Raw genomic sequence first — 111,093 nt, 5'->3', positions numbered from 1 at the left:
CCTGGGATCTTTTTTACTCATTGTCTTGGTAGGTACTATCCCTAAGTATAATGATGCACATATTATGGTACATTGGCAAAACGGAATGAATTTTTTAGTGATTTAAATCCTCAGTTACCTCTTTTTTTTAAAGTCCTTTCTTAAATTGAAGTGCAGTTGACATAAGTTTCGGGTGTACAGTGGAGTGATTGCACAAGTGCTCACCGTGGTAAGTGTAGTCACCACCTCTCACCATACAACATTATTACAATATTATTGACTATATTCCTTATATAACTGTACTTTTCATCTCTATGATTTATTTTATGACTTGAAGTTTATACCTCTTAATCCCCTTCACCTATTTCATCCACCCCCCTATCCCTCTGCCCCTGGGGCAACCACCAGTTTGTTCTCTATTATTATTTGTAAGTTTGCTTCTGTTTTATTTTCTTTTTTTAGATTACACATATAAGTGAAATCCTATGGAATTTGTCTTTCCCTATCTGACTTTCACTTGGTGTAATACCCTTTAGGTCTGTCCAGGTTGTCACCAATGGCAAGATTTCGTTTATTTTATTTTTTAAAGATTTATTCATGAGAGACACACATAGTGAAGCAGAAACATAGATGGAGAAGCAGGCTCCCTGCAGGGACTCTGATGTGGGACTTGATCCTGGAACCCTGGGATCATGACCTAAGGCGAAGCAGACACCACCAATGAGCCACCCAGGCATCCCTAAGATTTCATTTTTATAGGTAAATGATATTTCATTGTCTACCACACCTTTGCCCATCCATCAATTGATAGACACTTAGGTTGCTTCCATGTTTTGGCTATTGTAAATAGTGCTGCAATAAGGTAAGGGTTATTCATATATCTTTGAATTTGTGTTTTTGTTTTCTCCAATAAATATTCAGAAGTGGATTTGCTGCATCACATGGTAGTTGTATTTTTAATTTTTTGAGGAGCCTTCGCATTCTTTTCCATATTGGCTGCCTCAACTGACATTCCCATCAACAATTTACAAGGGTTCCCTTTTCTTCCTTTTGTTCACATCCTCACAAAAATGTGAGGATTAATTTTGTGATTTTAATTTGCAGTTCCCTGATGACAAGTGATGTTGAGCATCTTTTCGTGTGTCTGTTGAGCATCTGTATGTCTTCTTTGGAAAAATGTCTGTTCAGGTCCTCTGCTCATTTTAATCAGATTATTTTTGGTGTTGAGTTGTGTGAGCTCTTTATATAGTTTGGATATTAACCCTTTATTGGATAGGTCGTTTGCAAGTATCTCCTATTCATTAGTTTGTTTTGTTTTTTGTTTTTGTTTTTTATGGTTTCCTTTGCTGTACGAAAGTTTATTTTGATGTAGTTCCATTTGTTTATTTTTGCCCCTGGCCATCCAGAACCTCATGAGTTTTTTGAAGCACTCTACTTGCCTCCTGACACAATGTCCCTAATTCAGTCTCTTGATCAGGGATCCATAATGACCTTTAAGGCTTATGACACACAGTCTCGATGGAAAGGATTGTCAGTGCCATGCAAGAGAACCCTGATAGAACATCATGAAAGTCTAATAGGATTTTACCATCGAAGATGGCTTTGTTAGAGAAAAAGCCATGAAAGCTATCCAGCACTAAACAAGTTCTTGCTGGAGAAAACCATGTCCAGATGTTACGGATAACTTCACAGGGTGTACAACAGAGCCAATCAAGGATGAAAGAGATTGTGAAAAAAAAGAAAAAAAAAAAGAGATTGTGGACATGGAAAAATAATGGTGGGGGATGTAGGCTTTCAAGATACAGTTTTTTGAGAAATCCACGAACTTAATAGACACCACACCAGAGGAATTAACTGAAGATGACTTGTGGAGATGAGCGCTTCTGAACCAATGCATGATGAAGACATAGAAAAAGCAGTTCCAGAAAACAAATTGACATTAGACAGGCAGAAGGGTTCTGATTCTTTAAGATTGCTTTTGATCTCTTTAACTACATGGAGCATTGAAAAAAGAAAGCAGAGGGTGGAAGAAAACTGGCACTATATAGAAACAGTTTAAGAAAAATGAAAAAACAAAAAGGACAGAAATTATGTTTTTCACTGAAGTTACACTAGAGCGCCTACCTGTCCTGTCTCCCCTCCACTTTCTCCACCTCCTCTTTTGCTGCCCCAGTGTCTCTCTGCAAGACCAGCCCCTCCTCTTCCTACTCAGCATGAAGACGATGAGGATGAAGACCTTTGTGATGATCCATTTAATGAATAAAAATAATCCTGCACAGTTAATAAACTTATCTGTGGTGTATGAGTGTCTCCGTGTGAAAATCTAACTGTATGGCAAAAACTGATAAGTTTGTGTGTCTTCATCATCATTACCTAAGTATTTGTAAGGTAGGATGTCATGTGCAAAACCTGTGGAAGTAGTAGATAGCCTGTCCTTACGTAGGCATAAGGTGAGTGCTATTTAATATAAAATTGACATTGTTGCTATTTTATAACTTTTTGAAGAATTACTTTGCAGTATGCCTCTTACTTATAATTGGAGAAACTATCAGCCTATTATCAAGGTAAGTGGTTTTTTTTTTTTAAAAAAGTCCGTGTTTCCAATACTGTGTTATGAATATGACTAATACTCTATGCCCTATGTATTTTGCAATGCCCTTCATTCACTGGTGTACAGGCTAGGGCACTGTGACACCATCATATTATTTTATTATCTATGCTAGGCTGCTAGTAAATATGTTAGTATTTACTAGTATTTATTGCTAGTAAATAAAGCAATGATGTTGCTGCTGCTTTGTAATCAACGCATGGATCATTATACCTATAAATAAATATGAATTTGTTTTTTATCTTTTCACTTTTGGTGTTTAGTGTTAGTATATGTAACCTTTACAGTGTTTTGTATAAGGCAGTATTGATGTTAGTAATGACAAATGATTAGTCTTGTAAACAGATAACATACATTTGTGGTACTGATAAATATAGTAATACTGTAAATGTATGTATTTTCCTTATGATTTCCTTAATATTTTCTTTTCTGTGACTTACTTATTATGGGGATACAATATATAATACATACACATAATATGTGTCAATCAGCTGTTTATGGGCTTTCAGTCAATAGTAGGCTATTAGGAGTTAAGTTTTGGAGGAGTCAGAAGTTGTGCTGGCAGGGGGGTCGGTGCCCCTAAGCCCCTCATTGTTCAAGGGTCAACTATAATTGACCATATAAACATGGGTTTAAAAAAAAAAAAGCATGGGTTTATTTCTGGGCCCTTATCCTATTCCATTGATCTTGTGTCTGTTTTTGTGCCACTACCATATTGCTTTGGTTACTGTAGCTTTAGAGTATAGCCTGAAATACAAGAGTGATACCTCCAGCTTTGTTCTTCTTTCTCTAAGATTGTATTCAGGTCTTTTGTGGTTCCGTACAAATTTTAGGATTATGTATTCTAATTCCATGGAAAATGCCACTGGTGTTTTGATAGGGATTGCATTGAATCTATAGGTTGCTTTGAGAAGTATGTACTTTTTAACAACATTAAGTCTTCTAATCCTACAGCACAGAATATCATCTATTTGTGTCATCTTTAATTTCTTTCATCAGCACCTTATAGTTTTCATAGTGTTTCTTTCACTTCTATTTCTAGGTATTTTATTCTTTTTGATACATCCATAAGTGGGATTTTTTTCTTAATTTTTCTTTTACATTATTTATTATTAGTGTATAGAAAAAGATTTGGGAAGCCTGGATGGCTCAGTAGTGAGCATCTGCCTTCGGCTCAGGACGTGATCCCGGTATTCTGGGATCGAGTCCCACATCCGGCTCCCCTCGAGGAGCCCACTTCTCCTTCTGCCTATGTCTCTGCCTCTCTATGTCTTTCATGAATAAATAAGTAAAAATCTTGAAAGAAGATGCACACAACAGACTTCTGTATATTGTGTATTATCCAACTTTTCCTGAAATCACTTATTCTGATAGTTTTTTGGTGGAGTATTTATGGTTTTCTATATATAGTGTCATGTAATCTTCAAACAGTGACTATATTACTTCTTCCTTTTCAGTATGGGTGATTTTATTTTATTTTATTTTATTTTATTTTATTTTATTTTATTTTATTTTATTTTCTCATTTGATTCTAGAATTTCGAATACTACATTGAGTAAAGTGGTGAGAGTGGGCATAATTATCTTAGAAGAAAAACTTTGTGTTTTGATTATGGTGTTAGTTGTGGGTTTGTCATGTTTGGCTTTTATTCTGTTGAGGTTTCTTTCTTCTATATAAACTTTGTTGAAGGGTTTTGTCATAAATGGATATTGAACTTTGTCATTTATTAATCTTACGATTTTTATCTTTTGTTAATGTAATATCATGTTGATTGATTTGTGGGTATTGAAACACCCTTGCATTTCTGGAATAAACCCACATCATAGTATATGACCTTTTTAATATATTGTTGAATTCAGTTTGCTAATATTTTTTTGAGAGTTTTTGCATCTATGTTTGTCAGGGATATCAGCCTGTATGTAATTTTTGTTTGTTCAATAGTGTCTTTGCCTAGTTTTGTTATCAGGTTAGTGTTTTGGCCTTGTAGAATGAGTTTGGAAGTAAGTGTTCCCTCCACTTCAATGTCTTAGAATAGTCTGAAAGGGATAGGTGTTTACTTTAAAAAAAAAATATTTGCTAAAATTTACCTGTAAAGCCATCTGGTCCCAGACTTCCCATTTGTTGGGAGTTTTTAAATTACTAATTCAATTTCTTTACTAGTAATTGGTCTATTAAGGTTTTCTCTTTCTTCCTGATTCAGTCTTGGAGGATTATATGCTTCTAGGAATTTATCAGTTTTTCAAGGTTGTCCACTTTAATTATTGGTGTATAATAATTGGTGTATAATAATTCGTAGTAGTCTCTTATAATTTGTGGTGTCCGTTTTAACTTCTCCTTGAATTCTGATTCTGGTTTTATCTGGGCCCTCTCTTTTTCTTGAGTCTGGCTAAAAGTTTATAAATATTATCAGTTCAAAGAACCAGTTCTCTGGTTTGCTTTTTTTTTTTTTTTTTTTCCTTCTAATTTTTTTTTTTCCATTCTTTTAAGTCTTTATTTCATTTAGTTCTACTCTGGTCTTTATTGTTGCCTTCCTTCTAGTAGCTTTGGGTTTTGTTTTTTCTTTTTCTAGCTCCTTTACTTATAAAGTTAGATTGAGATTCTTGTCTCTTGAGGTAGGCCTGTATCACTACAAACTTTCCTTAGAAGTGCTTTTGCTGTATCTTACAGATTTTGGTGTATTATTTCCAATTTCATTTATCTTTAGGTGTTTTCTGATTTCCTTTTTGATTTCTTCATTGACCCATTGGTTGTTGTTTAGCCTCCACGTACTTGTATTTTTTCCAGTTTTTTTTTTTTCCTGTAATTAATACCTATGTTCATACTGTTGTGGTCACAGAAGATGCTGGCTAGGATTTCACTCTTCTTAAACTTATTGAAACTTGTTTTATAGCCTAACATGTGATCTGTTCTGGAAAATTTCCATGTGCACTTGAAAAGAATGTGTATTGTTTGTCCTATTTTGAGATGAACTGTTCTGTATATGTCTCTCAAGTCCATCTTATATAATGTGCCATTTAAAGCAGTTTCCTTATTGATGATCTATGGGGATGATGTATCCATTGATGTAAGTGCAGTGTTCAAGTCCCTACTATTAGTGTATTACTGTCAATTTCTCCTTTTGTGTCTGTTAATATTTGCTTTATATATTTACGTGCTCCTATATTAGATGCATAAATATTTGTGTTATATTGTCTTGTTAGGCTGATCCCTATATCATTATGTAAGGCCCTGGTCTCTTGTTTTTGTTTTTAAAGATTTTATTTATTTATTCATGACAGAGAAAGAGAGAGGCAGAGACACAGGCAGAGGGAGAAGCAGGCTCCATGCGGGGAGTCTGACGTGGGACTCAATCCCGGGTCTCTAGGATCAGGCCCTGGGCTGAAGGCAGCGCTAAACCACTGAGCCACCAGGGCCGCCCTGTTTTTGTTTTAAAGTCTGTTTTGTCTGATAGAAGTATTGCTACCCCAGCTTTATTTTCATTTCCATTCATATGGAATATCTTTCTATCCCTTTACTTTTAGTTTGTGTGTCTTTTGGTCTGAAGAAAGTATCTTGTAGGCAGCATACAAGTTAAATTACTTTTAAAGTAATTATTGATAAGTATGTGATTATTGCCATTTTGTTCATTGTTTTCTGATTAATTTTGTAATTCTCTTTCTTTGGTTGTTGTCTTCACTTGTGTTTTGAGAACTTTTTTTAGTGCTATGTTTGGACCCTTTTCTCTTTACTTATGGTATATCTGTTAGAGATTTTTGGTTTGTGGTTACCATGAGATTTATATATAACAACCTGTGTACACAGCAGTCAATTCTAAGTTGGTGGTTGCTTATATTTGAAAGCATTCTAAAAATACATTTTTACTCCCCCCATCTTTTGTCTTTGACATTCATACTTTACATATCCCTATTACTGTAGATGTAGTTAATTTTACTCCTACTAGCTTTATAAGTGGTTGCTCCACTACCTTTACTATATGTTTGCTTTTACCCATGAGATTTTTTTTTCTTTCATAATTTTCTTCTAGTTATGGTCTTTTCTTTTCCACTTAAGTTCCTTTAATATATCTTGTAAGGCTGGCTTAGTGGATTCCTTTAACTTTTGTCTGAAAATTTTTCTCTATCCAATTCTGAATGATAATCTTGCCGGATAGTGTCACTGGTTGTAGGTTTCTTCTTCCTTTCATTGCATAATGTATCTTACCCACTCCCCTCTGGCCTGCAAAGTTTCTGCTGAAAAGTCAGCTAATAATCTTTTGGGGGTACATAACTAGTGGTTTTTTCCTTTTTTCAAGATTCTCTTTTTATCTTTAGTTTTAGTTTTTTTTTTTTTAAGATTGTATTTATTTATTCACGAGAGACACACAGAGAGAGAGAGGCAGAGACACAGGCAGAGGGAGAAGCAGGCTCCATGCAGGGAGCCTGATGTAGGACTCAATCCCAGGACTCCAGGATCACGCCCTAGGCCGAAGGCAGGTGCTAAAGGACTGAGCCACCCAGGGATCCCGAGTTTTGTTTTTTTAACGTTTTTATTATTATGTCTTGGTGTAGACCTCCTTGGGTTTATCTTGTTTGGGGCTCTCTGTGCAGCCTGAACCTGGATGTGTTTCCTTCCTCAGGTTTGGTAAGTTTTCAGTTATTATTTCTTCATATAAATTATCTGTCCCCTCTCCCTCTCTTTTCCTCTGGGAGCCCTATAACATGAATGTTAGTATACTTGATGTTGTCTAAAGGGTCCTTTAAGTTATCCTTATTAAATTTTTTTTCTTTTTGTTCAGCTTGGGTGATTTCCACTACTATGTCTTCCAGATGCTGGTACTACTTCTGTATAATCTAATCTGCTATTGATTCCCTCTAGTGTATTTTTTGTTATTCTTCAGCTCTGTTTTTTTTTTTTATTTATTTATTTTTTTTTTTACATTTTCTATATATTTCTTGAAGTTTTGTGTTCATCCATCTTTCTTCCAAGTTTGGTAAATATCTTTATGACTATTACTTTGAACTCTTTATCACTAGATTGCTTATCTCTGTTTCATTTAGTTCTTTTTCTGAGGTTTTGTCTTTTCTTAATTTGAAATATAGTCATCTCATTTTGCCTGTGTTTCTATTAAGTAGATCAGCTATGTCTCCTAGTCTTGAAGGAGTGGTCTTATGTAGCAGGTGTCCTGTGGGGCTCAGAAGAGCAACCTACTCGTATCACCAGAACCAGATACTGCCGGGTTGTCACATGTGGGGTGTGTGTGCTTTCCTATTGTGACTAGGGCACAGTTGCTGTGTACATGCTCCTGGGTAAAGCAGACCTCCAGCTCAGCTGGCTGTAGCACCCAGCTGCAGTTGCTGTGGATGCACTGATAGGCTGGGCTGCTCCCCCAGGGAAGGAGCCACTTTGGGGAGAGAAGAGCATTGGATCAGACCAAACCCACCCACTGGGTGTACTGGCATGGGAGCAGTTTTGGAGGGGCCCCTGCTAGGGCAGGCTGGTTGGATGAATCAGGTCTGCAGGAGATCACTAAAGCAGGACAAGGCAAGCAGTGCTAGCTACATAGACCCAGAATGGTGTCTACCACTGCTAGACTAGCTAGGTCTTTGTTAAAGATTAATTGACCGTATAATTGTGTTTATTTCTAGGTTTTCTGTTCTGTTCCATTGATCTATGTGTGTTTTTGTGCCAGTACTATATACTGTTTTATTACAGCTTTATATTGTAACTTAAAGTCTGGAATTGTGATAGCTCCAGTTTTGTTTCTCCTTTTCAAGATAGCTTTGGCTATTTCAGGTCTTTTCTGGTTCCATACAAATTTTAGGACAGTTTGTCTATTCTATGAAAAATGATGTTGGGGGATCCCTGGGTGGTGCAGTGGTTTAGCGCCTGCCATTTTAGGACAGTTTGTCTATTCTATGAAAAATGATGTTGGGGGATCCCTGGGTGGCGCAGTGGTTTAGTGCCTGCCTTTGGCCGAGGGCGCGATCCTGGAGACCCGGGATCGAATCCCACGTTGGGCTCCCGGTGCATGGAGCCTGCTTCTCCCTCTGCCTATGTCTCTGCCTCCCTCTATCATAAATAAATAAAAATTTAAAAAAAAGAAAAAAAATGATGTTGGTATTTTGATAGGGATTGCATTATATCTGCAGACTGCTTTGTATAGTATAGACATTTTACCAATATTTGTTCTTCCAACCCATGAGCATGGAGAATGTCGTTTCATTTCTTTCTGTCATCTTTCTTTGATCAGTGTTTTATAGTTTTCAAAGTACAGGTCTTTTACCTCCTTTGTTAAGTTTATTCCTAGGTATTTTACTATTTTTGGTGCAACTGTAAATGGAATTAATTTCTCTTTCTACAATGCAATTATTTGTGTATAGAAATGCAACAGATTCTGTACATTGATTTTATATCCTGTGACTTTACCGAATTCATTTATTAGTTCTAGTCATTTTTTGGTGGAGTCTTTAGGGTTTTCTATATATAGTATAATGCCATCTGCAAATAGTTTTACTTCTTCTGTGTCAATTTGGATGGCTTTTATTTATCTTCCCTGATGGCTGTGGCTAGGATTTCCAGTACTATGTTGAATAAAGGTGGTCAGGGTGAACATCCTCATCTTTTACTGACCTTAAGGGAAAGGCTCTCAGGTTTTCCCCACCAAGTATGATGTTTGCTGTGGGTTTTTCATATATGGACTTTATTCAGGTAGGTTTCCTCTAAACCTACTTTCTTCAGAGTTATCATGAATGGACCTTATACTTTGCTATGGGTTCTAATAGATGCTTTTTCTGCATCTATTAAAATGAGCATATGCTTTTTATCCTCTTATTGATATGACCTATCATGTTGATTGATTGGTGAATATTGAGCCACCCTTGGGTATAAATCCCACTTGATCATGGTGTTTTTTTTAATTTAAGGCCTGTATTGCTATAAACTTTAGTTTACTATTATTTTGTGGAGGACTTTTGCATCTATGTTCAGATATTGGCCTATAGTTCTCTGTTTTGTGCTATCTTTATCTAGTTTTGGTACTGGTGTCATAAGAATTAGAATTTTTCCTTCCTGTTTTTTTGATTGAGAAGAATTGTGGAACTCACCTCTGAAACCATCTGGCCCTGGACTTTTGTTTGTTGGGAGTTTTTGATTCCTGATTCAGCTTTGTTGCTGATTATTGGTCTGTTCAAATTTTCTATTTCTTTTTGCTTCAGTTTTGGTAGGTTATATATTTCTAGAAATCTATCCATTTCTTCTAGGTTGTCCAATGTGTTGGCCTCTAATTTTTCATAATATTCTATTTCTATTGGTTTGTATTGGTGGCTATTTCTCCTCCCTCATTTGTAATTTCTTTAGGAGTCTGCCTAGAGATTTACCAATTTTGCTAATCTTTTCAAAGAAGTAGCTCCTTGTTTCATTGATTTTTTTTTTTTTTTTTTAGTTTCTATGTCATTTCTGCTGATTTTTATTTCCTTCCATCTGCTGGTTTTAGGTTTTTTCTTTTTCTAGATCTTTTAAGTATAAAGTTAGATTGTCCGAGCTTTTTCTTGCTTCTTGAAGTAGGCCTGTATTGCTATAAACTTCCCTTATACTTGCTTTTGCTGCATTCCAAAGATTTCTTGGTTCACCCATTCACTGTTTAGTAGCATGTTATTTAACCTCCATTTTTTTTCTTGTGGCTAATTCCTAGTTTCATAGAATTGTGGTTAGATTGGATGCATGGTATGATTTTGATCTTTTTCAATCTGTTGAGACTTGTTTTGTGGCCTAATATGTGATCTATTCTGAAGAATGTTCCATGTGCACCAAGTGATTCTTTGATACAAAATTTGTGTTAACTGGTTCTAATGATTTTATACGTATTTTGATATTTAAAATCGAAATGAATGGAAATTCTTTATATTTAAAGGCTAGTAAAACATTTAATATGATTTGATGCACTGGGGCTATGAATATAAATACATGTGGAGCATCAAAAATAGTAGGTCAAACCTATCTGCAGTCTGCACTTACAAGTACTTTTACCCTTTGCTTATATAGTAAGTCCTAGTTCTAGGTGAAATATTAGCAGTAAATGAAGTCAACAGGGCACAGCACTGGAAAAGACCTAAAACATAGTATTTTGGGAAAATCTGGTTTTCCAATAATGATGCTGTTAACAGTTAAGGAAACAAATGTAGTTAAAAAAAAAAAAAAAGATAACACTAGTTTAATTATGTTTATTCACATACAGTTGCCATTAAAGGGTTAACTCATTCATAAACACATTTCTCCTATTGTAATATCCTTTGCTTCTTGTCTCTTCCAAATAAATCCCCACCACATAGCAGAAATGTTAGAAGTTATACTGCAAATGGAGAACATTAACTATTTTTTAAACTTTTAAAATATGGCTTATGAACAATTTTACAGAGCAGGTTGCCTATTAATATATTACATATTAACAAATCTATGGTACCATTTTGGACAGATTTGCTTGATATAAAGATGGAATTGGCATTTTTGTCAAGAAGGTATTTTAAACCTCAGAGAATTTTTTATAAAGAACTGAAATTCCATACCATAGTGTTATCTTCAGTATATCAATTTAAATCAAGCCAAAAACTAGATCCAGCTCTGGGAAAACACGATTTTTTTTTTTTTTTATACATCATGTAAACACTGCTCTGAGTGTCTGTCACATACTCCGAAAAAAAGAAAAACAGATTCTTGTTCTGGATATACATCAAAACCTAGGTTACCTTTGTATAGTAACATTTATCTAAAAATTTGACAAGAACATGTTAAAATGCTGGCAAAACTAAATAGCACTCGATTTGATTATACGTCCTAGTTTTCATAGAATTTGAGCTCACCAGACTCAAGTTCTCTTAGAATAGAGTCTGTTTCCTTCATCAACGTATATCCAGCATCTGACATAGTACATGGCACAAGCTATGTGTTCAATAAATATTTCAATGTTGAATAACTTTTTAACAGCAAGTGAAAAAAGATAAAACTCTGAGTAAATGGCATGAGAATACCAGTTGTCTCATAATGCAGCAATAGGTGCTTTCTGTAAAAATTGTAAGATTACTTATAAGTAGATCAAGAATTAGGTAATTTCCTCTCAAACTAAAAGGAACTCTCACAGTGATGGGGGCGCCGTAACATTTTATCTTCCAAACTAATGTATGAAACATGGAATATGAGTGAGGTGAAAACTACCATGATATTAAAAATAAGGCAATTCCAAAATTAATGTTTTGCATATTTATTAAAGAATCCATTTTCTGACACTACTCCTAACACTAGATGAAAATATTTTTTAAAGGTTTTATCAAACTCCTAAAAGAGTATGTTTAATTGGTTCATTCTTTTAGTCTCTGATTCCATGTTAGAGTTTTAAATAGAAAAAAATCTATTAAGATTCAAAAGCATTCAAAACAAAACAAAACCTGTCTATGACCTAAAATAGCTATGGGATAATCCATTTGTAACAGTATCATGATTTTGTCCAGATACACGTATTTCACCTCCAGCACTGTCAAAATTAACCTGAAAGCCAATGAAAACATTGATAATTTCAAAAACGATTGTTTGAACGTCTTAAATCAATAGAGCCATAATAGTATTGTACTCTGAAATTAGAAAATTCTAAGCACATATAAAAAACACATTTACCTACTTCAATTAGGTCAATGTCAGGATTTATCAAAATTCTCCATCAAAATTTTTAAAAATCTTGATTTTTAGGTACTATAAAAAATATACACTAATCATATGATAGTTGTTTGGTCTGACCAATTCTGTAGTTGGGAAAGGGAAGGGAAAAAAAAAAAAAAAAACAACTTGTACAGTGAAATTTCAAATCCTAAACATTTACTCCTTTATTTGAGCCTACCTCTCTAAATTTAAGAAGATATCAGTACTATTGGATACCAACTGTAAGCAATATAGAAATTTCACTGGTATCAATTCTAATCAGTTTAGTCCATCCATTTTCTAACATAGCGAGCAATCTTTTCTATCTGAATCCAAAAGAATAATATAAATCTCACTTTCTTGGTCACCTTTGAAGCCCAGGGCCAACCAGTCTCAATAATAACCAAAATATGTAGTTTCATGAGTGGTAGTCTGTTTCTGCAGTGAAAGTATTTTCCCAGTAATCAAAATTTATTTGTCATCTGAGGAAATCTTTCATTGTTCTAGAAGCACAGTTCGAAGCTCATCTTCTTTATCGATCATCATCGAAGCAATTGCTCCATCATTAAACTCAAAAGAAGTACCTCCATCCACAACCATGCAGGCATCCCAACAACGAGAACGAACACACACCCTGAGCAGAAAGAAACATCTCATTAAATATTAAAAGTTTCCTTAACCTTAGATTATGGCTTCTTTAAAAACCTTAATTTTTACTGAAACTGGCAGATCATTTGGCCTTGATTTTAAAAATCAGATTCTTCGGTTTGAGAGAGTAACATTGGGTACATTATCAAAATCTAATATTCAGGATATTTCACCAATATTTCACCATTCACTCAAACATTTATGAGAGAACAAGTTCAGGCTTGACAGAACTCACAGGCTTTTTTCATGACAAAATGTTATTACAAGTACTATTACCGAATAAGAATGTAACTATTTTCATGGATAGTTTTTACTTAAGTACAACATATAAAGAGGCACAAATTTGTAGTGTACAGCTCACTGAACACATTTGCGTAGTCATTCATCACCCAAATCAATAATCGAATGTTGCCCGGCTCCTCAGAGGCTCTATCACTGCCTTCTCCCAATCACTGCTCCTGGCCTCTCCTTCCTATATGTGCCGCTATCCTAATGCCAGTCAGCTATCGCAGTAATAGCTCTGTCTTCTTAAACTTTATATAAATGGAAGAATACCAGAGGTCTGCTTGTGTCTAGCTTTCTTTTGCTTCACAGTATGCTTGTGAAATTTATCCATGGTTATTACAAGTAGTTAGTAGTGTGTTCATTTTCATTGCTGTATGAATATACTTCTATTGTATGAAAATACCAAAATTTATGGATCTCTTCTATTCATGGACATCTGGGTTTTTAACTACTGGAAGTAATGCTGTTACATATGTTTTTGAGCATGTCTTTTGTTGCAGACATTTGTGTCTCTACGATTCTGTTGGATGATACCTAACAGTGGAACTGCTGGGTCACCGCATGTGCTATATTCAGCTTTGGTAGGTTACTGCCAAACAACTTTCCAAACTATCCCTAACAATACTGTATGTAAGACTAGCATCTTAGCTATTCTGGGGGGTATGTGTGGTATCAGATTATGTAGTTTTAATTTGCATTGTCCACATGAATAATAAGGTCAAGGATGTTTTTCCATACAGTTAGCCATTTGGATACCCTCTTCTGTGAAATGTCTGTCCAAAACTTTGGCAATTTTTCTACTGAGCTGTCTTTTCTTACTGAGTTGTAGGAATTTTTACAATATTCTGGACATAAGTCCATTGTTGGATATAGGTGTACTGCAAATACCTCCCTCTGTGGCTTGCCTTTATTTTTTTTTATTAATGGTGTCATGATTAACAGACGTTCTTAATTCTAATATAGTTCAATTCGTCAATCTTTTGTTGATGAGTGTTTTTATGACATGTTTAAGGAATATTGTCCAACTGCCAAATTCATGAAGCTTATTTTGTTTATATGAACAAAAATTTAAATGTCTGTGTAGTCTCACCTAAACTGAGTAGATTTGTTGATTAATCAAAATTAACTCTCAGATCAGTAAAATGAGTTTGAGTGTTTTTCCTAGAAAAAAAAAAATCAACTGTATTTTCAAAAAAAGAGAGTATGTACACTGTAAAGCAGTAATTTTAAACTGTTCTTTGCCTGCCATGAGACAATGACATTTTTCCATTAAGTTTTTTTTTGTTTGGAAAATTGGGCAATCTTTACAAAATAAATTATGTATGTTTTCTTACATCTACCCTTCAAAAGAAAATCAAATCTGATAGAATGGGGGGGCCACTTATAGGGGAAAGGTAAAAGAAATGAGTCCTACTCTAAAAGTTTATCGCTATACAACTGAGGTTTTATATGAATGTTTATCCTGCGTTTATCCCAGAGCATATGAGGGAAAAAAAAGGTGCTTTCCAGTTTCTTTTAAAGGGATAATCTGATCTTACTGTGATTTAGTAGATTAAAACAACAGATCCATATCACCCAATTAAATAATTATGCCCTTCCTATTCAATTAGTTTCTCTAAAATAGTACGATATATTAGAAAGGAAATACCATTCTCACTAGGGCACAGCATGATACATTAGTTCCACGAGTTCTATACTTTAGCTACCAGATTAAATTTGAATGAGTGAATTTCATCAAACTGAATACTTTAAAACCAAGACTCCTTTTAATTACGAGAGATGAAAGTACAGTCAGCCTTTGGAAGCTTACTTTGAGGTGAAGCAACGCTGACGACTGCTGGAGAAAACTCTGTTTGCTATTGGTTCTCGAATACTGAAAAGTATTTTTGGTTCTTCTGGACTATAGAGCAGCGATTCATTATATTCATTTGTTACTATAAAGGGGAAAAAAAGTATAAGCATATTCAATGAAAGATGGTTGCTTCTGAGAAGTACAAAATGAAAAATGTATGCTATCCTATCCCCAACCTAAAAGCAACTCTGTTCCAAAGGTCTGTTTGGCAGCAAGTTTCTTGGCACACACAACACATTCCATTAAAAACAAAAAACAAACAAACAAAAACCTTATATATGAGAATTAGGTTCCAAGATTAGGCCACCAGGGCCTACATCAACCACAATCTAGCAGAAATAGACATTCTGGGGATGGGCTACAAAACTAGTAATTAAACAGAAGTAAGGAACTAGAGCTTGAGGCACTCAAAAATACAACTTGGGATGCACAAGTCCCTTGCTAAATTCCCTTCCAAAATACCATGTCAAAGTATTCATAAGTTAATTGTCTTAATGTATAGTCCAGTCTTAAACAATGATAGGCAAGATGCTTTCTCTAATGAAACTGCCATTATTCAAGATATTTTTAGAAATCTTTGGGACCTGCTTCTAATAATGAAAAGCCATATGAGAGTTGGTAGACAAAGCAAAAACTGATTAAAAACAACTGTACAAAGAAATCAGGTTTGAAAGAACATTTAGTTGAATACCACATTAAAACAAGTCATAAAACTGAGATAATCTTCAAAATCCCAGATCAGTAGAGTATTCTTTCCCAAAAGGACTCGTTCTCTCAAGAGAACCCTGAAGTAACTGGGCAGAAGTAGGGAGGAGAAAGTTAAAGAGAAGATTTGCTTAAATATATGTAAAGGTATATATCAAGAGCCTGAGTCAAAAAAGTACTGTGCTTTACTAATTAGACAAGTAAACTTCACAATAATGTCCTCAAGATTGATGTAGAACATAAATGAGACTCAGTAATTATAATTATGATCATTAGTCACTGACCTTTCTCCACCAATTCTCTGTTCAATGGAAGACTTAAATTTCCTTGTCGTTTTGCTTTTGAAAAAGGAAAGGGGGAAATATCTTGATTAAATATTTTGTCTCATATAATAGCTAATATATAATAAAATATATACATTACATAGCATATTATAATTGTAACATATAATAGCTATTTTGGTACTCACCAATATTTAAAACATCTTCCACGGCCTGAGTTGCAACCCTGTTAATATTGAATGACCTAAAAACAAACATCACATAAGTTCTTTCATTCTAAAAAACATACTAAAAGTGAAAAAGAAATTATCTATTTGATATACAAAAACCTCTCAGAATTATCAAGAAAAAAACACCAAAAGACAATAGCCACTTCACTCAGTTTTAAAAAGTGGGCAAAGTACACAGTTTACAGGCCTATATGAAAAAGTATTCAATTTTACTACTACTTAAGGAAATACAAATTAAAGACTGATAATGTATTGGAATGGGCATCAGAAAAACATTCTCATACACTGATGGGATTATGGAAGTTGCCATTGGAGGGCAATTCTGTGCTATTAAAATTTAAAAGGAACAGATTCTTTAATCTACTACTTTATCCTAAGGTATACTTGCATCTATAATATACAAAGACATGTACAAGGATATTTACTGAAGCATTGTTTATAACAGCAAAATAACTCATTCATAGGAAGCAGGTTAAATATGTTACCATGTAGATACTAAAAACAATCAAACAGAACTATATGTGCTAATAGATAACTGATAAGTTAAAAAAACCAAAGGAATTATGTAGTGTATATATTACATTCCTATTTATATATAACATATATATATACATATATATATATATATATATATATATATATATATATATATATATAGGGTGGTTGTGTCTGGAGATTAATACTAGAGATATGAAATAAAAGACTAGCTTTTCATTTGATAGCCTTTTAAACTATTTAACATATTTTTAATATGTAAATATTTCTTTAAATTATAAAATAGAAAAGATTAGAAAACTTTACCGCTGTAATGCCTTGCTTAAACCACTTAAGAACAAATATTAACACAAATGTGAATCACTTTTAAAAGTAGCTCTGTCCTTGGGTCTACAAAGTTGGTTAAGGAAGTGTGTGTTTGTTTTTTAATTCTTTCCAGTAATTGAGAATTCTGCTGCTTCATAACTCTTCTCACACGGCCTCATCATGTAACTCAGTGAACAGGTAGGTATAGCATAACAACCTACACACTCTCAATGTAATTCAGTGACTCTCAACCTTTTTGAGGAGGAGGAGCAATAGATACCTTTGCATACCCTTCTAGCCCTATGCCTTTCACATTTTAAGAAATGTGATATTTTAGGCATTCTCTTAGTGCAGATACACAAATTTTTATATGAAAAATAAAACTCTGGGGCCATTCACAGACCACATTACTATGCTAAAAAAAAAACAAACAAACTCGAAATTTGCCGCTGCCTATTCTACTTTTCAGGATTATCTACTCTCCAATTTCATATTGCAACCACACCAAGCCCATTCTTGCCTCTGTACCTTTGCTCATACTTACTAGGTGGCATGAAATGAAGGAAAATACTTTAAATGTCCTGACCCATTGTTTAGTATGAGGTTCGAAGTACCTATTCTCCTTAGAATGACTGTCACACTACAAGGCAAGGCATCTGCAGCACCACCTGGCTCATGGCAAGAACTTGATACTGAATGAAAATATCAGATGAAAGAGATGTGCATGAGTTACATTCTAATTCTTTTGAATATTCACATTATTGGAAGATACTGTTTTATTTTAAATTAAAAGTCACATAAAATAAGCTATGTTTATTAGGTTCCACTGAATTAAAATATTGAAATTAAGACTTAATTTAAGAGGACAAAAGTCTCATACGATCACAACTTGATCTAATAGTCCAAGAATTAGGACTTATTCAGGATACCACAAGACAACCCAACTAAGTCCTCAGAATTGGAGTTAAATTAAGATGAATTTCCTATGGTTATAATCTGGATCTCAGCTAGTTCACTCTCCCTTGAGGAGTGGATTATATTCTACATCAAAGACAAACCATATGCCTAAGAAGGTATTAACTAGCACATGATGACTTTTCTTAGGTCTATCACCTTCACCATTCTAAGAGTTCCCATTTAAAATCAAACATAACCTCCACTAAAGACAATCCAACTGAAAGACAAATTGAATCTCGTATCTTTTTTAGTTAGTAAAGCTTTCTCTCCTCACTTAACACTTACCCTTAATTAAGCTGGCTAAGACAGAACGTATGGAGGGGAACTGGCAACAGTCTTAAAAACCAACAGAAATATATGTGATTAGACTCTGTAGTACTTCTCTCAGTGAATGTAGCAAATCGTGTTCCACACTGGGAAGAGGACAGAGATGACAATGAGACAATTCAGAGACAATTTGCTATCCAACATAACACCTACATCCTCTGTCCTGTAGAGGAATTTTTAGAAATGCAAAATGGGATAGCTAATCCCCAGACTCTTTGAATGTGGTGCATAATCAGGCTATCTTTTCCATCCTTCCTGCCATAAAGCCATGTGACTGAGTTCTAGGTATAGGAATGAAAGTGGATGTCATGCACAACACATCTAAGCCTGTGTCCCATATTAAGCCTCCCACAGGTGATCCTCCATGCTTTTCCTCCTTCTGTGGCTTAATGTAAATAAGTAGAGTAATTAGGAGCTATGTTTAAAAGATGGTGGAGCCACATGATAGAAGGAGCCAGGATCCCTGAGCCACCACTTGGAGACCCACCTCCCAGTGAGGACCCACTTGGACTTTTTAAGAACAAAAAATAAACTTCTACTGTATTAAGGTTGGGGGTTTATTAGTTACAGTAACTTTCTTATTCAAAGTTATACATTTCCACATTTCATATTCAAAGCAAGGACTGAGAGGTCACATAGGAAAACTTTTATCTATGTATCCAGAATTAAAAGAAGATTAAAAGAAATAAAGAAATAGGCTATACTACTCCTTTCTTTCTAGTGATTCCTGAGATCTACATTTCAGAGTTAAGTGCAGAACTTAAATCCTGTCTTCACCATTTGTTAGTCACATGGCTTTGAGAGACTTTTAATACTCTATTAATGAAAATAAAATCACCTACTTCGAGTATTGTTGAAAATTTAAATAATATATGTAGCTCAAGACAAAATGCTTAGAAATGGTAGTTTGATCAAACATATAAAAATGTATTGCTTTCCCTCAGCCCTTCTGGCCCCCAGACTTCTCTCCTCCCATATTCTGAAGAGAAAAAGAACAAAAGATGAATGGGAAAACAGCAAAAGAAGGATCAGTAATGGTACAGAGTAAGGTAGAAGATGTTAGAAGCAAGCAAGCTACATAGGGCTGAAGACAGAGGCGGCTCAGTGACCAAGGTGACAGGGACAGAATATAGTTAGTGACAGAGTTCTAGACTACAACATTGGAGAGGACAGGAGACTTTAATAAGCAATATAGAGAAGACTGAAATTCTAATCAAAGCCATACTTCTGTCCACCATCATCACAGGACTCAGCTATAAGGTGTGTGGCAGCAGATGGCAGGACTACTTTACAAGTCTAATGGCTCTTATTCTTTATGCTCTTACTACTTAATTCTTCAATATAAGCTAGGAACACATCTTAGGACTGTATGGATTCTATAGACAGCTCCCCCTCTGCATTTAAAAGCGGGTAGTCAAAAAGGCATTGGTTTTGTAGTCAAGCTCACCTGTGGTTGAATCCAATTTCTGACACTAGTTGTGACTTCACCCTAATTATTTATCCTTGTGAAGCCTCAACTTCTATTTTATAAAACAGAAATACTACTACTTTCTTGCAGGATTTCTGTAAGAATATTGTCAAGGTATTAAATAGCACCTAGCATATTATATTCAAAGTAGCAGGGGCTAAATCACTGATAGCTTATATTATAATGCATTATATATAGAACTACAGAATCACAGTTCAGAAGATAAAGTAATCTTATTTTATCTGTTCCATTTCCCCTCACTTTGCAGAAAAGGAAACTTGTACAAGATCACAGAGCTAATAGGCTGGTCATTTAGCCAGGTCTCTTTAACTTCCGTGCTAGTACTCTATTCAGTTGTTTGGGGGGAACAGAATACTGGGAGAGGAAAAGGAGGATAAAGGAAACCATTTTTGATTCTCAATCTAGTTTTCAACAACATCACGGTGAGCAGAAAAGATGTTATGATAAAGCAGTTAACTATAATGTTTTCATTTTATGGGAGGGTTACAAAATAATTTTATAACATATTAGATAATTAAGTTTATTTTTCAAACAATTATTGTTAAAAATCATTTTAGAAATGTAGTTCTCACTGGCCCTCAGGAAAATGAGATGTTATCCAATCTTTAAATGATACTTTTCATTTTCTCCAAAGGTTCATTTATTTGACAAAAATGATGATTGTTTTTAAAAAACATGTGAAGTTACTAAAGTCACATTCATTCATTACTGAATGTAATGTCTGAATGTTAATTCAAAATAATAGGAGATAAAAGGAGACAGTACAGGAACAGAGAAAAAGATTGCGTATGTTGAGAATTACTGAAACTGGCTAATAGGTACATAGATACTGATTATGCTATTTTGCCTACATATATTTAAAATCTTTTTCACAATTGTTTAAAAAATACTGCAAAAGTATTACTATATTTTAAACTATCCAAACTTAAAACTACAATTTAATAAGTACAGTTTTCCACTGTATTTGTGAGCATGTAGTCATTTATTTAAAAAAAAAATTGAATGAATATGTGTTAGGTACTATGCTATATACACACACACACACACAAACCCATGAGTCACCACCCCAAATGCTTCAAGTTGCTTGAACCAGCCAGGTATCAGCTCATTAGAGAACTAATAACATGGTAAATGCTATCTATAATAGTGCTACGAAAAAAAAATAGTGCTACGAGGCAAAAGTGTAAGGTGTGCACCAAAAGAAGGTTCATTATGCTAATGAAAAAAAACTAGATTCTAGTAAAGATTTCCTACACAGCATGACATTTGAAGATTGGATTTTTCAAGCCAGGGGATGGAAAGTGGAGAACATTTAGGCATTCAATGCAGGAAGAAGCTGCATTGAACAAAAACAAAAAGCCCAGAGAGAACGTGGCTTGTGCCGAGAATTGCAAGTAGCCTGCAGTTCCTCCAGTGGGCTGGGGGTTAGGGTAGGGCAGCAACAGGCCGGGCAGATTCCTCAGGACTTATTTACAGGGTCTTAAACACAGACTTAAGTAATCTGAACATAGACATAAATGAAAGTTTTACACCACAGAAAGGATCTAGCCAAATTTATCTACATTTTGGAAATATCACCCTGTTGGCAGTATGGGTGACAGCCTGAAAACTAAAGGGCAAGGCACAAAGAATACTCACTAAGAAGATGGAGGCCTGGACCAAAGAAATAGCAGGAGAAACTGAAAAGGAGGGGCAAGGACTTGAGAGGTGGGACCGGCAAGATTCAGACCCTGGTATGTGAAGAACAGGGAGACTCAAAATAAGAGCAAGGTTTTGGGAACAAAGTTTTTCTCTAGAGCATGAACTCCGGGTAACAGTGATCCTATTAAGCACTGCAGAGATCACAGGAACAAAAACTGAAGATAATAAATTTAGTTTTGAATATGTTGAATTTGAAGGTCTATTTTTTTTTTAATTTTTATTTATTTATGATAGTCACAGAGAGAGAGAGAGAGGCAGAGACACAGGCAGAGGGAGAAGCAGGCTCCATGCACCGGGAGCCCAATGTGGGATTCGATCCCGGGTCTCCAGGATCGCGCCCTGGGCCAAAGGCAGGCGCCAAACCGCTGCGCCACCCAGGGATCCCGAATTTGAAGGTCTATTACCACTCTCCCTAGTAGGTAGTTTAGGAGTTTGTGCTCAGGAAACAAGAGAGCTGTGGATCAAAGGGGGGCGCCTGCATGTGTATAACTAAGCAGCAGCAGCAGTGATCACCCAGAGAGAGAGAGGTTAGAGAGTAAGCTATGGGAGCCCAGTTCTCTCCAGTTAGCCCTTTGCTGCACAAACCTCCAGGTCATCTGCTGCTGTTGTTGTACTGTTTTCATTTTTTTACTATTAAAATATTTTTCATTAAAAAAAACATAGTCCCCCAAAACATTTATTTTCTTTTTTCCTACAAACCTACTGCAATAGGTTAAATAATGACCAAATCTACAGCTCTAATCTGTGAAGTCAAGGCAGGACTTCTGGACCCAACTGAGGAGTAGAGCAGAAAGTGAACCAACAAACATAACAACCAGGCTACCTCTCGTGTACCAGAGGCTTTAGATACACCCATGGGCAGCCTTGGGTAAATTACGTTACTTAAAATATTTCACAAAAGTCAATAAGCAACATCCCAAGTTACTCACCAGGCCTTTGATCCTGTTCCAGTACACAAATTGAGCCCTGAACTCTTCTGTTTTTCCCATGGACCATCATCAACTGAAATCTCATAGTATGAAGCCCTATGAATTGAAAATATAAAACTGGATTTGCCAAATTTATGGCTCACAGTAAATAAGACAAACATCATTTCTTCAGAACTAATGAAACCTAAGTGGGCCAGCTTGACTTAGACATACCTGACTTAGTAGGTGCGTACACCATGATGCTAATACCACTACTGATTAAATGAAAAAGTTAAAAAAAAATCTGCGTATCTCCATCCCTCTCTGATCATACATGCTCCTTTCTATCAGTATTTTAACATTTCAAACAGGGGCTGCTTGTAAAATTTTACCTACCATAGCTATTACTGTTTTTATGGAATCTAACATATACAGAGCCTTATTTCAGAATTCAAAAAGAAAATACTATTCTGAGGTGAGTTTCATTCTTGGTAGCTAGTCCTTGATACATCCAGTCTGCATCTAACCCTTCAAGTTGCCAACAGTTTCTGCTCAATTTGTGTTTTTTAAGTTACATCCTAATGTGCCTTTTGAATTGATGGTTAGCTGAGAGAAAAAGTTCTAAAGAAAATTTTCAACCAGTCTGCATCAGTGGACAAAACTAGGAATAAAACTAGAATTATAATTTCTTTAAAGATTTCTACTTCTTAGAGTAGTTCATAAAAATGAAATCAAATGGGTTTTCTGACACCAGCAAAAATGACACTATTCTTTCTGTGAACATATAAATTTGCAATTATTCAAAAAACTTTTGAAACATGTAAAAGCCTATTTTGTAAAACTGTATCTTAAAATAATGGTGTCATTGATCAACACTAGGTTGTTTTTGTCCAGCAAATAAAAAAAGTTAAACTCTTAATATAGCTTTTGCAGTAGTAATAATTTATTAGACATGTTTACAAACACCGTAACACTCAATGGATAATTTATCTCTTATTTTAGCCCTTTCAGTTTATCCTGCCAAATTCAATCTATAAAGGTTCTACATGGCATAATATTCCTTTACATGTTTTCTTTGAAGTTACCATTCTTCATAAAAGATAGCAGGCCTTGCATTCACATTTAACCTATTTCATAGCTTTGTTATGTCTTCCTAGAAAATTAGGAATTTTAGGCATATTAGGAGCCTATTGCATTCAGACAATCCAGTCAACTCTATAGGAATGGCTGCTATTATGCTAGAATCACATGGAAACAAGAGATTAGAGGTAAGTGGGGATAGAAGAGAAACAGGTGGAGAGGAAGAAAAGTATAGGCAGGTGAGAGGTGTTGAGCCCAAAATGATGAGCAAATTTAGTGTCATTCTCACATGCAGGTTTATCAAGATTAGTCAACTCAGAATTTTTGTTTCAGGGAAATTATTTTTTTAAGGCAGCAATAAAACTCACAGTCCCTTTAGAGTGGGTATACTTCTTCTTAAATTGTCCACTGCTACAGCCCAAGAATAAGACATTCTAGGTTAGAATAGAAAAGAAAAAAAAAATTGGGCTTTTAAAATGTTCTTAAATCTAAGAACATTATAAATGAGGCGGGAATAATATTGCTGCACTTCATATTTTCCAAGCAAAGCACTTAAGTTTTTCAGGGCATAGTGAAGCCTCAATATAGAAATACTGGGTATACATGACAGTTCCGATGCTAACTAACGACAGGATCATGGGCAAGTTAAGTGAACTCTCCAAATATCAACTTTTTCACTGATAAACACAACTACCTTTCTCACAGGGTTGCAATGAGTGTCTGATGTGGTAATATACGCAATATACACAAAGCCTGGCACATAGCAGGGATCCAATAAGTGTTCAGTTCCTTTCTGCCTTAAGGGTCTATGTCATAGATTCTTTTAAAATAAATTCTAGTACCTCCTATAGTGAAAACTTTTTCAATAGCATCGGAAGCGAACCAACTGCTGTCCTTATCTTAGTAAGGATATAAGGTGAGGCTCAAAGAACACAAAAAGCAGCAGCAGCAGACATTATTAAAGAGATAAACCAACCAAATCACTCCTGCCTCAGACAATAAAAATATTCAAGCTAAAAATCTAGTGGATTTCACCGAATTCCCAAAAGTCTGTCAATCAATCCCAGTTATCCTTTCATTTTATAAGTTACCTGATTTTTAGTAAGTACAAATTATAAAACAACACTAGTAGGAAGCTCTTAAAAGTTGCAACCTTTAAAATACACAAACCATAACATAAACCATTAAATGGCTACTCTAGAATAAGCATAAACTCAAACATTTTTACCTTTGTCATCTATTATTTTTTTATTCAAGTATAATTAACATACAATGTTATATTAATTTCAGGCATACAATACAGTGACTCAATAATTGTATACATTTCTCAGCGCTTATCAAGATATACTCTTAATCCCCTATTTCATCCATTCCCCCCACCAACCCCCAGTTTGTTCTCTACATTCAAGTCTGTTTTTTTGTTTCTTTTTTCTACTGGTTTCTTAAAATCCACATTTGAGTGAAATCACAAGGTAATTGTCTTTCTCTGATTTATTTCACTTAGTGTAATATCTTCTAGGTCCCTCCATGTTGTTGCAAATGGCATTTGTCATCTGTTTAAAGCAGACTTTGTCCAATTTCATTTAGTTGTTGCTCTCTGCCTATGTTTTTAGTAATCATGATTAGATTACATCACTAATTAGAATTACATCTCCTGCCTTCTGTTACAAAGTATCCATTATTTATTTCCACATTGCTTCAAACTTGATATAGAGCAAAATAAAAAAACTTATGTATAACAAAGGCTCTTATTACTATGTTAAAATAAGTATTTACACTTTATATACTTCTTTTTTTTTTACATTTTTTTAAGAGATTTTTATTTATTCATGAGACACAGAGAGAGAAGCAGACTCCTCACAGGAAGCCCAACGCAGGACTCAATCCCCAGATCACGCCCTGAGGCAAAGGCAGACAGACGTTCAACCACTGAACCTCCCAGGCATCCCACATTTTACATTCTTTAAAGAGTATATTTTTATTTGATTCAAAGAATTTTACTTTTAAATACTTTTAAATTGTATATTTTACCATCTTCAAAAAAAATAGGATGTTACTTACTACCTTTATCTGATTTATCTTTACATCCCTAGTGACTTATGTATTACATGTACAAGTACACAATATGTTTTACTGAATAAATTTAAATTACATTAATCAAAATTATTACAGCTAAAAAACATTGTTCAAAGCATTCTACTGAATCAGGCTTTGTTCTTTTCAGTACTACCTGAGTTAGTCATTGGCTAAAACATGGATATCTTCTTTAATTAAGACAAGTATTTCTCGTCATACTTATGAAAAGACAGGTCAACAGACAGAATTTCAGAATACATGGAATTCTCAGTAAACTAGAGAAGTCAACCACATGATCTTCTGAGTGTCACACAGTTCTGGTAGCAGCAAAGTGAGACAGAGACTCATCTGTAATTTTCCACCCCTAAATTACTTACATCTACAAAAATGAGAAGGCAAGTTCTAAATGACAGCCAAGAGTTAAATTAACTTCACATTATGGCAGTCATTTTATTAGAGGTAACTAATATACACAAAGTTCTGAAAAAACATTCTGCTGACAATTTGAGCCTAAGTTCTATTCAACACCCACAAAACAGATTTCATCAGTAATAAAACAATAGTATACTTTTATACTCCCAATGAATAGCTTTATTAACCTTAATTTTTTCTAATAATGATTACAAATCTTAAACTGTCAATACACTTGGCTTATAATGTTGCATTAGGGATACAATTACCACCAAATAGTATTCCTGCCAAACGTTATTTAGTCTGAATCTTATCATGCAGAGAAAAAAATCATACAAATCTAAAACAAGGGATATTGTGCAAACCAACTGGTTTAGACTATTCAAAAATATTAATATTAGGAATGATGAAACAACAGTGGAACTAAGAAACTATTCTTAATTCTAAAGGGCCAAAACTGCCAAATGCAATGCATAATCCCTTAACTGGATGCTGGATAAAAATAAGCAAACAAATCAGCCTTAAGGGAAACTATTAAGATAATTAGGAAGTTTTAATATGAACTATCTATAAAATTTTTATAACAACTGCAAATGTATGCCTAGTATATCATTCTCTTAAACGTTTATGAAGCACCTTTATGATAGATTAAAGGCTCTGTAGTAATGGAACCTGGGTAACTTGGTTTAAACTAGAGTTTCACAAACTTTTGCTCATAGACCCTTCTTTCCTCTTAACATGTATTATAAATCCATGAGAAGGTTTTGGAATATTTCATTAAATAATTCATTTCTATCACTTATAGTGTATTAATTATTCCCAATTCTTAGGTTGTAGAAATCAAATAAATATTTTAAAAAATACTAAAACATTAAATTCCAAACTGAAGATAACAGTTTAAAAGTACCTGGATGATAGACTCTCCCCAATGAAGACTTCATTTAGTGCCCTCACTGGCAAAAGCTGGGGTCCTGAAGCCTCTGGCCCTATACGTAATAAAAAGAATAAATAAATGTTCAAGACAAAATGTTTAAATTTTAGAAATGTTAGGATTTAAATTTTATAAAATATTAAAATATTCATACTTCGTTTCAATAGAATCCATAATTTAATATTAACATAAGTTAAATCGCATAAAGTATTCATAATGAACCTCAAAATCACCTAACATATCTGTAATGAAGCATTTCTCTCTCCAAAATAAACCTTAATTATTCTTGAAACAATTTTTCAAGAATGATGACGTATTTTTATCCATCTTATAAGAATCTTGTTGTCATGCTTAATTTTTCTCTGAAAGCTTCAGAGGAAGAAATAGTCAAGTACTTCCAGAGGAGAGCCACTTTGGATTTAAGCAACAATTACATGCATGGTTCATGTTGGAAGCCAAACTGATTTTTTTTTTTTTTCCAAATAGAAAACCTCAAAAGTGTTTCTAGCAATAGTAGCACTGGAAGGACACTGCCACATCACCTTTCAGGACTCCTAAAAAAACATCCACCTTGTCTTTTTTACTCCATAAGTAAGTATGCACAGTTAAGGTAATCTTCCTTGACGATATTTAAACCTAATTCCATCACACAAAACCCTCCAAAGGATTCCCACTGCTTTTGGGATCAAATCTGCAATTGTCACCTTCAAATTGTTTCTTCTACTTTTATCTTTTGTCTCCAACTGGAAAGGCCAAGCCCATCTTCTCAATGTCACCAATAGCAGATTCATTGCAGATCATGTGCTCAGGGGCAGGGGAGGGGGTGGATTTCATGAGCAGTCCAACAAAGAGGCGAGGAACTGAAGCCTCCCATTAATGGCCATGTGATGAACTGGGAAGTAACCTTCCAGTCTCAGTCAGGTCTTCAGATACTGCTGTCCTGGCTGACAGCCTGACAATCTCCTCTTGAGAGACCCTAAAACAGAACTATCAAGCTGAGCTGTTCCTGGATCCTTGATCTTCACAATCTCTGTGAAATCTAAATATTTGTGTTTTAAGATACTAAATTTGAGGGTAATTTGTTATTTAGCAATAGATATCTAATACACATTAGACACTTACTAATGAAACTTTCCACCACTGTTACCAACATGGCCACTGATCTAACATTCTCTTGACTTGCTAGCATGATTGTTAACATTCCTGTTTATATGTTTATTGGACACTAATTACATATATCTAATTTCTTTTGGATTTAACCATCTACAGGAGACCCAACTATGCTTTCAAACATAACAAGTTGTCATTATAATGCCAAAGACCATATGAAAGCTTGTTGACTAAATTGTATAATGGACTAGCATTATCAGCTCAATCTCATAGCTGTAAAAACTTGATACATAAGGGTATATTAAAAAAATTTGATGTATTAATTAAATTTGCACTAAAGACCACAAAAGCTAACTTTTGAAACTATATTAATTTGGTACTAAGTATATCATTCTCATACATGTCAAAAATTTTTGTTTAAATTATTTTTCTTTACATAAGGTAATTCCTAATGGAATTTGTTTTATATCTCCCCACAGATTTCCTGCAAATGCCAAACAGTAGGTACTCACTAAATATTACTAATAGATCTGATTTCTCACCAAACTGTACCATATCTTTTATAAGGTCTTGACTTTTTGCCTCTATTTCCAAATCTCTCTATCCTAATTTTCCTCTCCACATTGCACCTTTAAATGTGTGCTTATTGAATTTCACCTGAAACTCTTTGTCAAACAAGAGAATAAAGACTGCTTCAAACCTCAACAATCATCTTAATTCTGCTTATATTTACTTTCATGCTAATTGACTACCAAACATGATCTAACTAATGAAATTGTTCATTTGCAACTACTTCAATTGGACATGAAAAGGACAATTAACAATTTTCTCTCCAAAAGAATGGATTACAAAATTAATTATAATTTGTACTTTTAAATATAGAATTGTTATACTAAGGACAGGGACCATTGCTGTATAAGAGATTACACATCTCTTACACAGCAATACTGCTAGACTATGTTTCTACATCTACTTGCATTGGGTACACCCCATGAGACTAGTAATGGCCAATGGAATATGAGGAAAATTAGTGCTTCAAACATGGCTCCTAAAACCTCCCTTAAGATCCTCCATGCTGTTTTCTCTACAGAGGATCCAAAACATTACTCAGAGGCCTTAGAAGATGGTGGCGGGCACTGTTTCGAAGTTTTTCAACAGCCCTCAGGCAGTGAAAGAAGCTAGAAACAAACCATTCTGTTAAGCCATTGAGATTCTGGGATTGTTTATCAAATCAATTCACTTATCCAAATTAATACAATCAACTTTTCAAATAAGAAAGTTGCTAGTTTATATGATGAAAAAATTTAAAAATAGTAGTCAATAAACCAACCCTATCTTCCTTCACCTGGAAGTATATAGGTAGTAAAAATGTATTCTTCATTAACTTGTACACAAATACAATCCAGTAAAGGATTCTTTTTTTTAAGTTGGAAAGTTTAAAAAAAAAAAAACCAAAAACAAAACTAGAATTTTTTTTCTCTCTAATCTTTTGTTCTAAATTAGAAACCTAAATCAGGGATCAAACATGGTGGCATATTTATTAATCTCAAACCCATTCCTCTATTCCAAAATTCCAAATGGCAGGTTCCTAAGAAATGTTCGCTACCAATTTGATGAGAATTTAAATAGAAAAAATGAGATATACCTTGAAATCTTCCTCAACTTTTTCTCACAAAATAAAGCTATCAAAAAAACAAAAAACACTCTCACAAAAATGCACTCTAAAATAGTGCCTAGACAAAGTAAATACCATATAATTATTACTAACAAAATAGTTATTATAATAAGCATAGCAATTTCCAGTGTTACTATTGAGAAATCAAAAATTATTCTGATTCCAGATTGTTTATATATAAAATAATGACCACAATCACCAACACTTCCTCTCTGGAAGCCTACAGCTTTACTTTATCCCTAGCATTCTGACATACCTTGGTGTGAAATCTTTTACCATTAGTTATGCTAAAGTACTTGTGAGTCCTTTCAATTCAAAGAATGGTGTCAAAGTTTTGAGAAATTTTCTTGTATTATTTTTATTTTGAATGTTTTCTTTTTCTAGAAATACCGTTAATCAGATGTGAGTGATTACTGGATGTTACTTAGTTAATAACTCTGTGATTTTGTTTCTATATACATTAACTTAGTTTGTAAAACTAAGTAAACAGCAAATCTGAGACGGGAATCTGAGCAATGAACAGCTTTCTTTTTTTTATCTACAGCTTTCTTTTTATTATTATTAATAATATATTTATTTTTTATTGGTGTTCAATTTGCCAACATACAGAATAACACCCAGTGCTCATCCTGTCAAGTGCCCCCCTCAGTGCCGGCCACCCCCACCTCCCACCCTCCTCCCCCTTCCACCACCCCTAGTTCGTTTCCCAGAGTTAGGAGTCTTCATGTTCTGTAATATCAGAAAGAGAGACAGAACATATCTACAGCTTTCTTATAAAGCCACTGGTAAATTTCAGGGCCAAATCTTAAACATCTCTGGAGATCACAATACCTTCTTCTGGTGAGGAATAAAGTAAGATTTCTAACTAAAAGTTTAAAATCTTACTGCAGTCTTTTATAAACAGTAATAGGAATCCATATGCATATGATTTGGGGAGGCAGATGGGGAGAACGAGCATCTTTAAAACATGACATGAACACATACTGTAAGAACAGCCTAATATATAAAGCATGAAAAAGTCTGAAAATAATGAACATAAAAATCAGGTACCATGCAAGACAGACAAAGCAGATATGTAAAGGTAGCTTTTCCTGGTAAGTTTAGCCAAGAAAGGAAACACAGGATGAACAAAAAAAAAAATAGGTATCTTTTTATATAGTCCATAGATAGTTAGTATATCTCAGGGTCTTCTTGTATCATGAAAGCTACAATTACTGGAAAAAGTGGGAAAATATGGCTAAATTACAAACCACAAGTTAACTGAAGACTGAAAATTCATCTTAACACTTAAAAAAAAAAAGCTGCATATCACCTTATACTAATATTCCCTTAGGAGCTTACAGAGATGTCTGAAACACAAATCTTAAGGCTGGGATGCAAAACTTCCCAACAAAAAAGTTTTAATCAACAACTGTAACTATGATATATATATTTAAATATGAATACAAGTGTAATTATTAGGAAATCTTCTACAGATTAGATCATTTATTTCTACTGCTTGTTTTCTCCTTTTTGACATTTCAAAGATTAAAGCTAAGAATCTTTCCTTAAGATTCCCTTAAGGGACACCTGGATGGCTCAGCAGTTGAGCATCTGTCTGCCTCTGGCTCAAGATCATGGTCCTGGGGTTATTCCTGCTTCTCCCTCTGCCTCTGTCTCTGCCTCTCTCTCTGTGTTTCTCATGAATAAATAAAATCTTAAAAAAAAATATTTCCTTAAATATCAACTATTCTCTTAGACATTTTATAATCCTTTCATAATCAACAGGTTTTTAAACTCACCCTAGAAAAACATTTCTCCTGGAAATATGTTTTTTATTTCAGTATCTAGTCATAATACATTTTACATCTGAAGGAGTTCACTGTATTTTCTTAAGTGTGGTCAGTGGTACTAAAATGCCCAAATAAGTGAATTATAAATTATTACTTCTAGAAATTAGAAATCAAAGGAATGAAAAGCTAAATATTGCCCAAACACATCTAATTCCCATCTACCTACTTTCATCATGAACTCTTTCAATGTTGAAAGCTCTACTATGTTGATTCAAACTTAGCTGCTGTTCATGAAGGTCCACAGGAACAGGGTTTATACCAGTCCCTTCAAGGTACAACCTGATTCGCTGCCTCCATAACCACCTTAGAAAGTGAAGGAAAATTATGTTAAGATAAAGTAAACTTAGGATTAGGCATTATAATTTCACCAAATTAAAAAATTCATATTAAAAAACTAGTTATTCCACAAACAAATTACACCAGAAACACCTAAAACCCACAGGTTCCTCCTCAAAGAGAAATTTAGAGATTTAGTTCTCTTTTCAAATATAATAGAAATATCTTATGTATTTGTACAAAATCTCCCACATAATGAATTAAAGTCAAATTCTTTATCAAGTATCCATTAAATCTAAGATACTGAGTTAGATATAGTTGTATTTCACTCATAAAATTGTAACATAAGCAAAAAAAAAAAAAAAAAGGACTCTGAGATTAATATTGTGTTAGGGTGATTAGACATAACTCCCTCCCCTAGAGTTCTATAAGGATGATTTTTTTTTTTTTACAGTATAAAGAAATCAATGATAAATTTCATAGCATTTGAGATTACACCTAAAACTTAAACGACATTTTTGATAGAAGGAAAAAAATCAAGTATAATTGATTCCAAAACCAAAAACTGATGTAGCAAAAAGCCAGTGGGACAGATTCTGCTAGATTAGTATATAAAAATATACTCCCACTGGATAGCTAATAACTGGTCATTTGTAAAGGTGCCAAACTGAAATGACTAGAAACTAGAATCATTACTAATGATTCCAGAAGTCAAGAAGATTTAATTTCACAAAAAACAGACAAAAAACTTTCTCAAACTATAAAAATCTAGTATAAGTCAGGAAATATAAAGTAGTTCAACTTGGCTCTCTCTAGTATAATCACAATCTCCATCTCAGCGACTCCCTCCACCCTTCTTTTCAAGACAGCCTGATCACTGAACAAATTAAGTGAAGGAAATATGAAAAAACACTCCCCTGCTTAAGAAACACTTAATATGGGATCCCTGGGTGGTGCAGCGGTTTGGCGCCTGCCTTTGGCCCAGGACGCGATCCTGGAGACCCGGGATCGAATCCCACATCAGGCTCCCGGTGCATGGAGCCTGCTTCTCCCTCCGCCTGAGTCTCTGCCTCTCTCTCTCTCTGTGACTATCATAAATAAATAAATATTTAAAAATTAAAAAAAAAAAAAGAAACACTTAATATGTAAAATAAAGATACCAGGAACCTCAGTATGGTGGAGTAAATCCAACCCTCAGCCTTCTGGATGGAAGAAGAGGATACAAATATAAAATGTCAAAGAATATGAACACTTATTCTTAGCCAATAGTTTTAATTACCTCTACCAAACTGCTAAGAACATGTAAATAACGTTAAGAAAATAGAAACATGGCCTCTATCTCACTGATGGAGAAACCCCTCTTCTTGCAGTTGGATTACAGGCCAAGTGGCATTTATCAGGGTTTCTCTACGCAGTTCCAGTTGAACTAGAAAAAAGGTAGAGGTGTTTGTGACTCAGCTAATAACAGTAACCACAAAGAGTAATACGTAACTATGTTAGGCCAATGACTAAGCCAAATATTATCTAACTTGTTCTGTTCAATAGCATTTCTAATGGCACATTTTAAAATATTTATAAAACAAATGTAAGAAATTCCTACCTGAACTCACCACGATAGAACTTCTGTAAGGCTTCTGGGAAGGAATGTGTATATCGAACAGGAAGACATAAATGACCCTCAGATCTTTAAGAGATTTGTAGTGATGTAAAGGGAAGAAAAAGAAAAAAAGAAAAAAACCAAAAACTTAATTCAAAAGGTATTACTAAACTACAAAAACTAGATATGAAATTTTGTAAATTTCTATTCTATACTTGATTTTTTTTTGCCACAAAATTTTCTGTACTTTCAATGAGACAAAAAGATCAAATAGAAATAGTAGTTTTACATCTAGCTTCAATGCCATAATACACAATACTATTTACATTTCCACATCACAGTGAAACTAAAAATAACAACAATTTGCCACTGACTGATTACCCTACAAAATTAGTTAATGGTATAGTTGTGTTTGCCTCCTACCTTTAAATTATTTAACTATAAACTTTGGGCAAGTTACTTTAGCATCAACTTTCTCATCTTGAAAAGGATGACAAAACCATGAATCTCAAAAGATTATTCTAAGGAATCAAACTATATATGAAAGTGAACCATAAATCGCTTTTAAATATCATTTAAGATATTCTGCATCATAAAGAGAAATCACAAAGCTAATCCAATCCAATCCTTCATTTATTCAAAAAAAACATAAGGATGGGGGTGTTTGGGTGCCTCAGTCAGTTAGGCATCTACCTTTGGCTTAGGTCACTCATCTCAGGGTCCTGGGATTGAGCCCCACATTGGGCTCTCTGCTCAGAAGTCCAGTTCTCCCTCCATTTCTGTTCTCTCTCTCTCAAATAAATTAAATATTTACAAATAAATAAATAAATGTGAAGAGCTTGACATAAAAGACAACGAAACAAAGTGTTAAAATGGCCTATAGCTGTTATAGGAAGAGGAGAGAACGTGGCACCTAACATGAGATGAGGAAAGGTGTCCAGAAAGTTCAATCATCATCATTTACATGATACTTTGATCTTGAAGGAAAGGTTGAGAGGAGGCTTGGCAAAACAAACTTTTAATAACTGTACATTAACTTACAGGTGTGAAGAGCAGAGAAAAAGGTTTTTACAAAGTTGTGACGGATCAATTTCTTAATCTCAGTGCTGATCCTCTTAGATAAAGAAACTTAGGCCCTAGTTTTTTACATTTTTATATTCACTGCAATACTTTTACACAGTGCTAAGTATATAGAAGGTATCAACAGTCATTTGTTGAATGATACCTGCTAGGATCAACTGCGGGTCTGAAACATCCAAGAGACAACAACTGATTATGAGGTTATAGTCAGATATCAGCTAGGCTGTCAGCACCTGTGGGCTTGACTTAGCCTGGAGATTCACTTGCAATGTGGCTCACTCACATGGCTGGCAAACTGGTCCGAGCTACCGTCAAGAGGGCTCAATTCTCCCTATGTGAGCCTCTCCACAGAGCATCCTCACATCATGCTGACTGACTTACCCCAGAATGAGCGATCCAAGAGACTAATACAGAAGCTGTAATACCATTTATGACCTGGCCTTGGAATCTACAGACTGTCATACATTCCACTGGTCACACAGGCCAGCTCTGATTGAATACAGAAGCACTGAGAGAACCAAATAAAGGTGTGAATGCTAGGCAGCTACCCTGGAGGCTAGTTACCACATGCCTTCTATCCTATTTTAATTAGCAAGCATTAAATGTCATAATTATTTACTGGGCTCAGTAAACTGAATGCAGAATACAGATAAGACCAAAGTTTAGATGACTCCATGTGAATGAACTATCTAAGAAGGGTATCTTCCAACCCAACTCAAGCCTTCAGAGGCCTGCAGCCCCAGCTGGCATCTAACAAGAACCTCATGAGAGATCTCAAGCCAAATTACCCAGCTAAGCTCTTGAATTCCAGATTTATAGAAACCATGAGAATAGATGACTATTACTGTTTAAAGCCTCTAAGTTCCGGTCTGATCTGTTATGCCGCATTTGATAACTAATAGAAACGAGAGGAAATTTAAGTTGAACATTAACTTCTGAGTTTATTTAAGGACTGTGAGTTACCACCATGCTTAAAAAAAAAAAGAAGTCAGGTAACCTGAATTACCAAACAAGCTAGGAGGCTTAATACATTTCTGTCCTGGAGACAAGAAAGAAACCAAAGGAATTCTAAAGCCTGTTATTCTAGGTAGAAATTAGAGAAGCAATACTATCTGCTTATCAGTTTCAAAATTCCCATAAGCCTATGAGTATTAAGCCAGCTTTTTAAAGGAAAATATATTTCAACAAACTGTTAAAATGTGACAACTAAAGTTAAGAATCTCTTAATGATATAAAAATATGCCATTAAGAAGTTCTAAAACACACAGGCGTCACACTGAAGGCAATCAAAAAGTAATTACTGAACCAATGATCTCAATTACTTATGCTCAAGAAATATTTACTCAGCTATGCATTTCAAAGGTTGATTATTTATGGACTATGTATAATACAGTAATAGTGGAGGAATTAAAATGCAATCCTATACTCAAGAAATTTATAGTCTAATGGAAAAGACAAAAACCAAGCAAAAAACAATATGCTCTCTACAGGGAAATTCTCGTCAGAGTCCAGGAGAGGCACCAATATTGTTCAATGTTCAATGAACAATATACAACTATACCACTGACTAAGTGGTACAAGGGCACTCCAGGCAAAAACAGGTATCAAGTCATGAAAAGAATATGCACCTTCTGGAGAACTCTTTCATTTATTCTTTCAAATCCTACTGTCTTAAGTATCAACAAATCTCGCCAGAGGAAAAGCCTCCATCTAGAGTGTCAGCAGATGGTCATACCTGATAATTGCACTAAGGACAGCCAGAGTGGGTAGTGGAAGAATTGGATGAAGGCGGTGAAAGGTACACATTTCCAATGATAAGATAAATAAGTACTAGGGATGTAACATACAACATAATGACTATAGTTAACACTGATGTATATTTGAAAGTCATTGAGAGTAGACCCTAAGAGTTCTTGTCACACAAAAAAAAAGATACTTTTTTTTTTTTGCATATCTATATGAGATAATGTTAACTGTGGTAATCATTTCACATTATGTGTAAGTTATTATGCAGTACACCTTAAATTTATGTAGTCTACAAGTCAGTTATATCACAACAAAACTGGGAGGGGAAGAAATGCAATTTTTAAAAAAATGCAATTAAAAAAAAAAAAAAAGCCTTAGGCTGTTCCTAGATAGACTTAAGTAATTTTTTTAACTGAAAGTATAATGCCTATGAGTAAATGAGGATTGATGAAGCTAAAAAAGCAAATAAGCAACAGATGGTGAAAGATCATACTATTATACTAAGAAATTTGCAATGTATTCTGAAGGTCATGGGAAAAACCCTAAAAGATTTTAATTTAGGAATGAATACAATTAAATTTGTACTTTGGAAAGAACATAAAGTGTAATGGATGGGTTAGAATGAGAAAGTCTGAAAGCTATTGCAGTAATTTAAACAACAAATTATAAAGGCCTATGTTCAGTAGCAGTGAGGATGTCAAGACATGGACTCAAAGGTAAGATCCCAAGAACTTAGAACTAGGGCCATAAACCAATGTGATAAAGGGGGTGAGGGGTGGGCGGGAACAGCTTCAGCAAGGTTATGATTCTATTAAGTATGGTAGGGGAGGGGATAGGAGACAGGTTCATTTGTAGACAGGTTACTTTTTTTTTTTTTTTTTTTTTTTTTTTTTTTAAGTAGGCTCCATGCCCAAGGTAGGACTTAAACTCATGACCCTGAGAATTAAGGGTCCCATGCTTGAAGACTGAGTCAGCCAGACATGTTACATTTTTAATGTTACTGGATAATAAATTCAAGTAGAAGACAGTATGGCTAGATAGCATGAAGAAAAAGAAAAATAACAGGAGAAATGGACACAGAATAGTCTGAGACCAGAAAATGTAGTGTCTTATATGTCACTGTTAAGGTGACCAACTGTCCCAGTTTGGCTGGGACTGACAAACTTTCCCAGGACATGGAACTATCAGTGGTAAAACTAGGAAAGTCCTTGGCAAATCATGATGAGTTGGTCATCCTAGTCACTATAAAGAATTAGATTTCATTCTAGGTTAGATGGGAAGCCACCATAAGATTTTGAACAGAGGAGTCACATAATATTATCAAACTTTCATAAAATGATCACTCTGGTTGCAGTGAGAAGAGAATATTAATAAAGATAAGAGTGGAGGCAAGATCAATGTTGGATATAAATATTTTGGAGTCACCAGGATTTAAGTTCAACTACAGATATTAAACAGTTATTCTGGAAACAGTATAAAAAGTGAGAGAGAGACAGATGGCCCAGAGGATGTGAAAACACCTTTAAAGCACTGAATAAAATATAACCTCCTTCAAAAGAGACAAAGTAGCAGCCATCAGGATAGGAAGAAATGGGGGAGGGGCCCATAAATTCCAAGGAAGTACAGATGCAACACAGGATCAGTTAGCACCAAAAATCTCGCAGAAATCAAGTAAGACAAGGACTAAATGTCAAGTTCATAACCAGGACGTCACTGGTAGGGCAAAAGGAAAATTAATGAAATGGTTGGAGGCAATTCAAAAAGATGGCAAAGATGGCAAAACAATAACTAAAGTAAGGAAGTAGAGATACAACCTGGGCCACACAAAGTTTTTTGAACAATTCTGAAGGTCTGGTTCTAATCTAAGTGCTAGAAATGACAAACTGGATGTAAATTTGGGCCCAAACTATACCACCAAGCTTAAGTTTCTATTTTTTCCCCAGATGACCCCAACTGCTGATGAAGGAATAAAGAGGATGACAGACTGATGTAGGATGGGGCAGAAAGACAGTGGTACAAAATGTTTAAGAAGTTTGTTGGGAGGGGTGCCTGGGTGGCTCAGGCAGTTAAGCATGGGATTCTTGATTTCAGCTATGGTCATAATCTCAAGGTCATGTGATCAAGCCCTGTGAGGGGCTCACACTGGGCATGGAGCCTGCTTAAGATTCTCTCTCCCTCTCTCCCACTCCTTCCCCACCCACACGCATTCTCCCCCCCGACCCCCCCAAAATTTATATATATATATATATATATATATATATATATATATATATATATATGTGTGTGTGTGTGTGTGTGTATACATATATTTGTGTGTGTGTGTGTGTGTGTGTGTATATATAAGAAATTTGTCAAGAAAGTGAATGAAGTAAGGGAAAATTAAGTGAAGACAATAGAGGGGTTCAACTCACTGCAAACCAAAGGGCAGATTTAACCGGATCAAGGGAATAAGACTGTTGTTAAAGGTAGGAGGCTGTGGAGCGGAATTAAGATTTGAGATATGGGGCAATTCTAGATGATCATGAAGTCCAGGTATGGTCATGGCTGTGGGTGGCTGGTATAGAATGATGCTAAATATCAGTGAAGCTGAGGAAAGAAAAAAAGAAATGATGACAGGGTTTGGTCTACCCAGAAAATCAGCAGAGGCATAACCAGAAATGTAGACAAAAGACAAAAGGAAGGGCCGAAGATGGGACATGAACTCATCCCTCTTCAGCAATACCGGGGTTACCAATACCCAACTAGGTCAAAGGCTCAGGTCTATTCTACCCAAGGCACTACCCCAAGACTACCTGGGAAATTCAACGTGAAGATATGTCCATCCAGATCATAGTTTTCTACCACCAACGGTAGCCAAATGCATATATATGTCTCATGCCGGAGCTTTATATAAGAGCTAGGTCCTTGAAAACAACTATACAGAAGAAAATTCTACTAAAGGTAGAAACAAATGTACATGCCTGAATTTCATCTCTAAAATGTTTTTGGAACATGGCTCTAACCTTCATGATTACCAGGAGCAATAATACTTCCACTCAAACATCATGCACTAAATAATAAACCCCCTGTAGCAATGGAGCACAGCAAAGTGACAACAGTAGGGAAAATAAAGAGCAACCAAAATTTAAGATTTATCAGAAATAGATACCATGCAAAGCAAAACATAACTGTATGTGTAACACACACATACCAAACAAAAGGAACAAGTTTTTTCTTACCGTTCTGGATCAGTGTTTACTCCAATAACTGGTTTAAGTCTATCCAAAACTTTACTTGCTGCCAGGAGCATCGTGCCATCACCTAAAGGACAGAAGACATAACCAGATTTGCTACAAAACTAGTTTTTAACATCCTTTTGAACACAAGTCCTTTTAAGAATCACACTCCCACTCAATCCTGCTGACCACCACAGTCTATTCCACTTCCTTTCTAACTACTATCCCTAATCCCGGATTTCTCAACAGGGGCAAGACTGACATTTTAAGCCAGATTAATTCTTTGATGTGGGGGGCAGTCCTGTGTATTACAGGGTGATAGTTAGCAGTATCCATGGCCTCTACCTGCTACATGCCCAGTAGTAGCCTCCCAGCTGGGAACCACTACTCTAATCCTATTATTTCTATTAGCCAAATCTCTTTCCTTCCATCATAACATCAGTCCAAATTCAGAAATTATTTTAAGGAGAATATACCCAACAAAGTGTCCAGTGAAGACTTTTCTTTCTAATAAATGCTATCAATTTAATTTAAGGCTTTGGCAACAGTGTCCACTTAATAATAAAGCTCAGGAAAAATAGCTGTAAGTATATTGGAGCCAGAGTGGATGGAATTTATCTAATCTCATTGAACTCTTTTTTTTTTTTTCTTATTGAACTCTTAAACAATTTCAACATTTTTTTTAAGACTGCCATAACTAAACCAAAATACAGTTACAATGTATCCTTTGAATCAAATTGAAGGGCACACCTTAAATATACATAGAAATAGACACAGAACCTCACAATACCATTCACTAAAAAAGTGAAATATATAGCAGATATTTTACATTTTATCCTAAAAGTCCAAAAAAATGCATCTTGTGGTAGGATTCTGAAGGCTTCATTACAGCTAGACCACAGAGTATCTGGAAATGCATAGTAAAGAGCCTCTCCATATTCCAACATCTTTACCTCTGTAAAGCTATTACCTCCTGCAGCTATGACAGCGTCTGCCCATCGAACAATCTCTTCATCATATTCTCGCCTCTTTACTAGACGAACTTCAATTCCCTCATTCCTGAGATAAAAAAGTAAAGTTTGTATAAAATGTCCACTAATAACATAAAGGATGTTTTGAGAGGCAGGTTATTACAATGATGGAAAATAAACCTGTTTTATAAACAAATTTATGTTTAGTTTTGCAAGGTTAACTTCATTTTCATTTAATTACAACAGCCAATTTACTATGGTCAGGAAGCATATGACTAAACTGGAAGTTAATAACTATCCGAAATCTCTATGTACTTCAAAAACATCTTGTTTTTGCCCCTGATAAATAACAATATTGATAGATTAGAATTTTATTTCATTTTCTCTATTTCCTCTGATGCTAAAATTCATTATTACAAAAATGGCCAATAAGTTTAACATGTCAAGAGACTTTTTAACTATAAAACTAGTCATTATTTTAAATCCAACAAACATTCATTGTCAGACACTGAAACAGTGACTAAAATACTTTCTATTTTGCATGTTTTCACACTGATTCCCTTACATACAAACGTATTCCTGACTGCATTAATTAATGAAGTTCCTATAATTTTTAGATATTCAAAGAATAATTTAATGAAGAATAGTCCAGGATTCTAATAAAACATTATATATACAGGTGAAACCTAAGGCATATAGAATTATCTCTATAGAAAAGGCACTACTCAGACCACCCAGTAACTGAAAATCTGTGGAATTTTCAGAGTACAATAAAAATTTCCTTAGAAATACTGTATCAACTCTACTAAAAACAGTATAATTTTTGGAAAACGATTTTATAATGGCAGTCTTTACTAAAAACCTTAGGATCCTCTGCTAGTAAAAACAAAAACTGGAAGTCCTGAATACAAAAGCCCATCCAAGATCCAATCCAATTAACTTACCGTAAACTATCTAGAATATGCTCTACATTTTTGGTGTGAATATGATGTCGTTCAAGCAGTCCACTGTAGCTAGAGCCTTTCAATGCAAGCTATATCAAGATAAAACAAATTCTGTCTCATTATAGGACATATATTACACATTATAACATAGCTCTTTTAAAAAGCCTATAAAAATATAATGGATTTAAGACACATTTTTAGGACCAGAAGTTTAAATTCAACTAGAAAGTCTGATTTCAGAAAATCATAATTTGGTTTCAATACCAAATACAACATTAAGTTTCCTGAATCACGTAGTTAACAGAATCTCAAAATGTTTTTTTTTTCCTTTTTTCAACTTGAGGGTTTTTTAAATGGATTTTTAACACATTGAAGACCAAAGATAAACTAATATTTTAGAAGGCAGATGACCTTTGTCCCACTTGGATTTGCAGCTCTCTTCGGTTCAGATTTATGAACTCTATTTGGAATTTACCCCATGCAATCCAAACAAAGGGCGGGTTAGCTCCCCGAAATTGGATAACTTTTATATATGAAGACATATCCTTCAAGAATTATCTTTCCTAGTCCACTGGAGTGATATTTTTATAATGTTACCACCTTACCATTAATATTCTCCTTTTAAATTATATATCTTCTAAATAATCCATAAAAGTAAAATGCTGAGAAAGAAGTTCAGACATATCCTCAATGCATATCCATTTAATCAACTAGGAAATTTGTCCAGTAAAGTGAATGCTAGAATTAAAAAGCATGTTATTTTCTTTCCTTCTCCAACTTCCCTTATACCCTGCTTCTTGATGACATAATATCGGTTTTTCAAGTACCTGCCCAAAATACAATCTTAAATATATTTTTAGATTTTTGAATTATGAAGTAAAACCCATTTTTTATAGCATTCTTAATAACGTATTTAACTTTAAAAAAAATGTATAAAAAGGGCAACCCAAGTGGCTCACTGGTTTAGTGCCACCTTCAGCCCAGCGTGTGGTCCTGGAGACCCAGGATTGAGTCCCATGTTGGGCTCCCTGCGGGGAGCCTGCTTCTCCCTCTGCCTGTGTCTCTACCTCTCTCTCTCTCTGCATCTCTCATGAATAAATAAAATCTTTTTTAAAAATGTATAAAAATAACAAGACATGGAAGGTACATATATAAAGAAAATTTAAAATATACATAATCTTATTGTCCTAGGACAGTTTATGTTAATATTTTGGTATCTACATATCCAGTCTTTTGTTTAAGATACAGGGTAAGAGTTTTAAAATAGTTTTGTCCTCACTCTATAATCTAAAGGGAAATGTATGCTCCTCAAAAGAGGAGGGGAGGAAACATTTGGCTATTTAAAAATTAATACATATATGTTAACTCAAAAGTATACTAGATCTGATAATCTGTATAACACTTTTTAACACCTAGACATAAGCTTCATATTTAGATAGATCATACCAACATCAAAAATATTTTTTAAAGAAAAGCAGTGACAAGGTAATTAGATAATCCTTCATTTAACAACAAATCAACATACAACAGGTTTGAAAAACTATTTTTTTTAATTTTTTTTTAATTTTTTTTTTATTTATGATAGTCACAGAGAGAGAGAGAGGCAGAGACACAGGCAGAGGGAGAAGCAGGCTCCATGCACCAGGAGCCTGATGTGGGATTCGATCCCGGGTCTCCAGGATCGCGCCCTGGGCCAAAGGCAGGCGCTAAACCGCTGCGCCACCCAGGGATCCCTGAAAAACTATTTTAAGAGTAGAATTTCTGAATATGGATGAACATACTATTAATATTAAACTACTATTATGCAATTACAAATTAACTAAACTGTACTACCTCTCAGTAAATTTGGGTCATGATGCTCTCCATCTCTACTCTTTTCCCTGGACATCTCTAGCTTCAAGGCTTTCTGTAAGAGATCTGTATGCAGAGGCCTCCCAAGGGCTACCCCTCACCTGTCTTTAGGCCTCCAAATAAATGTATCCAACAGTGCATCTGACATCTTTCTCTGGATATCTAACAGGAATCTCAAACCAAAATACTCATTATCAAACTCCTGACTTTTCAAACAGACTAGTTACTGTGGTGTATTTTTTTTGTTACAGTAATTACCTCTCAGCCCATTTCAAGAGTGAACACTTTACATAGTTAGAAATTGAGCTCTAAAGAATTAAATTCATCTATTCAAATATTTGAGTGTCTACTACTGTATTTGTTAAACATTAGTTGAGCTCAATTAAATGTATTTAATGGGGCACCGAAAACTGCCAAGGCAATGGGAATTCAAATGTACGATAAGTCTATTAAAATATCTCATCAAATATTCTTCTAACCTGCTATAAATAAAACTTAAGGGTAGCTGGTCAACTCCCTGTCTAGATTTTCATTTTATGTTCTAATTTTTGGTTTGGACAATATAAAACATGTACCCAGGAATATAGGACATAAATCCTTATGTATGATAACTGTAAATTCTGGTCTGGTGGTTCAGAAGCTTTTGTGCGCACTTCTGACTCTCAGCAAACTCCAGAAAATTAAGATTACTCAGCAGCTGTTAGAAAACTTTGCTTTGAGATGGTAAATGGGATTTGAATCTGTGAAAAACTTCAAGTTTTCCATGATTTTACTAAGTTTTGGTAGCAACACTAAAATTCCTAAACTTCCATACCTAAATATAAAGTTCATTTAGGGGATCCCTGGGTGGCGCAGTGGTTTGGCGCCTGCTTTTGGCCCAGGGCGCGATCCTGGAGACCCAGGATCGAATCCCACGTCAGGCTCCCGGTGCATGGAGCCTGCTTCTCCCTCTGCCTGTGTCTCTGCCTCTCTCTCTATCTCTCTGTGACTATCATAAATAAATAAAAATTAAAAAAATAAAATAAAATAAAGTTCATTTAGCATAACATCAGAATACTTAATATTGGGGCAGAAATGTCATTTCATAAATTTTGTTCCCATTCAAATTTCTTCTTGTAAACTAATTCTCTAATAACGTTTATTTGGAGAATACAGGTTACTATATTATTTTCTTCAAAGATCTAAATGGTTGGTCTAATAAGCTTCATTAACATGGACTGGCTAAACTAGGCAAACACAAGATAAGGCATTTTGTAAAATCACTTAATAAAAGCATAAATTAGAAAGTCTTAAATCACTAACTGGCTCATACAGTTTTTTAAAGTTTTTTTTTTATATTCAAAGGCTGGAAAGAATTTCTGGCTATCCCTCTGAAAATAACAAGACTTCAAGTATTTAAAATCATACTTTAATCAAAAACAAAAACACAAACTCTTTATGTCTTACAGTGAAGAGGTTAGAGAAATTACTGAAATTTCTAACACATTCTCAATTTTGCAATGCTACACTGCCAGTATTAGCAACAAAGTTTTAACATTTTTTCCAAAAAATCTTGTGTTGATGTGATTTAAAAAATATAGTTTTAAGGATTCACCAGAATACTTGGAAAAACCAGTGTGAATCTAAAAGATCTACAGTCTTTCACCGCAGTGAAAGAACAAAAAATAAAAAAATAAAGTTTCATTCAAGCAACAAGAGCTTCTCCTACAAAATTTCCAAACGCCAGCATCACTTCTCCCCAGGTAGCTTAGAAATTAAAACACAAGAAAGCATGAAAGAAATAAAGGAGGATTCTGAACCAATAAAAGCTTGCCTACCTTAAAGTTAGATGTGATAGGCTACTTCTAAGTGATCCAACCACTTTTATTAAAGGATCATAGATATTTTTACTTGACCAAAACTGAGTTTATTACAAATACAAATTTTTAAGATTCATTTTACTAGTCAGTTGAATGTTCCTACTTTGTACTCTACATACTAACTCACATGAAGGCTCAAAAAGGGAAGGAAATAGGTCTTTTTGAATTTAACACATAAGAATTGCACATTCTGAGGCAACAATTTGGTACATAAACTCACTAGGCATAATTTAAGCACTCTTCAAAGTACACCCACATAACCTAATGGTACACTGAGTATTAATTCAGAACTGCCTTAAAATGATTACTAACACCTAGTCAACAGCTAGAAAGTAAATGATTCCACCTAGCATGATCTGGTCTAGTACAGTGAAGCCTGAACACTTCTTTAGTTATATCTGGCATTTATCTTGGATCATTTCCATTTCACGTATCCTTTCTCCCAGGTGCTTACCCATCATTCTCTTCTTACAACTGCATTCCTCTTTTTATTCTACTCCTTCATGTGTTGGGATTGCTCAAGGTACCACTTTCAACTTTATTTGTTCCCACTTCATTTTCCTCGAGTTACCTTTCCACACGGGAGGCTTGATCTCCCAAGCACACACCAGTAACTGTGAGATACACACTGTCAGCTCTCTCCTTTCTCTTGAGCTATAGGCTCAAATTTTCGAAAGCCTACATTTATATCCCCCCCCACCACCACCACCGGTAGATCAAGTACCTCTCCCCAAAACCATCTAATTCCAATGACCTATTTCTCCTTCAAATTTGCTCTTCTCAGTGTCTTATATCAGTTAACAATACTTTTTTTTCCATTATTTTTAAATGTTTTTGAGTAGTTGATATGTTACATAGTTTCAAGTGTGCAACACAGTGATTTGACAACTTGGCAATACTTATATTTGTATAATCAACAGAATAAACCCAGATGTCCTTTTTTTAAAATATTTATTTACTTGACAGAGAGAGAGAGCAGAACAGGGAGAGCGGCAGGTAGAGGGAGAGGGAGAAGCAGGCTCTCCTCTGAGCAGAGACGGTGATACAGAACTGGATCTCAGGAACCTGAGATCATGACCTGAGCTAAAGGCACACAGATGTTTAACCAACTGAGCCACCCAGGGGACCTCCAGGTGTCCCCTTTAATTCTTCCCTCACACTCGATCTCCACAGCCAGTTGGTGGCAAAGTACAACAAATACACGTGTAAACGGTTTCCCCAATCTGTCCTTCACAGGCATGCTGCCACCACTTGACTTCAACATCAGCTCTTACGTGGTCTCGTGCCAACAGCCTGCCTCCAGAACTACTTCCTTATTTAAGTCTTTATTTCTCATTCCACCAAACTAACTACCACCACCACAAGCTTGCTTTTATACTAGCCCCAGAATGCTAAAGTCTCAGGAAAACTGACCCTCCAGCCCACACCTGTGGGGAAAGAGAGCAGGACGGTTGCATTCTACTGCTAACAAAGACTGGAAATTATCAGGACATAAAGCCAACTCCTGTTCGTGAAATTTAATATCTTTATAACACCCAGCCTACCCGTGTAGCTTCTAGATACTTATTCTTGAGCAATGATTTCCAAACTGCCCTTAAAACGGTTGTCACATCAATCTCTTAATTACAACCAGCATTGTTATTAAGAAAAAAATAAACTACTATATGTAACTGGCTCGACTGTTTCATGTTATCTTTTATTTCAAACAGGAGTATACTTACTCAGCCATGATGTAAAATTTTTCTGTAGATTAGAGTCAAAAGCACTTAAGTTCTTCTTTCTGGCAAAAGGATTAACTTTCCCTTGTCTTGCTAGTAAGTACTATTCTCTCCTATTCACATATCAATTCTTCCTTATTCTTTAATATTTAATTAAAGTATCCTGAACTTAAGATATTTCACTCATCACAATGTCAAAAATGTAGAAGTCTACTAAGTGCCAGTGAGAACATGAGGAATCAGGGAGTTGTTCGATGCATATGGAAATAATATTTGTACTTCTAATCGCACTTTTAATAGTAGAAAAACTGGAAACAACCTAATATCCCAAACAATGTAATACTAGACGGCACTTAAAGTGAATTAACATAGATCAAATAACATAGACCAAGCCAAGAGTAAGAAAAGCAAATTTCTAAAGAATAGGCAGCAGAATCTAAAGAATATATTATTGACCTAACTTCTTAAAGATGCACAAAATAGTATACTTTTTATGGACGGTCATATTAATCAATGTGTAACATATGCATGAGGAAGATATATATATATATATATATATACACATACATATTTAACAGCTTCAGGCCAGTGGTTACCACTAGGGACACAGGGAGGGGAAAAGGTGGAAGGATAGGGCTTTATTTTATTTTTTAAGATTTATTTATTTATTCATGAGGGACACAAAGAGAGGCAGAGACATAGGCAGAGGGACAAGCAGGCTCCTCACAGGGAGCCTAATGTGTGACTCGATTCCAGGACCCTGGGATCACAACCTGAGCAGAAGGCAGACAGATGTTCAACCACTGAGCCACCCAAGTGCCCTAGGATAGGTCTTCGGTTATAACACTTCCTTTAAAAAAAAAAATCACAAGCAAATGCGGCAAAATATTAGCAGCTGTTAAGTCTCAGCTGGATATACAAGTATCTTTTGAAAGTTCTCTATGTGGTAAAAATATTTCACAATTGAAAATCTAAAAACGATCACTAGAAAGTCTGCTTAAAATCTGAAAAAATTCAAAAGTCTTCTCTTTCATTCTTGCCCTTTCCCAAGTTATTCTCTCCATTCTCTGTATTCCTATGGACCACTTATACAGTTATAACACAATTTAATATATTTTTTCCTAACATTTGGGAACCCCTTTTATTCACCTGTGGTTCCCCAGAACCTAGTAGGTAGGATGCCTAGTTAGCAAGTGCTCAATGAATGGGTTGGTGAATATTTAAAAGTGACACTTTAAAATAAAAAAATTAACCAACAAACTTCATGAATGTTGGCAATAGTGATACTGTAAACTAGTATTTTAAAGATCATGGTTTTTATTATTATTTTCTCCATTACAAAAATACTTCTTAGAGTAAAAAAATTCAAAACTGTCACTTCCTACAAGAAAAGGCTTTAAAAAAAAAAAAAAAAAAACAACCTACATAAGCAAGAGTTAAATTCAACAAATCTTCATTTCCTTTAGTGATCTATTTTATAAAGGAACCTACTCTAAAGTGACCAAAGCCATACCATTTTAGGTACATAATTTAACAAATAATAATGGCATTTACATAATCATTATTGTGGCTGAAAAATTAAAATTATGCTGCTTTAAATTATGTAAATTATATATTTAATTTGATCTTCCTAAAAATTATGTAAACAAGGAAAAGCAGACATTATTATACCTATTCCACAGTCAAAGAAGCTGATAAATAGAGAAAGGTTAGGTTACTTGCTCAAGTTTATAAAGCTAATAGACTGGTGCCAGGATCAAAACTCATTCCTCCTGCTCTTAATCCAGGATTTATCCACTACAGATTCCTAATATTCCTACGTTAGCTATATATTTCATTCCTGCTTGAGAGCTGTAAATACTCATTAGGGCACTAAGCCTCAGTTTTAATCATTAAGTTATATAGGCCAAAAACTATTCTGTTCCTATGTCCTAATTCTACCCACTTTTTTAGGAAGAAGAAAGTCAACCAGCTAATCTCTCCTTGAATGCAGATGTCTTACAGAGGTTGGTCTAATTTCCTGCACAATCCACATGATATACAATAAACTTTCCTAAGGCATGAAATAACCAGGAAATTTGCTGATATTCTGAAATACACATTTCTGTTACATATTAACAAAGATTACAGTGAAAAATGAAGTTACTTACACTTTACTAGCTCAGAAGGTATGTACATGTGTCAATACTCAAAACTCAATTCATATAATTAAAAATACAGGAAAAGTGATCACAGTAAGAAATTACATTTTGACCAGTCTTATGGCTGGCCTAAAATTCCTAAAATTCCTAAAGTTCCTAAAATTTCCTAAAGTTCCTAAAATTCCTAAAATTCCTAAAGTTCCTAAAATTCCTAAAATTCCTAAAGTTCCTAAAATTTCTCCCAGGTAATCCTAATACAGTGAAAGGTGAAAAGCAGGGCTCAAAAGCCCATTGGTTAATGATTATGTTAATGGTAGAATTTCAGCTACTCTAACATTCAACCCCTTTACATCCTTCAGAGTCTCTTATTTAACTGCAAATATTTATGGAAGGGAGAATATCGTAAGCCTCTATTTCCCAATTTGTATTCCACAAAATTTGATGTTTTTCTGCCTCCTTCCCCCTACTGCGAATCCCATAGTCAAATCAAAATCCTGTTTTGTTTAGGTTTATGTTTCTCAAACATACTTAACCATGAAAAAACTCTTTTAGGGAACTCATGTTGGTAACTTCAACCTTAAGCTTGCAGCAGCTAACATCTTTTGAAAAAATGATAGCTGGAAATAAGGCTCTGGACTAGAAGCCTCCAGGAGAAAAAGAACTAAAACTGATTTCTAAGAAGTCAAAAATATTTTACCACCCTTTTTGGTGGGGATGGGAAGATAGAGAGGATGATGATGAATAAGATGCATTCCTTGCTCTCAAGTCCAGAGAAGAAAATAATCAGATTATACTCAAAGGTGGAAAGCTCAAATATGTTAAGTATTAGGAAGATATATTGGCAACCTTGGTGGCCAGAGAGGGGCAAGACAAAGTTACCAAAGAAGGCTCCTGTAAAAGTAATGTCTAGAGCCTTACCTCAAAGGAAGGCTAGGAATTGGCTAGAGGAAGCAGGAATATTCTAACCAAAAGAGGCTGCGGAAGTAAAGACGCTAATAGACGCAAATCAAACCATCCGAAATACCATTTTTCACCTGCCAGCTTGGTAAGACCCCCAAAATGTGATAAACTGCTTACTGGGGGAGGGGAACACCTTTCATCCATTGCTGGTGAAGGCATACAGCCTCCAAGGGAAGCAATTTGGCAATATGGATTAAAAGATTCAAATGCACGTGCCTTGACAGCAATTCTACCTTTAGGTAATTTATCTTCAAAGCTGATTCACATGCAAGTAAATTAACACAAATGTTCATACAGAATGTACTTCAATAAATTAAGACATGCACCCAACAGAATACTATTCAAACTGTTTTAAAGAAAGAACAAAGTACAGAAAACCTTAAATAGTATGCTATCTCTGTGTAAAAAGGGATGGGACAAAGAAAAGTAATATTTCACTGTGTTGATTTGTATGTATAGATTATTTCTGGAAGAAAACACAAGAAACTGATAACACTGGCTACTTCCAGGGACAAAAACTGTGAGCCCAGGGATAAGAATAAGAGAAAGACTTTTTCATTGTACACTCTTCTGTATCTTTTACATGTTGGACCATTTTAATGCACTACTGATCCATAAATAAAATTAAATCAGGGCACCACCTAATGAAAATAAGATCAGTTTTAAATTAATGGAAAATGAAGTCCAAGACAAAAATTGATCAGAAATGAAGTTTAAGAGGTAGACAGGAGCCAGTTCCTGAAGGGCTTTGTTTGGCATAGTAAGGATCATAAGGGTTCCCATACAACAGTGCTTCTCAAAATGTGATCTGGGGACCACTTGCAAATCTGGAGAGCTGGTTAAAAATGCAGATCCCTGGACAGACCCAGCAAACTTCAGGGTGTGGCTCAGAAAGGTAGAGTCTGGAGTCTCCATAAACTGAATCAGAATCTTGGGGTGCTAATGTTCAGGCATCCTCATTTTAGCAAATTTCCTAGGTGATTCTACAGGTTATGTGGAGCTTTTGAGTAGTTCTTTTTTTTTTTTTTAATTTTTTTTTTAATTTAATTATGATAGTCACAGAGAGAGAGAGAGAGGCAGAGACATAGGCAGAGGGAGAAGCAGGCTCCATGCACCGGGAGCCTGATGTGGGATTCGATCCTGGGTCTCCAGGATCACGCCCTGGGCCAAAGGCAGGCGCCAAACCGCTGTGCCACCCAGGGATCCCGCTTTTGAGTAGTTCTAAACAGAGAAGTAAAGTGGCCAGATGTTCACTTTAGATAGACGACTTTGGTGCCTGTATCTGAAAGATTTGAAAGGAGTGAGATTCTGTTAGAAGGCCCTGGAAGTACTCCAGATCATGTTCTTTAATTTGATAAATATTCACATAGACTACACTCCTTGCACACCATGTGGCAAAAGTATCTGCCCGAGAATTATAACCTAAGCTACACTATCATTTTCATGATACCCAGTAAGGGAAACAAAATCCAAGGTGCTATATCTCCTAAATACGCTAAGAAGGTAATAACTAGGAATAATTTAATCCAGTAATAGAGGGGCTGCAAAATGAGATTATTCTATCCCATTTTAAAGATAATTTTAAAAACAATAAAAATGGCAACCTTAAAAAGGGTTGTTTCTGGGGTTGGGGTAGAGGGAGAGAAGGGTGGAAACCATTCATGTCTTATTCGGTATATAACAAAATATTTTTTTTAAGATTTATTTATTCATGAGATACACAGAGAGAGGGAGAAAGAGGCAGAGACACAGGCAGAGGGAAAAGCAGGCTCCATGCAGGGAGGGAGCCTGACACAGGACTCGATCCCGGGACCCTAGGATGATGCCCTAGGCTGAAGGCAGGAGCCAAACCGCTGAGCCACCCAGGGATCCCCCTATACTAAAATTTTTTTTTTTTTTTTAAGATTTTATTTACTTATTCATGATAGAGAGAGAGAGAGAGAGAGGCAGATACACAGGCAGAGGGAGAAGCAGGCTCCATGCACCGGGAGCCTGACGTGGGATTCGATCCCGGGTCTCCAGTATCGCGCCCTGGGCCAAAGGCAGGCGCCAAACCGCTGCGCCACCCAGGGATCCCCTAAAATATTTTTAAATAAAACCTACTCTTTGGCCAATAAGGCATGTTTACAATGACAAAATCCTTTCCAATCAGCTTTGATTCATCTAAAGATGCAATTTGTTGAGTGTCATGGACCCTATTAATAAAAATTCCACATTTGCCAACAGCTGCATCTCTTCTGATGTAAGTAAATCACAATAATAGTTTAATTAGTCCTTGCAAGGTAGTGAGCCAGGAGAGGTACAATCCTTGACCAGGAATTCACAGGAAACATCATGTCAAGATTTAAAAATAAAGCAATGCAGGGCAACCCGGGTAGCTCAGCGGTTTAGTGCCACCTTCGGCCCAGGGCGTGATCCTGGAGACCCGGGATTGAGTCCCACGTCAGGCTCCCTGCATGGAGCCTGCTTCTCCCTCTGCCTGTGTCTCTGCCCCCCCGACCGCCTCTCTCTCTCTCTAACTAAGAAGTATTTCCCCTATTGGTTTAAGTTTTCACAAAGTGAGAGACTCATGATGCTTGAGGGTATAAAATTCCACTGACACTTCATCTTCTATTTAAATTTTTACAAATAAGCTAACAGATACCTATTCTGCAACAAGACCACCACTTCCACAACAAATGAGAACACTCAAATACAAAGCTTCAGGTTACCATGACACTGTAGGCACAAGAGGAATGGTGCCAGAGACTAAAGTAAGCACATGGCCACTTTCTTTTATATCCAATTCACATGATTGATATAACTCAGTATCTTTTACCCCAGCAAAATAGCAAACAATATTAACCAGCTTATCAGGCCTACCACAGAATCCCATTTGAGAACAACTTTACACAGCCCGGTATTATTTGGTCTGGACTCCACCTAATGCTATTCCATTTTGAATACTGGCTTTAATACAAATGGTAAAATAAACTCACATCAGTAAGGAGCTAAGCCAATAATATGTAACTGAAATGACAACAACTATTTCACTTGCCTTGCAATTACAAAACGATGTGTTCTATGGTACAGAAGTTTTAACTCAAAAGTTTTCTTATTCCAAACAGCAATCCTAGCCAAAGACAAATATTTACCTATTAGAGATTTCTCTTTTTAGATACTCAGAGTGGGTACACTAGGTAGTTCAATTTCTAAAGACTTATTGATTTGCCTACATTTTAAAAGTTCTCATTAGTGGCAATCTAGTTTAGAGGTCCTAGAATTAATCTAATTTAGAGAACACTCATTTTCTTGAGGCCTTGGAAAAGTTACCCAGAGTTTCAAAACGCTAGCACTAAAAAAGGCCTTGGAGGCTATCTTGCCCAACCTTACTATTTAACATACCGAACTAGGCAAAAGTACTTTGAAAAACCTGACCGTACTACAGAAAGGCATTTATCATTGTCACACATGACCCCAAAAAAGTTAAAAAAACTTCCCGTAGGAAGTTAACACAGAAATGGGCTGAGGACTCCAAGATCCTACACTCAATCCTATACCCCAAACAGGCCAGAGGATACTACTTTAAACTGTTTTTGAGAGGTTTTCATAAAACTATATAAAGAACATATTTGCAACACATATATTTGACAATCTCTAAAAAGTGTATCTTGCAAAACCGGGAGTACAATCCAAGGAACACACCTCTTTCCCAACACAGAAACAATGTGCTTGCTTCTGACATTCTTATTCCCTGCCTCGCCCCCAATTTCACTACTCCAACTTCCTACTCAAACTGATCTACTCTTTTTAAATGATGCATTTGTTTTCTATAAATTGCTACATCTTCAAACACTAAAGGAAAGGAGAAAAAAACAAACCTGCACCTAGCACTTCCCTCTAATGAAAGCAGGGGCCCTCCTCAATTAACCCACTAAAGTATCAAGAAGCTTAATGCTGAAAATAGTCCTTAAGCAGACATGATGATTTACAACTTCACTTTGATACCTGCATAAAACAGTAAAAATCTGAAGATTACAAACCATACCAGAAGTTTAAAAAACAGGCTGTCTACTCTGGTACAGAATTCTACAAGATTTGGTTTTAGGCATCTAATTCCAAAGCTTTATGGTGCAGAGTATCAACAATTAGAGATTTCCATATTGTTCATGGTAGCATCTTAACGCTCCTTTTCCTAAAGTTCAAGCGCAGGGAGCAAGGGATCAGAAGTTTCAAAGGGGGTGGGGCACCTGGGTGGTTCAGTGGCTGAGCATCTGCCTTTGGCTCCCCAGGGCCTGGGATGGAGCCTCACATCAGGCTCCCCGCAGGGCCCCTGCCTCCCCCTCTGCCTATGTCTCTGCCTCTTTCTCTGTGTGTCTCATGAATACATAAATCTTAAAAAAAAAAAAAAAAAAAAGAGTTTCAGAAAGGGACAAAGGGAGGGATATTCACGTTTTTTTTTTTCTTGGACAGACTTACATACTTTTGCAAAGATACTAATATCTGCACTAAACACATTCTGTTGTGGAGCCACTGCTATGCGTGGACGTGGGCTATTTATTGCATGATTCCCGAGTCTTCCTGCCCTCCCTCTTGCCCTTTCTGCGTAGAAACATATTCAAAGTCAAATTTTCTCCCTCGCTGTCGCCTGAATCCAAAACACGTGTGCTTTTAAGACAAACTGCTAGAACCTTGTCTGACGACCACGTTCCATCACGGAAAAGGCTCGCCCAGGCCGGCTTTCCGGGGCATCCCAGGCCTCGCAGTCCTGCAGGGTGAAAGGGGGTGTGTCCGCGGTACCTTCGCCCTCTCCCCCACCGCCCGCCGCGGCGCCCCGGGGCCCCCCTTTCCCCGCGGAGACGTGGGGAGCTGTTGCCGGAGCGTCCCGACCTTCAGCCAGCGGCCCACCTTCCTCGGGGCTGTGGCGGCTATTCCCAAAGGGGAGAGCAGGGGGTGGGGCTGGAGAGGGCTCGAATGGATGCCCAAGCCCTGCGCGCTGGGAGCTCCCGCTCCCCGCTCCCCGCTCCCGAGCCTTCCTCCCCGACTAGGGGGTCCCTGCAGTACGGGCGACCCCCGCCCCTTGGCACACGCGCACACCGAGGCGGGAGGCGGGAGGCGGGAGGCGGGGGGGGGGTCCTACGAGCGGGGCGCGCCGACGGGAGGCCGGGCGTCCGGGGCGCCGGGGGGAGGGCTGGCCCCGAGAGGTCTCGGCGCCCCGCGCAGCCGGGCCGGGCCTGGGGGGAACGGGGGCCGCCGGGGACCCACCAGCTGCTTCAGGTCCTCCTCCGAGAGCTCCGCGTAGCGGTACCGCTGCTGCTCGAACTCGTACCGGGTGGTTTTGGCCACCACCACCACCCGCGACGGGCGGAAGCCGCCGTCGGGGCGACTGCCACAGCCCGCCAGCTCGCGCGGCTGCCCCTGCCCCAGCTGCCGCCGGCCGCCGCCGTCCCCGCAGAGCCGCGGCCGCGCCGCGGGGCCTCCCGCGCCCGGTCCGCTCAGCACCGCCGCCCGGCCGCCCGCCACGCGCCGACAGCTGCCCAGCAGGAAGCCTCGGTAGCAAGTCATCCTCCGCCCCGCGGGGCTGCAGGCCCGGGCTCCCGCCTCCGCCGCCCGCCACCAGCACTGCCCGCCGCCGCGCCGCCCCGGCCTCCAGCTCCGCGCCGGGCGGGGACAGGTTAAGTGCACCGCCGTGCGTGGCCCGCGCCGCCAGGGGGACGTGCCCAGACGTTGGCGGGGGCGGGGCAAGCCGGGCGCCGGGGCGGCGGGAGAGCCCGAGCCCCGGGAGGGGTGGGCGGGGAAGAGCGGGAGGCCTGGGGGGCTGGGCTTGCCTGTTTGCGGCTCCGAGTCCATCCACGCCTGCGCAGTGGCCGCGGCGCCGCGCGGGGGGTGGGGCCCACCGCCTGCCCCACCCCTTCCCTGGGCGGCCACCAATCCCGCCCGCCCGCCCCCCGCGCTGGGAGCCAATCAGAGCCGGCTGCGGTTCGGGGGCCCGAGGAGCTGCGGGGATTGGCTGCGGCCGGAGGAAGGGCTGCAATTCTAATTAGGGATTGGGCCGCCGTAGGAATCCAGCTGGAACCGGTCTGAAGCGGCGTGGGGGCGGGGGGGCCCGCGGGTGCGGTTTCGAGCGCCGGGCGGGAGAGCAGGTGCCTCTGCGCACCTCCTCGCTTGGGTTTCCCGATTGCACCTGACCGGACGGTGTGAAACCAGACGCTTTCATCATCGCACACGAGACTGGATTCTTTAGTCCTTCGTTCCGCCGATACGACCCCCGCCGGGCTGCGGTCCAGGAGACGCAGCGAGGACCGTCTGCACCGCCTGGGCGGGCTCGTGCGGAATGCACATGCGGAGCTCCTGGTTCGGAAGTGACTGAGAATCGCAACAGACAGCAGTGAGCCGCGTGCCCGCCCATCCGAGCAAGGCGCCTGGTGGGACTACGCAAGTCATGCACCCTGCGGACAACCCCAGAAGGGTCAGCCCAGAGAGGGAAAGAGTCAGCCTTTGGGGAAATTAGAGGGTGATGGGTTGAGGAATCTGGCCAAGCGGAGCATTTCTAGATGGGGAGAGAAGATTGAAAGAGTAGATAGGTCAAGAGAGAAAGGTGAAGAATGTGTTAGTCTTCTGGGCTTCATTCTATAGGTAGGACTCAGCGTTTGGAAGGCTTTTAACTGGAAAGAAGGGAGCCCATTAAACCGCGATGAGCAGTTTATCTGGCTTGAGCCTGTTGAATGGATTGGGAGGCAAGAGGAGGAAGGACGCTTGGCCCTGATGGAAGAGTCACACGTGGCCCTGCGTTGACTTGGAAATGGAAGTGGAAGAAAACGCTCCCGTCGTTAAGGGTTGCATCAAATGGCAGTCTACATCCCCCTGCTCATCCCTCCTCCTCCCTACGTCCCCCTGTTTGGGCGCCTTCTTTGCTTCTTTTAGTCCTAGCATCATCAGTATTACGAGCCCGTGGACTTTGGGCAGGTCACTTCATCTTGCTGGGCCTCAGCTTCCTTATCTATAAAATGAAGGTGTTGGGATCCCTGGGTGGCGCAGCGGTTTGGCGCCTGCCTTTGGCTCAGGGCGCGATCCTGGAGACCCGGGATCGAATCCCACGTCGGGCTCCCGGTGCATGGAGCCTGCTTCTCCCTCTGCCTGTGTCTCTGCCTCTCTCTCTCTCTCTCTCTGTGTGTGTGTGACTATCATAAATAAATAAAAAAATTAAAAAAAATAAAATATAAAATGAAGGTGTTTAACTAGAGTGATACCAAGGTTCAATCAAGCCCCAATTGATTCTGAATCAAGACTCTTGCTTTTCAGCTAGCCGCCACCACCAGCATTCATTCATCGGCTCACCGAATATTTATGGGGTCCCTACTGTGTGCCAGGTAGTATATTAGAATAGGAAATACAGAGTGGAGGCCGATGTCTGCTTTTAGTAGGTCTCTGATCCCTTCTGTCCAGGAGCTTTGTCTCACAGCAGGTGCTCCTAGCGACTTGCATTGAACATGGGATCCTCTCTTAACTTCTATGGGGTGTGAATTACTCATCTATAACTTGAACATCCTCAAGGTCCTTCCTCTTCCCACTATTCCAACACCTTGTTTTAGTAAGGATTTCCACAGAGGAAACAGCGTGAACAGAAGTATGGAGCAATGAAACAGCAGTTCTGAATTGCTAGAGAATTTAGAGGAGGCAGGCCACAGTGGGAAGTGAGGCTAGGGAGGCAGATGGGGTAAAGACGTGGAAAGTGTTCTATCTATGCTTAGGAACTTGGCCTTTATCCTGCATATTCTAAGAAGCCACTAAGAGGGGAAAATGGTATGCTTAGCTTTGCAAAGATTACAAACAGGAATTTCTTAGAAGAAACAAGCAGAGAATAAATGCCTGAAAGATACTCAACCTTATTAGAATTAGAAAAATGCAAATGAAGGTAATTTCACTGAGTCTTTTATATCCACTAGCTTGGCAGAAATTAAGAAGTTTTGGCAAACTTCTAATTGTTTGAAAACTATTACCTCAAATCTTTATTAGGCTACACATTTGCCAGTTATTTCAATAACTTCTCCAATGCCATGGTTTTCCAAAAATTGTCTTAGAAACTTTAAATGTGTTCATGTTTCCAGTTTGTCCACTCTTAAGTCTGATGTCAAAAATCATGCAGTACTGTAGGTGTGACCTGCCTATTGCAAAACAAAGTGCTTGCATTTGTGGATTTAATATGAGTTTCAATACTCTCAAACTACTAAAATAATCGGTTATGTTACTGAGTTTCAAATTCAAACCCCATCTATGGCAGGGCTGGTGTACTTTTCTAGTAGGTGAGCTTACCCAACCACCTCATAACCACATCTCAAGTTTATTTGTTTTCAACATTTTATGGAGTAAATTATATATCATTGTGATATTCACAATTTGAGGGCTTACAAAGGTTAAGATGTATCCTTCCCAATCCCTAGAGCCCCCTCCAACCGACATACATTCTGACTCTATGAAAGATAAACTCCCTCCCCTTTTAAAATGACATCCACATACCCTAAGACTTGTATATTAATCCTTGGAGTCAAAGGATTCCTGGCTTTGGCAGTAATGGGTGTAAAATAATATTTTAATAGAGAATGTTTTGATGGTCCATAATTAAGCTGAATAGCTTGGTAGAGTCTAAAGGCTTGTTGAAAGAGAAGAATGTTAAGGTTACTTGAATATAAGAGATATATAATTGGATATATTAAATGTATATCTAGTACATTTGGGAAATATTTAAATTTTAACAAAAGCAGCTTCTATCAAAATCTAAGAGTTATGCTTTGAAATCGTCTACCTAAAAACTTATGAAAATTATTTCATTGTATGATGATCTCCTCACCTTAAAGAGAGGTCAAAGTCTGTAGAAAAAACAAAAAAGAAGAAGGCTAAATGAAAATATAGGGCAAAAAAGAAAGTATAAGATGTTTCTACTTCTATTACCCCCTCCAAAATATTACTAAATATTTGCATAATGATCATGAGAAGGCATAATAGTGTGGACAGAAAATTATTTGAAAAGCCATAAGCTAAATAAAATGTTTCTGCTGTTGGTAATTGTGTCATAATCCAGAAATTTTCACTCTTTTTCTCTCTGCCTTCCTGATATTCTAATACTATTTTTTATTTTTTATACTGGCATTAATGTATAGATAAGTAATTGAAGTAGTCTAATTTTTTTGTTTGGTATATGCAGAGAAGTACAAGAAAGATCACAGAAAGAAAGAATGAATTCCAATGATATTAAAATATTTGAGGCATTGAGAAACTATTGCTTTATCTTCACCCTCAAGTCAGGGCAAGAATGAACATATCAAGAAGGTAAAGAAGATCTCTATTCTCTGCTTCACTTTAATGATTTAGTGAAATCACAATATTCCTGTATCAGCTAGGATCCTACAGGAAAAGAGAACCAATTCTTTAATTTCTTCTCCAGATGTCTTCCTGTTTATTTTAGCTTCTAAAGAAATTTTCCACTAACTGTGTTCTACATCAAAGGCACTTTTTTGGGGTTAAGATACCCCAACCAACTTTAAACTTTTGTTTTCCCATTGTTTTTATTCTTCCTTTTTTTTTTTTAAGATTTTATTTTTATTTATTCATGATAGTCACAGAGAGAGAGAGAGAGAGAGAGAGAGAGAGGCAGAGACACAGGCAGAGGGAGAAGCAGGCTCCACGCACCGGGAGCTCGACGTGGGACTCGATCCCGAGTCTCCAGGATCGCGCCCCGGGCCAAAGGCAGGCGCCAAACCGCTGCGCCACCCAGGGATCCCTATTCTTCCTTTTACGCTAGAGCTGTTTTTAAAAATTTTTTCCCCTTCAACCTTTTCTCTATTCCTCTCTCACATTAACTTTTCTTTTCCATTTCCTGAATCATTGCTTAATTTAGAAGGATGCTGTGTTTCTTTTATATTCTCCTAAAAGTTAATAGTTAACTTTTACTAAGTTAATACTTACTCAGTTATGAGGAAAGAGCAAAACCCTGAATGATTTATATACTAACCAAATTACAGTCTAAAAGAGTTAATTCAACTTTCATATGCCAAACTATCAGGCATTAGTTCAGGTTTGACTGTATCCAGATCTATATGTAAGAATCTATCTAATTCCTTTCAACTTTCATATGCCAAACTATCAGGCATTAGCTCAGGTTTGACTGTATCCATATCTATATGTAAGAATCTATATAATTGCTTTTATTACTATAAAAGGTACTGTAACAAAATAATGTAACAGTAAAATGTGTATTCACATGTATATATCCAAATGAATATTGTTCTTCAAAGTAGCATTTAGTGAAGTTATACTCGTTATTCCAAATATGTTGTCATTGTTGAAAAATTTTTCGGAAATCATTTTGAGATTGTAAATCTTATTTCCTAGTTATGGACAATGTTTATATTCTCTCCCAAATGTATACGTTGAACCCCTAATCCCCAATGTGATTGAATTTGGAGATGGGGCTTTGGGGGTTAATTAGGGTTAGATAAATTTATGGGGGTGGGGCTGTAGTCTAATGGGATTAGCGCTCTTATGGGAAGACACACGAGAGAGCTTGCTCTCTCTCTTTGCCTGTGCTCCCACCAAGAGGTCCTGTGAGAACATGAGCCAACAATCAAGAGCACAGGCCTCAGAATGAAACCTATTTTGTTGACCCTTTGATCATCAACTTCTTGAACTGTGAGAAATAAATTTATATTGTTGAAGCTGCACAGAGTGGTATTTTATTAAGGCACCTGAGAAGACTAAAATGCCTCTAACAAGGGAATATTTAGAAGTCATGATCAAAAGTCATTTGAAGTCATGGGGTGATCAAACTGGATTGAAAAATGAAATATAGCTATAAGCACTAATTTTTATAAGTAACTTGTGAAGTATCTCTGAGACAAATCTCAAAATAGGAGCATCCAAACCTTGTTGCACAGTTGTTGAAATCATTATGGTCTACCACAACAAAGGCATTTAAAAAAATTAATTTGGGAATATATGAATATATATATATTTTTTTTTAAAAAGGTCACTATACAGCTACAACCATTAGACTATTAATGACAATTTAATTACATAAAACAAAGAACAAGTTAACATATTTTACTTTCTGTATACTTACTGTTTTGTTACATAGATAATGTATTTTGCTCATCCTTTCAACAACTACTGGATGCTGAACTGGAGTCAAGCATATACAAGGTACAATGGATACAGGTCCAAGAACAATACTATCTTTAAAGGAATTCACACCATGAATATATAATAGTATTATAGTATTAGTAAATCCAAAGGTTAAATGAAAATACACATTTCCCAGAAGAGAAACATGACTTCATGAAATGTTAGCATGCAGTTACAGTGTTTTGGAAGAAATGACTGGAAATCTCGTAAAATATTTGTTTTATGACCAGACTATGTATGACTGAAAAAATATTTTAGTTAGGTATTTATCAAATCCAGCAATTTATTTTAACTATTATATCCACCAATGTGATGAATAGTCCAAATTAGTTATCAAATCCTATTCTAAATTAGCTTCTTCAAAAATGATAAATTTTGAACTTTCAAAGTCCATGTATTTCTTAAATTCCGTCATTTTCTCCACAATAATCAAAATGTAAAATCTTGCAATTATTAGACTATATAGAGAAAAATCTTAATTGCAACAAATTATATTTCATGAACTTTACTATAAAAACTCTTCAAGGAATGAATCGGATCTTCTTATTTAGTTAAGATGGTTTAGTATTTTCAGTAAGATGACCAATCTTTTTGTAGCTGTTGTCACGTTTATAGTAGATAGCGCTCATGAACAGGCAACCGACTGTCTGTGGGTCCACCTAGAAGGATCTGTGATATAAATTTCAAATATTATAAAATGTTATATCCAGATTAGATTTAATATTGAACACAACTGAACATGAATATGCATAAATATGCTTACTGTGAGGAAATGCAATATATAGAATTTACATTTTACACGTAACGTTTGGAAATGTTGCTAATTTTAAACATGACATTTTCAGATAATTAAACCCTTAACTTGTGGGCAGCACAGTTTAAAAAGATTAGACTTTTTATTGCTTTCGTAACAGCTTAGCATTTGTATGCAACACCTCCTGTGTGAAAAGGGAAAAATGACAGAGGAAGGGTGGGTTCATACGATTGTCGTTTACTTTGCATTATTTCCATTGTTTCTCATTTTGTATGAAGATATTACTCTTTCCTAAAATGGAATAAAGTATAGATTTCATAAGTGTGATTTTGTTGATGAGAGAATTTTGCCATTGAATCCTTATTTCATGTTAATATTTCTAATGGATACCAATTCATTTTCTATTAGATCCTATTTTATTGTTGACAATATAAAATATCACTTATACATCTCACACATTTTAAAGAGTAAGAAACCATTTGTTTAGTAGCGACAAGAAAAATCATATTCACTTAGTTCCCTGGCTCACTGAGTCAAGCAGTTTATAATCCTAATCTGCACATTTTGTGCACTCTTCTTCTTGATTACATTTTTAGTATTGGACAAAGGAAGATCTTTCATCATGTTTTGCACGTGTACTTTGATAGATTCTTAAATTATGATTAAGTTACCTTTAAGATATAAAATGATTAAAAGTTGGAAAAAATGCTTGCTCACACACTGTCATTGTAAGTATGTTACTCAGTTCTCTGTAGAGCAGAATTCAGGCCTAAATGAAACTATTACTGAAAATACTTGGCACCATTTATATAACAAAACTGGGCTTAATATTTTCTTGACAACGTTTCTCTCCAAAAATAATGATAAATTTTTGTTTTAAATCTACTCACCAGGACAAGCATTGAAGCCTAAAAATCTGCTAACTACTGGTTCCACTTTAACCTTGCTCAATTCATGAATCCTGACACAATAAAAAAAAAAATAATACCTTTTGCCCTAGGCAAAAAAAAGTCCTTGAGAATAAAGCAAATTCCAAAAAGGAGATAAGCGGGAGTTTCAGCATTTCAAGCCAGATTTGTCTGGTGGGCTCCACTGTAATGTGTTTATTACCTTTATAACATATTTATGATTTTTCTATTATAGCCAATAATAGGAAAATGAGAGCAAGTGAAGAGAAATATGAATAAATGGTTAATTTCAGTGTACCAGCATAAGACTTTATGGTATTTTTATTAAATTTATGTGCAAATAACATACGGGCATCACCCTGAGGATGACTTTTAGCAAAATCCTAATGAAGGCCACATATAGAAGACCGTGATTTCCGAACCCACTCCTCTGATCCAAAGAGTGAGGACTCTAATTCCCATCCACTTTAAATAGATCAGTTCCACTTTACAAAAATCTATTTCATATATTAGGATTGTGCAGAAGATTTCTTTCTTAAACCTCTAACCTAAAAAAGCTATTTACCTGATCTATTTTTAGTGACTTGGATGAAATCATCCTCATCTTCGTCACAGCTTTCGCAGTTTAGTTGTTGGAGGATTGTTTCTGACTGGCTTTCAGCTTGATTTAGATCTTTCTGTTTATCAAAACTTCGAAGTGCAACAAGCCGATGATGTATTGCTGCATACAGACATCCTGTGTCTTTGGCACTGGCCTGCATGAGGAAAATTAAGTTGTTGAGAATAAAAATAAGAGCCCCTGGGTGCCTCAGTCAGTTAAGCTGCTGACTCTTGATCTCAGCTCAGGTCATGATCTCAGGGTTGTGGGATCCAGCCTCATGCTCCCTACCCAGTGTGAGTCTACTTGAGATTCTCTCTCCCCTTCTCCCTCTGCCCCTCCCCCCTAAAAATGAATAAATAAAATCTTAAGAGTATAAAAAACTTAATAGCCACATTTTAGAGATTTTAATCTTTCACTATTAATGAGGAAGGAATTACATGGCATAAATCTAGAATCTAAATAACCCTAAAAAATAAAGAGTAAAAAGCCATTCATCTTGAACCAAATTGATTCTGAAAGTGAATAATTTTATAACAGGTCCCAATTTGTGCATTTAAACTGAGAAAGAAATTCTGTGATTTAAAATTTCTATTTGAATTTAAGACTATCCTTCCTCCACTATTTTACACTGTAGGAAATTTTAGGGTGGATGAAAAACCCCTCCATTTCCTTTACATAACTGTGTTTAGATCTCCCCTGCAAGCTTCACAGCTCAGTGGAAAAGCAGAGTTTATTATAGCAATCTATAATATTGCATTGTAGAAGCCCAGGGTACTTTCCATTACACCACGAGTCACACTTATGATATTGTATCATCAATACATCAGAAGTCTTTGCTTTCAGTACTTTTCTATGCTGTTTTATGGATGCTGTTAATATAAAAAATGATGGTAACAATATCATTGGTATAATCGTTATGGTTACTACATTCCTTTTTATTCAATCCTTACTATAAAACTATGAGTTAACTATTTATTTCATTTATATAAGCAAATGTGCACAGCACAAGTAGTCAATACATACTAATTCCCCTCATGTCTCTACAGATGAGATTAAGGCTCAGAAAGTTACAGTGACTTGCTTGGATTTACTGATTTAGTCAGCAAATTGGTTGGGCTCAAATCCCAGATCTTTGTCATCAAAGTCAGTGCTCTTTCAAGGTAACATGGCAGTAGTTTACATTTTTGCATCCTTTCACAATTTCAAAGAGAATCTAGGTAAATTATCTTTTTGCTACCCCTCCAGAAAGCTGTCTTACTTTTCAGTCTAGAACTGAGGGTTGAAAAAACTACATGCCAACTTTTGGGGAGAAGAGTCTTCATTTCTATTTTTTCATTTGCATGTTCTTAAGTTCCCTTAATTACTGTGGAGGAAAATAACTATAAGTTAAATAAAATATTTTTGTTCCTCATATTGTGCTAAGTATTGTATAGTAGATGTTTAGAACATAATTGTTCACTCCCGAATGATTTAATTTTTACATTATGTGCCAAGGTGTAATTTTTCCTTAGTAAGTTAATAAATATTGAAAGGGTATTTGTAATTGAAATATAAATACTACTCTGACACCTTGACTTTCTAACATTAAAATTTAAATATACCTTCCACCAGTCAATATATTGCCATTTGGCAAACTCATTCAGATATTTTCATTCAAGAAATTCAGAACAAGAAATTAAAAATAAAATCACAATGTCATACTTTTTTTGAATAACAAATTATCACTGCTTAAAAATATTATAATTCCCAGGAAGTACCATAAGAAAATGCTGGTGGGAATGAAAATCGATTTAGTCTTTCTGAAGAGAAACTTGTCAAGACAGTCAAAACCTTATCTCGAGAAAATTAACGTGTATGTACACAGAGAATTCCTCATGTCTTTCTTGCAGAATTTACAATAATGAAAGACATAAATTACCTATTTAACAGAGTAGAATTAATGGAATAAATTATGGTGTATAACAGAATTCTTTTCACCCGTTAAAAGAACTTTTGAAGAATGAGCTATTTAATGCCACAAAAACACTCATTTTCATTGATAAGTGAAAAGGTTATGTATGTGTACTTCATAATCAAATATTAGCTATCTAATTTATTCAACCACAAGTATATTATTAATATCTTTATTTGGCAGAGGAGTAAAATCAAGTTAAGGAATCTAAATAACCTGTCTGAAGATCATACAGTTTGTACTGTATATACATATTTATGCACACACATATATGCTAAAATATAAGACAACATTAATAGTTAATTAATACCATCTCTGGGAATGGAAGTTATTTGCATTTAGTTTGTTTATTCTAGCAAATATCCTATAATTTATGGAGCCAGCATGGGTCAGATATTGAACAGCAGAATCCCATCTAGCTAATGGTCTCAATCTCAGTATCGGTGGCAGGCAGGCTGGCTGCTTTACTCACTCTAAGCTAGGAGATCTAGCCTGGCAGGGTATCAAATATTGTCTCCCTAAATGGTAAATAATGTTTGGGCATTATCTTACTCTAACATCTCAGTACTCAACATTACTTACACCTAACAGTGCACTTACTGGTAGTTAATAAAACCTGTGGTTTTTCATCACTGGGTACTTGCCACCTTTTTTACTCATTATACGAAAGCTAATTTACTTGTATTGTTACCTCCTGCTCGAGTCATGTGAGTACTCAGTCTTCTCCAATCTTCTGGGTCTCAGCCCATGTGGGAAACCTAGCCTTTCTTCTGGTCTGATCCCTGCCAGCTCTCTCTCTTTTGTGCCTGGATCTTGTATTTGAGGTCAAGCATTCCTGCTGCCAGGAACAGCTAAAGCTCTGCTCCTATCCTGTTACCTTGGAGACTGACTCATGTCCAGAATTGGAATTTGCTGTTGGACTGATTGTTTTAACTTAGTAGCCCTGTGTTTTTCCATTTCTCATTGGTTTCTTTCCAGGGATCTCAAAGCCTTCTCGATTTCAGCATTCAGTGTAAGCACTGGGCTGTGTATTCCACTGGACTCCTAGGAGCCAATCTTGACAACAGTCTCTTTGGTCACTGAGTAGGATTGTTGACATAATTTCAGTGGTAAAGAAAAATGTGGAGGTTTGAAGCATATATACCAATACAAATGTCTTGGGACATATACCAATTGATTACTATAGATTTTGGTGTTAATCTGTAAATTTCATATAAAATTTAGGTGTTATATTAAACTATAAACAACCAAAATGAATGGCTGATTTTTTTTTTTTTTTTGGCCAGTAGTGCAGGTTACAATGAAATTAAACAAATTAGCAATTGCAGAGATCTAGAAATACAGTAAGATAATTCTCTATTACTGAAATTTGTCACTTACCTGAATTAAAAACACTTTGATGCTATAGTCTTCTAAGTCAGTCGCTGTTATTCTCAAATTTTTGTGGTTTGCTCTTTGAATCTCCATTTGAGTCCAGAGTTTGCTATTGAGAATCAGCCTCAGGCTGCCTTGATTGCGCATAACTAAAATGGGAAGATGAATATATAAGACTACAGAACAGTTGATTCTTTGACCTTCCTGGGGGAATTTGCCATTTTTGAAAGCAAAGTAAATCTTATAGTTGTTTTTCAAACTGAAATACAGTGAAATATCACTAGTGAAAATATTACTATTAAGTTGTAATTTGGGGCAGCCCCGGTGGCGCAGCGGTTTAGCGCCGCCTGCAGCCCAGGGTGTGATCCTGGGGACGCTGGATCGAGTCCCATATCAGGCTCCCTGCACGGAGCCGGCTTCTCCCTCTGCCTCTCTCTCTGTGTCTCTATGAATAAATAAATAAAGTCTTTTTAAAAAAAGTTGTAATTTGGCTTATCAGTTTTCAAATAGGGCTTTATGATGTTAGAGGACTATTTTTAGCTTAAAAGCTGGAATTCTTTAGGATTAAAATTTTAGAACTTCTTTGAAGATCTAGTGGTCTGAAGAATATTTATCCAAGAATTGCTTACAGTGGAGAAAACTTTGCTTTAAGGGTTCAAAAAATGGAATTCGCTAAATAAATGATAACATGGCTATTCAAGATAATATGATGAATCCATTAAGAATTCGGAAGAAAGATAATTACTGATGTGGAAAGGTGATCATGTTATACTACATAAAAGGTAAAGTCAGGTTACACAGCAATAGAAACACCATGCATCACAAATTTTGGCAGGCAGCGGGATGGGTGGCATTGAACAAGAGTAGATAACAACTAATACTTGCCTTGGGAATACTACTTGGTTGGGTTAATTAGAAACCTGTTTGCCAGTTATAGAACTGAAGACATGGTTCCTATTCTCTTAGTCTGAATTCTATTCCTTACAGATTTCTCGAGCTTGATATCTGAAGCTCAAAAAACATCCATATACATGGATCCAACTTCTACCAGTGGTCCCTGCCACAGCTTTGACTGCCTAGTGTTGACCAGTAAACCTACCCACCCTACCCAGATCTCTGCCTGTGCTCACTTTCAGTTTGGGCTTCTGAACGATGCCCAGTGTGTCTCTTCAGGTGCCGAAAACTTTCAGTTTGAGTGACTCTAGATTCTTACCATTGCTCTGGATGTCAGTAGCCACATACAGGATTCAGTAACCACATACCTTTATTTCCTTGGAAACTGACCCTTCATCTCAACCCACATGCCATGTTTAGAATGCCAAGAATAAACTATAGGACAAATATTCTCTTTTAGAAAAATTATTTTTCCTTCAAAAATAATGTCATCATATTGTTTTAAATAATATGGAGATTACTACTTAGGTGTGTCCCGGGCTCTCTCATAGGTGCTTAACAAGCATTATCCCACTGAGTTCTCAGTTGGTCAATAAGTCACAGAGTACTATTATCCCCATTTTAAACTGATGTAACTAGGGCAGGGAGAGATTAAGTACCTTGTCCAAGGTCACTAGTTAGTCAATGATAGAGGAGAACCAGAACCTGTGTGGTCTGACATCAGAGCCTGCTCTAAACAAGAAGCTCGTATAGTACATTAAAAACAACATTGTTAAAAAAAACAAACAAACAAAAAACCATTGTTTTCAACAGTCTGATTTGTTGACTTTTATAACACAACTCCAGAAAATGATGTGTACCTACTGGAAATTTTACACTGAGAAATAGTGGGTTTGCTTTACAAAATGATTCCTTACTTAGTCTTGACTGGAATGTTCCACAGTCACTGCTTGCTGTGTCATTCAGCCTCAAAGCTCCTCTGCCCCTTTCAATCCACGACTGTGTTGTTTTGTTGAATATAAAAAGCTTGCAGTTGATCTAAAGGACAATTTTTTAAAATGTCAAATATATAAAAACCTTTTAAAGTGATTTCTTTGCTATGTTGTAACACTTTTATGTCTGATTTTTACCAGAATAACATCTCTTAATGATTTGTAAACCAGCTTTAAAAATTTAACTTTTAAAACATAAATTTTTTGAATAGTTCAAATATCAAAAAGCAAAAAGATGTACTAAATGAAAAGTCCTTTCCAACCCTACTTCACCATCTGTCAATTTCCACCCCTGGAACAGGTGATCACTGTTACTAATAGTTTATTAGCAACAAATGTCTTCTAGAGATATTTGTATGTATATACATGCCAACACTTATGCCCTCTATTTTTCTATAAATGGTGAATACCTTAATATTTTCTGCATCATGCCCTTTCACTTAACAATATATTTATATGTAGCAACTTTTAAATGAAATTCCATGTTATTGGGATGCCTGAGTGGCTCAGCGGTTAAGCGTCTGCCTTCTGCTCAGGGAGTGATCCTGGGGTCCTGGGATCAAGTCCCACATTGGGCTCCCCACAGGGAGCCTGCTTCTCCCTCTACCTGTGTCTCTGCCTCTCTCTGTGTATGTCTCTCATGAATAAATAAATAAAATCTTAAAAAAAATTCAATGTTATTTGACCCATATAACATGTGAAAGTAAATGAATAGTGAAATTATTTGTATGCCTAACCATTTTTGAAGAATACAGCATCAGAACTAGGATGTGATACCACAGAGTACTGTACTATAATTTAATGCTTACTAGAATTAAATCTTATTGTGTACAAGAATCACCCAGATGACTTATTAAAAATACAGCATGCCAGGGCCTCACCCCTAGCAATTACTTCAATTAATCTCGGTTTAATCTGACCTGAGAGTTATGCCTGGAAGCACACATGCATAGTACATGTATCAGTAAATCATGGGAGAAAAGAAAAGAGATGGAGAGATTTGGGGGTAAAAGCAGATGGAGAAAGAAAAAGGGAAATCTACACCTCATTGAAAAATGATTATGTCATAGCAATTACATTTCACATGCCTAGACCGATAGGTAGGCCACTCAACACTCAAATCCTACATATGCTACTGTATACTACAACTGTGAAAGTCTTCTTGATATGAAACCCAAAACTTATATAAAAGAAATTTTCAAAGAAAAACAGAATTTTTTTATTATCTAGAACTGAAATCTATTCATCTTACCATCATTTTCACAATGTCTATAGTACATAGATCTTACACATCATAGGATGATAGCACTGATTATAAAAGCAAGCATAAGTATAAAACATAGGTCTGAATTTGTTTTAAGACAGTGTACCTGGCTGTCTTCTTTCTAAGAAACTAATGTGAATGGTTGTTAACGCAATAACCCATTTTCCTGAAAATTACACATACTAATGTAAGTATATGACAAAATATCAGCTCAGTCATTGGAAGCCTTTCACATTTTTATTGAAGCAGCTCGGACTTCACGAAAAATATACTTCTGCCTTTATTATTTATTTATTTATTTATAAATTTATTTTTTATTGGTGTTCAATATAGAATAACACCCAGTGCTATAACACCCATCAAGTGCCCCCCTCAGTGCCCGTCACCCAGTCACCCCCACCCCCCCCCACCCACCTCCCCTTCCACCACCCGTAGTTCATTTCCCAGAGTTAGGAGTCTCTCATGTTCTGTCTCCCTTTATGATATATATCTGCCTTTATTTTTAAAGGTATTCCTGCTTGTAGAAACTTGACTTCATGCACATAAACGCTGCCAGAAAGAACAACATGTGATATACAGACCTTTAACACATTATGCTCTGCTTCTTCCCCTGTTACAACATCAATTTTCTCCAGCAAGCATTTTGGTGATGGCTTAGAAGAGAAAGCAGCAGCTGATTCAATTAGGGATATCCTTTTAATAGAGTGTGTGCCTAAGAAAAAATAGGGGCAAAGACACATGAAAGACCTCATTCTCTCTACTGCACAAGCTCTTTACTGTCCCCTTTTACATGCCTCCTTACCTTTTTTTTTTTAATTTAGTTATTCATGAGCGACATAGAGAGAGAGAGGGAGGCAGAGACACAGAGGGAGAAGCAGGTTCCATACAGGGAGCCCAACGCAGTACTTGATCCCGGGTCTCCAGGATCACACCCCGGGCCAAAGGCAGTGCTAAACCGCTGAGCCACGGGGGCTGCCCCTCCTTAGCTTTTTATAACAATGAGTGTTTCCCAAGAAGCAAAATTACTTGAGTTTAGATAAATCTCTTTGATTCCTCATATCCACAAGTAAAAAAATTTTGAAAGCTTATGTATTGCACAACCATATTTGAATGCTTTAATCTTTACCAAAAAGTTTTAAAGTGCCGCATTATTGTTTTTGCATTACATAGATATTAAACAAATGACATGGCAAAACAGGAAATATGCTAATACTTTTTTCTTTTTTTTTTTTTTTTTACAAAGGAAATCATTCTTACTTGAATTTGGAGAGGTAACGGGGAATTCTAGGGTGGATTTGAATGGTTTTTCCTCAGTGTGTGAATCATTTTCCAGTTGAGGTTGGGTGAGATTTTGAGTATCCTAGGTGAGGGAAAAAGATCTATTACTTAATCACATCCCTATATATTTGAACGGGGGGGGGGGGTTGGAATTCTTCCTATCATCAGAGGACCTTGGTCCTGATCCTCAGGAAGTGTCATCTGGTCACTACAGCCTACTTCAGGCAGGATCTCATTCCAGGGACAATGGGAGAAGGTTTGGAGACCCAGAAGGATGGTCTAGCAGCACTGTTCGATGCCATCACCACACTAACCTGATGCCCAGCAGAGATGCAAATATCATATCTGTTTCAAGGTATTTCAATATTCCCAGCACTTCACTTTCTATCCAAAATAATAATAAAAGTCACCCAGAGAATGTACTCGCTCTCTCAGAGCTCATCTTAACTTTTCCTCTAAGACAGTGTCTGCCAAGAGTTGCTTTTAAGGTTGTGCCCCTGGTGCCCTGCCCAGGTGCTGTAATCAAGGCCTGGGAAAAAAGACCGAGTCATTACCAGGCCATTTATGATCCTGGAGAGCCCCCTGCAGAACCAGGAGAATCGGAACAGCTTTCTGTCTTTTCCTTTGTGAACTCAAAATTCTTCCACATTAGTTCATCTGGATATTTAAAAATATTTTGGTAAAACTGGCAGAGATGGGTGTGATTATTTCCATTTTAAGGAAATAAACACGAGGGCACAGGAAGTTTAATGACTCATTCGAGCAGCACATGGTCAGCAAACAAATCAGGAGGGCGTTCTGACCCCCAAGTCACAAGGTCACAGGATTATAGGATTAACCAGAGGACAAATACAAGTGATCTCTATAGCTCCTGCTATCCTAGGACGTTATCAATTTAAAGGGACAGGAAGCTCAGTTTCCTTTAGCCAGCCAGATTTCAAGTGCCCATAGGAAATGTACACAAGGACCTCCTCAAACCAAATTTCAAATTTCAACTGTAGTGCATTTGCTCAGGTATGTCTCTGTCTCCCTTAGACGATAAGCACCTCTGGAGCACAGTGTCTCCTTTAGCTTTGTGTAACCACTCACCCAGGTGTTTTTCAATCCTGGCTGTACATTCAAATCACCTGATACCTAGCCTCGCCAACTGAGACTCTGATCTAATCTGTTTGGGGAGATGCCCGGGCCTAAGAAATCCTTTAGAGGCTCAGCAGATGATTGTTAATATGCAGCCAAACTTCAGACCAACGCCAGTACCCTAGGTATCATAAGAACATAAAATATGTTTGTTAAATTGAATTGAGTGTTAAGGTTGATCCCGTGAGGCTGGGAAAGTATTTTATTTGTGTCCGTGACATCTTCCGGAAGCTGTGACTAATCTAGTGCCAAAGTTAGGAATGAATGACACAGAAGAAATGTGCCTGAATGTATTGCCTGGGACTCCACTCTGGAAGCTGGTCCATTCTGGTTCAGATCCAAAGATGTGGGTCACCAGCTTGAGACCTTTGGAGCTGGCCTTCATCTTGAGGGTGACAGCGTATCCCTAAGCTAAAGAGCTATGATACTACTCTTGGAGTTTGGGTTTAGCCTGAGGTGGGTGTAGCATAAAAAAAGTCTTTTTTTGTTGTTGTTGGTTTTATTTTTTTATTATTATTTTTTTAATAAATTAATTTTTATTGGTGTTCAATTTACCAACATACAGAAAAACACCCAGTGCTCATCCCGTCAAGTGTCCCCCTCAGTGCCTGTCACCCATTCCCCCCCACCCCCCGCCCTCCTCCCCTTCCACCACCCCTAGTTCGTTTCCCAGAGTTAGGAGTCTTTATGTTCTGTCTCCCGTCCTGATATTTCCCACACATTTCTTCTCCCTTCCCTTATATTCCCTTTCACTATTATTCATATTCCCCAAATGAGCATAAAAAAAGTCTTAAAAGGGGTTGATTTGTGAAAGCCCTAAAAAATTTGGAATAAACAGGCCTCATGAGTTGGTCCTTTTGCTATTCCGAGCCTCTGTGCAGTTTTTGAAATCTGTGTAGCCTCTGGATCCTGGATGTGATTAATAGTCCTAATGTAAGCTAGCCACCTTGGCCAATCTCAGCCAAGATTCTGGTCTGGGTGAAAGCCGGAAAGGGTATGAAGATGTGAAAGACCAGAAGAAACCACAGGCAGCCCTCACTTTGCTGTCTACCTCCAATACAAAATAGGGGTGCCAGTAATACTCATTAGGGGTTTGCGCTTGGCAAGTTTATTTCCCTAGGCAAGTAAAGTACTATGATTTTCCTCTTAAAGCCTGCAGAAAAAAATAGTTATGATAATGTTTTTCACATAAAAGCTTGACGGGGAAGGTTGTGGTTAACAAGAAAAAAAATGGCAAATGATTTTAAATGCATCTTGTTACGAAAGATCCTATCAAAAACCTGATATTAAAATATCATTACCAGTTAAGCTCATCTATTGCAAACAATTCTGGGATTCTTTTGGGTACTTTGGGTGTAACACATATCAAAGAACTATTTAACATTTCTCATCAGTAAGAATGTTATAATTATACAATTCCCTTCCTCTGTGGGTCCCTGCCTATTATTCTAAGAACTAAAACTTGCTTCCCAGGAGAATTTTTCTGGTTAAAGAAAGAAAATGTGGCTTTGAACTCAGGAGTTAAGGTATGCTCCAATTTAACACTGTTTTAATTAATTTGCCTCCAGAAACTCAAAGTGACAGTTTTGTATATAATAGAAAAAATTTCCAAATTCTTACCAAAACTCTTTCTACCATGTTTTCTCCAAACACGAAATCAGAACTGCAGCTTTTAAAAGAATACTTATCTTCATTTGGTTGACATCTAAGGAAAAGAAATAAACATTTGCTATTTGAAATATATGAATAAAGCCATGTTAGACCTTAGCACATGAAATAATCAGATGATTTAACAAATTGATATATAAAGCATAAAAACATCTGCTAACTCTTGGTCATCTGCAGTTATTGAGAAATGAAGGAAAAATGGAGATAGGTACTCCCAGGGATGATATTGAAAATATTTGACAGCTGTGACAACACTAGTTGAGACCAGTCCAAACACATGTCATGCCCATCACTGTTCCGGCTGTGTGATCAACCAGGGACTGCCTGGATCTTATCTTCTTGCTTTTCCAGCATAGCCTCTCCAATCTCTCATTTCTACTCTCCCCCTCCCACAAGTGGCCAATGCTTTTAGCCACAAGAGGTCTCCAGAGCAAAAGCAACATCAATCTTTCTTACAGTTATACTTGACTGTGCTTTTGTTTAATTTGGGTTTTTTCCCCCTTTTTCCCCCTGGAACTTTTTTTTTTAATGTTAAAAGTGTTTTGCATGATGAAAAATTCAAAGACATGCAGCTCTCTATCTGTAGGCTGATGTGCTCTGGGGCCCCCTTGCACCCCCATTATGCACTGTAGGTAAATGCTATGCAGTTACATGGCCCTAATCATGTGAGTCTGGTTATGTCTCTGGCTCATTTTAATCTTCCCTCAGATCAAACATGCCTTCATTGTGATGACATCAGTAAATAATAACTTTCATTTTGCACAATTACACTGCTTTTTTTCGTTGTTGTCTAGCCAATGTATGTCCATAAATAATGAATAACACCAGAAATGATTTAAAATGGTGGGGGGTGGGTGGGTGGGAGGAATGCTAGGGGAGAGAAAGGGGAGAAAGGGGAGGCTAATCTAGCAGCCAGATAATTAATTCCTAACTAAATAAAGTTTTAGCTATAAGTTTTTGAGATATTCTCACCCAAGTCAACAAAACAATAGAGATAATCCAATATTAATATGACACTCTTTAAGTATTAGAGACATTTTGAAAAGCATTTTAAACTTGTGTCTTTTATAAAATCTCAAACAGAAATCTTAGCAATTTATCTGTGCAGTATCAGAGAGCTATTTTCCATAAATGATTATAATGATAAAAGAAAACAAGAATAAAAGGGTATCCTTTCTGAGTCCCCATCATCAACTTACCCTACTGATGTAGCACCTAAACAATTCTGGTTAGTAGTCAGCTGGACTGAAATTCTGGAACTTGGTAAATTTTCACTTAGCAAACAGGAATTCCCCTCAGAAATCTGAAAGAAAAGAAATCCATCAGAGAGTTCCTTTAAATTCCCTTACTAGAGGAACATCACACAAGGAAACAATAGAGCTAAATGTATTGAAAACTTACTATGTTTAAGTACTTCCCTATGCATTTTATGTACATGATCTCATTTACTCCTCACAACATCTCTAGACAGGTTATATGTCTATTATTCACATTTTATAGTTTACAGATGAGTAAACTGACCTAAAGTTAAAGAAGTTGGTCAGGCTTGGGCAACCAGGAATAGGGCTGACCTTAGAGCCAGAGTCTGTCTGATATCAGAGACTATACACTTTGCCATTATATTCAGAAATCCCACCTCCTCCTTTTGTTATTTTTACCTTTTTAGCTTACATGGAATTAATTCTCATTTCTAGCTCAGCAAATACATCCTTCAGGGCTATTTAATCCTGAAAACACCCTAAGAGCTTTACCAGCATGGCCATCAAATGTCAGAGGAAATCCCATTCATCATCTAAAAGTTTTCCACTGGTAACTTAATCAACTGGTTACTCTGTCTGATGTATATATATATATGTACATTACCTGACTAATGTATAAATGAAGGCATGAGCAAATTTAGAACTTGAAGGAGCCCTATAAATGATCTGACCTAGGGTCTCCAATGTTTTATGAACACCTCCTTTCCCCTAGTAGGAATTTGCAAAAATGTTGTAAAGAATTCATATCTTTCAAGGTAGATGGGGTCTGTTTCCACTTTAATTTTATACCAATCAATAAAAACAATTTTGAACATTTTCCCCTTTTTAATAGAATTTGAGACCTGAGAAATATATATGAAGAGAATATATGTTGTTGGTTAGCAACGATCAAAATGTATGCCCATGACTCAGTCACTCGGATGATTTCTCTCTCAGCCAAAACGGTAGTTTTTACTCATATGTACTGAAGTACTTTTTATTAGGCATATATTGTTTAAATTGTACATAATAAGTGACCATTGATTATTGGCAGAATGAATAAAAATTGCTCTTATTTATATACAAGTCATTAAGGAACATGAAAATAATAGCTCAATGAAATTCACCTAGAGATAATTTTCACTAGATCTAGAAATTACATTATTTTGTCAGAATTCTTACATTGCATCTTATATAGCATGCCTGTATTTTGTCAGAATTCTTACATTGCATCTTATATAGCATTAATAAATCTTCAAAGATCATTTTTAGAGAAAATTCAATAACAGGCATATCCAGTTAAGCTGTTCACTAATTAGGAAAAAGTGCTATTCATATGTTTAATACATTGGTTAAAGAAGAAATGCTTATAATTACCTGAATATTTCTCTTATTATCATTTAGAAAATGCAAGAAAAATGTTAACAAATTTTATTTTTCAAATACATAATGCAAGATTTCAATAAGCCATTCCAAAGAAGAAATATTGGTTTACTTTTTATATCATAACATAATAAAATTTTATTATTTTTTTAAGATTTTATTTATTTATTCATGAGAGATACAAAGAGAGAGAGGCAGAGACATAGGCAGAGGGAGAAGCAGGCTCCCTATGAGGAACCTGATGAAGGACTCGATCCCAAGGTCCCAGGATCACACCCTGAGCTGAAGGCAGATGCTCAACCTCTGAGCCACCCAGGCGTCCCCATAATAAAAATTTTAATCTATAATTTATAGTACATTCTGTTCCAAAATTATATGCAATATAGTATTTTAAAAATTAGTCAACATATCACACTTTCTCTTACATACCTTAACACAAATGAAACATGTCTCACTACTTAAATGGATAAAAGAATTTGTGTGATATGATTACGATCATTAGGTTATATTTAAATGAAAACTTTTAATAATCTACTGATTTGAAATTTAAAATGTGTTTTACTTAAAAATCACACCATATGCCATGCAAAAATGATGAAATGACTTTTATAATTCACAATGGGTCGCATGAGATCAGTTCTTACAAAGGAAAATGTTTGGAATTATAAAAATGTTGCCAAATACTGACCAAGTTCAACTCTCTCACTTCACTGCTAAAAAGAGAAGATTGGGTGTTTTGTCCAAGAACATAAACATAGTTGGATAGGAGCAGAGGTTGGATTGGTATGGATCTTTTTTCATTGCATGAATGAAATGACTGGTATTTTTCATTTCCATTTGTCACTGTCTCTATTTTCAGTATGGAAAAACAAAACAGGTGACCAACCCTCAACAGTTCAGCTGGAAACAAATGAAGGGTGGAATTATTCTGAAAATCTTGGGTGCCATTCCTCTCAAGTACTGTCTTTTGGAAGACACAGCAACAGAATATCCCCAAACACATATCTGTGTGGCTAGATAGGCCCACAATGAGAGATTCAGCTATCTACAACAATTGGAAGGGAGAATTCTTTGTCTTCAGAAGTTTCCCTAGCCCTCCCAAATCCCTAACCTATGCAGGTAGGTCCCTGCTCCCATTATCCACGAAGATGGGTCTAGATAGATCCCTGGTGTGACCTGAATTGGCAAAGCACACAAGGATGTCGACCAGCTGGGGATGCAGAAAACCCCTGTTCTTTTTTGACTTCTGGCTCCTGCTCCTGGCCACCTCTCTGCTCCTCCTATTCTCTTGTGAGGTCAGTACACTGGAACAAGACCCCAGAGGTTTCCACCACAAGGAACTCCTCTTTACAGCTTAGAAGACACCACAAAACTACTTCCCAGGAACAACTCTGCAATTTGTTTAATTAAACAATTGTTTAATTAAACATGTTTAATAAGGTTACCAAGGACTGTTTGCCATCTATAGTTGGGGTGTTTCTCCAGCCTGGCAGCTGCTTCAGCAACAGAATAGGTCAGGCAGCCCATAACAATCTACCAAATGAAAGATGGAGAATTGATATTGGTCCCACTCCAGGAGGTTTTCTTACCTTATTTTTTGTTTTTTCTTTGGTCTTGCAGGCTTCCAGGGAATTGTGTCCAAATGTTTTTCTCACTTTTTCACACCTTTGAGCTTGAGGTGGCTGCAAAATAGCAGGTCTTAGAACATGTTCAGAATGTTTCACAGGACCTTAAAGGAACAGAATTAAAGGGTCAATGTCTTTATTTATTTATTTATTTATTTATTTATTTATTTATTTATTTATTTATTTAAGAGAGGGAGCACATGCCAAGGGAAGAAGCAGAGGGAGAGAGAGAGAAGCAAACTGCCTGCTGAGCAGGAAGCCTGACATGGAGCTCCATCCGAGGACCCTGGGATCATGACCTAAGCCAAAGGTAGATGCTTAACAGACTGAGCCAGTCAGGCACCCCCATTCTTCTTCCATATTTTTGGCTAATTTAATATTTACTTACTAAAGTCATCATTAGATGAGGGATTAATGTTAACTGCTCAATGTCAAAATAGCCAGTGAATCACTTAGTTCTTACTTCTGACCTATCTTTTACCCAATAAATATTCATTTTGGCCATGGGACTTGGCTTACCAAATATGTTTTTTCATGTTTTGTCACTTGGACCTACATACCCCAACACACACACACACAACAAAGTAAAATATAAGTGGTAAAATGTAAAATTTCAGAGGTTCTTGTAATAAACTACATACCTTGTTCTGTACTGTTCATGTCAGCATTCCTTTGCACAAGAGATGATGTCATAAAAACATTGTTTTTCTTCACTGTAAGAAAAAGTATTTTAATGCATTTAGATCTTAAGTGTTGGTTTCTATAGGATTTGGGTTTTAAGAATCCTTGTACTAAACTCACCAGTAGATGTCGCTGTTGGCACTAATAACTGTAGGTAGTGCGCAGAGAAAGCAGGTCCGCTAAAAATGGGTGATGGCAATGAGTCTTGCCACATAGTTCTGTTTACTTTCAGAAATATAAGTGAAAATTGGTCCACTAATGGAATAGGCAGTCTCCTTTAGAATCATGAAAATGAGTACCGATTACAAAATCTGATGGTAGTGAAGCCTCTGGGTGCATTAATACGTATATTAATATATATATTGGATATATATATATATGGATTTGCGTATTTCATATTTATATATATAAATTGCGTATTTCATATATATAAATATATATGGATTTGCTAATGGTTTCATAACATTTTATAAAAAATACATAAAATATATATATATTTTTTGTCCCTCTCCTCTCTAGAGAGATGACTGTCACGCTAGGTGATTTTTCTATGAAATGTGTTGGTGGCGAAAGACTATGGTAGTGGCTGCAAGTATAGGATTACTATCCATTTCAAAGAGATTACCTATCTCTTGGTTGCAAATGGCAGAAACACCAACCTTTGAGCATTTGATTAATGGAAATGAGAAGAGAATAAAAATTGCTTCTTCTGAGTATTAGAACATTATAAATGCTGGGCATTGAATTGCTTCTCTAATTCAAAGTTCAATTAAATGTTTTATGATCTTTATGATTAAAAACTGGTAACAAATGGGGCTTATGAAATGGTGCCATTTTCTCCTTTCCAGTACCACCAACATTCTGCACAACATAAAATGGAATGGTACTTACTGATGTCAGTGTATGTCTAAACTAAAATAATAATGAATCGAAGCAGTTATTCAGATAACTTAGAGCCACCCCTTCACTTTATGCACAAATACAATAAAACAAATTCTCTAGGATTAGGACCCCTATTCCTCTTAATGTCTGTAACTTGTTAGTCAGGCTTAAATGGGGCCTATTGAACTTGAAAATATTTCTTCTGTATCTGAAAAGTATACATGGTACTCAGTCATATTTGGAATTATTAATAAGAATATAAATTCATTAGTTTGAAAACCCTGTGGCTTCCGGGTAGAGAGGGATCAGTTAAAAGGAAGTGAATAGTTTTGTTTTTTTTTAATTTCTTAGTGGCAAGCTTCACATGGAAAAGGCAGCTGGTGATTCAGTAGAAACAAGAACAAAAAGAATGTAAATTTTAATTATTTAAAAAAGATTTTATTTATGTATTCATGAGAGACACAGAGTGAGAGGCAGAGACACAGGCAGAGGGAGAAGCAGGTTTCCCTCAGAGAGCCGGATGGGGAACTCGATCCCAGGACCCCAGGATCACGAGCCGAGCTGAAAGCAGATGCTCAACCACTGAGCCACCCAGGCACTCTATAAATTGTAATTTTAATATAATGCTCCAACCATTTCAAATATTTTATAACAATAAAATATTTATTTAGCAAAGCACTACAAATTTCAATTAAAAAGAAGTAATGTTTTAATTAGTGAAAAGTTTAAGAGGAATCATATTCTAAAAAAATAAATAAAAATAAAAGGAATCACATTTTAAACTTTAGATACATTCACCTAAAGCATAAACTTTAGAATAAGAATTTAAAACATAGCTATATATTTTGAGTACTCTATGTATATGTGTGTACATATATATTTAAGGATTTAAATATATATATATATATATATATATATTTAAGGATTTAATTACTTGAGAGAGAGAGTGAGTGAGAGAAAGCATGAGCAGGGGGAGGGGCAGAAGGAGAAGCAAGCTCCCCACTGAGCAGGGAGCCCAATGCTGGCTCGATCCCAGGACCCTGGGATCATGACCTGAGCTGAAGGCAGACACTTAACTGACTGAGCCACTTGGGTACCCTTGAGTACTATATATATTATAAACTGTACAGATGAACAATAATAAGTAAAATAAAGCAAGTTATTTTATAAAGCTGCCTTATATAACATATTACTACCATAAACATGAATTCCTTAAAAGCATCATCAAGTTCAAAATTTCTACCAAAAATAAACAAATACACTGCTTGGATTTGTGGAGTTGGAATTCATAAGGGATTCTTCTAATCATACTTTGCAAAGGCTTCTATTTTATTTGCCACTACAATGCCAGCATTTTATAGTAGCTGAGTAGGAAAGCTCAACATTCGTAAGAATGGATTTTGAAAAGTCAGAGTGTCAAGCTCAAAGTTCTAGAAGCTGTTTATTACCTGGCCCAGAAGGGGGGAAGGTCAGGAGGTTGGTGAAGGATGATGATCTCATTCGATTCTGGGACAAGCTTGATGCTAGAAGCAAATTGCAAACTGAAGTCAGTGAGGAAGTGGGTTTTTGTGTTTCTTTTGATTTGGACTTTTGCTGTTTCAGGAAGATTTCTATATCACTGATTTAGAAAACGTTTTGTATTGTTATCAATAGAAATAAAATGTGCCTATTGTGGAAATTATAAATTAATTTCTATTTGATTCAATAAATATTGGAGTGATCACTATGTGTAAGACACTCTATCATGCATGAAGACGACCTCAAGGAAGTCACATGGAAGAGACAGACATACACAGAGACAGCTGTATTACAAGGCAGAAGGCAATGCAGTCATTTCTTTTCTTTTCTTTTTTTTTTTTTTTTTTTTTTTAATGCGGTCATTTCTAAAAGGAATCACGGAGTACTTTGAGTGTAGGAGAGAGGCAAACTAAGTTACTGATTTACTCACAATACAGTATGTGCTGAAGTTCCTAAAGTGTTCTTTTCAAGGCAGACATCTATTTAAGTAGATGGATACTCAGGGAGAAATGACAGTTTCCCCTAATTACAAAGCTAATACATACTTAATGCAGGTACTTTGGAAGCACAACAAAATGCAGAGTGGGTGGGAAACCCCAAATCACCTGCACTCCCATTACCTAAGATAACCATTGCTGACATTATGGCTTCTGTCCTTTCAATCTTTCATCCATTGTTGATAAATTGAATTTCTATTTAGTTATTTGTATTTTTTAAGGATTTGTTATTTATTTGAGAGTGAAAGTGAGTGAGAGAGAGAGAACGAGAGAGGGAGCACATGAGCCGGGAGAAGGGCAGAAGGAGAGGGAGAAGCTGACTCCCCACTGAGCAGGGAATCAGACTGGGGGGGGGGGGGTCATGATCTGAGCCAAAGGCAGAGGCTCAACTGACTAAGCCACCCAGGTGCCCCTGATAAATTGAATTTTTAAAGTGACTCGCTGTACAATCCATTTTATAGACTGCTCTTTTCATGCAACAATTTATTATAAACGGGGGCTTAAACATTTTCCATTTGAAAAGTCTCTCAGTGCTTTCACACTCAGAGAAAACAGAACGGTGAACAGACAACACTCAGGGCTATACCTACCTCCTGGGGACTGAGGATGTGTAGTGTGCAAAGTAAAAGATGAAGACCTTACGCGCTTTCTCAGAAAACCATTGCATTCTGCAAGAAATTCAACATGATGAGTAAAATTGCTGACAATGACAAGCTATCCTCAGCCAAAGGATAAACAGAATTACCTTTTGCCTGCATAGATCATCATCTGATAACTCGTTAACTCCCAAAGGCCAAGTTTAAATGCCGGGCTTAATAGCCTGGTGGCCATAGAGCTACAGGCACACCAGCCTCATAAGAAACAATGAGAAACAAGGGACTTCAGCAAGAAACTGCATGTGAATTTTGAGATGGTAAAGAGACTGTTTGGTGGGTTGAGACACAGGGCAATGGAGAGATGAGGGCCTTCAGCGTACTAACGTCAGTGCTCTGGGGACCGGTGTGTCATCTCTCAAAACAAGAGCCAATTTGGTGTTTAAACATGAGAAAAACCATGAAGTTTTACATCTTGCCACATGCCCAAATATTTGTGCCTGTGTATTTTCCTTGTAGGAAGATGGGTTTGGAAATCCCAGAGGTAAGTCCTTACCATGTTCCGATGCTTCATAGGTGGAGTCCTCTGCAGGTCTCTGGAAGGAAACAAAGCTGCCAGTGAGAGCTGAGTGTTTGCTGTTTTTACAACAGAATTCCACCCTGTGGCTCCATCAGAGATTTCTCAAAAGCCAGGTCTGCTCAGCTAGGCCAGGGCGAAGCCTCTCACCCTTACTCCTTCACTCGCTAGGCACATATTCAAGACAAAGCAAAGCCTCAGTAGAGCGGTTTTGTATTTCAGGGACTGTAGAATGCCTTGTCAGAAATTGTTTAAAAGGAAGATTTGGTGTCCATTGAAAGATGAATGGATAAAGAACTGTGGTCTATGTATACAATGGAATATTCCTCAGCCATTAGAAATGACAAATACCCACCATTTGCTTCGACGTGGATGGAACTGGAGGGTATTATGCTGGGTGAAGTAAGTCAATCGGAGAAGGACAAACATTATATGGTCTCATTCATTTGGGGAATATAAAAAATAGTGAAAGGGAATAAAGGGGAAAGGAGAAAAAATGAGTGGGAAATATCAGAAAGGGAGACAGAACATGAGAGACTCCTAACTCTGGGAAATGAACAAGGGGTGGTAGAAAGGGAGGTGGGGGGGGTGACTGGGTGATGGGCACTAAGGGGGGCACTTGATGGGATGAGTACTGGGTGTTATGCTATATGTTGGCAAATTGAACACCAATAAAAAAAAAGAAATTGTTTAAAAGGAAGATTTGGAAACACCAGCTCTCAAGATCTGGAGCTGTTGGCCTGGGAATGGACTTTTCTTTGACTGGGGCTTGGGGGTTGAGCTTTTCTTTAGTCAGTTTTGTGGGTAGGAGGGTAAATGACTTGCATAAGCAGGACCAAATAACAGGAAAATACCAATCAAGCTAAAGTGGAAAGCTACTAATCTTATCATTGGTCTTTCAAAGCTGGTGGTTTTAGTGTGATGCAGGTAGGGTCCTTCAGATCCCTTTTCTTTTTTTTTAATTTTTATGTCTTGTTTATACATTTAGTTTTATTGTAAGAAAGCAACTTGTACACTTTTCACATTTAAAACTGAGCATCATCTTTCCTTTCTAGCGAAACAAAAAGAAAATTTAAAAATCAACATGAGCAAAATTATAATAGAGAATGTCAATTCCAAATAAGATCCGACAGGTTCACTTTTAAGTCAAGCATCCCAGTTTAGGACTTTACACCCAGTTGTAAGCTAGGTCAGTGGTGGAGACCCATGCGGAGTCTCTGCCCTGCTAACCTCTTTCAGTCCCGCCCTTTTCCAAGTCACTAAAAAACCCTATAATTTTGGTAAAGATGACGTGTTATTCATAGCTTCAACATAAGGCAGGCCTCTGGCCTCCCATTTTGGCCAAATTGCTACCAGTAAAAACCCACTATATAAATATTCTAGAGGCACAACTCTGCTAAGTGAAGAGCAAGAGGATAAACTAAGGCAATCGTATATCATTTAGCCTCACTAGCTTCTTGAAACAATTTTCTTTGCCAAAGTGAAAATCAAACAAAGAAAATTAGCTCGAGCTTACCTTAAAAGTTTGTTCTCTCTTTGCAAAAACAAATATTGGTTGAGCAATGACAGATTTTTCTGTACAAGGAAGATAATAGGGAGAAAGTCAAACTATATTTCGGACATTTCTAACACCAACTAAAAATATTAGAAGTTTTGTTTGTTTGTTTGTTTGTTTGTTTCACTTTGTATTTTTCCCTGCCTTTGGGTAAAATCCAAACTGTTTTTACATGGACACTGTAACTTCTGTATTTACAAATTATTTTAGCAGTTAATTACAGAAATAAGAACTTGGGGAAAGTGATAATAATGTGTTTCCATAAGCAGTGAGATCATCCCATTAAAAGAACACACTTTAAGTGTTTAAGGAAAACAAAGTATAATTATCTTCATTTACAATATCATTAGGACATAATGATTAACATCTTTGCTTTTAGAATGAAAAATTGCAAGGGGTGAAAAATCTCATCTAAGAATAGTTCTTCTACTTGAGTTGGATCTCAAGGTAAGAATGGTGGAGATGTATTGCATTCTATCCTCAGATTGTTCCAGAAATAATCCATATTTCCTTCATTGGAGCAGTCATATACTAAGCCATATTTTCAACATTTAGACTGAGAATCCGTCTTTTGTCTTCAGCCCTGCTGACCTCATGAACCTTTTATATTTTCCTCTCTTAAGTAAAACAACAGAGAGAAGCTCATTTACTCTAGGGTATAAATGAGTGATAACAGTTTAGCCACTCCAGAATTCTTAGGGAAGATGACATGTTTGTTAAAAGTTTGGGCCCTGGAGTTAATTAGGCATGTGTAGCACTAATACTTGGGGAAATAATAGGTTTGTAACTTTAGTTTCCTCATCTGAAAACAAAATGAAAATTATAACAGTACTTACCTCACAGAGTTTATATGACATTAAATGGATTTTTAGATATAATTATTTATATTTTTACAAGACCAGAGAGAGAGAGAAAAAAGCTTTAAAGAAAGGATATTAAATAATGTGGCATGTCACCAATCTCCATTCCAAAACTCTTAGCTGACATTGCCAATTCATGATATTTTCTTTCTTTCTTTTTAAAATTGAAGTATAAATGACAACACTTTCTTAATGAGCCCAAATATGATCTCATAAGTCTCCCCATAATAGATTTCCAGCAGCCATTACCAATATATTATCCTGGCACACAAGCTGAGGTATTTGCCATCCCTGGGCTGAATAATTAAAACTCTCACAGAGGAGTTTCAAGGAACTAGCAGACAATTACATTTTTTTAATATGCCAGGAAGAGGTTCTCCAGTTCCCCATAATCTAATCCCATAAGAGAGTATTGAATCTCTGCCACACCATCCTTGCCATGCTCCTGGGCCCTGTGAGCTTGGGTACATTCTTTCAGTCCAGTGAGATAAACTGCTCACTTTTTCATGCAAGTGCTTACCACATAGTCTGCCCTTGGAACCAAGTGAGCCCCAGCAGAAAATGCTCAAGAACACATCAACATTTCCATCCATATTAAACTATAGTTCAACTCTTTGTTGCTTCCCTAACAAGCTCCTCTTCCAGCAATTACATTAGATTTAAGAAAAGAGAAATCTAGTGACTTTGAAAGAAAATAGTCTTCATGGGGGATCCCTGGGTGGCTCAGCGGTTTAGCACCTGCCTTTGGCCCAGGGCGCGATCCTGGAGTCCCGGGATCGAGTCCCACGTCGGGCTCCTGACATGGAGCCTGCTTCTCCCTCCTCCTGTGTCTCTGCCTCTCTTTCTCTCTCTATGTCTATCATGAATAAATAAATAAATCTTTAAAAAAAAAAAAAGAAAATAGTCTTCATGGATGTTCAGAGGATACTTATGAATTAGAATTATAAATTTGCTCTTCTAAACTGGATTTAGGATAGTTCTGGCTAAAACAGCATGATGAGGTCTAATCTGTGACAAAGGACATGTTGACTTTCTTTCCCTTGATCAAAACATTCAGCTAAACACAGGCAAAAACAATCTTCCATGCGGCGCTAAGGAAGAAACCACAAATGGTTACTTGCAGCTTGGAGGATATATGGTAAAGTAAGTACATCACTTTTATTCATTAATTCAATGAAAACCTATTGAGCATCTTTTTTTGTGCCAGCCACTGTGCTAGGATGTAGGTATACATTGTCTGATTAAAGGCATATTAACCTCAGCACAGTCACCTTCTCTTCCCCACCAACACTGTCCGACACATTGGTTGGAAAACAGACTTTCCATACCTCCTCCTCCCTCTGAGTTCTCTCCCCTTCTCCCAAGCAACTCTTTTGGCTCCAAAGACAATGACAAAAGCAAGCATTTATCAAGCCACCGGGTCTATAACAATTTTTTTACTTGACCCAGTAGGAAAATTCTGAAATAAAAGCAAGGTTCTTAGGATTTTATATTTTTTAATTTATCCTTTTCTTTGTTGGAAAATTGAATTTAAATAAAATATTTAAAAACTTTAAAAAAAGAAAAATAAATGTATCCTCTTTTCTTTCTCATATATTCATTAATCAATCCATTTATTCAAAAAAGGTTACTGAGGGTTGACTATGTTCAAGACACCTTGCAAGTCAAGAGAGAGAGGACAGGTGGTACAAGATGAGGCTGAAGGTGAGTGAATATAAACTTCTTTTTCTCCTATTTTAATATGTATCATAATTTCCCCCAATTTTAGGTAGGTTATAAGGCCTTGTCCCTACCCTTTATTTCCATATGTTTAATTGACAGTCTCTGACAAACCTATTTCATCTAGGCAAGTAACTGGAGGATTTTCTCAAGGAATCATTTCAGAGAAGGAGGTTCAAAAGGATCTAGGGAGCCAAAAGCAGATCCAGAAGAGAAGGAAGGCACTTGACGTGGAGTACCATTGACTCAGAGGCCCCATGGGAGTGGGGGCAGGTATCGCCAGGAGCCCCAAGTCTCCGCTATACAGTTTCTCCCATGTAGAGTCCTGCAGACCGTTCTTGCTGCATTGCTGGTTTAGGGAAGGTGAAAACTGAGTCATCCACGCTGGATAGAACCAGGCTACTCTGGACAGAGCCAGAAAGGTTATAGAAACACTCTTGGCAGGAAAGAGAGTGGCAACAACCCCCCCCACCCCCCCTGCAGAGGGGCAGGCGCTGCCAAATGGGTCACCTCTTAATTGCTACCAGGACTGGAATTATCCACTTGGACCACAGCCCTGGCAGGACTTGCATTTTCCTCTGCCTTTCTTCCTGGACCTATCCACATGTTTGCCACATCCTCCTCTCTAATTTCTTCTTGTGCACTGTCTTATCCCAGGCTCCAACACAGTTCTTTATGCCCCTATCCTCTTTAACTTGTGTCCGGCTCTCTGACTGGTCAAAGCATGGATTTTGGAGCTCTGATATCGAATAGTCCTAGAGCTGATTTTTTTTTAATTACTCTAAGCCTCAGCTATTCCTTCTCTCTCTGTATATATTTTTAAAAGTTTGTCGTGAGGATTGAATTCACGTATGCAGATGCGAGCACCTAGTACACCTTCCTCTTCAAACCTGTTTGGAACAGAGCAGAACTTCTGTCTGTCTATCTATCTATCTCTCCATCCATTCTCCATAGATGCACACATCTCTCTATACATCTAGATATTTACAGCATATTCCATATCATCTATCTATCTATCTATCTATCATCTATCATCTATCTATCTATCCATAAACATATAGCAATAGATCAGACGACAGGTTGCACAGAAGACATTCACTAAAAGTAAGATTCCCTGCCCTCCTCCTCTCCAATCCAATGGTATAGGCAGGTTCCAGTGACTCTTGTTAGTTTGGGGGAAACGTCTCATTGTTCCTCAAAGGTCTTTCTTTTTCCTTTCACTCATTACCTTATTCTTACCGCTACTATTCTCAGTTCTCCTCATTGAGCTCTTATATCTCTCCTTCTTTTAATAGGAGCAAGTTTCTGAATTCAGGCTGTGGCCCTTACATAGTTTTAGAGATTGTTGGTCCTCAAAGTGTGGTCCCGATAGTAGTCCTATAGACTACTTCGGGCTTCTGTCACCCGAGACCAAACTTAGGAAGATGGCAGTGGAGGCTCATGGAGTCAGTGACTAAACCTCCAGGTATTCGGAATAACCTGACAATTTGTGAGAGAATGGTTACTATTCAAACCACATACTATGATTATTATGATTCAATGTAAGGTGAAGTCAAGGGCTGTGCTGAGGACTTAAAAAGAAATCCCTGTAGTAAGGATATTAAAATATTGACATTGATATTGAAATCAGTCATTCAAATATTTTGCTTGAAGCAATTATGATTTTCCTCTCTGATGCAAAAGTTTGTTTGCTGCTTTGATGTATCTGATTTCTGACGTTTTTTTCTTGAAAAATGCTTTTAGAAAACGTCTCTGCTTGAGATTATTAAATGTTAATTTCTGCCAGGCAAAAAATTAGGCTGGAAGCATAAACTACACCAAAAACTTTGTCATGATACTAAGATTCTTCAGCAAAAATCCGAAACATCTGAAGTTTCAAATCTAAAAATGAGGTCTTCTGTAGAAAATAACAGGCAAATCATAGCAAGTGACCTTAATCTCTGTATGTGACCCCAGAAAGAGGAGACACAGAGGGTCTGAATAATCTTGATTTTTTTAAAAAAACAACTCAACCTCATATTAAAATATTCCAAGACAGTTTTTTTTTGTTTTTGTTTTTGTTTTTGTTTTTTTGTTTTGTTTTGTTTTTTTAAAGATTTTATTTATTTATTAATGAGAGAGAGAGAGAGAGACAGACAGAAAGAGAGAGAGAGAAAGGCAGAGACACAGGCAGAGGGAGAAGCAGGCTCCATGCACCGGGAGCCCGACGTGGGATTCGATCCCGGGTCTCCAGGATCGTGCCCTGGGCCAAAGGCAGGCGCCAAACCGCTGCGCCACCCAGGGATCCCCCAAGACAGTTTTATAAGGGCAAGTTGCAACCCCAGAACATAAAGTGATCTGTGCCAATTTACAACGGAAGCACAAGCATGAGACATACTGTGACTTATTTCCAGCCATACACAGAGGAGTTCTATAAAAAATGTAAAAGGAATGAAATAAACAACAAATTACCCACCAATATATACAGATGTATGTCTTTACAGAGAGGATGGTAGGAACACAGAGTGACATTATTAACTGTGATGGGACACTCTTGGTTCTATTTTCTGAGATGCTGCATATGCTTTATTTTTTTTTTTTTTTTTTTTTTTTTATTTATTTTTTTTTTTTTTTGCTGCATATGCTTTAAAGGTAAAGTAACCGGGATCCCAGAGGAACACAGAGGAACACAGAGAGTTTACATGGGAAGTTTCCAAGCTGATTCACAAAATATTAGCTCAACTTGAGAAACAAGATGAATGGACCCTCTAGAACGATTCCAGCCCTGGTTGTTGCTGCTGAAGTCATAACCAATTTTGTGTACTATAAATACAAAACTGTTGTAATAAACACCTAATATGAAGTAGAAGGGGAAAGCATTCACACTTTCAATTAACTTCTAAATTTTTCGAGCTGCTTTAAGTTCTTGTTGAAAACGAAGCTATTAACTGCCCACTCCAAGAAATATAGCATTTCTTGTTTTGTTTTATTATGAGAAGCACACACTGGAGACAAAAAGAATTGACATTAGAATAGAACCAGAAAGCTATTCCTCTTCTCGTCAATGCTGGTAAAGAAATCACTCAGTTTCAGAATGGGAATCATATCAGAATAGGAAATTAGAGAAGATGAGAAAAGTCTCTCTCAATCCACTAAAAACAACCATCATCACAGAGTTTATTCAATCCATCCGATTTTCTGAACTCATCCGCTTCTCATGCTGATAATCTTCAAGAGATCTGTTCATTGGTAAGGTTTTTTTTTTTTAAAAGATTTTATTTATTTATTCATGAAAGACACAGAAAGAAAGAGGCAGAGACAGAGGCAGAAGCAGGCTCCATGCAGGGAGCCCAATGTGGGACTCGATCCCAGGACCACGCCCTGAGCCCCAAAGGCAGCCGCTTAGCTGCTGAGCCACCCAGGTGTCCCTGTTCATTGTTAAGTTTTGAAGAGTCTACTCTTTCCTCCACTGTTTTGTACATTGGTCTAGATCTAGACACAGACCAATTTTGGAAAACCAAGGCATAGAGACAATAAAAGTCTCTGGTGTGAGCAAGAAGCAAGAAGACTCTGAGGTTGTGTCATTTATAGGTCTTGCTACCATTCTGGAAGTAGGAACAAGCCCTGAGAATTCTGTGCTGAATGCACTCACCCAACGTCACCTCTAAACTGTGCTGCTTAATTTATCATCCATTTATATGTGGTAGTGGGAGATAGCCAGTAAATTAACTTCATTTCAATCTTAGACTGGTGATTTATAGCAGCAGTAATTCAATTGAAGAAAAATTATTATTTTTTAAAGTCATTTACTTCACTAATGTCTATATAAACAGAGAAGTGTACAGATTAAAGAACAGATCATTTTAATTAAATCATTTAGTATAGAACATCTGGCCAAATCACTCTGTCAACCAAAACATAATGGTGAGGGAAAAAACTGGCTTCATATTTTTGAGAATGTTCTGTAATTGTCCCCCCAAAAGATATGGCCATCATGTGCAGCGTGCTTTATATTTGGGGGTGATCGGTGACTTTTTCAATAGATATCATAGCATACTTCCTTAAATTTTACTATTATTCCAGCGTCAGAATAGACCTATTTGAATTATTTCCTTTTTCATTTGTAAAGACAGTAGCCTCCTTATGATATGCGTATGTATGTCATGACTAGTCTTTATCCTTTCGCCTTTTGAAGTATTTAACTCAATATGACCTTAAGAAGTAGCAGAAAAAGTTAGACCTTGGTGATCTCCCAAGATGCTTCTCTTATCCACTGGTGTAATAGAAAAACTTAATTTGCATCACACATCACTTACTACAAAGCAGATTTAAATATATCAGTTTTTGGTGACTAAACGAATGGCTACTAGGGACCAGAATGTATGGTTTTAAAAATCTAAGCTTTGGCAGAAAACAGACCTGGATTCAAATTCCATCTCCTGAATTTACTAACTATGAGCTAGGGCAGGTTTCCTCATCTATGAGATGAAGAGCATGAAGCATTCTTCACAGAGTTGTAAGGATTAAGTAAGGTAAGGTAGGCAATAAGCTGCTGCTCTTACTGCATTGGGGGATTTTCTAAAGGTAGGTTATTAAACCCTGTGCTCATGAGAAAAGAAAGGCTCTAAAATTATGGGATGTGCCCAAGGTCAAACAGCCAATACTTAGGGACTAAAGCAAGCAAGGACTCTAAGTCTCGAGCTCCCCACCCAGCACCCCCAGCCCCCCAAAGAAAGCTTCCCCCCTTCTCCCATACCACCCCCCCCCCCACACACACACACACACTGCTTCCATGGTCAGTAAAATGACTACGGGATGGCTTCCTGTCTTCTGAGCTGGAATACACCTGGGCTGTGATAGCTCTCCTGCTTCTGTGGTCTGTACTGTACCACCTCACTGAGACGTGATCTCAGACTGTGTCAGTCTCCCTACACGTGGGTTTTGCTCTCTGTAATCACTGTAAGATGCTTCACTTAGTCTCACTGTTTTCTGTTCACATTCTGAAGAAAGAGGTTTTTCGAGAATGTCGGCAGACAAGTGGTCTGGTGAGCCTTGCCATCTAAAATCCCCATGTCGGGAGGCCTGGGTGGCTCAGTGGTTGAGCGTCTGCCTTTGGCTCAGGTCATGATCTTGGGATCCTCGGATTGAATCCAGCATCGAGCTCCCTGCAGAGAGCCTGCCTCTCCCTTGGCCTATGTCTCTGCCTCTCTCTCTGTATCTCTCATGAATAAATAAATAAAATATTAAAAAAAAATAAAATCCTCATGTCAATATATATACTCAACCACTGATAAAATAACTCAGATGTATGTATTACTTTTGACAGACCATACCCACTTCTCCGTAATTTGGAGGTGCTATTTTATTTATAAATAAAACAGTTTTGTGATAAGGTTACTTGTAATCTTTGATTACTTGAATACTTTTACCAGCAACAAGCGTGGGACTTCTGGATTGAGAATGCCAAAAGGGGCTGTTTGTTTCTTTCTCGACACTGTTCCTTCACTTATGCCCATGGGGTTATAAAGATGGGGAATGTGTCCTAGGATGTGCTTGGTCAACTTGGTACCATTTGGAAATACATATTTCATTTGACAGCATTTATAAATCACATATTTTCCCCTCAGAATAACTTGCAGTGTGAAACTGCTTCCATATGTTTGAAATGGGTCTCTCCATTTTGCCGAGGGAGGGGGAAGAGAAATATAGTCTAGGTCCTATGACATGTTGAAGATTAATATTGAACAGGCACATGCACAGGTTTAAAATGGTATCTTTTTTATTTCAAGTAATTCTCCAGTGTTTCTGTGCTGCTAAAATTAAAGAGGTGATTTTGACACAAAGTATCCTATTAGTAAGAATTAAGTCACTCTTCACATAGGCTATTAATAAGTCAATATGGCTGAAGCATAGCTTGGTACGTTGAATTCAGATAAATTTAAGCTCTTCCTCTTCAGTAAAGAAGCACACTATTTTTAAATCCCTTCATGGATTCCAAGGACACAGGCCGGATGGAGAAGTTTGATTGCAACTTCTTCTAATTCCAAATCTCTTTTCCTTAAACGTATTCCTCTTTGAGCCTTTGAGCAAGCAGGAGAAAAGGCTCCTTGTTTTCTTGTTTCCACAGGAATAAATGGATGTTATTCCCCTGAGAACAAGACCTTCGAGGCCTAGGCCAGAAGAAAGGAGCAGAGCTGCCCACCCAAGGCGCTCATAAACCCAGAAGGCCTGGGCCTCATTCTCTTCTTGGGAACTCACAGAAGCCGGCAGGCGGGCTGACGTCCCTGAAATGCCCCGCTGGCCCTCAGGCACAGAAATGAGCAGGAACACAGTGATGCCTGCTGCAGACACCTTCTTGAATGGACTTAGAGCTAATTTGGCAGAAGTATAGGCCAGGTAGCAATTTGTAACACTTCCCAGAAACGTTTTGTTCACCATGCTACAAGAGACAAACTTACACTTTCCAAATTTATGTGACTTGGAAGATTCTCAAGAAAACAGAGATGAATCCTTTAAATTTATTCATTTTTTTCCTTCAAGTTTTCATAATCATTGAATTATCATGACAAGTCGGGATGGATTAGAGGAGATACAGTAATCGAGTGATTTAAATGTTGTTTTTTGGTTTTTACTGTGGAAAATATACATAAAATTTCTCATTTAACTATTTAAAATGTACAGTTCAGTGACATTAGGTATATTCGCACTGAGGCATAACTATCACCACCATCCATTTCGAGAACTTTTTCATCATCCCAGAGTAAAACGCTGCCCACGAAGCACTAACTCCTCATCTGACTGTCCCCAGACCCTGTAACCACACTCAGCTCTCTCATTCTATGAATCCAACTGCTCTAGGACACCTCGTGTAAGTGGAGTCATACAATATTCATCATTTTGTATCTGACTTATTTCTCTGAGCATAATACCTTCAAGGTTCATCTATGCTGGAGCATGTGTGAAGAATTTCATTCCTTTATAAGGCTGAATAAATATTCCAGTGTGTGTATGTAGCATATTTTGCCCCCCCCCCCTTTTTTTAAATCAGCTTTTCTTCATTTGCCTTCTCTTCTTTCCCTTGTTTTCATTTGGCTGCATATTTCTCTCTAGCGCCCGGTTCCTTGCCTCCTCACATTTCCTGTTTCTCCTTCCTGACCCCTTGTATACTCATCATTTTCTCTACATGCTTAATATTAGGATTATTATACAAATAAGTACTCTTTCAATGGGTATTTTAAATGAGATAAAATGCAAGTTTATCTTGTCTTAATTTTTTTAGCCATTTTAGGTCCTTTTTCTTATGCTGGCCCTTACATGATAAAATTCTCAGACATAGAAGGAGTATAGTACCAGCTTTTTGCTCTAACTATAAACTTTGAGTGAGTCACTTCTCTCCTCTGGTTTTAGTGTTCTGGTGATGATCAGTTGGCCTAAGTGGAGTGTGAAGCTCTAGTATTCAGTGATTGAGGAATATTAACCACTTGGATGAACTTTGAGGGGATAAGTCATGATTTATTTAATAAACATTATGTGCCTGGTATGAGCATGGTCATCAACAATAACAATATTTTGAATTTAAGCCTTAAAATGTGAGAAATATTTACAAATATAGAAAGATGTTTGGCACCTCTATTATGGTGTTTTTTGAAGATTTGGTTTCTAAATCTTTGGTTTTTTTTCCCTTTATGTTTGTAGCTGGAGTTGTTTGCTACGAGTCCCTTAAAATCTACTTTGCTTCATCCTACAATCACTTCTACTATTTAAATTTACCTTAGTCAATTTTCAGAAAGAAAAATGGCAAATAATATCAAAACATTAATCCATACTTGAGCATGAAGTTCCTTATGTCAAAGTTGGTCTTGTTGAAGAAAGAGCTCCTCATAATCCGTGGCACTGGTATAAGTCTTACTCACACTCAGTTTATAAAAACACACATACACACAAATCATTATCTGTGCCTCCATTTCTCTGTAAGACAACTAAAGTTTAACACAGACAGCCTTAGACCTAAAACATCCATTTCCAAAAAGAAGGCTATCTTCCTTGCTTAACCCTGTCCTCTCCAGATGGTCACATACCTTCTTGTCATGAATTACCTCCTTTTATCAGAGCAAGAAAGGTTGGTGCCAATTATTTAAACCAGTCATTACAGATCCCTACCTGAGAGGGACAATCAAATTACTGAGCTGTAGTGTCTGGAGGTCTGGTAGTTTCTCTGCATCTGCTGAGGGAAAGGAATTTGTGTCCTGTTAGCCTTGGGTTCTTTTCAGACATGAAGCCCATCTTGCACTGATACAGGACAGTTACAAAAGTCTTTCTTCTTTCTCCTGTTCGAGTATATAGGTCAGTTTGCATTTCCTCCGTTAGAGTTTAACCTCTGTCTCCTTCTGGACAAAGCCCTTTTGCTGTAGCTTTAGTTAGTATCAAAAGCCACCTTCAGACTATCAGCTCTTGCCAGTAGTCTGGATCTTTCTCCTATGACCTTGCGCTTACTTATTGCCCATCCACACAGGGTGAGTCATTTGATTACTAGGTAGAAGGAAGACGGGTATTTACTGCATTTTGAATCCTGACTTTTGGATGTTATGCTAGTTTTACCAACAGATTTCATTAAAAAGCAACTCAGGTGTGAAACTTACCTTGCCTAAATGTTAAGATTTCAAGTCAAGTTAATGATTTAATATAATAGTTGAGCCAGCACTTTGAATAAAGTCTTCAGTTTAAATAAAATACCGAATGATAATAACGGCTCTTACTTAACCCCTTTTTAATTTGGAGTTTTGGACACTTCTTGTTTCTTTTGTTAAAATCCAAATCTTTTCTCCAAGGCCATATCGGCCCAGTTCTAAAAGTGATACATTGCTATCTTTCACACTTTGTGCAGTGTAAGAGATGGAGACCATGCAGCTATTTAGATTTAAGTGAAAACCACTAGCCTGGTAAACAGGCCACTTTATCACCTATTTGTTTTAGAGTCAAATACACCCTGTTGGGAGACAGTTGGATATGGTGAGCAGTTTATATAGAAATTGATTGCTGACTTCAATAACAACACCTTTTAAACTGAACCACAAACTGAGTTCAAGGGCCAGCCATCACACAGATCATTTTCAGGTACTTAGTTGAGCATCTATTTTGTGCCCCCATACGAGGAAGAGACCGTGGGCTAAAGCACAGGCTCTGGAGTTTCTTGGGTTAGGATCTTAGAGAAGACCCCAGCTATGAGGTCTTGATGTTATCTACCTCACAGGACTTTCATAAAGAAATGAACTAACACATGCAAAGTGCTTAAAACAGTGCCTGGCATATGACAAAATGTGATTTGTTTATAGGTGACATGTTAGCACTGTGCTTGTCCTGGTATAAACCCAGGAGACTGCTACCAAAGAACTGTTACAACACAGTTGAGGAGACAACATCAAAATGAATGAAAGAATTAGGGGCAATCACAGAATTTTGGTTTTGAAAGGATCTTATAGGCCTCCTAGTAGAACTTACCATCTGAGGTGTCTAGAGGATTCTGAATAGATGGCCTTCTGTAACACAGCATAAGGGTTAGGATGGATGCTATTGCCAGAGGCTACCAGCCTGTGTGCAGCAGCACCGTGCTATCTATGTGTGCCAAGATTCATCCCATAGGGCCAGCCTCTTGTCTTCAACCCCAAAATGTCGTACAATCTCAGTTTCATCTATGTGGTTACGTGTATCAGTAAATTTATTCCTTTTCTACTACCGGGTAGTATTCCAGTTTACGGACATGCCACAGTTTGCTTATCCCTTTATCTGCTTATGTACATCTGGGTTGTTCACATGTTGGAGTTCACAGGTATACAATCTACTATGAACATTCTTCTGCAAGCTTTTGGTGGACCTTTCATTTCCATTTCTCTTGGGAAAATACCTAAGAATGTAATAGAGGGGGCAGCCTGGGTGGCTCAGTGGTTTAGCGCTGCCTTCAGCCCAGGGCCTGATCCTAGACATCCGGGATCGAGTCCCATGTTGGGCTCCCTGCATGGAGCCTGCTTCTCCCTCTGCCTGTCTTTCTCACTCTCTCTCTCTGTCTCTCATGAATAAATAAATAAAATCTTTTTTTTTTTAAAGAATGTAATAGAAGATCATAGGGTAGGCATAGATTTAACTATAAAAGAAACTGCCAGACTATTTTCCAAAGTGGTCATACCACTTCACAACAATAAATGGGAGTTCTGGTTGTTCCATGTTCTCTGCAACACATCATCATTGGTGTTTTTAACTTGAGCCATTCTAGTGGATGTGAAGTGATCTCTCACAGTGCTCTTTTTTTTTTTAAAGATTTTATTTATTTATTCATGAGAGACACAGAGAGAGGCAGAGACACAGGCAGAGGGAGAAGCAGGCTCCATGCAGGGAGCCTGATGTGGGACTTGATCCCAGGACTCCAGGATCATGCCCTGGGCCGAAGGCAGGTGCGTAACCACTGAACCACCCAGGCGTCCCTCTCACAGTGTTTTTAATTTGCATTTTTCTGATGACTAATTATGTTCAGTATTTTTTGATGCGCTTATTGGACATTTGTATAACCTTTTTCTAAAGTGTCAGATCATTTGCCTATTTTTATTTATTTTTATTTTATTTATTTATTTATGATAGTCACACAGAGAGAGAGAGAGAGTCAGAGACACAAGCAGAGGGAGAAGCAGGCTCCATGCACCGGGAGCCCGACGTGGGATTCGATCCCAGATCTCCAGGATCGCGCCCTGGGCCAAAGGCAGGTGCCAAACCGCTGCGCCACTCAGGGATCCCCCATTTGCCTATTTTTAAATCAAATTGTTTATGCTGAGTTCTTTACATATTCCAAGCTTTTTTTCAGATCTATATATCACAAATGTTTTCTCCCAGTCTTCTTCTTTTTTTTTTTAATACTTTATTATTTGAGAGAGAGAGACAGAGATAGTGACAGAGATAGCAAGAGCGAGGAGGAAAGGGAAAAGAAGGCTCCTCACTGAGCAGTGAGCTCTACATGGGGCTAGATCCCAGGACCCCAGGATTCTGATATAAGCCGAAGGCAGATGCTTAACTGACTGAGCCACCCAGGTGCCCCTCAGTCTTCTCTTTTCTTGTATTAATGCTATCTTTTAAACAACAAATAGTTTTAATGTTGATAGTCTAGTTTATTTTTTCGTGTCTGTCTAAAAATTATCTATTACAAATTTGTGAAAATATTTTCCTATGTGTTCCTAAGCTTTTGTGTTTTCATATTTCATCTCAAACTAAGTTTTGTGTGAGGACTGTAACAAGGTCCATTTTAAGTGACATCTTTAGCCATTTGTTCCAGAGCTATCTCAAAAAATACCATCTTTTCTTTCTTTGAATCATCTTAGTATCTTTGTCAAAAATCAATTGGCCAAAAATGAATGTGTCAATTTCTGGGCTCCCTCTTCTGTTTCAATAATCAATTTTCTCTCCTTATACCAATATTACGCCATCTTGATTATTATGGCCTGAAATCCAAAGCATAAGTTACCACCTTTGTTCTTCTTTTTCAAGATTCATCTAGCTATTTTAGGTTCTTTGCATTTACTTATAAATTTTAAATTAGCTTGTCAATGAAAAAGAAAAGCGTCTGCTGGAATTTTGATTGAGATGACCTTGACTCTTTAGATCCATCTGAGGAGGATTGATATCTTAACAATATTGAGCCTTCCAATTTGTGATTTAGTTCATCTTCTTTAACTTTTCTCTGCAATGTTTATTTGTTTTAAGTGTATAGGTCTTGCACATATTTTGTTAAATTAATACTTAAGTATTTTTTATAAAAAAGGTACTACTAAAAGAATAAAAAATTTCAATTTCCATTCATTCTTTGCTAATATATAGGAATACATTTTTTTTTTTTGTATATTGACTTTGTATGCTGTTATCCTGTGACCTTGGTAAACTCATTTATTAGTTCTACTATTTTTTCCTAAAGTAGATTCTTAAAGATTTTTCTATACCGAGTATCATTCATCTGTGAATATAGTTTTTTTTTCCAATATGTGAGACTTCTATTTCTTTTTCTTAACCTACTACACTGGCTAGGACTTCAGTCCTACTCCATAATGTTGAATAGAAGTGCTTATAGCAGACATCCTTATTTTCTTCCCAATCTTAGTAGGAAAGTATTAAGTCTTTCATTGATAGTGAAAGTACTATGTTAGCTGTCAGTTTTTCAAAAATATTCTTTATCAGGTTGAGGAAATTCCCTTCTATTCTAAAACTTTTAGAGTTTCTGCATGAATGGCAGTTGAAATTTTTTTTTTTTTTGCATCTTTCTGGCACAGCGTTAATCATAATATTCCTTTATTATCCTTCTAATAGCTATAGGATCTATAATGACACTCTCTGTCATTTCTAATAGAGGTAATGTTTTGTTTCCTTTTATGGAAATTAAGAGTTTATTAATTTCATTAAAATTTTCAAAAAAATAACTCTTGGGAATCAGAGATGAGCAAGATGTTTTTTCTTCTAGTTTTGGTTTTAGGAAAAGTCAAAATGAAGGTTGTTTTGTCTTTGCTTTTTTAAAAAATATTTTATTTATTTATTCATGAGAGATACAGAGAGAGGCAGAGACACAGGCAGAGGGAGAAGCAGGCTCCCCGCAGGGAGTCCGATGTGGGACTCGATCTCGGGACTCCGGGACTACGCCCTGGGACGGAGGCAGGCACTAAACCACTGAGCAACCCAGGCATCCCGGTTTTTACTATTTAAAGTTCATATTCAGAAATTTAATTAGGGATGGCTTTGGGCAGCTATGGCTTTAAAAAATTTTTGGTAAAATACAGATACCATAAATTAGCATCTTAATCATTTTTAAGGTAGCAGTTCAATAGTGCTAACTGCATTCACACTGTTGTGCAACCAATCTTTAGAACCTACTCATCCTGCAAAACTGAAACACTATAACATTAAATAATAACCTCTTATTCCCTCTCCCAGCCCCTGGCAACTGCCATTCTGCTTTCTGTTTTGGTGAATGACAACTCTAGCAATCTCATATTAATAGAATCATATAGTATTTATCTTTTTGTGACTTGCTTATTTCATTTGGCATAATGTCCTCAAGATTCATCCATGCTGTAGCATGTGTCAGAATTTCCTTTCTTTTTAAGGCTGAATAATATTTTATCATATGTATACACCACATTTTGTCCATCTATTCATTTGTCAATGGACGATGGGTTGCTTCCACCTTTTGGCTATTGTGAATAATGCTGCTAATGAGCATTGGTGTAAAGTATCTATTTGAGTCTCTGCTGTCACCTCTTTTCAGTTTATGCCTAGAAGTAAAATTGTTGGATCACGTGATAATTCTATTTTTAGTTTTTGAGGGACTGTCATACTGTTTTCCACAGCAGATGTACCATTTTGTATTCCCACCAACAATGGATAAGTGTTCTAATTTCTCCACATTCATGCCAACACTTGTTATTTTCCAAGGTTTTTTTCTTTTGATAGTAGCCATCCTAATGAGTGTGAGGTGGGAAAATGAAGTTTAAGCCATTACATATATTTTCCAAATCCATATATATATATATATATATATATATATATATATGGCCATCCATTAAGGAGTTTTCAATGGAAAGGACTCCTGTAGTGTGTGGGAGCTTGAATGTGATCAAATCTAATAGAATATGAACTCTCTCCTTTCTAATTATTTTAAAGTAGTCTATATTTGTTTCCACCAATCTGTGCCTTTAAATGTGAGTAAAATGGTTTTGCAGATAGAACAAGACTCCTAGTTGGTGATCTTACTGATGTTCTGGGAGAGTGGTATATCCTGACACCATGAGGACAGAACTCCTGTGCTCAGAGCCTTCCCACACCTTGCCTATGTATCTCTTCAGCAGGCTATTCATTTACTTCCTTTATAATAAAATGGTAATCAAAAATACAGGGCTTTCTTGAGTTCTATGAGTCATTTAGCAAATTTTAAAACCTGGGAGAGTTGTGGGAAGCCTTCAATTTGTAGCCATGCAGGCAGAAACGCAGGTGGCTTGGAGACACCTGAAATTTGTAGCTGGTGTTTTGAAATGATCAGTCTCATGAGACTGAGCCCTCAACTTTTGGAGTTACTAAGTCTGGATAATGCCAGAATTGAATTAATTAGTAGCACACCCAGCTGGTGTTAGAACAAGCAAATTCAGAAGGGATCTCAATGCATCTTGAGTATTTGCAGAGAAGATCCTTTGATATGAATCAATGAAGAAAATTAAACATTGTAATATTAGGAATAATGGATTTTACGAGTCAGCAGAAAGTAGGCCTAAATAACTACATAACCTTGGAAAAATCACTTGACTTTGAGGATTCCCAGTTTTCACATCTTTGAAATTGAGGATAATGCTGCATTATCCTCAATTAACAATGGCTGAACAATAACAATGGTTAACTTTATGTGTCAACTTGGCTGCACCACAGTGCCTGATATCTGGTCAAACATTATTCTGGATGTCTTTGTGAGGGTGCTTTTGGATGAGATTGACATTTAAACTGATGGACTATGCGTAGAGCAGATTGCTCTCTAGGATGTTGGTGGGCCTCATCTAATCAGCTGAAGGTCTGGACATAACAAAAGACTGACCTGCCCTAAGCAAGAAGGAATTCTACCAGCAGACTGATTTCGGATTTCAACCACAACGTTGGTCAGCTCTTTGCCTGGGACTATAGCCTGATGGCCCACACAGAGGATTTTGGACTTGCCAGTTTCCCAATTGTGTGAGGCAATATCTTAAAATATATATTTTTTTATTTTAAAATATTATTTATTTATTTGAAATACAGAGAGAGAGAGAATGCAAGTACAGGAAGGGGCAGAAGGAAAGGGAGAGAGTCTCAAGCAGACTCCACACCAAGCTCGGAGCCCCAGTGGAGGCTCAATCCCAGGACCCTAAGATCTTGACCTGAGCTGAATTCAAGTCAGACGCTCAACTGACTGAGCCACCCAGGTGCCCCTTCAATAAATTTCTATCTTTATCTCTGTCTCTGTCTCTATCTATCCACACACATACACACATACACAAACACACACATCCTATAGATTCTGTTTATCTGGAGAATCTTGACTAATATACTACCTCACCTGACTATTGTAAGAATTGAATAAAGAAATGTATTGAAAATTGTGTAATTTTTAGGCTACAGCATTATAAAACATAAATCTGGTTAAGTGTGCCTAGTACATACAGTAATGTGTACTGAACTTTGTTGAAGTTTTGTAGGCATAAATCAATGTTTACAAATATAGTCTCAGATCAATGTTATAGATAAATGGATTTGAACTCTCACAGAAGCTATCAGACAGCAACAGTTAGAGAGAGGAGCCAGCCTACTGACCTTTAGTTCTGGACTATATTGAATCTGTTGCTGTAGAATATAAATACCACGTAGACTGGAAACCATGGTTTAGTTGGCTTGATTCAACTGATGTGCCCAGTGACTGGCACAGTGCTTTGCATAGTCATTGTTCAGATAGCTGTTAAAGAATAAGTGACTTTTATCTAAGTGATCATCCAAAAAGTAGTTTTATAACATGAAGCGCTTTAACATAGAGCATGGAAGGTTAGAAAGTATATACATGTTGAATCTGGTTATGCCCTCTCAAGAGTTAAATGTCAGTTAATTATGATCTGTATGTTAACCTAAAAAGCTGGAACCTTGGTGTGGCTGAGGGTAGGCCAAAACCACAAACTCAGAATGCTTCCGTGAATAAATCCACAGCTGGACCTCACTCTCTAAAACTAATGGCTTTGCTTTCTTGGAACTTCGCTAAACTTTGCATAATAGCAAGGTGCAAATATAGCTTGGAGGAAAAACCAAGGCCACCATACTGAATGAATACTTTTAAACTCTCAAACACTAACTAGTATGCTATTTAGCAGCATAGCAAACACTGCCCAGTGTCACTTGTCAATTCAGACCTCTCAATGACAGTTCTTACAGCAGTCAATGGCCAGTCTGGATCGCCTTAGCATACTTTACAACTCTATGGATTGTGGTTTATGTGGGCTGATATTTTGAGACTCGGTTGTGGAAGAATATGGTTGCTTTCAAAACATTCTAGGCAAAAGCTTCAGTATGAGAAAAGAGACCAGACTTCTAGTCTTGTTGGTATTTTGGGAAGTATGTCATCATAATGATTTTTCCAGTGTCCTCTGGTTATGGCCAATAAGAGGAGAGAACATTAAGACAGCCTGCCTTAAATTAAAACAACAGCGGGATAGTATTTCCACTTATAAAATTGGGGGAAATTTTTAAAAGTAATGCCTAGTACTACTGAAGATATACCCCTGAACTTCTGATTGGAGGACCAATTGGCAAAAAAACGAACACAAAATCTTAGAAACATACATATCCTTGACCTCACAATTCCACCACTAAGAATGTATCCCCCCCAAAATAATCTTATCTCTGCAATGATTTACCCATTAGCTTATGTGAAACACATGTTGTTTGTAATAGTGAAAAATAAAAATAAAATGTCTAATCACAGAGAACTTCCTAAGAAATTTGTTATATCCATATAAAGGAATAGTATGCAACTGTTAAAAATAAGGTTGTAGAAGAATATATGATGACATGGAAATTTGTTCATAATCAATTATTAAATTAAAAAGCAGTTTACAAAACAATGACATATGAAATAACTATTTAAAAATCAAGCAAAAGAATAAGTTGTACATATGCACAGAAGCAAAGGCTAGAAGACTATACATTAAAATGTTAATAGCAACTATTTTTGGGTGATGATTTTTACCACCTCCTTTATGCTCCCCTAACAAATTGTATATAATAAATATGTTAGGAATTGGAGGGGGAGGTTACTTTAGACATTTAAAACAAAATGAAAAGCTGACAAAAAAAAAAAACCTATGATGAATTAGGGTTTACTAATTGAAGGGAAAGAATTTTACAGTACTATGATTAAACCCTGGCACATTCCAGGACTTTACATCCTAAGGCAGTTAGTTTAAAATAACTTATATAATCCCTGATGATACAGAATGGTCCTAAAAGTTTTTGCTGTTTCCATTTATTATATTTTCTATCCACACTATGCCAAGCCTTGTGCAGCATGAGGTGCAGGAACTAATGCAGGGAGGTGGCCTGACAGCTCATGCAAATGTCAGCACACAGATGCCACCTTGGAAGTGGGAGGTTTTAGCCTGCTAGCCAACACTTTCCATTCCACTAAAATCTAAAACTATGTCTATGGAAAAGTAAAAAGCTCTTAGCCTAGATCCATACATAGATCCATCAGCAGCTATTGAGGGCAAGTTAGAAATATCTGAGGCCATTCTTAACCTCTGGGGAATGATGATGTCATCTATGACAGCACCCTGCCTTTTTCTCAAGTGCCCCTTGCTGTCAGTGACAGAATGGATTGGAGGGATCATCTTGTCTACTCATGTCAACCATCTGCCACTAATTGATGCAGCTGGGGAGTGGATTTGAAATTTTAAAAAGATTGATGGTGAAAATGGCTGCCAGGTAGATAGTTTAGTCTGAATGAGCACCCATCGTGTGAAATGCGACACTTTCCCCTGTCTGGCTCCAGCTGTTCCTACATTATAACAGGGAAAGAGCCAAGAATATATTTATTTTTCCCACAAACAAATGAGTCAGAGACCCAGGCAAAAATTAGACTTAAACTTTAAATCCAAAAGTGTGACATTAGTGGCAGGACAGGGAAGATAGTTCCAGGCTAACTTAAAGCTGGTGTCAGCGAATTCCCCTTGTAGCTGATCCAGCTTTACCTGGATGGGTGTTTTGAATTACCCAAGGCTAGTATACTCTAGAAAAATGACAGAGGCCAGAAGTTTAAGCACATAAACTTCATAATGACAAGTCCAAGGGATGTGCATTCTTGATAGTCTCCCATAGTCCTTTAAAAACCAATAGTGAATCCAAGTTAACTCACCCTTAGGCATCACTATTATGCCTATTCTCAGAGTTAAAAAATCAAATATTGTAAAGCATTTCACAACCAGGTTCCCCAGGTCCTTCCCCAGCCTACCATTCTTCCTGGAGTGCAAATGGCCAGGAAATCACTGAACACATAGTGCATTAGCCTGGCTGACTCACCTTGCTGTCGCTGGTCTTCTGGAAACTTCAGTTTACAGGTGGACAAACTGTCAAACAGGTGGCTGCTGCCTTTTCTTTGTATAGTAGACATGGTGCTGGCAATATGGCTGTGGGTCCAGTATCACTGGGGCATTTCCTGCCCTTGGTCAGTTACCTAAAATGCTCTTCACCAGATACCCAGAGCCACAGAGGTACATGCAGATCCTGTCCTTGAGTGTAAAACATTTACTTCTCTAATAAACTTCCAAAGTGCTTCCTAGTCATGGTTCTTGAAATAAATATTTGCTAGCATAACTTCCCCTACATATAAAGATGCCAATTCGTTTGGATAAAAACACAACTTAATTCTTCTTTCATTTCAGAGCACTTTGGAGCTTTCCCCTTATAATGTAAAATCCTACAAGATAACTATTTCTAACCAACTACAGTTTTTGGCAGTTTTTGACATCTGCTGACATGAAATCTAACGCCTCTGGTATTTAGAGAGGACTGCTAGAGTAATAGTCACAAAATTTTTAAAGTGCTGCTGAGTTAAATCAAGTGATTTCTAAGCCTGGTCTGAGTTACCCTCCGTGACAGCTGAAAGTGAACAGTTCTTAAGGGAAGCTGAAGGAGGAGGAGCCGAGTGAGCTAGGCTGATTAGCATAAAGAGGCAGGCAAGAAATGGCATTGGAGTTGCTTTGAATAATAGTGACCAAAGCAGGGATTCTAAAAGGATGCCCTGGTGTTACAGTAATTACATATCTGACTTTGCTACGTTGTAATTAAAACAAAATATCAGAGCAGGGGTTTATACTGCACGGCTACTCATTTGTATAGGCAACATCTAAAGGATATAACAGAACTGGTAATGAGCTCATGGAAATATACTGCTGGAACTTTCAGTTTCTGTAAACACCTCTGAATCTTCAGAAGCGGGCAGTTATAGAGCAGCCTGCCTGCCATTGCAACTATTTGGAGTTCTGGAAGACAAATAAACACATTAGACATCTTTCCAGAAATCTATCTCTGTTTCCCCTTAGACTATTTCCACTTCCAGGTCATAAAACAAAGCTTTGTCCAGTTTCCTTGTACTGAAATAGCATATTTCATTGAACTATTCATTGAAATAATAGAATATTTAATTACTGTTCAAAGAACATACCCTGAACACCTCTCATATAACTTGGAAGCCTCCTACCTCTGAAGTTGTAATGAATGCTGGGAGATCCTGCCCTTCAAGATTCACAGCTCTGTAGATTCTGAACAAGTTAGGGGGGGCCTGGAACGAAGGAGGAAGGCAGAGTAGAGTGTCCAGCCTCAAAGTCTGGGTGCCGCAGCTTCCTGGGCATATTTGGAAATTGGTGCTAAACCTGACCCCCTAACTAGGTGACCCCCAAGCCAGATGTGGGCAGGTGTCCTCCTTGTACTTTGATACAATTAACAATAATTCCCCAAGCATACTCTGAGTTATGAAAACTCTTACGATATGTTGATTGTTCTTTCATAATTACTATGATTTATTAAACTGTTTTTATTATTTTAATAGTTTACCTATTGCAGTTTTAGGCCTCTCACAGTGCGACAGGTTGTAGAAGTATGCAGCTATTTGGAAAGAGTTACGAGAGAACCATAGTTTCTGCTTTACCGGTTGGCATTTATCTCCTACGGTCATGGTGGAAGGCTGGTGGAGGCATAAAGCTATTGATATTCTATCAAGTTGTGGACCTCACCAATAAGCATATTATTATATAGGTCAAATAATCCACAAAATTGTAAGCCAACCCTTGAGGAAATTGGATTCTTAAAAACATGCTTCTTAGTGAGAAATTTAAAATGTGTATATGATGGGCAGCCTGGGTGGTTCAGTGGTTTAGCGCCGCCTTCAGCCTAGGGCTGAAGATCCTGGAGACCTGGAATCAAGTCCCATGTTGGGCTCCCTGCATGGAGCCTGCTTCTCCCTCTGCCTGTGTCTCTGCTTCTCTCTCTCTCTCTCTCTCTCGTAAATAAATAAAATCTTTAAAAAAAATAAAAATAAATAATAAAATGTGTATATGAATAGGTAGAAAGAATAGCATAATAAGTCCTATACACCATCACTTGGATTCAATCATTGTCAACTCATGGCCAATCTTATTTCAAATCTATTTCATCACAGCCACTCCCACACCCCACCCCACTATTGGATTTAAAGCTTCCCACAGACTGTTGCATTCATAAATATTTCAATATGTATTTCTAAAATGCAAAGACTCTGAAAAATAAAGCCATAATAAAATTGTCACCTTTTTAATATTTAAACACAACCCCTTAATGTAATTGAATATTAAAATGGTGGTCTTATTTTCTTGATGTTCCATAATTAAAAGAAAAAAATACATTTTGTTCAAATTGGGACCCCAAGGTCCACACACTGTCTTTGGTTGATATGTATCCTAAGTCTTTTTCATTCTGTAGGTTTCTTTCTGAGACAAAATGTTGCATACGGATTAATAACTACACTTACCCTGATTTATGTCTGATTTTTCAAGGAAGCCCCTAGATGCCTCCATTTTTCTTATGCATGTAAAACTGAGGGGGAAAAAAGGGAAAAGGAATGGTTAACTAACCACAGAGGCTAAGACAGCCAACTTTCTAGCTTTCCGTTAGCGTCCTGTGTAATCTTGAAGCATGTACATGACATCTCTGAGTTTGTGTCTTCATTCGTCAAAAGAAACAGACATTTGGTAAGCAATGCAAGAAATTATTCAACATTCATTCTGTGGCTATAAAGACCTGTGAAAGGAAGGAGTACTCTGCTTTGTCTTTGGCTACGGCCTGAAGAGAAAGAAGTAGATTTAAACCTAAAAATATGAGTAGGATTTGGGAATGTATTTGAAAATCTAAGCCCTCGATTTTCAAACCTGGCTGTGTAATTACTCTGGGAATGTCATAAAGATAGAATTCCTGAGCCCCAACTACAGAGTTGGAGGTATGGGGTAGTGTCTGGAATATATATGTATATACACACACACATATATTAAGAATATGTATTATATATATTATATACATGCATATATATAATATATATATTCTTTTTAACCTGACTTTCTCCCTCCAGCTTCATTGACACAATGAACACATAACCATTGTGTAAGTTCAAGGTGTACAACATGGTGATTAGAAACTTTTATATCTTGAAAGATGATCAGCACTATAAGGTTAGTTACCACCTCTAGCCTGTCACACAATTACCATTTGTTTTTTGTGGTGGGAATGTTTAAGATCTATTCTCTTAGTAACATTCAAGTATATGATATTGTAGGATTAGCTATAATCAACGATCCTATACATTAGACCTCCAAACTTGTCAACCTTATAACTGTGAAGTTTTACTCTTTGACCAATATACTTCCCACTTCCCCCACCCCCAATCCCTGGTAACCATCACACTACTCTCTATTGTTCTGAATTTGGCTTTTTTAGATGGAATATTTTTTAAAGTCCTCTTATCAGGGTAAATAAACAATCTGCTTACATAGACCTGGTTTTCTCCATTATTTCATTCATTATATCTTTCCTGAGAGCTGATGCAACCAAACAAGAACTCCTTAAATGTAGTTTCCAATGCCACAACATAGGGAAGGGACTAGGGACCATACCGGGGGAGACTCCCTGAGCAGCTCCTCTTTGTCCTATGGTTGTGCATCATTGAGTCAGCCCTGGGCAGTGACCCCGTGATTGATTACTTGAGTTAAGGAGATTCCTGGGCTCCTACATTGCATGTTGAGTCACATGCCTTCTCTGGGAGGAGTCTCTGTTTTGGCTCACCAGTTTCCACTGGAAATAACCCAGTGCAGCTGAAAGCAGTATGTTATAGGAATAAAAAAACTAACATCAGCTGTATCAGCCATAGTAAGAATCAGCGATAGTAAGCCATACCCTTATTTTTCAGAGACACTACTAAGTTAGTAGTTCATATGGGCATAATATGCTTTGCTTTTTGGTTGTAAATAAAGGAATGAGTCAGACTATAGAAAGTCTGGTTGGGTTAAAAAAAAAAAATAATTTAGTATAATAATTTAGTATTTGTTACTTGCAATTTGATTAAAAATTAATTAGAATTTCTATGAAATTCAAGGTTCTTTTTTTGTCAACTCTCTGTGGTGTCAAAAAGATGCCACTGTTTTTCTTGGCCTGGTTCTTCCTTCTCTCTCGTATTCTCTTTGCCTAACCTGTGTCTTTGTACTCCCAGAGGGGTAGAGTGGAACGGCATGTCACAGGTAAATAATCGATCTTATCAACTGGTGCGTTTGGGGTGGATACTGGCAAATTGATATTTAATGATGGGAATTTATAGCTCAGAAAGCATAGTACTTGGCTGAATAATATAAATGGCCTTAAGTTTATAGGAGAGTTTTGGTCTTTCAGTTGAACCATATTTAAAAAGTAGGAACATATGCATTGTACATTAGTATGCAAGTGAATTATTTGTTTAATTAATAACCTGCCTGTTTCAAAAGTATTTATGATATTTAGCATACGAGTATATCTACTCTTTGAAAGTCTTCAGACTGATTTGCATGACAAGTATAATATAAATAAAAAGCATTTATCGCTCTTATCCTCAAAGAATAGGATAAAAGACCCTCAATAGAAGGCAAACATGAAAACCATGAAACCCTGGCCAGAGCCTCACTATGACCCCTAAAGTACCGCAGGATCACTACATTCTCATTTTAGCTTAAGACTGATGAACTAGTACTAAGACTTTAGATTTTCTATTGATTTTTAAATAATAGTTCCTCTGCTCCTTTATATCATCGCACGGTAGATTTTTTTTTTTTTCTAAATCACTCTTCCTTCTGTCAAAGACATGGTGGATAGCATGTTGAGTTTCAGGATCTCACAATGGCTTATGCAATGTGTATATCATAAAACACCAGCACGGCAGGCTTTGTGGCTGTCTATAGTTGTGTTACCTCTAAGTCACTGTATGTTTTTAGCTCGGCTAGCACAGTTGGCTGGATCCACATAATTGCTAATTGTCAAAACGTACGAGATGCAAATGGTTGCATTAGAGATTGTTCTGCTTCAACACATGTTCCTCTCCATGAATTCAGGAGGCTACACTGGCGGATTCCCAAACTGCTTACTTGTTAAAGGTGTTCACTATGCTGAAATTGCTACCATTGATCTGTAATCCATTGAACACCAACATTTGGGTCTCGGCTATCAGAAATATTGCCTCACTCCATAAACATTGCCTTGGCATTTGAAACAAAATTACTTTTGGCCTTTTCGCAGATGAGCCTCAGATTTGGCTGCCACAGGGCTCCCTCTGGAGGTCAGGAGAGTCCAAGGTCAGTTAGTAAAACAGCCTTGGCTTCAGTGCAAAATCAACCTGTCTTTTCATCTGGTGCTTTCAGAATGGGGTCTTTGCATTTGTGAGCTCAGGAAATGATTATCAGTGTCTGAGGTTGTAGGAAAGTTACCTGATTATTCTCCTACGGGTGCAATTTGATTGTTACTGTGCACGGGTATTTAATCTCTGTAGCCTTACGTTTTTTCTAGCTTTATCAAAGCCTTTTAGCCAAAGTGAAAACAAGACAAAATAAAACCAAAGGGCAGAAAAATGCAGAGTTTTATTTTGTTTGTTTTAAGTGGCAAGGAAACTCAGAGTACGGTGGTTCTGGTTCCATAATGTCCACCATCTGGGTAGGATCAAATGATCCTACAGAGTCTGAATTCCACCTAAAATTGTTTGAAGTACACGGGCACGGGGTCAATGGGTTTGCAGCAGAACTAAACTCTTTGAAGGTAAACACTCATTAACTGGGATCATTTCCAAAATAAAGCAAATTAACTTGCATCAGACCAAACTTTTGTTACTTGATATGAATTTACATTCACAGGAATAAAATAATAACCAAGCTATGTTTCTCCCCCCCTACCTCTCTCATACCTTCCTTCCTTCATTAGTTAGCTTGTTGGTTCCTTCCTTCCCTTCTTTTTCACTCTTTTTTTTCTATTTCTTC

General features: G+C 37.0%; 2 protein-coding genes and 1 long non-coding RNA gene across 7 annotated transcripts; 1 reads left to right on the top strand and 2 right to left on the bottom strand.

Moving 5' to 3' along the window:
• Positions 1–10,770: 10,770 nt before the first annotated feature.
• On the bottom strand, positions 10,771–56,168 carry NADK2 (NAD kinase 2, mitochondrial). Of its 5 annotated transcripts, XM_072757091.1 has the most exons (14): positions 55,152–55,665; positions 54,578–54,654; positions 41,379–41,467; positions 40,434–40,522; positions 39,467–39,548; positions 33,426–33,509; positions 31,716–31,852; positions 26,909–26,987; positions 23,883–23,948; positions 22,456–22,551; positions 16,210–16,265; positions 16,025–16,078; positions 14,994–15,117; positions 10,771–12,884 (listed from the first exon to the last, which is right to left on the bottom strand). In XM_072757091.1, the coding sequence occupies exons 5-14, from the start codon at positions 39,535–39,537 to the stop codon at positions 12,746–12,748; spliced, it is 906 nt and encodes a 301-aa protein (XP_072613192.1). In that variant the 5' UTR covers positions 39,538–39,548; positions 40,434–40,522; positions 41,379–41,467; positions 54,578–54,654; positions 55,152–55,665; the 3' UTR covers positions 10,771–12,745. The 5 variants fall into 5 exon arrangements, with proteins under 5 accessions (XP_072613192.1, XP_072613189.1, XP_072613193.1 ...); XM_072757088.1 differs by lacking the exon at positions 54,578–54,654 and having other exon boundaries at positions 55,152–56,168; XM_072757092.1 differs by lacking the exon at positions 23,883–23,948 and having other exon boundaries at positions 55,152–55,659.
• Positions 56,169–59,859: 3,691 nt separating this feature from the next.
• On the top strand, positions 59,860–60,073 carry LOC140598690 (uncharacterized). Its single transcript, XR_012001305.1, has 2 exons — positions 59,860–59,958; positions 60,043–60,073. It is a non-coding gene; the product is annotated as an uncharacterized lncRNA (long non-coding RNA).
• Positions 60,074–60,593: 520 nt separating this feature from the next.
• RANBP3L (RAN binding protein 3 like) lies at positions 60,594–105,695 on the bottom strand. The gene is made up of 15 exons (XM_026016695.2): positions 105,098–105,695; positions 84,396–84,454; positions 82,859–82,898; positions 82,300–82,377; positions 81,143–81,217; positions 78,773–78,844; positions 78,096–78,235; positions 75,085–75,188; positions 73,838–73,922; positions 71,060–71,162; positions 70,384–70,514; positions 68,464–68,584; positions 66,659–66,801; positions 63,292–63,481; positions 60,594–61,733 (listed from the first exon to the last, which is right to left on the bottom strand). Exons 1-15 carry the CDS (start codon positions 105,186–105,188, stop codon positions 61,690–61,692), a joined length of 1,476 nt encoding a protein of 491 aa, XP_025872480.2. The 5' UTR covers positions 105,189–105,695; the 3' UTR covers positions 60,594–61,689.
• Positions 105,696–111,093: the final 5,398 nt, after the last annotated feature.

This window comes from Vulpes vulpes, chromosome 4, assembly GCF_048418805.1.
Source record: "Vulpes vulpes isolate BD-2025 chromosome 4, VulVul3, whole genome shotgun sequence".
Taxonomy (NCBI): Eukaryota; Metazoa; Chordata; class Mammalia; order Carnivora; family Canidae; genus Vulpes; species Vulpes vulpes.
Note: the sequence above shows the minus strand (reverse complement) of the source record. Positions and strands in the feature narration are given on the sequence as shown.

Coding starts and splice junctions, on each gene's coding strand:
- RANBP3L (XM_026016695.2), bottom strand. CDS start 105,188: ATGTCTACTATACAAAGAAAAGGCAGCAGCCACCTGTTTGACAGTTTG. Junction 84,455..105,097: donor AGAAGACCAGCGACAGCAAG/GTGAGTCAGCCA, acceptor TTCCTTGTACAG/AAAAATCTGTCATTGCTCAA. Junction 78,845..81,142: donor CTTCCCCCCTTCTGGGCCAG/GTAATAAACAGC, acceptor TTTTTCTTACAG/TGAAGAAAAACAATGTTTTT.
- NADK2 (XM_072757088.1), bottom strand. CDS start 55,736: ATGGACTCGGAGCCGCAAACAGGCAAGCCCAGCCCCCCAGGCCTCCCG. Junction 22,552..23,882: donor ATACCCACTCTAAAGGGACT/GTGAGTTTTATT, acceptor TTCAATTCATAG/GGCTTCATACTATGAGATTT. Junction 16,266..22,455: donor GGAACAGGATCAAAGGCCTG/GTGAGTAACTTG, acceptor GTTTGTTTTTAG/GTCATTCAATATTAACAGGG.